General features: G+C 45.5%; 9 protein-coding genes, 1 long non-coding RNA gene and 2 pseudogenes across 20 annotated transcripts; 3 read left to right on the forward strand and 9 right to left on the reverse strand.

Moving 5' to 3' along the window:
- Nucleotides 1–813: 813 nt before the first annotated feature.
- On the reverse strand, nucleotides 814–5265 carry LOC120666685 (diacylglycerol kinase 2-like). 2 transcript variants are annotated; one of them, XM_039946591.1, is made up of 9 exons: nucleotides 5106–5265; nucleotides 3455–4589; nucleotides 2659–3034; nucleotides 2466–2542; nucleotides 2142–2261; nucleotides 1897–2061; nucleotides 1656–1793; nucleotides 1222–1383; nucleotides 814–1182 (listed from the first exon to the last, which is right to left on the reverse strand). In XM_039946591.1, the coding sequence occupies exons 2-8, from the start codon at nucleotides 4550–4552 to the stop codon at nucleotides 1231–1233; spliced, it is 2127 nt and encodes a 708-aa protein (XP_039802525.1). In that variant the 5' UTR covers nucleotides 4553–4589; nucleotides 5106–5265; the 3' UTR covers nucleotides 814–1182; nucleotides 1222–1230. The 2 variants fall into 2 exon arrangements, with proteins under 2 accessions (XP_039802525.1, XP_039802524.1); XM_039946590.1 differs by having other exon boundaries at nucleotides 814–1383.
- A 16227-nt stretch (nucleotides 5266–21492) lies between these two features.
- On the reverse strand, nucleotides 21493–23204 carry LOC120666686 (xyloglucan galactosyltransferase KATAMARI1 homolog). The gene is made up of 2 exons (XM_039946592.1): nucleotides 22720–23204; nucleotides 21493–22603 (listed from the first exon to the last, which is right to left on the reverse strand). Exons 1-2 carry the CDS (start codon nucleotides 23184–23186, stop codon nucleotides 21514–21516), a joined length of 1557 nt encoding a protein of 518 aa, XP_039802526.1. The 5' UTR covers nucleotides 23187–23204; the 3' UTR covers nucleotides 21493–21513.
- Nucleotides 23205–26834: 3630 nt separating this feature from the next.
- On the reverse strand, nucleotides 26835–31479 carry LOC120666687 (protein ENHANCED DOWNY MILDEW 2-like). Of its 3 annotated transcripts, none has more exons than XM_039946595.1 (9): nucleotides 31347–31479; nucleotides 30888–31121; nucleotides 30712–30811; nucleotides 28958–29004; nucleotides 28465–28561; nucleotides 28255–28362; nucleotides 27737–27984; nucleotides 27524–27619; nucleotides 26835–27450 (listed from the first exon to the last, which is right to left on the reverse strand). In XM_039946595.1, exons 3-9 carry the CDS (start codon nucleotides 30715–30717, stop codon nucleotides 27162–27164), a joined length of 891 nt encoding a protein of 296 aa, XP_039802529.1. In that variant the 5' UTR covers nucleotides 30718–30811; nucleotides 30888–31121; nucleotides 31347–31479; the 3' UTR covers nucleotides 26835–27161. The 3 variants fall into 3 exon arrangements, with proteins under 3 accessions (XP_039802529.1, XP_039802528.1, XP_039802527.1); XM_039946594.1 differs by having other exon boundaries at nucleotides 30712–30814; XM_039946593.1 differs by lacking the exon at nucleotides 30712–30811.
- A 1186-nt stretch (nucleotides 31480–32665) lies between these two features.
- On the reverse strand, nucleotides 32666–41184 carry LOC120666689 (protein ENHANCED DOWNY MILDEW 2-like). The gene is made up of 7 exons (XM_039946596.1): nucleotides 40963–41184; nucleotides 40644–40690; nucleotides 34285–34384; nucleotides 34088–34201; nucleotides 33575–33822; nucleotides 33368–33484; nucleotides 32666–33279 (listed from the first exon to the last, which is right to left on the reverse strand). The coding sequence occupies exons 1-7, from the start codon at nucleotides 41116–41118 to the stop codon at nucleotides 32991–32993; spliced, it is 1071 nt and encodes a 356-aa protein (XP_039802530.1). The 5' UTR covers nucleotides 41119–41184; the 3' UTR covers nucleotides 32666–32990.
- A 4401-nt stretch (nucleotides 41185–45585) lies between these two features.
- On the reverse strand, nucleotides 45586–48998 carry LOC120666691 (protein ENHANCED DOWNY MILDEW 2-like). 5 transcript variants are annotated; one of them, XM_039946603.1, is made up of 8 exons: nucleotides 48942–48998; nucleotides 47864–48063; nucleotides 47377–47423; nucleotides 47134–47236; nucleotides 46922–47035; nucleotides 46495–46742; nucleotides 46297–46389; nucleotides 45586–46185 (listed from the first exon to the last, which is right to left on the reverse strand). In XM_039946603.1, exons 2-8 carry the CDS (start codon nucleotides 47954–47956, stop codon nucleotides 45897–45899), a joined length of 987 nt encoding a protein of 328 aa, XP_039802537.1. In that variant the 5' UTR covers nucleotides 47957–48063; nucleotides 48942–48998; the 3' UTR covers nucleotides 45586–45896. The 5 variants fall into 5 exon arrangements, with proteins under 5 accessions (XP_039802537.1, XP_039802533.1, XP_039802535.1 ...); XM_039946599.1 differs by lacking the exon at nucleotides 48942–48998 and adding an exon at nucleotides 48223–48802 and having other exon boundaries at nucleotides 47846–48063; XM_039946601.1 differs by lacking the exon at nucleotides 48942–48998 and adding an exon at nucleotides 48262–48799 and having other exon boundaries at nucleotides 47846–48063.
- Nucleotides 48999–49612: 614 nt separating this feature from the next.
- On the reverse strand, nucleotides 49613–54618 carry LOC120666690 (la-related protein 6B-like). Its single transcript, XM_039946597.1, has 10 exons — nucleotides 54038–54618; nucleotides 53418–53499; nucleotides 52770–52864; nucleotides 52560–52631; nucleotides 52398–52477; nucleotides 52221–52317; nucleotides 51361–51408; nucleotides 51205–51273; nucleotides 50789–50929; nucleotides 49613–50301 (listed from the first exon to the last, which is right to left on the reverse strand). Exons 1-10 carry the CDS (start codon nucleotides 54446–54448, stop codon nucleotides 49927–49929), a joined length of 1470 nt encoding a protein of 489 aa, XP_039802531.1. The 5' UTR covers nucleotides 54449–54618; the 3' UTR covers nucleotides 49613–49926.
- Nucleotides 54619–57587: 2969 nt separating this feature from the next.
- Nucleotides 57588–68148, forward strand: LOC120666694 (annotated as a pseudogene).
- On the reverse strand, nucleotides 68080–73284 carry LOC120666692 (protein FAR1-RELATED SEQUENCE 5-like). 4 transcript variants are annotated; one of them, XM_039946606.1, is made up of 5 exons: nucleotides 73132–73284; nucleotides 70832–72992; nucleotides 70310–70505; nucleotides 70081–70196; nucleotides 68080–68611 (listed from the first exon to the last, which is right to left on the reverse strand). In XM_039946606.1, exons 2-3 carry the CDS (start codon nucleotides 72917–72919, stop codon nucleotides 70455–70457), a joined length of 2139 nt encoding a protein of 712 aa, XP_039802540.1. In that variant the 5' UTR covers nucleotides 72920–72992; nucleotides 73132–73284; the 3' UTR covers nucleotides 68080–68611; nucleotides 70081–70196; nucleotides 70310–70454. The 4 variants fall into 4 exon arrangements, with proteins under 4 accessions (XP_039802540.1, XP_039802539.1, XP_039802541.1 ...); XM_039946605.1 differs by having other exon boundaries at nucleotides 70081–70222; XM_039946607.1 differs by having other exon boundaries at nucleotides 68160–68611; nucleotides 70081–70215.
- A 9821-nt stretch (nucleotides 73285–83105) lies between these two features.
- LOC120663777 (NADPH-dependent oxidoreductase 2-alkenal reductase-like) lies at nucleotides 83106–85160 on the forward strand. The gene is made up of 4 exons (XM_039942682.1): nucleotides 83106–83641; nucleotides 83906–84083; nucleotides 84225–84474; nucleotides 84583–85160. The coding sequence occupies exons 1-4, from the start codon at nucleotides 83375–83377 to the stop codon at nucleotides 84956–84958; spliced, it is 1071 nt and encodes a 356-aa protein (XP_039798616.1). The 5' UTR covers nucleotides 83106–83374; the 3' UTR covers nucleotides 84959–85160.
- On the reverse strand, nucleotides 84983–86143 carry LOC120663780. Its single transcript, XR_005670620.1, has 2 exons — nucleotides 85885–86143; nucleotides 84983–85748 (listed from the first exon to the last, which is right to left on the reverse strand). It is a non-coding gene; the product is annotated as an uncharacterized LOC120663780 (long non-coding RNA).
- Nucleotides 86144–88304: 2161 nt separating this feature from the next.
- LOC120663779 lies at nucleotides 88305–90265 on the forward strand. The gene is made up of 3 exons (XM_039942684.1): nucleotides 88305–88695; nucleotides 88880–88962; nucleotides 89939–90265. Exons 1-3 carry the CDS (start codon nucleotides 88522–88524, stop codon nucleotides 90096–90098), a joined length of 417 nt encoding a protein of 138 aa, XP_039798618.1. The 5' UTR covers nucleotides 88305–88521; the 3' UTR covers nucleotides 90099–90265.
- Nucleotides 89806–91872, reverse strand: LOC120663778 (annotated as a pseudogene).
- Nucleotides 91873–105873: the final 14001 nt, after the last annotated feature.

A 105873-nucleotide genomic window follows, 5' to 3' on the forward strand; every position in this document is an offset into this window, starting at 1 on the left:
GCACGCGGCGGCTGCCCATCATGGAGCCTCCGCCGCTCACCGCCGGCCATGAGCGGGGGCTCAGGTACGGTGGGAGCTGCTATGGCGGTAAGTGATCACGAGTGTGGGCTTGTTCATGGAGATGGTTGTACGGTTTGGATGGCAATCCAATAGACAAGAAACGAAGCAAAGCAATCTTTTATTCTTTTTTGACACTATAGTCACTGATCCCTCTCTTGAGCTCCTTTTTCCTCCGGTGTGGTCACAAATTACGTTGTGAATAGACAAGAAACGAAGCAAAGTGCGCTGTTTTGTTGCACTAATTGTTGATCATTTGCGTGTCGCTAGTTTCTGGCCTTGTCTTTAACCAATGGCCGCTGGGTTAGAGGAAGGAGGCCTTTTCCACATCACCTGGACTAACGTTCATCTGGTGGTATCTTGAATAAGCATCCTTGAAGCTTAATTCGAAAATATCATTTCTCATGCTTTTTTTTTGTTTGCTATCATTTTTCCTTAACCAGCATGATAAAGCTAGAATGGGAAAACAGAGCTACGGATATAGCAGGAAACACATGTTTAGAAGAGATCAGGGTAGTTATATGTATATCACTACTAACTATGGCAGGAAAACAAACATTGATGGATACAATTACTGGCAGTTTATATTATGAGCTGACAGTAATAATTAGAAAAAACATGTTTACTTTCTGTTTAAAAACATTGGAGTGGTGCCAGTTATAAACAGAGACGCAGAGTGCTGTAGTAGTGATGCAGGAGGAAAACATCTAGCAAGATTATTGTAACTATGAATTTCTCCACGACAGCACAGCAAAATATCACCTATCAAAGATAGCTAAATTAAAGGTCTTCTCGGAGAAGTCTGGTTACACTTCGTATCCATATCTTTGGAGCAAAAAAACCACAAGACACACTCTAGATACACTGCTCATTGAGCCCTATTTGTAGTTACAAGTGTTCTATGCACTACAAAACTCTTTGTGTGGACTGGCACTCTCAACTTGACAGCCACTTTTAAGCTGCTCAGATGAGCCAAGCCACAAAGAAGCAGAACTATCTTTTAGGTATAGTCAAATGAGAACGTGGGAAATCTTCTATTTCCTCTTTGTATTGTATACATCAACTCCACCATTTGTGCTCTGTGTCTGTGCAACGGAGGGGATTCATCATGCTTGGTATCAGTCAATACAACATGGCGTTAGCTTTTGTCAGACGAGAGGAGCGGACAGTGTGTCAGGAGGATAAACGGAGTGCTATCTCATGGAGGAGCAATCTCTTCTGAGCTGCGTCAATCACACCATTGCACTCAGCATTGACGAGGACCTCACTCATGATTGCTGCGGCATGCCCAGTGGGCTCTTCAGATGTCCTTCTCAACATAAACATCTGCACAACATTAAGACAGTCCATTAAGCTGTTCTATTTTACTTTGATTAACCAACTAATGATTGAAGAAAAGTTAATGATTTAAGTTCCCACAGTTCGAATTGATGTTTGGAAATACTAACAGAAATCACAACTTCAAGAGATCCGTTGAATAAGCTCACACTAAATCACAAACAGTTATTTCTTCATATAGGAAAGCATCCTCACATGCAAAATGAAAACAAATGCAAACTCTACCGTGCAGATCCATAGTTACTACAGAGGCAAATTACCTGTCCACGATGAGAAATCTCAAGGCAGCCAGGTGGCTGGATCCATGGTTCACCATCAACCTGAACAGGGAATGAACTGTGGAGGTGCAATCTTATAACCTTTCCTTGGGCCAACCGGTGTGCCCTTGAAAGTCCGACCTATCAACCACAGAAGAAAGTTATTGTGTAATGCTACTTAAGGAGCAGCAGCAGATCTGGAAAATGGAACAATTGAAACATTTTAGAGGATCAGTATCAGTACCTGCAGTTTGCCTAGATGCCATGTCCCCGATATACAGACCACCTCAAGCATTTTGTCATGGATTGATTGCAAACTGAAATCGTCATCATGGTCATTGTCGTTTTGCCAAAGATCAACACCCCCCATGTAGCTAGGGATATTCATTACAATCACACCTTCTGCATCCTGATGAGATACCACATAAGAAAGTTCCTCCAAATCTAAATAACAAAGCTGTGACAGATGAAAGATATAAAGTAGGTTACCTCCGGAATTTCAATGTTCTTTCCATCAACTTCAAGGCTAACATGCCATGGCAAATCAGAACATGATCTGTCCATCATATCCTTAGCACCTTCTCTAGCATATATCAGCTTGTTGACAAACTGCATGGAGAAAATTAAAACATTTATGTTTTCAACCAAAATATATGGTAAGCATAGAAGATAATATATGAACACAACTGTTAAGAATGCACAGATTTCTCTGCAGTTTTCCAGGAATTCAAGAAATAGTTCATTTCCTACAGAAATATTCAAACATGATCATATCCTAAGAGTAAACTGTAAAAAAAAATTGTATTCCCCTACCTGGCTGCAAAATTGATCTGGTTTTTCCTCCCTAGTGGTGTGAAAGTCATAAGCAACCTTTGCATCACATCCGATACCTTCAGGACAAAACAAATAAATAATATTTTTTTGCATCTTCTGACTGACGTAATACATTTAAGATTTAATACTAGAAACTGTTGAGTAAGATGGTGGAGTTGAAGGAATAACTTACCTAAATAATTAGTCATAAATTTTACTTGCTTAGTGCATTGACCTTCCGTTCCATTCTTCTCTTTGATGGCCACATTCCAGCGATCAAGCACTGTAACTGCTGCATGGTCAACATCATTTAAAAGTGCACAGACTCCTCCTTGTCGTTCAACAGAAGATAAACCCCCACCCCAGCACATAACCCGCGATAGGTCATTTCCTGTTCCCAAAGGAAGGATGGCAACAGGGGGAGGAGATTCATAATTCTGCTTTTCAACAGCATCAAGAACCCAAGCTACAGTTCCATCCCCGCCACAAACAAGGACTCTGAAGTGTTTAACATTGTGGAACAGTTGCAATCCAACTTCAGGACCCTGAGAAGCGCTTAGCTCAAATATCTGAAACAAAGATTAGAATAATTAAGCAAAGCTAATAGTATTAATTCTGATACAATCAACAGAGCCTGTGAAGAAATTAATGAGCTGACTATGTTTCAATTAAAATACAAACATATAGATTTTTATAACCAAATTAAAATACAAGCCACCCCCCCCCCCCCCCCCCCACAAAAACAAAATCATGAGCCAGATACAAATAGAGAAGCACTAAATATCAACAGAGTTATCCGGTATTTGTATTAAGCAGGACAATTGCAACATGCATCCAGAACTGCTGAACAACCTAAGTAAATATGGTTACATCATTTCTGATGATCTATTCATAAAAAGCTAGAACTTGTGAAAGAGTTTATTTGACTCATCAGCTGACAGAATTAATTTTCTACCTTCTTCTAGCCAGATAATAGAAAGATAGATTACCTGTACAGGATTCAACAGCATGTTCAGTCTTCTTCTAAGAGAAGGTCCATTTCGGCCTCCACTCTTGGCATTGATGAAAACCAGCAGTGGCCTTGAATCTTGTGGTAAATCAACAAGTTCATACTTCCTTTTCGCTTCATTAGTAATACCAGATCCATATGTTTGGTTGACAGAATTTTGAGATAATTTAGGATTTGCCAGTGCATACTTTCCATCCAGGCCCTGCAATCTAGCAAATCCTTCAAGCACTGAATCAAGGATTGAGCTGTTTGTGGGAGTCGGATCTGTCTTGCCACAGGAATGGTTGTTCATGCGCTTCTTGCTGCGTGGCCTCCTATCCCGACTCCTACGGGATGAATTGACAAGCCCCTCCTTGATCGAGTTCAACATTCCACTGATTGCTGGACCTTCACTAATTTCTTTCACCGACTGGGGAGGAACAATAAGCCTCCTGACAAGGCCAAGATCACAAGTGTTCCCAGTCTCCTTCAACAGCTTTGCATGGCAATCAACATGGATCTGCCGCTGGCACCACAGGCAGCGCCATACAGGAGAGACTCCGAGGAACGGCACACCGCACGGCTCGTCGCAGTAGAAGCAGAAGGAGGATATCTCCGGGTTGTCGTCCAGCTCGACCCACCTCTCCGACCAGTGGTGCAGCAAGGGCGACGCACCAGCCTGCGCGACGCACTTGCAGTCCTTCTCGGCGCCCCTGGAGCAGTAGGAGTGCGCCGCCACCCCGCAAACAGAGCAGCGGTGGACCACGTCGGCCTCGGCAGCCCTGGAGCCCGCCACACCCTGCGCGGAGCCGAGGGACGACAGGCACACGCAGCACGTCGACGGCTGCCCGCCACGGAAGTAGTCCTCGGTCCACGTGTGGCTGGAGCTGGGGCACCGCAGGGTCTTCCAGGCGGCGCGCTTCTCCCTGGCGGCCGCCTTGGTCCAGTAGAGCGAGGCCGCGCGCTGCAGCCGGAGGAGCGCGTAGATGAGCGCGGCGAGGCCGAAGGAGCCCGCGGTGATGAGCCAGCCGAAGAACGGGAGGCCTGGGGCGTCAAGTAAGCCAGCCATGGCCACCAGCAACGGTCCCACCAGGTCCATGGCAGGTCGCCAGGCTTCCTACGCTCAAGAGCAGAACCTGCAGCAGCAATTGAAGGAGCAAGGTTAATCCGTGAGTCGTATCGCGAGAACCTCGCATCGCTGGCATACAAAACTTGCGTGCTGATGTACCCTACGCAACAACGCACTGGCCGATTTCCCTTGATTGATCTGGTGATGCGGAAAGGAAAGGCATGTTTGAACGGGAAGCGATCCCCTCCGGTTCGGCAAGCGAAATCGCATTCCGCCCCACGGATCACGCCTGGAAACAGGAGCAAAATCCAGCCCCCGCCGGCGAATCCCTGGATCCGCAAATCAATCCCCCTCCGATGAGCCATCGGAGGAATTCAAGCACCCGGATGGACAAGGAAAAACAAAACAAATCGAACCGGATCCTAACAAAAAGGCGGCCCACGAAACAGCGCGGCGGCGGGGCTGGATCCGCGGCCGCGTGATCCACGCCGGGACCCCGCATTCCCCGCCCGGCGCCGCCGCCGCCCGAGGATTCATTCCAATCCAACCCCCGCAGATTTGGAGGGACATCGCGAGCGCTCACCTCTGGGGCTCTGCGGTCGGGTGGGGGCGAGCAAACAAACCCTTGCTCCGCTTCGCTTGGCTTCGCCTTGGCTCAGCTCGCGCTGCCGTGTGGCTTGGTTCGGCGCTGCGGAGGAGAGGAGAGGGGAGAACGGGGGAGGAGAATTCGAAGGTCCCGTCGGCGCCGTGGCGTGCGTTTAAAAAGGAGATCGGGGGGTTCGGGGGTTCAAAGCGCGAGCGCGTCCACGGCACTGACAGGGATGGCTCCTGGGTGTCCTGAGGAACCGGAGCTCCACGCTTTACGTCACTCGCAAACATTTTTTATTTTTATTTACGTTTAGCTGTAAAATTGAACAGCTAACGATATTCCCTCCATTTCGTTTAAAATCAAACTTAACTAACTTTAACTAAATCTATAAAAATATAGCAATAACTATACTATTCAACATATGCGCCTTCAACGCATACTCCATGGTAGATTCAATGAAACAAATTTGGTATTGTAATATTATTATTTCTTTTCTATAAATTTGATCAAAAGTTTGTCAAGTTTAACTTAGGACAAACCTAATATTATAAATAAAAATAGAGGGAGTATTTTTTTCTCTTTTTTAGAAAGTGATGAGTTGTTTCCGGTGAAACTTTTCGAAAGCGCTGTAGCAAATTCTTGCCGCATTAAACACAAATGACTCATTTTTACGGGCACACAGATATAAATATACTAGAATTATAAACTAATTTTTTTTATTTTTTACTGTGTACAGTGAACCAATGAAATCATATTTTCGATGAATCAAGTGCTGAGCATACCATGCCGACCGGAGCTTTTGAAATTCAAAATGAACTTTTGAAATTCTAAATATGAACGCCAGGCTACCTAGTACTTTTTGCTGTGTAGAGGAGTCGATCCACGCATGACCTTTTTTTTTGAATTAAATCCACGCATGACCTGGTCCTTGTTGAGTTTTTCCATGCCGGCTGGCGGGCGTCCAGACTCTACAGAATCCAGCAGAGTCTCCGCCGTCGGGCAGCCAGCCAGCCACCTGCTGCGACCGCTACTCAAACGGGTTCTGTTTCTTGTGTGCCGCATTGCACGTCTTCTCTCTCTATGCTACGTCTTTTTTTTTAGCCTTGTCCGATGCTGATGATGGTGACTTGTCAATTACAGTGACTAGTAGCTGAATTAGTTGGGAGCTAGAGGTAGCATGTTGCGGTTTAGGCGCGTTCAATTCGCATCGTTAGCGTGGCCGTTTCGATGCTATATGCAAGTCATTCCAACATTTTAAAGAGTCAAAATATTTCAAATTTGACTAAATTTATTCAATAAAATACTAATATTTATAGTACCAAATAAGTATAGTTTGATTATTTATTAGACATACTTTCATAGTCTATTTGGTGTTATAAATCTTTGTAATATTTTTTATAATTTTGATCAAATATAAAATTAGTTTGACTCTCAAAAAAATTGGAATAACTTACAGTTCAAAATGGAAAAGATGTGCGTGCTGCGACATGGGTTGCCATCTTCATCATTGTTGTGTTACGCTGTAATTAGTACTATGAGGTAGCTGCGGCTGTCCTGGTTAGCGGTTGCGTGGTCGATGTGATCAAGGCAGTGATGTCCGAGGGTTGCGGACTTGTGGCAGAATTAACTTAAAGAGTTCTCTATCAAGCAATTTTATCACCATATATAAGTGTAATCTCCATCGATCAAATGGACCGACAAAAAAACACAAACATGCATGCCGCTAATCCACTCTCAGCTTTCTCTTTGTTTTCCGGAGGGAAAACCTACTAGATCTAGAAGAAAAAAAGAAAAGAAAAGAAAAGACACTATACATACATCTATGTATATTACAGAAAAATTTGAAGCGGACGTGCATCATGCGTGGAATGGAATTGATCAAGAGTGCTTCTGGGGAAAAAACACTGTACATGTGCATAATTTCGGAATTAATCAGAGCCGCCGAACCAAGCGCAAATGACCCTTTATTTACCAATCATAAAAAAAATTCTTTTTCTCAATACATCATGGGGAACTCATGACCACAATATTCCCAATTCCCAGCAGGCAGATCTAGCGCGTGAAGAAAGCGAACGTTTTTGCGGTGGGAAGCGTATACGGCGCGGTGCATTCTTAACCCCTAAGACTTTGGAGTCTCGCTCGATTCCTTCTCCCAACCTGCGGCTCAAGTAACCAGAGTCCCCACCACTCAAGCCAGAAGGTTAACATCGATCACGCAGAGAAATTAATTAAACGTACTCTCCCTCTTATCAATCTCTCTCCTTTTGCACCAGCACCGCCTTTATGATGACTATAATATCCTCACTTTTCGAGTTACTACAAAAGTTGGCTTATTGATTATTATTGGAAAAAATGAGAGAGAGAGAGAGAGAGATAGAGAGAGAGAGAGAGAGAACAATGATGAAGTGGGGAAAATAAGGGCACAGGAGAGAGCATCTTGATGAATAAATATCGTATGAATATATATAAAATATCCACAAGTCGTCGTTGCTAGCACCTGCACCTGCGATCGTAAGGTCCAAGGGCGAAGGTGTGTTGTATACATGGATGCACATGCACCCATAAGCAAATGGAAAATAAGTAGGAATTTGGATCAGTTTTCAACCATATATGAAACCTCCATGTGACCATGTTCTAAGTTTATGCACCTACAAAAGCAAATGCACTCCCCACTAACTTTTTCTAGCTTCCCCACCGGTAAGGTGCACTTCTTGTATCAATCATATTGTACCCACACCGTACATAAGGCGTGTCTCTTAGTATATCCTTATTTCTTGGCAAAACTCTTGAAAGCTGAATAACGTGATGAAAATTGGTGTTACTAGCGATGACCTTGCCTGATTAGTTTGCGATAAATAATCACTCCGTTGAGGATCATTCTCCAATGCAACGAGTATTTATGTTAAGTGAAATGGGTGTTCTTACTTCTACTTTACAGTGCAATTGAGATATGCCCTTATTTCTTAATTTTGTGATTTTGTTCTTGCTATCCAGCGTGATTTTGGCTCTATTTGACTGTTGACCAAGGGCTACTAGTGTATATCCATACGAAACAAATGGAGTTGGCGTGCGCGCGCGCGCGCGGAGAAAGCAAAACGGCTGGAGAGACAACAAGAGAGCTTAGCTAATTCTGCAGGTTGCGTCACTCCACGGCGAACCATATGAGATTATTATATATATGATTGAACTGCTTAAGCTTAACCTTCAAGATTCAGTTACCAATGGAAACATCATCAACACGTAATAAGCAGCTCTTGCAGCAACTTATTGAATATAGTTGTACGCCTGAAATGTTTTCCTGTACTGAGTGATTTATACTATATGAGAAGAGCAACATGTAAAACGACGGCTACTCAGCAACTAATAACCATGACTGGATTGATGCATATGATGGTTCGTCGCGGACGTTTCATCACCTCGGAAGAGATCAAAAATTCAAAACGAGACCTGCCCGTGCCCGGCCTGTCACGCAGCATCACTCATGCATCAGGAACGCCGGCGGTCTCCGTCGACGGAGTCCAACTGTGCGCGTGCTGACGTGTCACGCTCCCGGCCCAACTGCCACCCAACTGTCCGTGGGCCCAGCTGCATGTGCGAGATATTTCCGCTTTCCGGGCGTCTTGTGTCTAAGGATGGATCTAGACATCCGAATTCTTAGAACAAATTTGATATTTTAAAATAGATATGTTTAAAATTTTATACTAATTTTTTTATATTATCAAGCATATTATTACACATAATAATAAAATTTTGTATAGATTTTTTTATGTATTATTTGCTCCCTACAATTAAAAAGGTGAAAAAAGATTCGAATCCGTATCCGATCCGTATTCGAATTTTTATATATATTATTTGAGAATATATATGATAAATTTGAGGTTTAGTTTTTATGAATTTTTACAAGATCAATGTTAAATACAAAGCTATGAATTTACATAATAAATTTTATATCTTATTTGTCCATAATCGAAGAGCAGCTGATCGATGAGGGAACGAACAACGTCATTCCAGGGAACCAATAAGGTCAGTCTCAGTGGGAGTTTCACAGTCACAGTTATCTAAACTGGGAACTAGGTAACTGTGCCAGATGAGTTTCATGGTGATGAAACTCTTCTCACATCCCATGGAACTACATCATTCTCTCTCCTTGCCATGTCAACAAAAGTGATGATATTTAATGCCATGAAACTCTTCATGAAACCCCATTGAGACTGGCCTAAATCCAGTCTTAGTCCACGGTTCCATGGCACAATTAACTAGATTATGAACCAGATAACTGTATCAGATATGTTTGTGATAAAATTCTCATCACATTCCATGAAACTTCATTCTTCTCTCTTCTTGTCATACCAGCAAAAGTGATCATATTTAATACCATGAAACTTCCATCTAGACCGAGTTCAAAGTGTTGTACACGGTGGCAGACTGACAGGATAGAAGAATCATCAACGAACTTTCCTAAATCTAGTAGTAGTACTATATATCCTGAGACATGCATGGGCGCCATGTGGCGGGCGGCCATCCGCGTACGGGTCCCCTCCCTCCTCCCATGTGGCGGCATCGTGGGACGGAGCGGATCGGAGCAGGCCGTGTGCCATACCATCGGGGGCGACGACGATGACGGTGCGGGCGTTGACCTGATGAGCTCCATGGAGTACGGCAGCGTGCATGAACGTGCTCGATCGTAATGATCCATGGGATGGGAGTACGTAGTATTCCATACTATTTATATTAAATAGTATATATACTTGATGGGTAGTCTTTATATATATCCTGGATGCATGTGTGTAGAGACCTGCGCGTACATTACGTCCGCACGCAGCACCATTGGCGAAATGCCGCGAATGCATGCATCGGGCAGGCGCGCGCATGCGCCGTTGCGCGTTCGATATAGCTAGCCCCGCCCCAAATTGCAAATTCAAAAATCTCGAGTCACTATTCGCGACACTATTCAAATTCAGCAATTACTATTTAAATTCGTGGCACTATTCAAAATATCAGGTACTATTCAAATTCAGAATATGAATAGCGCTCGAGCACTTCAACTGAGTGGCTCAGGCACCCAATTTCACTTACTATTCGGTGCACTATGCAGAGCACTTCTTGCGATTATGCAAATTATGTGGCACTTGATTACGATGAGTGGTTGCAGTATGGGTGTGCGATGCTATTCAACGATAGCGACCTTCGTGGATGGTGGATGAGTGCGTGATTCTTATGCGGGTGATTAGCAGAGTAAAATTTCAAGGCTATTGAGGCAGCAGCTATTGGGTGATAGCGACGTATGCGGATAGTGCGTGATTAGTGATTGCAGAGTATGGGTAATGCGTGATTCTCAGGATCTTGGCAGGTTGGCGAAACCAAAATTTCAGCCGGTGGAGTGTCTTATGCTTGTGTAAGTCCTACTCGGTACTCACCGCATGCATCGCTAGCTTGCTTCAGAACCAGGCCTACCCCGGTCTTCTCCCGAACTAACCCCGGCCACGCGTACACAAGACTCAGGCTCTACCGTCTCCCCAGGCAGTTCCACCCGAAGGGAACACTTCTCTGCGGACACAGGCTCTCTCAGACGCCTCTCCATGGGCTAAACGAGAGCAACTCAACGCAGAGGTTTCTCCTCTAGGGTCCCTAGCGTAAAGACATCACCCCGTGTGCACGAGCTCAAAGGAAAGCATGGAAATTCTCAAGAAAGCTTAATCCATTTCTACAGAGTAAACTTACATATGGCTTTCCCTTTCGGGAAACCCCAAGCACTTACACAACCTTGGATTACCTTACAGGCGAAGGGCGATTACAGCTTCTCCCTTATTTCTATATTACAATGGGAGTGAGATGGCTACTAATTAGGTGGAGTGATGGTGGATGCGCTCTGAGTATTAGGCTCGGTGTCTTCTCTCCTCTTCTCTGTCCGGCGATGAATGCGTGCGTCTGGCTTCTCCTTTTATAGACGGGAGGAGCCTTCAGGCTTAAGGAAGCGCTGGACACCCGGCGTCTTCAATTATCCTTCTTTACTGTTGCCTGGACAGCTGGACGATAACGCTGCCTTCAATAATTGTACTGGCTACAGTAGAACTAGGTTCCTCCCGTCTATAAAAGGAGAAGCCAGACGCACGCATTCATCGCCGGACAGAGAAGAGGAGAGAAGACACCGAGCCTAATACTCAGAGCGCATCCACCGCCACTCCACCTAATTAGTAGCCATCTCACTCCCATTGTAATATAGAAATAAGGGAGCTGCTATAGCCGCCCTTCGCCTGTAAGGTAATCCACGGTTGTGTAAGTGCTTGGGGTTTCCCGAAAGGGAAAGCCGTATGTAAGTTTGCTCTGTGGAAATGGATTAAGCTTTCCTGTGAATTTCACTGCTTTCCTTTGAGCTCGTGCACACGGGGTGATGTCTTTACGCTAGGGACCCTAGAGGAGAAACCTCTGCGTTGAGTTGCTCTCGTTTAGCCCATGGATAGGTGTCTGAGAGAGCCTGTGTCCGCAGAGAAGTGTTCCCTTCGGGTGGAACTGCCTGGGGAGACGGTAGAGCCTGAGTCTTGTGTACGCGTGGCCGGGGTTAGTTCGGGAGAAGACCGGGTAGGCCTGGTTCTGAAGCAAGCTAGCGATGCATGCGGTGAGTACCGAGTAGGATTTACACAAGCATAAGACACTCCACCGGCTGAAATTTTGGTTTCGCCAACCTGCCAAGATCCTGAGAATCACGCATTACCCATACTCTGCAATCACTAATCATGCACTATCCGCATACGTCGCTATCACCCAATAGCTGCTGCCTCAATAGCCTTGAAATTTTACTCTGCTAATCACCCGCATAAGAATCACGCACTCATCCACCATCCACGAAGGTCGCTATCGTTGAATAGCATCGCACACCCATACTGCAACCACTCATCGTAATCAAGTGCCACATAATTTGCATAATCGCAAGAAGTGCTCTGCATAGTGCACCGAATAGTAAGTGAAATTGGGTGCCTGAGCCACTCAGTTGAAGTGCTCGTGCGCTATTCATATTCCGAATTTGAATAGTGCCTGATATTTTGAATAGTGCCACGAATTTGAATAGTAACTGCTGAATTTGAATAGTGTCGTGAATAGTAACTCGAGTTTTTGAATTTGCAATTTGAATTTTCGAATTTTTTCCGCTTGTTCCCGGCGTCCCTCTCGATTACTGGTATTTGCAATTTGAATTCTCGAAATTTTTCCGCTTGTTCCCGGCGTTTCTCCCGAATATGTGTATATATATATATATAATACTATAGCTAGCTGGCCTTGTTCGTTTCCAGCAGTCCGATGCATGCATGTGGCGCCAACGTGGGAGGCAGGCAGGCGATCGATCAAGGACGACGTCGGATCTGAGATATGGACGATCATGATCATGCGTATATATGTGTGTCATGGAGTATGAACCACGTACGTACGTGCGTGATGTGGTGCCAATTATGATTGAGCCGTTATGTACTCCAACCAGCGTGTCGCAGTCCACCGGCCATAATACGTGCAAGTATCATAGTTGGCTGTAAGCCGGCTAAATGATGAGGTGGAGGAGAGAAGAGTGAAGAGAGGAGAAGTGGGCTGTAAACTTACAATTGGCTTGGGCACAAGAATCAAGAAAATCTGTAATCGAGACAAGTGGGCCATGCATTAATTGTGAAGAGGTAATTATTATACAAGTGGACTAAAAGAAGGCTGCAAGGATCCTTGCAGCGAGTTTGTTGGCTGTATTGTTAGCCTTGCTCTAAATGTGATAGCACCATCGTACCGTTGATTCCTCCAAGTGGCGGGCTGTACGTACAGCCTGCTCTGCTCGCTGGGGATCCCTCCGATCCATTTGGTGAATGAGCATGAGCTCTGCAGATTCGTCGTGTCGTGGCGGTGGATTATATTCTCTGAGCGAGCTCTGGATCCAGTGGATCGGAGATGGAGCTTGCAGGGTTGCATTGCATCCATCGAATTGTTAGCTAGCTGCAGCATAACAATCTTTCCAGGAAGAAGCGAACGGACGGCCCGGATTCGCTCCATCTCATTAGCTAGTTAATCGGATATACTTATCTGATTGACGTACGTACTACCAACCTCCAACCATGTTCCGAAATGACGTGTTGCGGGGATGCGTGCTCTCCGGTGCCGACTGGGCGGCCTCAACTCCCATCATGTGGCGGCACCGTGCCGTGGGAGCCACGCGGCGCTGTCCAGAGGATCATGCTTTGTTGACTGTGGGAGCGTTTGACTTTCATCACCGCAGACCAGTCAACGGCGCAGCAGACGAGACCCCCCCCCCAATCCCCATGGCCGTGCATGGAGCAGTGGTGGGCTCTGGCACGCATACACGGCACGGGCCACCTATCGCGTGCGTGCTTCCTCCTACGTATCTAGGCGCTGTTTATCCCACCCCATAAACTCTGTAAACAAAAAAACATCACATCGAATATTTCGACACATGCATGGAGTATTAAATGAAGTCTATTTACAAAACTTTTTGCATAGATGGGCTGTAAATTGCGAGATGAATCTAATGAGCCTACTTAATCCATGATTTGCAACAGTAATGCTACAGTAACCATTCGCTAATTATTGATTAATCATGAATTAATTAGCATCATTAGATTCGTCTCGCGATTTACAACCCATCTGTGCAAAAAATTTTATAAATAGACTTCATTTAATACTTCAAATTAGTAAGATTCCAATAAAAAATTTTTGTGCAGGAACTAAATAGGGCCCTAGCACAATATCTGACTCCAAATCAGCTGACAAGACCAAGTTATCGGCCGGGTACAGGAATTAAGGTATTGTTTTGGTTACTTGAGGTTTATAATAAGCTCTGATCATATCAAATGTTTTGATGTCAATTAGAAAAAATAAACATAAACTAATTATAAAACTAAATACATAAGCCTAGAGCTCATTCGTCTGGATGAATCTATTAAGTCTAATTAATTTATGATTAGCATATATTTACTATAATATCACATGGGCTAATCATAGACTAATTAGGTTTAACTAGTTCATCAACCCGTGCTCCTGTACGGGCTAATTAGATTTAATAGCAGAATGAGGTTCATAATTATAATTATCTATCTCACGCTTTTTTCATCTATTAAATATTTTAACACATACTGTAAAATATATATTTATTAATATCTAGTTAGAAAAGATTTTACTTTGCATCACACCTCTATATATATACTCGATATATATTTAGTTGAACTATTTGTTTGTGATTTGGAATTTCTTTCTCTTCCATCATACATCATACATGAATATTTCGTGACATATATCGTGGGTAGTATTTTTATATAAACAATAATATAAATAATATATTATGAATGGTTAAAATATTATTTTTATTCTTGATATCGTAGTCAATACAATTTGAAGATTGTAGTGCATACTGTGACTGAAATCTGCTAATTTGAAATGCCTACTGTGAATCAAATCTGCTAAATTCAAATGCCTATGATTATAAGGAGGAATCTTTTCTTGTATCAGGTACCAAGAAATTGGAGTATATGTGCGTGTGGGAGGCCCTTCTTTTGGAATTCAATCATGCAGATATCTATATTGAAAATCACATTTGTTAGTTGACATATAAATAAACAATTAGTAACATGTTGGAATGACATTGGAACATTACTTGCATTACTTTTCAAAAAAAGAACATTACTTGCATCGATTTCCCCACGGTGCAGTCTAGTTTTTTGGTGTTTCGTCAATTGCTTCAGGTTGTCTTGAAACATGGTACCATTGATGTCATGAATGGCTGGTGATTGTTTTTTTTTTTGCATCCCCTTCAACAACGGTGTTGCACATAAATGACACAAATAGGTCTGGGTTTCCAACCAAATGACATGCCATCATTGCATCTTGGAATTTTTGCCCTCTGTAAATCGTGGGTCCTTGAAAAGAAGTTGGTAATATTATTTTGTTTCCAACCTAGTTAGTTATTGTGTCGCTCTTTTCTCCAGAATGTCCTTTGTTCTAGTTTCCCCTAGATGTGTTAATAAATGGAAGAAGGTTAGGTATCTGAAGTATTTAGGGTGCATAGTGAAACAAAAAGATATTTAAAAAGATCTTATATGCATATCTGAATTATGAAAAAGGTCACATCCCCTGAAGTAATCATTTAAGGATTTACTCAAACGAATGACGTATGTTGAGCCCCTGAAAAGGATCAGATTCTTATATATGTTGATCGGCTCCTAGGATCTCTATGCATGCATGTTGCGTATATAATAAAGTAATCTCCAATTTGTTTTTCCTAAAATTAATCCATGTGTTGTTTAGCTTAGTGCATATAGATTAGGGGAGGCAATTAGGAGATTACCTGGTTGATCTCTGCAACATGATTGTAGATTTGAAGGTTGCTGCGATGAAGATGGTGATGACGTCTTGGTAGTTGCTAGGGAGGATTGTTTGTCGATGTGTCGTCGGATGGATCGCATACTGACTGAAACTAATGTCTAGAATCTCCGGATGGTGGTTCGATGGTTTGTACCGATCCGAAACAAATCTAAAATTGCAAGCTATATTGGTTGACACTAAACTAACAAACTAATTTCAGAAATTCTTGGTTCGATTTTGATTCAACATGATTACCTGCGACGGACGGCAGCGTATGTTCCTGCCGGAGGAGTCGATGCACGGCCAGCGTATCTTCTTGTCGGAGGAGTTGATGAATGTCCAGTGTATCTTTCTGCCGGCGGATGGCTAGTGTGTGCTTGTCGTGAATACTTGATACCTAACTCTCCTTTTATGTTGGTTAGTTAGATTGACTACCGAGCTTTGGAGATAGAGATTATTTGTGATTTAAATAAAGATGAGATCTAAAAAAAAAATCATTTGATACAATGCGTCTGTTAATCTCGGTGCCTGCTTCTGTTACGATGTGATGGACCCCTTCCAACGTCTAGATCGTTCCGTTCCGTTCCGTTCCGCATTGGATTCTTGCAGCAGCGGGGCAGAGAAAAACAATGGAGCCACCGCTCTACCTGTACTCCATCGCATAGGATCCGTTCCATGCATGCCCAGGATCCGTTCCGTGCATGCCCACGTTTTGACCCGTGCCGTTGCGAGGATCCGTTGCGTCCGTATCTGAAGAGAACAGCAGAGGCTATTTTGATTACATTATATTGATTGATGGCATGTTTTTCTTTTTTTAGAGAATTTTTTTGATTTCTCTCAATTTCTAGGGTGTCCACCTATGACTCTATGTGGCTTCACGTGGAGGCTCTTTTGATTTCTCTTATTTTCTAAAGTGTCCACCTAGGATCTTATGTGGCTTCATGTGGAGGTTTCAAAAGGAGCCTCCAATTAGTAATACTAAGAAAGATTCATCCCATGAATTAGTAGGGGTTATAGAATTTGTTTTGTCATTAGTCTGTATTTAATACTTCTAATTAGCATTCAAATATCTGATGTGACGGGGCGTATAATAAACCCAAGGGAGACCAAACCTGGCCTAGGAATGAAGCAGTCTGGCTGGCTTATGTCACCAACGCTGAAAGCTCTTGAATGTCTCCATGCCCACCCACACTATGGTCGTCTCTCCATCTTTCTAGAACCTCTCTCAAATTCTTCTACCCGCCAAAATAAAGTGAAGAGAAAAATGTATGCTTTGATTATATTTGGATGCTCATCAAATCAACAACCTTCACTTGTTCATTCTTTTTTCAGTGTCAACTTCACGTGCTGCATGTATGCTTTTCTCTTTTGAGGTAATATATGGTGACACCCCTGCTTGACACTCTTCACTTGCAAACTATTTTTTTGCTACGGTCTGAGACGACCAAAGCGAAGAGGTTTCCTATAGGCGGCGAATTTCAAAATGAAACCAACTGCTCAAATAAGAGCCGAGCCGAGATGATACGATGAATTTTAATAGTGCACTCATGATTTGGAACAAGTAACATTGCAGTAGTCGTCAGACTTGGACAGCAGAGAATCTCCTGCAAGCGCAAACTTTCTTCAGCAAATTCAGAGAGCAGGTGGCCCAACAAGAGTACCAGACAAAGGAAGGAACAGCCCATGGTTTTTGGCAGACACAAGAGACCAATGTTCAGGAATCAGGAATGCAAACAAACAGCTCATCACTGTAACATTTTTTTTAAGACAGAAAGAAGTATGAAAGATGCAGAAGCCCTTGTCATTTCTTCAGAGTCAAGACTGAGATGACCATTTTTAGCTGCTTTTCTTGAATTGCCTTGTAAAATATTAGACATTTCTCTAGGACATTTGGACCGACTTTCACTCCATGGAAGTGCACAAATCTTGAGAACAAGAAAACAATCAAACATCGACATTTTCACAGTGAGGAAGAGAAGACATTCTTCTGTACTTCTTCAGCTGTAACGGTTTTGCAATAATTCCAACAACTTTCAGTAAGCAGTTTCAGTTCAGATTGTAGAGTGTTCAGTGCCTGCTTCTTCCTGCAATTCCAGCCTGCACAGTGACTGTAGAGTGTTCAGGTTCAGGCTTCATCCTTCAGCTAGAAAGACAAGGCGCTCCTGTAGAAGTGAAATCTGACGGCGGTGCTGTTGCAAATGCAACTTGCAGGCTTGTAGCGGGGCTATACATAGCTAGAGACTAGTGAAAGCTGCTGACGCCCGCGACGCTGCTGAGGAAGTATAGGGAGATGGAGGTGTGACACGCCGGTGTGTGTGGCGGCACTCCGGGTAACACGCCGCCGCGCGCTGCATGGAGGTGGAGGGGAGGTGGGGCTTTCGCTTTCCCCTGACGCCGGAGCAACTTTGGGGTGGCAACTAGGGCGGTGACGGTAAGTGGTCACGGCGGCCTCGGACGCCGCGGAATCCATGGCACAGGACAAGGTGATGCGCATCGGATCAACGTGTAGACCTTGCGCGCAGGTTGCGTCGGCTCCTGACGGGTGTCGCAGACGGCCGATGCCGTCTCCTTCCCCCGCGGCTGTCGAAGGAAGCAGCACTGCCGGCGTCCTCGAGCAGCGCCGTCGCCGCCGAGCTCCGCCATCGGGCTGCTGGTATCGGAGACGAGCTCTTAGCGTGCAATGGCGCCGTCCGCGCCATCGATGAGCCACCGTTCGTGACACCATGGACGAGGCCTACCTACGTGCCCGGAGCCGTGGAGCATGCCAGGCCGCGGTGAGGCGGACGGCTGACGATGGCGCACAGAGAACCCTTTCCTGCTACGGTTGAAGGGACGAACAAGTCACCATGAAGATGGGCTGGAGCTCCAAACGGAGCACCTCGCCCACACGCGCCGTGCTTGCGCAATCCACCGCGCCACCAGGCCCCCGAGAACGAGGACGACCAAGTCAGGCTCCGACTTTGCAAAATCCTAGCCGCACATATCCGATGGAACGGTCTCCAAGCACCCAAGGGGTGGACGGTAAATGAAATACCGTCCACCCCCCGACCTCGGTTCATGCCTCGGCTCGCCAGAGCGCCGCCGCGTTCCCACCGCAAACTTGCTCCCGGAGGCTGACGTCCATGGCAAACCCGGTTGCATTGGCCACCGGTGTGGTTAGAGGCGCGAGCACTGGCCTCCAACACGGGAGAGGGGCGACTATCCTGTAGGATGCTGCCTCGCCATCGTCGCCGACGCCGTCCTGTACTGATGCGTTCGTGCACAACGCCGATGCCGATGAGCTGAGGCACGGTGTTTTGCTCCGGTCGCTAGAGCTCGATAGTCCCGACCGGGTGTCTAATTCGGCGCTGTTCGCTCTCGATTGAGTCGGGATCAGAGAAGACGGCAATGGCGTCATCAGCGGAAGCATGCCTTTTGGGGGGAAATTGGCTGCGATTGAAAATTCAGCGCCATATTAGCTGCAATCCTGACCCTGACTGACCTCTGCAGTTATTTCAGAGTTGAGATCAGAGAGCACTAGTTGACAAGCCTTGCATGATGCAGAGCAATCCGAACATTACTCATTCTGAAACGATTGAAGCCTGTCCGGACTCCGGAATCGATTTGCAAAACTACTTGAAGCTGTGCTGTCGCTCACCACTGGGCATGCTTCAGCTTGAGGAGGGCGTTCCTGGTCCAGGCATGGCCTCTTGGTGTCGAGGATGACCTTGGAAACCAGGCGAGCTCGCTATTTATGGCGGCATCGGATGCCGCGGCATCCACGGCGCAGGGGCGCAAGGCAGAGGATCATCATGCAGGTGAGTAGGTGCTTGAGTGTTGCGTCGGCTATCGTCGGCGTTGACCCGGCCGAGTGTCTGTCGAAGGACGCGGCGGCGGGACTGCCGGCGTCCTCGAGCAGCGTGGCCGCCGTCGAGCTCTGCCGCTCGCCATCGTGGCGCGATGCGTCCAACCTCCGGCTCCCGAGGCCGGAAACGAAAGTCAGACCGTGACCTTCTCGAATCCAGGCCGCACGTGTTGGATCGAACGGCCTACAGAACCCAAGGGGTGGACGGTAAATGAAATACCGTCCACCCCCGACCCCAGATGGCCGCCCACGAGCGCTGCCTCAGCTTCGTGCCTCCTCCCGCGCTCGCCGCCGCCGCGTTCCCGCCGCTACCCGCCTCTGTATCCTTGCTCCCGGCAGCCGGCATCCATGGCGCTGCGCCATCCGAGGCAACGTGGACCGATTCGTGCAGTTGGTGCAGCGACTGCGAGAGGCGAGGACGAAGGCATGGCGCCCATGTCAGTGCCGAAGCTTAAGCTCTAGACCAGACCTCCGCACGCACGCATGCTGTTCCGGCGGCTCGAGCTCTGCTTGCTGCGGCTCACTATTCCTCTGACGTGCCACAATTGGTTGCAACTGAAAATTCAGTCCACTGATGGCGCAGGCGGCTGCGGACTGCGAGGGGCGAGCAAGGCATGACGCCCATGTTCTTGTGCCGCAACCCCAGATCCCGACCTCGTTTCGTGCCTGGGCTCGCCAGAGCGCCGCCGCGTTCCCACCGCATACCTCCGACGTCCATGGCGGACCCGGTTGCTTCGGCCACCGGATTAGTTAGAGGCGCAGGCAGTGACCTCGCCGACGCCGTCCTGTGCCACGCGTTCGTGCACAACGCCGACCCCGTAGGCCGTCGCTATGGTGCCGTTGCCGATGAGATGACGCACGGCGTTTTTTTACTGGCCGCTAGAGCTTGGGGGACCCGGCCGAGCGTCTGATTCGGCGCTGCTCACTCTCGATTGAGTCGAGATCAGAGACGCCAGACCACCGCCGTTGCCGTTGCCCCCGGCCTCTGCCCCGGCCGGAATCTTGAGGCCCTATCCCTCCAAGCATGGAGCACCCCGTTCCAGAGCGCAACAGGGACGCCAACCCACGCCGATGAAGCTCTCCCGAGCGCGAAGCACCCCCAAGCAACGTCGCCGACGTTGAAGCCCTGGAGCCCGTTCTGAATAGCGCGCTCTTGCACCAGGCAGAGGCAGAACCCCTCGGGGTCTATGGCGGCCCCGGACGCCGCGGCATGCCGGCATCCACGACACAGTTGATGATGACGATTGAGCAGAGGACGATGGACGATGCCCCGCCCCGGCGTCTGCCCAAGGACGCAGCGCCAGCACTGGCGGCGTCCTGGAGCAGCGTGGCCGCTGTCGAGCTCCGCCGCTCGCCATCCTGGCGCCATGCGCCCGACCAGAGATCGCATACGACCAAGTCAGACCGCGACTTCGCCAAATCTGGATCGCACATATCTCATCGGACGGTTTCCGTGGCCCAAAGGGGTGGACGGTAAATGAAATACCGTCCACCCCCGATCCCGGATGGCCGTCCACGCGCCGCCTCAGCTTCGTGCCTGCCTCCACTCGCCTCGCCGCCGCCGCCGCGTTCGTGCTAACGGTGTAGATAGAGCGCTTCGTGCTCTTATTGAAGGGACGGCGGCGCGTCACCGTGGAGATGGACTGGAGCGCCAGAGCGCCGCCGCGTTCCAGCCACGAGCCCACGACCCGCCTCCGCTTCCTCTGCAATCCGTCGCTAGACTCCTGCGTGCCCGGCGCCCCGCTCCAGAGCGCAACGGAGACGCCAGCGCCATGGAGCAGAGCAGCCCCGGGCGGTGGATGCCGGCGAGACCGGGGCTGAGCGCGCCGTAGAGCAAGCCGGGGACGGTGGTGGGTCTGTCTGACCGCACCGTAGAGAGAACCCGTCCTTGAACCAGCGTGGCGTGGCGAGGTGGCGGTGATGTGACCAGCAATGGTTTTGCCGGGGATCAATGGTGGGATAGGAGACCCGGGGTGCTTCGCACATTGTGTGCCGGACGGCCACATTGACACACTGACAAGAAGATACAGAGAACAAGAAGGAAGAAGGACAGCTTATATGTATGGGCTGCCGGATCGTCGATTGAAGGTAAAAGGGTACCTTACCATCGCCTTCTTATCAAACTGCAACTATACGATTAACTAGCATACGATTAACTAGCATAATGCACATAACGCATCACAAGAACACACACACAACAAGTTTGAGCAAATGTCATGAATCATTGGCACCCATAGCCTCATCACTGTCGTCGCCCTTCAGTGTCACATCCTCCCCGTTCTTGATCCTCCTCATCCTGTCCATCACCCCGTCCATGGTGATGTCGAACGCGTCCCTCATCTCCCCCTCGAACCTCACCCTCGGGTCCCTGTACAGGAACCTAGGCATCATCTTGATCAGCTCCTCCCTCATGGCGGCCACCTCCTCGTCGGTGTACCTGCTCAGCTCCTCCTCGATGTCCACCCTCCCTTCCAGCACGTCGTCGGAGTTGAGCAGCACGTAGTACCTGCCCGGCGGCCCCGGCTCGTGCCACCGGTACTGCGCCGCGAGGGTGGAGGCCCGGTGGAAGAAGACGGGGATGCACCCGGCCATGACGCTGTCGATGGACGAGCGCCGCATGAACGAGTCCCCGCGCGGCTGCAGGCAGAAGCGCGCCGAGGTGAAGAGGGAGACGAGCTTCGCCGGCGTCCGGCAGGTGATGCTGCCCTCCAGGCCGTGGCTGCAGTCCACCAGCCCGCAGCGCGCCGCCGCCTCGCACACGTCGAAGACGCGGTCGCGGATGGCCAACTGCCCCTTGCGGCGCCGCGCGCCGGCGAACGCGAAGAGGAACGGCCGCGGCGCCGCCCGCGCGCGCGCCTGCCACGCGGCCACCTCGCCGGCCGACGACGGGTGGAAGTAGCTCGGGTACGGCACGGCGATGTCGCGCGGCGCCCAGATGTTGGACTCGTAGGTGAGCACCGTCATGTTCCCGGTCTCCGGCTGGCCCAGGAAGTTGTTGCCGCACCCGTCGTCTCCCCCGCCGGGCTCGCGCCGGAACATCCACGTCGTCTTGGCGGCCACCATGAAGTGGTCGCGCCCGCCGAGCGCCGCCCACGTCGGCTGCGACGACAGCCACCGCAGGAACGCCTCCGACGGGCCGTCGCGCGCCGTCGTGTTGAACCCGCACAGGTGCTGGTGCAGCTCCAGCGCCGGGTAGTAGGGCACGTACACCGCCGTCGCCGCCGCCGGGTCGTCGGTGAGGCACTCGTACCGCCGCATCCACTGGTGGAAGATCACCTCCAGCGCGTACTGGTCCGTGCTGTACCTGCAACACACACATTTAAATTTGTATTTGTGCACACATCATCGTGTCATCACAACCATCACCGACGACAATGTGCATCAGCACAACGTGCGTGCGTGCTTGAAGAAGCTTATTACCATCCTGTGCTGGGGATGATACCGGTGTCACCGTCGCTGCCGTTGCCGGCGGCGGGGACAACCTTGGGACCGAGCCCGGCATTGACGGTGATCGCGCACCAGCTCCACATGTCGTCGAACAACGGCGAGCCGGCAACGCAGTCCCTGAGCATGTCGAACCGCGACGGCAAGTCGAGCATGTACACGTACCGCCCCTCGCACGACAGCGGCGGCGGCGGCGATGACGGCGAAGGCGACGCCGCCACCGACGACGCCGACCACAGCTTGTCGTCAGCCTCGACGGCCGGGGCGGGGAAGAAGCTAGCGTCCAGCGCGGCGGGGAGCACGACCAGCGCGGCGCGGCGGGGGGCGGCAATGGATGAGGAGAGGGAGAGGTGCAAGTACTGGAGGTGGAGGAGGCAGGAGATGAGCCACGAGCCGGCGATGAGGAGGCAGTAGAGGAGGTACTTGGGGTAGTGAGCTTCCATGGCTGGAAGATGGATGCCTCCGTCCCCAGCTAGCCCTGGGGTTTAGTAGGGGGACTAATGGAGGATTAATGTTTGAGCTAAGATTTTGCACAGAGAGCCCCTACTGTGTGCTAGGGCTTTGTGTGATGATCCAATCTTTTTTTTTACCTTTGACCATGGACGTAATAAGCCGGCCATTAAGATTCGTAGCTACAATTAGCAGTGATGCATGAGCAAGATCTTCGGGCAATGCACCTAACAATAACTATATGTTTTTTTGTATTTCTTATTAAGTGGAGTGGTACGGCATGGCACTTAGGATCCAAGTCTGACCTTGACACCTTGTCCCTCTATTGGTCTCATTGGTGTGGTGCCTCCTGTGTTTTTGCAGTTTAATTGGGTTGCCATGCGTTGTTTATATATGGTAGGTCGATTGTTATATGCTGTGTGTGATCTATGCAGGGTTCACGATTTCGTTTTTACTGTTCCGAATTTCGTTTTTTGACCAAAGTTTGACTTTCATATTTTTGAATTTGAAACCGAAATCACCCATTTTCCAGACCGAAATTCGCTTCCCGGTGAGTAGCGAAAACGGGAAAAAGTACCGAAATTTCGGTCTTTCCGACCGAAACGGTGAACCTTGGATCTATGACCACTCGTGTGGAGCATGTTGACATCATGCATGGCACTTGTGGACTGGCTAGCTAAGATTACATAAGCTGCTAGTATACTACTTGATGCTGTCAGTATCAATTGGTGATGCATGCTGAAAACGGTACTTGATATGTAGTGTTGATTTTACTTTACATTTGTAAATGGTCACTTCATTACTAGCTCAGCTTTTGTCGAATTGGAATGTTGAAATAACATTTTTGATTTCTTGAAAAAAAATATTGTTGCTCATTACTTGTGGTATTCGAAGCACTACGTTTGTGATTGAGCGTACCTCTGTTTCATTCCCCCTATTAAAATAGTTTGAAAGTAAACGTGAATATGTACAGATGGCCGTAATACAGCAATGTAAACATGAGCTGACGAAAGCGATTGGGTGCTCTAGAGTCTAGACTAAGAGGGGGAGGGGGTGAATTAGGCACTCTTAAAACCTTAACCTATGGCTCTAACTAGTTTGCACAAAACTTAAACTAAATCAAACTATCTAGATGTACAACTATGGTTCACCTTAGTGTGAAACCTTCATCCCAAAATAGTTTTGCAACCTATAGCCAATCCTAGTAAGATACTATACTAAGAAAGTAAAGGCACGCAAGTTGCAATATAAAATACGGAAGTTTAAGAAGAGGGATGAGAGGAAGCGAACTCTCGACACGAGGATTTATCCCGTGGTTCGGATTGCCACAAAGGCGCCTCTACGTCCACGTTGTTGAAGCACTCACGAAGAGTATCGCTTCCCGGCATTCAAGTCTCTTCCGTGAACACAATCACGGTCACCTTGATCCCGATCTTCACTAAGAGAAATTGCCCACGAATGAGGGGTCTCCGTCCCCCGCACAATGTCGTCGACGCCGCTCCACACCAAGCCGGAGGGTCGTAGACTTGCCGGTGAGCCACCAAAGCTCCAAGGAAGCCGACGCACCGGGATACACTTTTGGTTCACTCTAGAACCAGCCACAAGGATCTAAACCTTGCTTGTACACTCACTCAAGAGCTAATCTAGCACTAACACTCACAAAGCTTGTGCTAAGGACTAAGGATTTGATCTTTATGCTATTGGATGGCTTGGAGGTGTTCTTGGATGTGTATGAGATGTCTTGGAACTCCAGCAAACTTCAAATGGCCGGAGGAGCTCATATATATAGGCCTCCAAGTCGAACTAGCCGTTTGTAGCCGTTAACAGCTTTTCTGCGTGGGCATCGGAACTTTCGGTGCTTCTGCATCGGTTTTTCCGGTCACTCACAAGCTGAAACTAGCCGTTGGCTTCTCTGACGCTTCTGCAGCTGAGTTGGCACCCATCGGTTGAACCGATGCTATGGTGTCGGTTCAACCGGTGACTCTTGATCATCTTGTAGCCGTTGCCCTTGCTGACGTCATTGTTCTGACGCCTTGCTTCGACGCACCACCAGTTCAACCGGTGCTGAAGACTTCGCTCCTGCTCGCTTGACATCGTCTCTGGAACATGGTACGTTGAATGCACCGATGCCTATCTTGAAGCCGTCGGTTCAACCGGTGCTTCACTTCTTTCTTCACTTGATCTCCAGAGGTGCTCAGTACTGCACCAATGCTAGGGCGTCGGATCTTTCGACAACCATCGGATACACCGATGCTATGGGCATCGGTTCTTCCGGTGCTACTGATTTCAGTAGAACTCGTCCAATTCAGCGTTTCTTTGAGTTCTTTCTTCGTGTTTTACTTTGTATGGCCTTTTTACTTCATCCCTGAAATTTAGAAATGTTCACTTAACAAAACCATTAGTCTCATTTATTGCGTTGTCATACGATCATCAAAATCACTCGAAATAGCATAAATGGTGTCATGTTCGTTACAGCTGAATATCTAGATGATTTCTCATTCTTGTATGTAAAATATATACAAATGATGACTTAAGAAAAAGAATTTGATGAGTAGTTCGTGTGATCTTCTCAATACTACACAGTATCTTTAAAACAAATAAAAAAGGAAAAAAAGAACTACTCAATTAGTACGGAGTATGGTTTAATATCATGCCACTAAGATCTTCTTGGAACTGTGAATATATAAGATCGGGCGACTAAACTGTTTTTTTTTTGGCGGATATCTAGTGTGAACTGTTCCCTTCAGCGTATCTTTGCTTGGAACAGTGTGCCTGCTGTCTCCGTCAGATGCACTCCGTCCGCTTGGTGCAGAAAAACCCAGACGCGTCGCCGGATCCAAAAACCAAGCTGTGGGCTTCTCCCAGAAGCCACAGTTAATAGTGCTCTGGCTTGCGCTGCTACAGCTCTTGATCAGAAGGCTCTCAGTTAATTGACTTGAGTTGTCAATCTGATTTGCTCATTGGGATTCTCAGTAATCTTCCAGAGGATCAGTGTCAAGATTCCAGGGGCTAATTTTTTTAGAGTCCCTGTCCCAGTGGCTATTAATATGGAGATTATAAAAGTGCTTTGAAGTTGATTGAATATTTGGGGGCAGATTCGACGCTCTCACAAGTCCAAGACAGTGCCTTGGGGTTTGCTGATCCTCTCGTTTTCATAGCTGGGGCCGGCCTGGGTGCCACACTGCCACGTGCAGAGCACAAGAAGTGTGTATAAGAGTTGCATGGATCCTTATAAGTTATCAGCGTTTATGTTTTTTTTCTCCTTGTTGGGTCAAGTAATTGCATGAAAAACAAAGGAGTGATTTGTGCCCTACTTGCAAATTCACATCCCCTGTGGATGACAAAGTGGGCCCAGTGAGTCAGTGCCCTGGGAATATACACTGCAGACTATCAAGAGGGTCTATCAACAGTGTGCTGCTCACCAGGCATACTCTGTGACACAGCAGGATCTTACATGGAAACGCTCCACCAGGCAACGAGTAAACTCTAGGTACTAGTTCTTGAAATGTTCATTACATCAGTATGCTGCATTTCAAAGCAGCCAAATGGTGGAAATTTTTATAGTAAGGTGCCAAGCTCTCCTCATGGAAGTCAAAGCTTTAACACTTATTTGGACTCGCCCTGTGTCAGAGCCATTTGCCTGGAGCATCTGAAGTTCGGGGATCGATGACAATTTCTAAAGGGTAATACAGTTATAGGGCACCATTTTTCCATACATCCCAAGGGAAAAAAAACATATCATAACTCAGTAATAACTCTCCATATACTAGCAGTTTTCCAATTCATGGTTAATCTGCATCTAATAAGACTAGGTAAATCCAAGTCATCGCTTGGACTCGGATAGGCTATCAGCTTTCTATAAGTTGGCTTTTCTGATATCTAACAAACCCAAACTCCCAATGTCTTTGCATATTGCAAAGGATCTGCCACTGTTGGTGTTATCTACAAGAGGCGGATGGGATGGATGGTCAGTCATCGAGCCAACCGCATGAGCCTGGGTATGGATCAATATACAAGGAACTTGGCGCAAATGAGTCCATAGGATTGGAGCGGAAGCACTGATTCTGGACGGTTGCAGGTGGCGGCGGAGTCTCAGATGGTTCAGATGTTGGATGGCCAAGTAGCTCTTGTTCGACCAATATATCTTGTTCCTTCGGTGTACTTTCTGGATCTTTGGGTGCAAAAAGTTTTTTGGCCTCAGGAAAGATGATAAGTTTCCTCCTGGGAATCCCTATTTCTTTTATGATCTCATGCTTCCTGCAAAGGATCCAATATAATCAAGTCACTCGTGTGCAGCAGATAGCTGACAAAGGTGAGAGAACCAACATACATGCAGTATATCAGAATTTGATCACGAAGAATGCCATCCCACGCCCTTTGAAAAATGTAGCCATTGGGGCCTTCCTTTGCTGCAAAGGGGATATCACTGGGAAAACAAGGACAAACAAGGAAAAAAATACCAGTTTAATCAATCGTATTAACAAGAAGGGAACAGGGCAGAGGATTACAGAGGCCTCTTCAATTATCCAGTATAAGAGAAAACCTGGGCAAACACTTCCGGTGATATGTTGTTGGGCAGAGCCTGCATACTGCAAACTGCATATCCTTATCATCCTTATTCTCGTCTCCATGACACGCACTACATTTATGCACATGACACAGGAATTTCAGTCCAGCAGCAACATGCTGTTCGAAAAGGGAGGCCCGGACTTTGCTATCAGGGTGTTGCAGTTCGGAAATACACTTAGGATGGTAAAAATGCCCACATGCATAGTCCTTACATTTGAATACCTGAGAAGAAATGCAGAAGTTAAAAATGAATTACATCTGTTCAGATGAGAACGTACAGAATAAAATTTGTCAAACATTTGGATTATATGCCCGTGGAAAAGGGAATCTTGTTATACTTGTTCAGATGAGAACGTACAGAAGAAATTGAGCTGTCCTTTTTTACACAGTGTTTCAGACTTTCAGGTATACCTTGTGTTATTTATTCATCTTTTCCAGAAAATACAAATTCAAAAGCCAGTTAACATAATCAAACATAGATGGTAAGCCTACCTCAGCTCTTGATGATAAGTCTGAAGACCCCAATAATCCACAAGCAGAACACTGATGTTGCTTATACTTACAGTTCTTGCATATAAAGGCTTTCTTACCAATTATCATCTGAGTTATCAATGAAAAGAATGAAGCACTTTGCAGTTTGCACATAGAAAAGCAAGCACGAATTTAAAGAGTCAGCAACTCAATTAAGAATTTAAGAGGTACCTTTGCTTGTTCACTAGTAAGCCCAAGGGACGGACACTTGGAACCCTCACCATGTCCTTCAGTTAGGTGGAAAGACCTCAGACATCCACCATCACAGCTGAAATAAAACTAAGGAAAGAAGTGATAAGCATTGAAATAAGATTTAAGACAAAACATTGCTGCAGAAATCTCTTTATCTTAGTAAAAGTACGACTGAAGGAATATTTTTATAAGCATGTAACACATCAAAAGTGCATGACTTCACAAACAATTTAATGCATCATTTGTGGCACAATCCAAAATGAGATTTTATAAATTATCATTTATGTCTATCTGTAACCACTGAATGGAAAATTGGACAGGACAGCTGGGAGGATGTGGCAAACTCATGTTTTAGTGTTTGAACTCAGCATTAATATAGATACAAGATATGGTTTGTTCTTGGAAACAATGATTAGCCTCATATAAAGGAGAGGAAGCCAAACCACTGAAACTTTAGTACCAGAATACCTACCAAGTTACAAATCCACCATCGTCGCAAATTGCACAGACATCATCTCCCTGCAAAAAGAGCATATTAATCTTAATGTTGTGAAATTGGAAGAATTACACCAGTAAAAAATGAACACAGAAAAAAAAAGTTACTATTTAGAGAAGACGATAAATCTCAAAAAAAAATTGAAAAAAATATATGATAATCTTTGTGTGCAACGGAATGGATTTTAATCCAAAACAATGCTTTGGGTGAACACTCTGCACCAGGTTTAGCGTCATGCAGTGTTACCTAAACACCCATATCTTTTTTTTTTTTGGCCAACTCAGACACCTCGCTCTTGTGTCAGATTCATTGTAGGAGAATAGAGATGCGTAATTGATGGATTGTATTAGCCCGAGCCTTGGGGCTGAATATATAGGGGTACATGACTTGGAGGGCAAGAAGCCTCTCCTACAGATCTGGTAGGATACGGATACAATCCTAATTTACCTAATATAGAGATATCCCTAATATACTCTAACATTCATAATCCAAAACAATGCTTTGGGTGAACACTCTGCACCATGTTTAGCGTCATGCAGTGTTACCTGAACACCCATATCTTTTTTTTTGCCAACTCAGACACCTCGCTCTTGTGTCAGATTCATAGCGGTATCCGGTATGTATTTGGCATGCCCACAAAAAACTTGCTGAGTTGGATACCCCCATCCGAACTCAAGCATCCGTGTCCATGTAACACCAGCGCCATGTGCCTCTCCTGACAGCTCAGACTCATGAAAATTATGAGATGGCAACCAGTGTTGGCTAGGTAGGGCAACAACTCGAAGAACAGAATTTGGGAGTTTGGGCAGTGCGTGACCACATACGGCCCCTTCATTTACACCTTTGTCTGGGATGACACCTTGTTTAGTTCAATCAAGCACGTCAAAATTATGCCCCATGCATGCCGTGCTGGACAATGCTGGCTGCAATCTTAGTGCTCTTGAATGGTTTTTGGATGTGCACCAAACAAAAATCTTAGTAATAGGAGCAGTGGTTCAAAGAGAAATTTAGTTTAAAAGTGGTATTATGTGCAGGTTTGCCACATAAACCCTGTGCAGACTGCAATCCACTTAAAAAAATATTTTTAAAACATCATTCAAGATTTTTTTTTATCATTATGGGGTAGTGGAAACTGAGTAGTCTTATAAAAAGAAGCATTCACAGCCAGTAAATTCAGGTCTTTAGTATCTATACGATTATCTTTACCAAACAGATCAGACATGGCAGTAAAAACACTATTTTATTTAGCAACTATTCTGGAGACGTTCAAGTCAACTTAGAACAAGGCGAAAAGCTCATTGTGTCCATAGAGGTAGGGACCACAAACCACATAATGAACCACCCCCAGAAAACATAATAACCAAACTTGTGAGGACATTAGCTTAGCTTTTCCAATTTGTAGCATCTTGCAGATATTTACCAAACAGTAAGGGAATGTGGAGCCACAAGCCCACAACAGGTACTCCCTAGTTTTGTATGGGGCGGGGGGGGGGGGGATGAAATCAGAAACTAAACATGCAGAACCACGACTGTGCTTTATGTTAATCATTGCATAGTGGTAAACATTTTTTTTCTTTCCTAATCTATTATGGCTATTAAGAACTCCTCTGTTTTAGATGTTACACCTAAGCAACAAAAAGAGAGATAAGAGATAAGTTTGCCACACAACATAGTATTCTGTCCAAGTGACATGACGAATTTAAGGAGAATCCATTCTCCAGATTGATTACCTGCATTTTGCTAATACCCAGCTGAGCAAGCAAAACTACAAACTACCTAATCAATGCAGCACCATGCTTCAGTTCAATTAAAGTGAACCGGAACCTTTCGCTGCTACATAACCGATTTTCCCAATTAATAATAAACACAAGAAACAAAAAAAAAACAAGGTTGTGAGCTCATTTACATCTTGAGGTTCTGCCTTGCGCTTGTTCTTGCTCTTCCGCTTGATGTCACGAGCTTTTCTTGGTGTCCGGGGCACATGGCCTGAGTTCTCTACTCCATCCATGGTCTGCTTCCCCTCACAATTCATTTATCAGGCAGGCAGGTTTGCTGCCAAGAACAAGAACCCGTTCCCAGTAAGAGCTACTGATGGACCAATCAGAACCCCAGGTTGTTTCCCCTCTATCTTCGAAGTACCCTGCTCAAAGACAATAAATTTCTGCTCAGCGAATAAGAATCACCAGAGCCAACCACCGCTGGCCGCACTGCCTTTGCGCTGCGTGGGGGAAACAAAGATGCACCCGCACATGGATCCTCAAAATCTACGGCATCAGTTGGGATCGATCGGCGGCAGCGGACCTAACTCCTGATCGAATCGAACCCCAACCATGGTGAAGAATTACGGCACCAAGAGACGGCTTACCTCAGCATTCCGGATGCATCTCCGTCCGGACGGTGCATCCGGCTCCGGCTGGAGAGAGAGAGAGAGAGAGAGAGAGAGAGAGCTGAGCTGGGCACTAGTGCGTGAAAGTGAAACGCTGCCTGTATGAATGCAGTACTACAGCTGTTCTGGAAGGAGGATTTTATTGCCAGTTTGGGAAATGGAAACGGGGCGTAGGTTTGGAATCCTTTCACCATTTTCAAAAACTAGGTAAATCTATTTTACTAGATCTTGTTTAGATCAAAGACTTTACATTTCACAATTTTACATTTCAAATGGCTATAAACTTTACATCTAATGTTTGGACACATGTAAACATTTGCTAATGGATTAATTAGTCTGAATAAATTCATCTCGCAGTTTACAGGCGGAATCTGTAATTTGTTTTGTTATTAGTCTACGTTTAATACTTTAAATGTGTGTCCGTATACTTCAAAAACTTTGCACCCCTGTAACCAAATCTTTACATCCAAAACTTTACAAATGCCTGTTTAGTTCCAAAATTCCAAAAGTCGTCCAATTTCAAAAAAAATTTGGAATTTTGGGTGCATCTAAACAAGGGAGATAAATTTAGATCTCGTTTGATTTTTTTAAGTATCTATCACGTCGAATGTTTGGATGTCAACTTAATATAAAAATAATTGCATCAGTTGCAATTAGAGCTCTAGATGAATCTATTAAATATAATTAATGCACAATTAACAGACGATTACTGTAGCAATTAGTGGTTAAATTATGTACTAATTAGACTTAATAGATTTGTCTCATGATTAAGTCGTGACTTAGAAAATTATATTTGTATGTAATGCTCCTAATTGGTGTTTAAACATACATGTGATGGGATATATGACTTAAATTGAAAAACAAACAAACCTGGCCTTAGATTAGGGGTGGAAAATCCTTCATCCAACAATTTCTCATTCTGGCTTGCCTCGCTATCCCACTCGGCATCACTCCCCTCCACTTGCATCCCTCAAATTGAACCTAGATGATGCACTGATGCTCGTGTTTTCCTCGTTCTATCGTGTTCAACAAGTTTCCATGTCTATCGTGTTCAACGAGTTTCCATGCTCGTTCATGGCACCGCCGCCATGCTACCGCTTGTCGTGGGCTACACGCGTGTGACCCTGTGTTACCTCTTCATTTAGCTAGGATTTTTACCAAATTTCTTGGTGATGCTTCTATAATTGGGTCTAAAGTTGAGTTAAAAATCGAGAAATTTTGAAGGCTAAGACTCCCTTTTCGGAACCCAAAGACATCCTTACAAGCGGAAAATATATTCATCCAACACGCCTCCAAAGAAAGTGCATCACTCTAGTTCGTTGAGAACGTATCCTGTTCGTTACATCAGGCAGGGGACACCGGGTTACTCATCACTGTTGAAAACCAAAGACGAACACTTTTCCCGTAGTTTTTCATCCATCGCAACTGCAAGTTTGCAACACGATTCCTTCAAGGCACCTCCTGTTTTGCAACCAATGAAGGAAAAAACAATCCATCGATACACGCCTCCTGACCATCAGCATCAGGAACGTGTGGAAGCTACTCATTTACATGCACTTTGCAAAGATCGTATTACTGTTGGGTTATTAACAAGGGAGGGTGAATGGTGCCTGATGCTGATGGTCAGTCACCAAGACAACCACAAGTTCCTGGATGTGGATGCGTAAACATGGATCCTGGTGCAAACGAGTTGATCGGACTGGAACAGGAGCACTGGTTCTGATTGCTTGCAACTGGCGGAGGAGATTGAGGTGGTTCAGGTGAGGTGTTGTCGTGCAGCTCCGCTTCCTCGGGTATATCTTCCTCATTGGGTGGTTCTACCAGCATTTTGGGTACACGTTGTTTTTTGGCATCCGGAAAGACAATGTGATTCCTCTTGGGAGTTCCTAACTTTTTTAGAATCTCATGCTTCCTGCAAAAGATTTTAACAAATGCGATAAATCTGGAGTGGTAACTGAGGACAGCAGCCAACCAGGAGCAAGGTGCGCGAATTAACACACGTGCAGTAGATCAAAATTCGATCACGAGGAATGACACGTCCATCTGGTGCTTCCAACTCATCCCACGCCATTTGCATGTAGCCATTGCGACCTTCTTTTGTTTTAAAGGGGATGTTACTGCCAAAATTGTATAAATTATCAGGTAAACAAAATCATGTTTTCACCAATAGAACATTACAAGAAAGGGACAGGGGTACGGAGGAAAACCTTGGCAAACACCCCCGGTGGTATGTAGTTGGGCAGCGTCTGCATACTGCCCATTGCATGTTCCTATCATTCTTGTTCCCTTCTCCCTTGCACACAATACATTCATGAATGGGGCAAGTGAAATTTTGTCTGGCTGCAATTTTGTCCCCCAAAAGTGAGGCATCGAGTTTGCTATCCGGGTAGAGCAGTGTAGCAACACACTTTGGGTGGTAAAAGCGCCCACAATCATCAGCCTCACATTGGAACACCTGTCGAGTCAAGCAGAAACACAAAGAATTCAATATATTCAAAAAGAACAAGCAGACACGCAGGTAGCAGAATTTCTTGCATTTTAAGCATCTGTCCATTCTGGTGCATCCTGGGATACCTGTGCATTCTTTTCCTATACCAAAGAAAAGGTTCCTTTCTTTCTTTTTTTATCCAATCTCTTAGTAATACTTTTGCCATTTCATCAAATCTTTCAAAATAAATTAATTTCAAACTCTTGAGGAAATAGGATTCTGCCATGCCTACCTCAGCTTCAGATGACAAGTCAGAAGATCCCAGCTTTCCACAAGCAAAACATTGATGTTGCTTATACTTGCAGTTCTTGCATATAAAAACTTTATCATCAGCAGCAAGAATCATCTGAATTATCAATGGAAAACATGTCGATTTTAGACAAACAAAAGCAAATGCAAACTTAAAGAAATAGGCAACTAGATAGATACTTCTGCCTGTTCTTTGGTTAACCCAAGGATTAATCTGCATCTAGATCCTTCACTGTTTTCATCAGTTAGGTGGAAAGACCTCCCGCACCCACCATCACAGCTACAAAATATCAAGGTAAAAAGAAACACTCATATGAAACATTGGACAAGGATTTAACCCTTGTATTCCTCCAGAAATTCTATAATTGATCTTAGCAAATATGAGAAATTTTGTAACATCAGTGCAGTTGTTAGTTGGTAATGTTTAGAAGTTTATGTCACATTCTATAATCTGGACACTACAAACTCTTTATTGTGCATTGTTCAGGTGTAATAAGGATTTACATGAAACCGGACAGCTGGTGGAAATGCAGTGATGTGTCATGCTGTAGGGTTTTATCTCTAGCCTAACCAAACTTGCTTGGGATTAAAAGGTTTGCAAGGAAAAAAAGAAAACTGTAATGCTGATTCAGCATTATTTGAACACGGTAGAATATAGAAAAAAGTATATGATTTGCTCTCAGAAATAAATTGTTCACCCAACTACATGGATCACATTGCAGACATGTAAGTGTGAATCAGTAGATTTAGATTGTGCCTGAAAAAATGTCCTGAATGCAATGCTAGCCCAAAAATGATAAATAAATTTCTTGTTTGATGCTCACCCTCTTTCTTTGAGTCAAACTCATTTTAAAGTAGGTTTTGTGATACAAAAACGAAAACAGTACTCATATTTTAAAATTCTTTTCTACTGTCATGATTTTGTTATGAAGAGTGTACCACAACAGAAACTAGTGGTTCAAGTTTAGTTTTTGAAGACTACTCGGAGTGAAAATGCACCTTATATCTTGAAACAGTGAGAGTATTCAATAAAAGAAAGTGCATAATAGATTTGGTCAAATTTTCAAATTGTGGACTATCCTTAGCGAAACATAGCATGTGTTTGGATTGGAGACGGGTTGAGTCCAACCCAGATTTTAGGGTTGGGTTGAACCCAGTTAGTGTTTGGTTGGAGGGTTGGGTTGAACCTGTTGGAGTATATTGAGCCCTGTGTATAGAGGCCCATCTAGAGACCCATGTATAGGTATTATATATACCCACCCTTCTAGGATTGGATGAATACAAGCATTATTCTCTCCTACATGGTATCTAGCCATCTCTTCCCTCTCCCTCCCTCCCTCTAGCGGCCGCCGCCGGGCCCAACCGCCGCCGGCGCCATGGCCGGCCGGCCGCCTGCGCCCCCTCCACTCTCCTCCTTCCCTCTCTCCCCTCTCCTCTGCTACCGGCCGCCGATCTCCTCTACTCTGGGCGCGAGGCCCGCAGCGCCCTGGTCACCTGCCGCTGCTTGGCCTGCGGCGCCCTGGCTTCCCGCCACGGCCCTCGCCGTCGTCGAGACCCTCCCCAACCCACTCCTCCTGCCGCCGGCCTTGGAGACGCCGGATCCGCCTGCCCTGGGCACGAATCCGGGTGCGGGCCTGGCAGCCGCCGCCGCCGCCGATCCCGCTGCCCAGGGCACCGATTCGATTGCCCTGGGTGCCCTAGGTGCCAAGGGTGCGGCCACGGGAGGTCCTGCTGCCACCGCCGCCACCCGGGGCGTGAATCCGATGCCCCAGGATGACGCCGCCGCCGCCCTTGCCGCAGCCCTCGGCGCGGATCCGGGCGCGGGCCTGGCTGGCGCCACCGCCGCCGCCGATTCCGCCGCCCGGGTGTCCCTGGCCGCCGCCGCCACCGCCGCAGCCCCGGCCGCTGCCGCCCCTGACGGTGCCGGGACTGGCGCCGCCCCTGCTGCTGCCGCTGCAGCCCCTACTGCCGTCGGCGCCAGGGCCCTTCCTGTGGGCGCGTGGGACTCCGGCGCAGGCACACCTCCCCTGTTCCAGGCAGCCGCCCAGGCGCCTCCTCCACTCCAGGGCGCGGGCCGCGCCGCCGAAGCTGCTGCCTCCCTCGCCGCCGTGCACGCCGTGCGGGCTCAGGCCGTCGCGCCCGCAGACCTAGCCGCCGCCGCCGCCTTTGTGGCCGCCGTCGCGCCCGCCGCGCAGGCCGCCGCCTCCCTCGCCGCCGCGCACGCCGTCGCGCCCGCCACGCACGCCGTCGCGCCCGCCACGCACGCCGTGGCGCCCAGGGACCCCGCGCGGACCGCTGCCTCTCTCGCCGATGCGCAGGCTGTCGCGCCCGCCGCGCACGCCGGGCCGGTCCAGGCCGTCGCGGGCCCTCGTCCTCGGCCCCAGCCGGCGGCCATGCTCGCCGCTGCTGCTCCCCTGTTCGCGCCATTCTGGACACCGCCCGCTCCACCCAGCCAGCAGCCGACCTGGCCTGGGAGGTGGGACCAGGCCGCACTGGCGCAGTCCTTCAGCGCCATGGGGCGGACGCCGCCGGTCTGCACCGAGTGGATCGCCGACTCGAGTGCCTCCTTCCACACCACCCCACATGCCGGTATCCTCTCTTCTGTCCGACCCCCACACCCCTCTTGTCCTTCTTCCATCATGGTTGGTGACGGGTCTTGCCTTCCTGTCACCGCCGTGGGTTCTGCTCCTGGCTCTTTTCGTCTTCCCAATGTCCTTGTTGCTCCTCAGATGGTTCATAACATTCTCTTCATTCGTCAGTTTACAGCTGACAATTCTTGTTCCATCGAGTTTGATTCTTCTGGCCTCACTGTAAAGGATTCGGCCTCCCGGCGTCCGCTACTCCGGTGTGACAGCACGGGGCCCTTTACACCCTTCGCCTTCCTTCTTCCGCTGCACCACTCTCGTTTTCTTTTTCACCCTGACCGTCTTGGTCTGCCGCTTTTGCCACGACGCCGTCTTCCACCACCTGGCACCGCCGTCTTGGTCACCCTGGCCGCGACGTTCTGGCTCAGCTCAGTCGTAGTACTGATGTTCCTGGTACTAGGGCTCCTGCTGAGCCCCTCTGTCATGCGTGCCAGCTCGGTCGTCATGCTCGGCTCCCTTTTTCCTCTTCTTCGCATGCAACGCATGCATTTGACCTTGTTCACTGTGACCTGTGGACCTCTCCTGTACTTAGCCTTTCTAGTTATAAGTACTATCTGGTGGTGGTCGACGACTTCTCGCACTACTCTTGGACGTTTCCTTTGCGCGTCAAGTCTGAGACTTTCCCCACCCTCCTCCACTTCTTTGTCTGGGTGTCCACTCAGTTCGGCCTCACCGTTAAGGCCGTCCTGTGTGACAACGGGCGGGAGTTTGACAACTCCACCTCCCGTTCCTTCTTCCTGTCTCGGGGTGTTCAGCTGCGTATGTCTTGTCTGTATACCTCTCCTCAGAACGGCAAGGCTGAGCGGATGATTCGCACGATGAACGGCGTCGTGCGCACCCTTCTGATCCAGGCTTCTCTGCCCCCGCGCTTCTGGGCTTAGAGCCTCCACACCGCCACCTACCTGCTCAACCGCCTTCCATCCACTGCTTCTCCTGCTCCCACTCCACACCACGCTCTCTTCGGTACCCCTCCTCGCTACGACCACCTTCGGATCTTCGGGTGTGCGTGTTACCCTAACACCTCCGCCACCGCTTCTCACAAGCTGGCGCCCCGCTCGACTCGTTGTGTGTTCCTCAGGTACTCCCCTGACCACAAGGGGTACCGATGCTTTGACCTCACCTCTCGCCGCGTTCTGATCTCCCGACACGTCGTCTTTGACGAGTCGGATTTCCCCTACTCTACCTCCACTACACCTTCTCCTGACCCCGAGCTGGAGTCTCTGTTTCCGACTGACCCGGTGGTTCAGACACCGTTATATGTCTGTCCTTTTCCTGCAAGTTTTCCCGGCACGCCGGCACCGTTTCCGGTGATCCCTGCTGCACCGAGCGCGGCCCCGGTGCCCGCGGTCGCACCACGCGCGGTCCCCAGACACCGCAGCGGTACGCTGAGCCGGTGCAGGTGTACCGGCGTCGTTCGGCGCCGACACTGGCGCCGCCTCCTGCTCCGAAGGCTCCTGCGACGCCGACGCCGGAGCCGTCGCCGCCGCCGCCTCCTCCGGCTCCCTCTCGAGCCGAGCCGGAGGTATACCACCCGCCAGTCATCCATCGGGATTCTCGGCATATCCATCCCATGGTGACTCGGCGTATGGCGTCTCAGGCCGCGACTCTCCCAGCCACCGAGGGAGAGCCGCGGGTCTCTCCGGTACCCTCCTCTGTCCACGACGCCTTGGCGGATCCTCACTGGCGTCGCGCGATGGAAGAGGAGTACGCGGCAATTCTTGCCAACCAGACGTGGGACCTCGTGCCGCGTCCGTCTGGTTGCAATGTGGTGACTGGCAAGTGGATTTGGACGCATAAGCGTCGGGCTGATGGCACACTGGAGCGCTACAAGGCTCGCTGGGTTCTCCGGGGGTTCACTCAGCGGCCTGGTGTGGACTATGATGAGACCTTCAGCCCAGTTGTGAAGCCCGCTACGGTGCGCACGGTCCTCTCGTTTGCGCTCTCGCGCTCTTGTCCTGTGCACCAACTGGACGTGAAGAATGCGTTTCTTCACGGCACTCTGTCAGAGACTGTCTACTGCTCTCAGGCAGCGGGATTTGTGGATTCGAGTCGTCCGGATATGGTCTGCCGGCTCAACAAGTCTCTCTATGTACTGAAGCAGGCTCCTCGGGCTTGGTACTCTCGGTTCGCCACGTTCTTGCTGACATTGGGGTTCACCGAGGCCAAGTCTGACACGTCTCTCTTCGTCTACCGCCGTGGGGATGAGACTTCCTATCTGCTGCTCTACGTTGATGACATTGTGCTCACAGCCTCTAGTCAGCGGTTGCTTCAGAGTGTCATCTCCTCTCTACAGCAGGAGTTTGCTATGAAGGATCTCGGTCAGCTCCACCACTTCTTGGGCGTCACTGTTGAGCCTCGCCCGTCTGGTCTTCTCCTGCACCAGCGGCAGTATGCACTCAATATCCTAGAGCGGGCTGGGATGACTGATTGCAAGCCCTGCTCCACCCTGTCGACACTCAGGCGAAGCTGTCCGCTGATCTGGGTGATCCGGTGGCTGATCCTACTGCCTATCGGAGTCTGACTGGTGCTTTGCAGTACCTCACCTTCACCAGGCCGGACCTCACCTACACTGTCCAGCAGGTCTGTCTCCATATGCATGATTCCCGGGAGTCACACCTTACTGCGCTGAAGCGTCTCCTCCGCTACGTCCGTGGCACTGTGGACCTCGGCCTGGTGCTTCACCGCTCGTCCTCTGCTGAGCTGGTGGTCTACACCGACGCTGATTGGGCTGGCTGCCCGGACACTCGTCGCACCACTTCCGGCTACGCCGTCTTCCTGGGCGGCAACCTAGTCTCCTGGTCGTCCAACCGGCAGCTGGTTGTCTCCCGCTCCAGTGACGAGGCGGAGTACTGGGCTGTCGCTAACGGCGTAGCGGAGGCGTCCTGGCTACGACAGCTCTTGGCAGAGCTCCACAGCCTGCTTGCCAAGAGCACGCTCGTCTACTGCGACAACATCAGCGTCGTGTATCTCTCCACCAACCCCGTCCAGCATCAGCGGACGAAGCACGTGGAGATCGACCTACACTTCGTGCGCGACAGAGTCGCAATCAGCGATGTTCGGGTACTCCATGTCCCGACTACCTCCCAGTTTGCTGACATCTTCACCAAGGGGCTGGCCTCCTCAACCTTCTCGGAGTTTCGATCCAGCCTCAACGTAGCCGGTGGCTAGTTGTGGCGGCGGGGGGTATTTGCCCTTTGTACTCTATTTGTACTCTCTTCTTGTCCAGTCTTGAACACCGCTGCGTCGGTAGTTCAGACTGCGGGGATTGTTAGTTTTCTTGTTGTCCAGTTTTGAACACCGCTGCACCGGTAGTTCAGACTGCGGGGGGGGGGGGGGGGGGGGGGGGGGGTGTTGGAGTATATTGAGTCATTGTGTATAGAGGCTCATCTAGAGGCCCATGTATAGGTATTATATATACCCACCCTTCTAGGGTTGGAGGAATACAAGCATTATTCTCTCCTACAGGACCCAGTTTTTTGTTTGGTTAGAGGGATTTGTAGAGATGGAATGGATGTACATTTAACTCTGTTATCAACAGTAAAATATGGACCCCACGTGTCATCCTCTATTGTTTTTTCTTTTTTTCCTCTGCACCTTATCTTCTTCCTCCAGCTCGCCGCCGCCGCTCCACGAGCTCCACGAGAGGGGCCACCGCCGCCGCGGGCTCCCGGCTCTGCCTCCGCCCCGCCCCTTCTTCTTCCCCACGCGCCGCCTCCGGCCGGATCTCGTGGAACTTCCCACGCGCGGGATGGCGCGGATCTCGCGCTCGCCTCCGCGCCACGCCGGCCGGCCGGCCGCCACTCGCGCTGTCGCCCCGGCGACATGCCCATGTTGCTCAGCCGCCCCCACGCCACCCCCACACGCGCATAAAGGAGACAAGCAATATAAACCTACCAAGTTACATTACCACCATTGTCACATATCGCACAAAGATTATCTCCCTGCACAAAGAACAGATTCTCCTTAACTATGTTAAACTGAACAAGCTACACCAGAAGAAAATGTACATATAAAATGGTTAACTAATTCTTTTTCTTAAGCCATCTAATATGGCAATTAGAAATCATGCACGATGAACTATTCTGCAACACGTAAAGACTCTCATGTAATGTAAGGCCACAGCTGAAGCTGCTATTTTTGGCATACGTCAACGTGAACGAGCAAACTGACAAAGTAATAAATAATTAACTAGGCAAAGTGCTCGCTCGCTTACATCAAGTCGCGGCTTGGGCTTGCTGCTCTCTTGGTCGGTGCCACCACCTCTCCCCGGCCTCCTAAGGTCGCTCCGCGAGCTACCTACTGGAGTCATGGTCTCCTTTCCCCCACGAGAATCAGGCGGGCAGGCTGCTTGCGCGCAGATCCCTTCCATGAAGCAGGGGCGGACTTGGTGTGTTTGGCAGGTTGGAGTTGGAGTGGTGTGAGAGAAAAATACTATTATCTGTTTGGTGATGGGAGGTTAGTGCTGGAGCGATGTAAGAGAGAAATACTGTAGGATTGGAGCCTGGTGCACCAGGCGAACACGGTGCATGCGCAAGTGGCATGGATGCTCGATTTCGCACAGCAGGAAGGGAAGGGAATGCGCGGGCGTACCTACTCGCCGCCGGGGAAGCTCCCGACGAAGAAGTGGCCAAGGGCGGCGCCGCTCGCCCTGTAGTCGCCGCTATCGAGAGAGACTTCGAGAGATAGAGAGGCAGTTGCCGCTATCGAACAGGCCCACGGCCCAACGCGCCTTCTGCTCCTGCGGGCCGTGGGCGCAGCCAAAGCAGGAGAAGAAGGCCCAGTTTCCCTAAAAAAAAAGGAGAAGAAGGCTCAGTTTGGCCCAACGCGCGAGAAAAAGAATGGGTGGATAACTATGGCCAAATATATGAAATTTAATCTATTTCTAAAACAGATAAGTTTTCCACCTCCAATTTTGATTTAGTCTGTCTTGCATTATTAATAGATGATCTTAATTTATCATGTCTGTGAGTCCGACTAGATTTTTGTTAATTGAAATCTTAATTGAAACGCGGACAAATCAACCGGAATCATAATCGTAACTAGAGAAATCAGTTGAAATCATAATCGGATCCCGAATAATCAATACCCCACGTGATCACAATACGGTCTATACATGAAGTGAACAAACATAAAGTTAATGATATTATATAAATCTATTATACTATTCGTAGCAACACAAAGATACTATGCTATGCTAGTTAATCTTTAACTATTTATAAAAAAACGGACGGTAGAAACGGTACATTGACTTTTCCTCCGTCCAAACTCACACGTGAAACACCGACCGGCGGGTCCGGGGACCCACGCGTTCTCTCCGTGATGGAAAGCCACCCGCCGCGGGTGGATAAAGGAGAGGCGCAAATTCCGTGGCCGCCACGGTCAGAGCGGAGGCGCCCGCGCCGCCAACGGGTAGGTAGGAGTGCCGTGCCGCCACCTGCCGCGGTGGAAGCAGAGGCGCCGAGTTCCGCCGCCGCCGCGCCACCGCGAGCGGGCGGGGACACCCTGCTGATGCGGGGCGGAGCTGACGCACCGAGTTCAGCGGCCACCACGGTCGTGAGCTATCAAGGGAGTTCCTGGGCAGGTGGGAGGTGGGAGGGGTGGTAGGGCGCGGTCACCGGAGCTGAGGAGGTGGACCTCGATCGGCCTTCGGCGCGGGAGAGACAGAGCTGAGTAATCGCCGTTAATTGATGCGGGCTCTAGACGTGAGCCCATCTTAATTTTTTTTATTGGATTATATTAACTCCCAACGTGACAAATTCTTTCCATGTTGCTTCCTTATTACTCAAGGTTCCTTTTGAAATTTTCATAGTCATAAATCTTCAGCCAATGATTCATGCAAGTATTTTGATTAATGAGATAACATATAACTACAACTGAACGTGGACAAAGTACATGCATTTTTTTTCTTTTATTTTGTTCCCGCATTAGCATACAGAAAATACTATTAGTTAAAAATATCTATATGTATCTATATTTTCTAATAAAGCATGTAAAGTTTTTTTTTCTAACTTTTTTGGTTTGGTCCACCTTGTGCCATTGATAGGTGGGTCTTAATCCATCCGTATGCAAGCCAGATCAGCCCTCCGTCTATGACTCAATTACGTACATCACTACAAATTAATGTGCGGATAACTATACATATATAATATTAATATTGGCTTGGTCTATAGCAACGCTCGGCATATTGCCTAGTATCTACAAGCAAAGGTGGGTGAGTGAAAACCAGGAAGAATTTATTTAGTTTCAAATTGTGTACTTGTGTGTTGGGGGTAGGGGGCACACAAGTTAACAAAATGGACTTTTCCGGAATGAAAATGTTTGAACAACACCACAATCCCACACAAATCTTATTCCACACCATAGGTGACAAAAAGAAAAGGCACTCTGAATACGCAAAAGCACTCACAAACACTGACCACATGCTGATGATGCATGTTCAAAGTCCAATTTTCACCCTCGAACTATCGCAAAAGTCTGATTTTCAACCTTCAACTACGAAATCGGACAACATAGGTCATCCAACTATCAAAACCGGGCAAATTTGGCCCTTGGGTGGTTTTGAAGGTTGTTTTGCATTTTCTAAAAAATAAATAAATCTAATTAGATTTAGAAAATCAAAACTAATTCACTTTAAATCATAAAAATATGAAACTAGTACCAAAATTTTTCTAAAAATGTAACCTATCTATTATTGCTCCATTTGAATTTTAGTTATTAAAAATAATAGGCATAACTGCAAGTAGCCAAATATTATGAATATAAATAAAATTAGATCTGAATAGCTTGGTTTGTAATTTATCAATTTGTTGGAGGAAAAAAGAAATCCATTTTACTACCTCACCAATCCACTTTGTCCGTTTTACTCCCCTAACAAAATTTAGGATAATTTACTTTCTCAAACTATTTCGATTGGCCTGATCGACACATTTGTCTTTTTTCCTCCATGTACAAGTTCTTGTACTCAAGCAGCTTGCTTACTGTTGATTAATTACAAACCAAGCTGGAACGCATTATCTAAGAAATACGATGGGTAGCATCCAACTTTATCTGTAAGAGATCATGAGACTATTGACGTCCTATCGTGGTGAAATGTGATATGATTCATGTTAAATGAGAAAAGATGATTCTTGAGTAGTAGTCATGACAGTTTTCCTGATCATTAAAGGAATTCAGCCGACCTAAGTATCATATCTTCAACATTTAAAGAAAGAATTTGCCTTGGTTATTCTGAGGGCAAAAGTCAGATACAAATCTGTTATGTCATCATGGCTAGAAGCCTTGTGAAATCCTTTTCATTTTTTTTGTTTCTTAATTGTACTGAACTTCCCTTGTTGTTGTTTTTTAATATAACATAATCAGCAGGGGACTATCCCTACTGTTTCATAAAAAAAAAATTCCTGCAGTTGGTTTGGAATGTATGCATATGCAGATCTTACATGTGGTACTAGTAGCACTACTACGGTTTGATGAGCAAGGGGATAAAGAAACACTATTGTTGTACAGATATCGAGTACGATGATGGTTTGATCGGTCGTCTGTGTTGTTGATTTCTTCAATGAATAGGCATGTCAAAAATGTAGCGTGGCTTAACGAACAGTCCCAAGCTAGCTACCCCAGAGCATGTGCCGACCTAGCTAGGCAGATCACGTTCTGCACTATACAGCTCGTTTGGCTATGACGACACCATGATAAAAAGTTAAAACCGCTACTATTCCAACAAGTGGTCGTGTATTAGGATTGACAGTTATTAGTGTGTTTAGTTTCTATCCAAAACTTTTTGTAGGGTTGTGTGTCATTAGAGCCGAGGTCGGGAACATTTCAAAGCGATGTATCACCTAGATGTATCAAACTTGAAATTAATAAAGTTTCTCTTTTCCAAAAAAAATGTGATTAGCACCAGCAGACTGGAAAGTTTATATGAGCTGCTGATCCAGGAGAGCTAGAGTGAGAAGCATGTGTTGGCTTTTGCATCAGGCATGTAGGAAAAAATGTAACTAGAATTGCTGTAAACTGTAAAGTTCTTGAGTACGCCAAATTAGTACTAGTATCTTCTATCTTATTCATTTACTGTCGATTCTTTTGAATCGTTGATATAATGATGCTTTTTCCGAAAAAAAAATCTAACTAATGGTGCTATTTCGTTCTGCCCACCAGCACAAAGGAAAGTGGCACCGTCGAGTCCATCTCCAGATTGATCTGTCTCAGCAGTGATGCTTTTTTAGTTTCCTGTTAGTTGGCTTGTACTATGCATGGCCAAACAGTTAGCGCGGCAACGAGACATGGTAACAATGAAAGGACGTTGGTGCTACAGTGACATAACTTATCGAGGAGTGAGTAAACACTATTGCTACACTAATTGTTTGAGTCTGGTCAATCGAAGAATTATTGTCTGGAAACAGATCTTGTCGTTCCGCTCTATTGCACCTGTTTCTCCATTCAATTATGATGTGCCTTAGTACTCGCAGAACTTCAACATATTTCAGATTGTTTTAATGCATTTTATTTTGAGATTGTTTTAATGCATTGTTATATTTCAAGGTTTGAGCCAGTATTGTTACCTGTCTCGGTTCAGGGCAAGAACTTTTTCCAAAACATCATCATCTGGACCTCACAAAATTAGCCAAACATAAATAAATCTAGAGCCGAAGGCCACCCTCTGCCTCCTGCGATCACTAGAAATAACATGGATCATTTGACACTCAAGGTGAGACATTAACCAAACGACTGAATATATAAAAGACAGCCTGCACAGCAGATGACAGTAGAACCTCTACCGACAGAGCATAACGACAGAGCAAGATGGACGTCTCAGATTGCTGACAGTAGAACATCTAACTTTGGTGACAAAGAACCTTAACTTATTAGCCATTGATTTCAGAGAGAGCAAGAGACGGGAATGAAATAGGAGATAATGGTACATGCTATGTTGCACTGGACTTGAACTGCCTCCCTGCAAACCACCGGTTATGTGCAGCATGCTACAAAATGAAACCAAATGATTCCAATGACGACAAAAGAGTTCAGGTTTGGTCGTATCTAACCAACACAAACTGTCGATCTACATGCATTTTGCAGAGGACGACCTGTAAACTTCTGGTTTCTGTCGTCTACTGTCGACAAGATACAGAGAGGTTGTATGGAGTATGATCAGTCATCGAGCCAACCGCAAGAGCCTGGATATGGTTGCGTGAATGAGGAGCTTGGAGCGAATGAGAGGGGACTGGAACAGTAGCACTGGTTCTGGTCACTTGTAGCCGATGAAGGCGCCTTAGTTTGCTCGGAAGAGGGCTGATGGTCGTGCACCTCGATTTCCTCAGGCACATCTTGTTCCACGGGTGCACCTTCAGGTGTGTTCGGCATGTGGAGTTCATTGGCTTCAGGAAAGATGATATGGTTCCTCTCGGGTGTTCGGAGTTTCCTTACCAGCTTATGCTTCCTGCAAAAGATATTTTGGTGAATTCAGTTATCTATTCGGGAAAATAGGGATAACAGGCAAAGACAGGGCTGAGCATAAATATGAGTAACAAATGTAAGAGAATTAACATACATGCAGAATATTAAAATTCGGTCAGGAAGAATGTCGTCCCACGCCCTTTGCAGCGAACCATTGGGACCTTTCCTTGATTTGAAAATGATATCACTGCAAAAACAGCAAGAACAAAATCTCAGGAAAAAAGGTCCAATTTTCAGGTAGAACATGAAGGAACAGAGTATAGGGACGTGTCTATTATCGAGGAAAACAAACCTTGGCAAGCACTTCCGGTGATATACAGTTGGGCAGCGTCTGCAGACTGCAAACTGCATGCTCCTATCATTCTTATTCTCTACACCCTTACACTCGATACATTCATGCACAGGACAAGTGAATTTCTCTCTAGCAGCAGCAACTTCAACCTCAAAAAGTGTGGCCTCTTCGCTATTTGGGTATAGCAGTTGAGCAATACATTTAGGGTGGTAAAAGTGTGCACAATCGTCATGCGAACATTGGAATACCTGACAGGCAATGCAGTAAATTAGCAAAAAAATAAGATCTAAGAAAGGGATTTTTTTTCCCTTCTCTTTCATCTCTACGGAAGTAAATCAAGTTTAAAGGTTTGAACAAAACATGATCAAACTCATATGAACACTGATTTGAAATAGAATGATCAACCTTATACATTGTGCTCTCTTACCTCAGGTTGTGATGACGTGTCATCAGAAGATCCCAACAATCCACAAGCGAAACACTGATGTTGCTTGTACTGGCAGTTCTTGCATATAAAACCTTCCTCCATGTCGATAATCATCTGAATTATCAATGAGAAACATGAAGCGCTATGTTGATTGTAGACACATACAAAGTAATAGTGAGCTTAAAGAACCTGACAACTCCAACAGGAGATACCTTTGCCTGTTCTAAAGTTAGCCCAAGTTTTTCTCTGCAATCTGCATGTTCCTCCTCATCACCGTCATCTAGGTGGAAAGACCTTCCACAACCACCATCGCAGCTAAAATTTGTAAAGAGAAAACATATTAGTATTAAGCATGGAACTATGTTTCATTCACACATTGCTGCATAATATACCTTTTTTATCCTAGTAAAGGAGAGGAAGGCGGATCAGTGAAACTTTATAATGAATACACTCACCAAGTTACAGAACCACCATCATCACAAATCGCACAAACATCATATTCCTACAAGAAGAGCACATTGATTTTAATTAACTTTTTCAAACTGGATAACCTCACAGAGCAGAAAATGGACATAAGAACTGTATTAAAGAAGAAAATATAAAAAGAAAACCTGATAACCAATTTAAAAGGCACATAGTCCAGGGCTCTAGGCGTGCTTTAACATGTGTAGTCAGTAAACTGACTAAGTTTTACTCGAGATTAAAAAGAAGAATTGAGTAAATCGTACTCCAAAACTCCTCTTTGGGCCACCTCTAAATCAAAAATTGGGTGCAATGCAAGTGTTTAGGAACAAAGAGGTGATACAAAGAGGATTTTATCCGCAGGTTTGGATAGAAATCCTGGTGCATATATATAGCACAACACATATACACAATTAAGAATTTGTTAAGACTTAAAACACTGACAATCTTGAGGTCCATTACCTCGATTGGGGCACTGACCTGTTCTGCCTTAAGGCTGTTTTTCCTTTGCTTGATTTCACGAGTCTTCTTGATCCTCTGGGCCTCCTCTGTAGTCACCTTTTTCCGGGCCATGGTCTCCTCCAAGAATGGAGCACTCGGGGTCTGGTTGCCAAGAACAGAACCTCCAATTTCCTGGTTGGAACTTTGCAGATGCTCTGCCCTAGCTTGATCGGGATTCCCTGCATAAAGGCAAGAATGTTCAGCTGTTGATCAGTTCGAGCGGGGGCACACGTCACCGAAATCAATGGCGACGGGCCGCATCAACAACAGAGACAAAGAAAGGCTAATCGAGCCGGGATAGGAGGGCGGATCGACAGGTTTGAGAAAGAATACACTACTGCGAATAATCAGAAAGGGAATCCGCCATCCATCCATACCGGCGACTAATCAAATCCAGGTAGGCCCGATCAGGACGCCGATTTGGACAGCGGCGGCGGCGGCGATGACGGAAATCCAAGGGGCAAGGGGTGCGGTTTGGAGGACGTCGTGGACGGAGGCGGCGCGACCGTATATACGAAGCGTCTCAACAGGACGAGGCGGCGGCGGGTATGGTGCCGAAACGGACACAGCATAAAGATCCACCGCATAAAGGAGATCAACGGCCTCAATTCGGTCTATCACGGCCCGCGACGGCCCAAACGCGCCGCTATCTTCCTCGCGTCATCGCCTCCGGCAGCTCCGCCATGGATAGGGTTAAAGAGTTCAGGGTTGCCGGGGGCGGTTGCTCACCACCGGCCATAGAGAGAGGGCCGGCAGCGGGATGCCAACTCTAGGGGGGATGCGCAGTGGCGGAAGATGGCGGTTGGGCCAGCGCTAGGGTGGGAGAGTCAACGACGATAACGGCGGTGGACGGAGACGACGGCGGCAGGAGGGTGACCACCACGGGCGGACTAAAGTCCCGCCGGAGCTCCTCGCCGGCCGCAAATCTCAAACTTAAAAGAAATCTTGCGATGTTTAAAATTTTTAAGATTTCCTTAGTACAAAAATAGTACGGAGAAAGGCTTTGCTTTGGAAAGAAATCTAGGGAAACAAAAGTTTCTCGAAACTATTTTCTAACCTTCTCTCTATGCCTCTTCAAAAATCCCTGAGCATAACCCATTGTACTGCCAATGCCCCAGCAGGCCAGCACAACATATCCAAAGGACCTTATCGGTTCATATCTTTAGACTGTTTGATTCTATAAATCAGCTTACTAAAATTCAATGACTTATAAGTTTGGTCTGTTTGGTTGCATATAAGTTATATGCTCTGTTCCGGATACCTCCCTCCAGCCTCATTCACCTGCCTCTTCTCTCTCTCCACCGTCGGAGCGGCCGAGGGGCTCCAGCCTCCGCCTCCTCACCGCAACGCTACACCGGCGGGCGGCGTCTAGATTCATGCCCTCCCTCCCTCCCTCCCAAACCATTCTCTCTATCTCTTTCCACATCGTGTCGCCCCCACACCGCCTCCTAGGCGCCGGCGAGCCGCACCGTCCCCACGCCTATGCCTCCTTCGACACTTCGAGCTCGCGCGACGCATGGCAACCAAATCTGAGGCGAGGAGCGGTGGCGGATCCAAGACCGCCCGACAGCCGAATCTAGGCGAGGAGCGGTGGTGACGGCAAGATCGGGAGGGGGCGTGAGGGCGCGTGCTGCCGATAGGATTGGGTGTGGGTCCCACATGAAAAAAGTGTGGGTCCCACGTGAGGGGGAGGTGCCTTATAAATTTTAAGCAGGATGTACCAACTAATGCTTATAAGTCCCATGACTTTATTAATGTTGTTTGACAAAATAAATCACTTTTTTCACTTATGAGCAGATGACTTATTTGGAACCAACGCACTCCACCCCAAGACAGAAAAAAAAAATAGAGACAACTACAGAGGTAGAATCTTGTCTGGACGAACAAAACACCGACTCACCGTACATGCTTACATAAAAAAGGCCATCCAAACACTACGCACGCATCCAACTGGAAACAAGTCTTTTGACACAGAAATCCACCCGCCATAAGGTATACAAACAAGAGCAGCAATAATCAATGCCACTCGCTCACCACCAATATTAAGGCTCGCCAACAGCACACAGACCTGGCAGCACAGCTTGTGGCTTCCCTCTGCCCATGGTGAAACCCCGTGTACCATCAGGCATGCGGGGGCCCGGAGGAAGCTTGCTGGCCCCGATCAGCAGCTGCTGGTGCTGCTCGGGCTTGTTTATCAGGTTGTGCGGCGGAGTTCCAACCGGGTGGGCACCACCACGGTTGCCGCCGTGGTTGTTGCTGCTGTGGTGATTGTAGTGCGGCTGGTGGTTCTGGTAGTGCTGGTTGTTGTACTGGTGATGATTGTTGTACTGGTGGTTGCCACGCCCACGCCCCCTGCCACCTCGACCGCGTCCTCTGCCACGTTTTGGAACTTCCTTCTCATTGAAGGTCTCGTCAAACTGTACATTCAAAATGTCAGGTGAAGTTATCTCTTGGATTGTAAGGATAATGCATAAGCATACATGAATTGAGTGGATCACAGAGACAGTGACCACTAAAATTGCACAATATGCTATCAAGCACAATTTTTTACAAAAAAAAAACTACCATTGCTACATCCAAGGTTTGAGACAGGCAAGTGGAATCTAATCCACCGAACAGTTTGATCCAAAAAGAAAACCCAAGGGGAAAATCACAAGCAGCAAAGATTACTTAAATTCAGCATAGGTTGCTCATAACTGTATATATATTGTCAGTAACTAAAGCTAAATAGAATCTTCAGACATACAAAACAAGAACAGAAATCATACTTCATATCCTTCTTTGCATCTACAGGACAAAAGTGCTACGCTGTATTCAGTACATAAATAAGTTTGGGCTAAGTTCCTTTTTGCTCGAATACTCAAGAGCAGAAAAAAAGAGAATTTCATAACAATAGGCTCTTACCAAGTGCTCTGGCAACACATCTAACAGTTGAGAGGATTCTTCAGACTGTTGCTCATTTGATTGGTTCGAAATGGAGACATCTTCCTCACCATTTCCATTAGATTCATGTGCTTCCTTTTTGCCTTTGCCTGTCCCCTTTGCCTAAATCCAAGAAAGTCGCGTAGATTAAGTGTACAAGAAGTGGAACAGAAATTTCAAACTTCTCGATATCTGAACAGCAATCTAGGATGCAGTTATGGATTTCATCAAGGCTACAAAATGATAACAGGTTATAAATGGCAAGAAAGGTCCCAATGAACCAGACAGGAAAGCAGATCAATCAAGACTAATAGTCACTGTTTTAAAACGTAAGATGCACCAAATGAGAAATGCAAGGAGCACAATTATCAAAAGAAACTGCTTAAGTAAATGGTTACCGAGCAAGTATTCAGCAAGCGGACTCTAAGTCCATTTCTCCAGTTTTCCTCATCACTAAGTGCCACAATCTGCATGAAACCAACCAAATGTTAGAACTAGGTGTGCACTGCAAAGGTACTGCTTGCAAGCAATCTACATCATGTACTGATACATACTGCCTTCTCAGCATCCTCAGGTGTCTCATACTCCACGAAAGCATGCAGCTGTTTTCAAGGGAAAGTTCATTAGTAAACAACGAATAAGAGCTAATGCAAATGAACATGCATGCAACAGAACTATTCTAAAAAACATGAGTGCAATCACAGAGCTAAAAGAGATAATTTGCCCCCCCCCCCCTCTCCCTCCCTCCCAATGGCAGGTTTTTCTGAGTAACTCATCTGAACTAGAACACTAAACTCTTCATGTCAAATTGAAACTTCTCAAGTCCATGTGATGTCTTTACGAGTTACAAACACACGGAAGCCTAAAACTTTCAGTTGTAAGTATCAATATTAATTTGTAGTAGAGTCATAAATGCACTGAAGAAAGAAAAACTCATGTAGAACAGTGGGAGCGACTAGCATAGGACCTGGGAGGAAACAAAAAGTACAAAAGGGGGGATTGTGTCAAGTAGATGACAGTGTAGGTGGGGATTGGATAATAAGTTCATATTTGTAGTCAATGCTAAAAATATTTCCTTCAATAAAAATAGTAATAGAAGTTCCATTTGAGAAGAGATTATGATCTTAATCTGTCAAACAAGATGATTTGTTTGGCTCATAATAATGTTAGCCATCATTAGCCAACCCAACAAGAGAAAAATATTTCTTGCAGTTTCCAAATTTAATTTTGAAAGATTCATAATATAAATATATTTGGAATTATAAGATAATGCTTATACAGTATGCTTTGCATGTTGTTTTGCACAGCTGCTGGACACTAGCAATAAGACAGTCAAGGAAGGTTTTCCCCATATTTAAGATAAGTAGATAACTAGTATACACATATATTACTAAAGCAGTGAAAGTGCAGTTACCTTGTTACTAAAAAGCATATCTAGCTTGGCAGATCTATTAGTTGCAGGACCAGAGCCATTTGGAGCCTGAGGATAGCAAGTGCGAATTGAAATCACACTGGAACATGACAAAACTATTAGTTTTACAATGATTCTGGGAAGGCAAGAGAAGGTGCTGACATGGTGCAATGACCATACCTGCCAACAGCTGAAAATAACTTCTTAAGATTCTGGTAGGAAGGATCACCAGGAAGATTTTCTGCAACAACAATTCGGGACTACAGGAGAAGAAACCAATGAATCAATTCCAATCTCAAATTTATAAAATAAAATATACAGTGCAGAGAAATCCATTAATACCTTGAGCTCCAGCAAATCAGATTCAGTAAATGGTTCTTGACGTTTGACCCTTTTTCCATCATCACTTACAACCTGCATCATGAAGTACGTAAGAATATATATGTGGGATTTGCTACAAAATCAGTAGGTATTAAGTGCCTAGTTGAAAACTTGAAATCAAAAGATCAAGAACGATGGCTTCACAGGACAGTTAGGCATGGAGAAACTTACAAGTTTTGATGAGGCTCGGAGAGCTGCAGCAAGCATGGAGTTATTACGCACAGAAACTTTTACTTTCTTGAAGCCAGCAATAACTGATATTGGCACTGCAATTTACAATGATTTTTTTTAAGGAACAATTTACAAGAAAATTTGTAATGGAAAACATAGCATACAATTTCTCTGCCTGACTGCTAGAAATAAGATTCCTACGCACCAAACACGCAGAGGCCAAGGGGGCAAAACCTCATCCTTAATAACCAGTATGTAAGAGATCATTGATATTGTCAAGATCACAAAAATACCACACACGATTTTTTCCCTTTTGTATCTTGGGAAATAATAGAAGCTATAGAAAAAGTATCAAACTTAAATGGAACATAAGTCTACGTAGCCATACAGTGATAAACTGATAATCAAGCAAGATATGGTAAGCTAGAGATGAAATGCCCAACACAAGCTGCCAACAAAAAGGGTAAATTTATAAAAAGAATATGGGAATGCGTTAATTAAGGTAATTTACCAAAAAAGTGTTTACCCCATTTTTTTTAAAAAAAGTGTAAACTAATGGCACAAACACCAATAAGAACGTGTAGATTCCACCATCCGAATATGAAGTTTACTTTTAAAATCTAGCTAAAATACATATGTCAAACTCACCATATCCCTCAGGATCTTTGCTGATGAATCTCATCAAATGTTCTGTGGTAGCCAGGTTTATATCACTAAAATAGTACTCCACCTACAAAATTGCAATACAGAAATTGCACCTGGAGTAAATAAAACATACGAGTAAACGCAAACAGAAAAGAAGGAAAATGTTTCCGAAAATAAGTGAAGAGCAATATCATTGCTCCATGTCCTGAACTTGATCCTCTTTAGCAATACAAATAATTTTACAATCTAGTTGATATGTCTGAGGAAAAACACTGATACAGTTATAATCCAAATAAATCACTTGCAGGCAAGAATAACATGAATTTCAGAATGCTCAGTACCAAAATGCACGATCTCAGATTCTCACATAACTTGGGCAAATGGCAAGTACCAAAATACACATAACTTGACCAAATACATCTACAAAATTTCTAGCTTGGTCAAATTAGCATAAAGCCGTATTGCTGATCCTAAACAGGGAGCCATACTAGAACTTGACTAAGTCTTGACCTAAAGACGAATTTGGTCAACATAATGCCAGACTATGTTGTTAAATCTACGAAACATCTCCTAGTAATATTTGCGTCTGATCTGAACATATCAACCGGGAAAACAAAACCCACCTGCTTGGTGATCTTGTGCACCACCTCATCCTGGAGCCCGTCCACCACCGGCTCCGCCTGCGCCGCGGGCGGGATCAGCTCCACATCCGGCTCTGGCTTGGGCACCTGCTGCTCCTTGGTGGTAAATCCGGCGCGTCCCCCCACCGGCGCGAAGTACTCGAACGGCCGGGGCGGGGGCGCCGCGAAGAAGGCGGCGCGCGGCGGCGGAGGCGGCGCGGCGAACACTCGGATCACCTGCGGCGGTGGCGGTGGCACGACGACCGCGGGCGCCGGCGACGGCGGGCCCCGTGGCACGAACTCCGGCGCCTGCGCGTTGAGGCGGCTGGACGAGCCGCTCCTCGGCAGGCCCGCCGGCCGCTCGGCCGCCGAGCCGGCGGCGATCTGGTCGGCGGCCCCCACCATATACGGCATCGGGGGTTAGGGTTCGCGAGCACACTGGCACGGCCGGAGCGGCACCCGATAGCGACCGCTTGCTGCTGCTAGCTCTTGTTGTAGGCGCGCGGGTGGAAGCTCCCTAGCAGCAGCGGCGGCGGGTGGGGGTACAGGGGCGAGGCTTGGGTAGCGGCGGAGAAGGGAGTTCTCAAAGGGTGGGGTTCCGGCGAGGTCGGATTTTTATAGCGCTGACCCTCGCGGGCTTCTCCCGGCGGAGACGCGGCGGCGACTCGGGTGGCGGCGCCGGGTGCGCCCGGTGTACCGTGAGGAGGGCCACGCACCGTCCGATACACCTCGAGATGTGTGATGCTGGTGTTTGGGCGTGGTCCACCGAAGCGATCGTGCGATGAAAAGGAAGGAGTGGTTTGCCGGCTGTGCCACTGGAGCGTGGGGCCAGGACGGTGTCCCAGTTTGGGTTTCTCTTTGGAAATTGGCCCCGGATCGTAAGCTGCCACTATTGCTCGATTGTTCTTGGGAAATGTCCGTGTAATTGCCACCAAATCTATCCACAACAATGACCAATATCCACCATCAACAACTCAAGATGATAAAAAAAATTCTTCAAGTTCGCATGACACTCTCGATACATGACAAGAGTCCTAACACTGGTGCGAATTTAGAATCTTAACCAACCTTCTTAGGAATCGCATATAACAAAAACGAGTGCCAAGGCGCGCGTAATTTATTTACTTATTTCCGTTGGGCCATATAAATTTATATAGAGATTTGTAGTAAATGTATAGACAAATGGATATATATAGATAGAAATAAGATATTTATTTTTAAAGTAAAGAAGGCAAAAAAAATAGTAGTTGAAATCCGACGTCTCAATCTCGCCGTCGAAGATGGCCGAGAGCGGTCCTCGGGCATCTCCTCACCATGCAATGCGCAGCTATCACGCCCGACCTGCGGTACCGTAGCGTACCGGAGCGAGGCCGGGTCGCCCGCCGGTGACGGCATGAACTCGCCGCACCCGTCGAGGGCGTGCCCGGCGGCCCGCCCAAACTCGCTGCGTGGCTCTCCGGCCTAGCTTCACTACCGTCGTTGCAGTAGAGCACATACTCATTCGGAGGCCACCAAAATTACCGGTCGAGAGTTCTAGATTCAGATATTTTGCAGTGACCGAATGGAGAGCTGATGCGTGGACCATTCGTGTCTCAAGGCCTAAAGATAACAATGGCACGGCCAATCACATGCACTGTCAATTTAGGATCGAATGGTGGGAATCTTTTTTACTGACGTCGCTGGTCTGCCCTTGCGTCGACCTTCGGGGCATTCACATATAGAAATTAGAGTCGTGATTAAATTCAAAAATTTTATCCCAAAAATATCACTTCGAATATTTGAGCACATGCATGGAATACTAAATAAAATCTATTTACAAAACTTTTTACACTGATAGATTGTAAATCGCGAGACGAATCTAATGAGCCTACTTAATTTATGTTTTGCAACATTGATACTACAGTAACCGTTCACTAATTATGAGTTAATCATAAATTAAGTGTGCTCATTAGATTCGTCTCGTGATTTACAACCCATCCGTGCAAAAGGTTTTGTAAATATATTTTATTTAGTACTCCGAAATAGCAAGATTCTCTTTCATCCGTAGCCATACAGTGATACTACATTAACCGTTTACTAATTATGAGTTAATCATGAATTAAATATACTCATTAGATTCGTCTCGTGTTTTACAACCCATCCGTGTAAAAGGTTTTATAAATAGATTTTATTTGGTACTCCGAAATAGCAAGATTATCTTTCATCAGTAGCCATACAGTGATACTATAGTAACCGTTTTCTAATTATGAGTTAATCATGAATTAAGTCTGCTTATTAGATTCGGCTCATAATTTACAACCCATCTGTGTAAAAGGTTTTGTAAATAGTTTTTATTTAGTACTCTGAAATAACAAAATTCTCTTTTATCCGTAGCCATCGGATCGCGATCGGACGGCCGAATTTTTTTCGCCGACGTGGATGCCTTCCCTGGGCGCCGAGCCTCGGGGCATGAACATATAGAAAAAATATCTTATTCAACCATCCATAACTGAAGTGAGCTCTCATTTTCTGTTGTCAAAAGCAGCATTAATTAATCTTATTAGGCAAGCTTATTTTAATGCTCTCATCCAAGTGCCGAAGATGCCATCCTTTCCATACATACATTCCTCCTGTACCAATGCTTTCATTCCATCCCGCATACCGCAACACCAAAAGTTGGATCTGACACTACCTTTCGCATTTCATTTGGAAGGGATTTGTATCAAATCACTATCGTTGTGCACGTACAACCATAGTCTCCTATGAAGCCCAAAAGGACTTCAAATTGTAATTTATAATTTGAATACCGGTAGAGAGATTATAGCTAGGTGTCTAGAAGTCTCAAATATTTGGTTCGAACTAGGCCAAGAGACTATGTTGCACGACAGCACGAGTAACATATTAACTTATTAGCGAACATATCTGATGCAAATCATAATTTTGTGAAAACCCGTGCAAACTACGGCAAAAAAATCGTCTAAATTCATCAAAAAAATCACATATATAGAAGATATGATGATATATAATTTTGTAAAATATTTTGTCCAAACTCGACTTCGTTTGTGAGATATAAAAACAAAGTCGAATTTGGATAAGATATTTTATAAGGTTATGTATCATCATATCATCTACATATGTGATTTTTTTGGTGAATTTAGACGATTTTTTTGTTATATTTTGCACGGATTTTCATGAAGGCTGTGGTTTGCACTAGATGCGATCCCAACTTATTAAGCTTGCGCATGTTAGAATAAATCTACGTGATTTGGTTGTGGGATCTATATTCAACATGCAAAATGAGCACAATTTAGTTATAAGGCTTTGATTTGTTTAAGAAAAGAATTTTTTTGGAATATAGTTCTCTCATGTTCTAGCGAGCAACAAGACAAAGTTGAGAGTCGTTATCTTGTAAGATAAGGTGAAAATTGCGTGACAATTCACATCCGCTCTAGACAATTTATTGAAGAATCGCACTTTTTTAAAGAGGAAAAAAAGAGATCCACAAAATTCTATCGCATCCTTCGTCGTTTAGCTCATGCAACGGACACCACGTGTCCTCTTCACTTCCCTTCCTCCTCTCGCCTCGTCAGTCGCCACCCCACCTTACCCACCTCACCGCATCGCATGGCGGCGCCCTCACTCCTCCCTCCCCCTGCCATGGACGAAAGCAGCGCCGCGCCGCCCGCGCCCGCGCCCGCGACCCTGGACCTGGCACCGCCCCCACAGGAGCCGGAGCCCCAACTCATCCGCCGGCGTCCGCCCATCCGGGTGACCTCGGAGTTCGACAGCGAGCGGCGGCTCTTCTCCCACCGCCTCTCCTGCCGCGTCCTCGACGGTCTCGCTAAGCTCCGCCTCCGCCTCAGCCACGCCGCCGGGGAAGGAGGGATCGCCTGGGGCCCGCCTGATGTCGCGCTCCTGGCGCGGAACTTCTCCGTCGTCGTCGACCCCGCGTCACGCGGCGCCGTGCTGCGGGGCTCCGCCGACCTCGCCGGCTCGCTGCGCCTGCGCGCTTCGCACAACACCAAGGTGCGGCATCCGATTGATTGCGCGCTTTTTCCACCGCGAATTTTGCTGCTGCCTCTGGTAGTATTTGTGTCGGGACTCGGGATTAGTAATTGGGAATATGGTCTGAAACGTGATAAAATTAATGTGACTAGTTGCTTTACAGCATTTGGGAGCGAAAGGGAACCGATAGGATTTTGTAGTTCTGAAATGTGAAAACGAAATACAAAAGTTTCTGGAAATGAAATGAGACGAATTTGTCCAGAGTTCACTTTGAATGAAACGTGATACTACATAGTAGAGTTAGGTGCTAGTACGACTTGTGTTTGTACAAATGTGCACTTTAAAGTGTCAGGGAATTAATCTAGGAATACCAGAAAGCACTAAGACTAGACATTCTTGCTTTGTTTGGGGAGCAAGAACAAAAGGGCATCCAGGTCTGCTTTGTGACATGAGACAGCATGTCTTCCTCTAGAAGTATGTTTCTATGAGGCTGGGTTCAGTTCTAGTGCATAAAGGTTGGACTTTTTGCTTCTGTGGTGTGTCACTCAGGGTTCTCTTAACTTGTGGTATGGCTGCATAAAATTGTATGTTGAGAACTGTTTTCTTGATGAGCCCACATCATGTAGGATAGGGCAGCGTCAACAAAGTTTCTGTTGGATCATACGTTCAGTTGAGAGTATCAGTATATATCGTTGAAATTATACTAGCTTTTGTTGAAATAGTTAAGCTTGTATATATCAATGAGGAGGTCCTACTCAAACTAGGTTAAATGGATTGGAGAGCTCCTACTCTAATTTTAAGAAATGTAGTGGAAATAGTTCATGTAAGCTTCAATATAATGATCTAAGAATTGTGTTTTTCAAATATTCATGTGATGCTAAAGAAGTCGAGATACTCATTAAAGAACTTGAAAGACAATGGATTGGGAATAATTGTAATTAGATTGATGGGAGCAAAGGCTCGAGTACATATAGGCAGAGATGTTCACGGGAATAGGAAACAACCCTATCACGGAAGATCTTGCCTATTATAACCAACTAACCAAAACAGGGGAGGCGCACAAGGCAACATGCCTGTGCAGCCGTACCACCCTAAACCCAAGGATCACACCTAATATAGCTCACGCTAACAGAACTGAATATGATTAATGTGAATAATGTAATTGTGTTAGTCTTTTTCTTATTGTCCAAATAACTGTGAATATGATGCAAAACCACTACAAATTATTGTGTCATCACTCCCCTAACAAATATGAATACAAGTTCATTAGGGCATAGTGCAGCTTAGCACTACGAAATGCCTGTTGTCTATTCTAAGTGCACACAGCCTATTTTCTTATATTTGTGGTGGGAGAAGTTTATTTTGATGCATTATGCCTATTTTCTGCTCAAAATTGTTCTTTTCATGATTGGAACTCTGAGGTTGGAAGTGATTTCAGTTGTTCATATTTGGTTCTACAGCAGTACCGTGTGACTTTCTGAATCTGGCTTGTGTTTCAGAATTGCCAGAGTGGAGAACAATCATATATTCATGTCAGCTGTTCAGCACACTGTTTATCTGTGTCTTGCAACTATGAATATGACAAATCTATTGTGTCTTGCATTCACTTGGATAGGTGCTGTCAATTCAAGTACGAAAGTAGAAAGGTGTGCCCTGTTCAATTGAAATGTTTTGATAACTACGTCATGTTCATGTGGTGAATCTTCAAGGAGTATTCTCTTTGAGTTTGTCCATGTATTGTTTTGAGAATTTTGCCTTCACCTGGATTCCATGTGCTTTTCTTCCTCATATATCTTTTATCAAAACTAAAATTGAACCATGGCATAAAGAAAATGTGTAATGAAAGCAGGCTTTTCATCTGTACTAAGCATAGATTAATATCTATCAGACTTGCTCTGTGGAGTTAACTTCGATCAAGTGATACTTCATACCACCTATTTATGAGTTGTGAAGAGATGTCATTTTGGTTGTTACTGAGCAATGAATTATAAATGAAGCTCATGTTATAATTGCTAAATCTTTAAAATATTCAGTTGAAAGATTTTTTAACTGAGGTTGACGGAAAAGCACCTCATTCTTTTTGAAAGGACTACCACATGCATTCGAATGATTCTATGCCAAAACATGTTTTTCTCCTTTTCTATTTGGATGTCTCTTTTTGATGTGCTCTGAAATGCAGAATGACTTGACAGTTTGTGTAATTTAAAGAGTTCCATTCAACTTCTTCGATGAATATATTGTTCATTTGTCTTGATATACAATAGGTTTATGTTCAGATGGCAACTTGCAAAGCTATTCTTTTTTGTTCTCCTATTATGCTGAAGAATAATTGCTAATAATCAGTATATCTACAAATAATTTGTTCAAAGTTCCTGGGACATTTTAGTAATAGGCTAATAGTACATCAGGCAGTGGAGCCTCATGGTCTGTAGCACTGGAACTTTTTTGTCTTTCTTATCGAGTCAGTTGCTTTAAAGGAAAGTGGAATTGGTTTCCAGGTTTTTTTTAATAAACCTCAGAAGTGTTGTGTATGCAGTTTAGACGAGCCCAGTCAACTACTACTCTTTTGCTGACCTTTTTTTAAAAAAAATTCTCTCTCCTTTCCCTTGAATCTCTTATCTTCATGTTGTCACCATCAGAGCCCCCCCCCCCCCCACACACACACACACACACCGAAATGGTTAAGTATTCGCGATTGAGGGACTCGTCGCTTAATGGTTATTAATATCATTATTAACGAGAGGAGCATGCATTAATGCTTGATTTGATCTTCTTTGATAAACCATCAGCTTATGAAGTTTAATGGATGATAAAGATCCTTTTGAATCTGCCAGCAAAACTTTTGTGTGTTTTCTCCACTTTTCTTAGATGCTTCTCATTCAAGGTTGGACAAATACTAGTGAATACCATCATGCAAGTGTTACAAAATGCATTCTATACTTTGTTTGGTTTTCTGTTTCGTTCTGCCAATAAAAAAAACTGCCAGCTAAATGCTATAAGACTACATCTTTACCACTAAAAATGGTAAATATGCTGCTGAACCTTACATTTTATTCATTGTGTTCTCTTGGAAAATGAGATTTAACATCTTGGTAAGCATGTCACAACTCACAAAGTATTTTAATTGTTGTATCTTTTTTTTTTGTCTAAAGGTATTAGAAACAGTACTACATTTACACTACTGCATAATTTAGGTTACCACTTTTTTCTCTCAATTCTCAGGAGCAACAAGGAGAAGTGTCAGTTACTGCAAATTTGGGAGATTCACCATGCAAGATTGAATTGTCATCTCTGGTTCCTCCTAGTGGACCGGTCAGTGTTTCACAAATTGGAGAAATAAAAGAGATCTATACAAATGTTAATCCTGAAGTTTGCCTATAGTTGAAGCCATTATTCTTCGAAAATTATGCAAACTGTAGGAAAGTAGGATTGGTGTATAATGTGGTCGATATATTGCTTGAGCCCCTTGGGCGGTATATATAGGAGTACATGGCTTGGAGGGCAAGTAGCCTCTCCTAGAGATAAGGAAGGTTATCCTGTGATTACAATCAATCCTAAACTAACCATATCCGGAGTGCCTGCTTGACGAAGACTGGCGGCGAGTGGCGCCACCGCCTGAAAAGGCGACGACACCGGTAGGGTGGCTTGATCACGAACGTCTTTGCTGCAGTCTGGAGGGTGCAGCAACAACCTCGTCCTTCGGGAGTGTCGACGATAAACGGAGACGAACGGCAGGGCGACGCAAGCCGATCTTAGATCGAAAAAAATAGAAGTAGCATCAAGACGAACCTGCGGGTACAATCTCGGGTGTACCAAGTGATGCCCTCCCAAACCTTATCCTCATCCGCCTGTTGGCCAGAGGGCAAAGGAAGGAAGGGGCAGGAGCAGCCCGAGCGGCTCCTCTGCTCCGGCCACGCAGCAGCCCGACGACCCCCAAAAGCCGCCCCCGCAGCCGCGACCTTGCGGACGGCAGCGTGGCGTTGAGGGAGGAGGGGAAGTAGGCTCGCGGCGGCGCATTGGAGAAGACCGGTGGTGGAGGGCGGCGGCAGCACTGCGGCCCGGCGTGGACGTCAATTGGCGGTGCGGCGGCCCGCCGGCCCCGATGGTGCATGTCACAGAACAGTCCAAATAACACCAATCAAGTGCAATAATTGACACTTAACATCAAACCAGAATTACTGCACTCAACCAGTACACTCAGACCGCCTGCTGTAACCAGGACCGATTACACAGAAACTCTCGCCAAAAGACGAGCACAGATGATTATCGGCAATAAAAGCGTTCAAAGCCATTTACAACCCGAGTTTATAACAGAAGCACCAACTTAATCTACAGTAAGTGTTTACAAGCTAGTTTTACAATTCAAACCTCAGAGTTCAAACGCGGCGGAAGGTAATTTAGAGTTTAAAACAAGCTTCAAAACACAATACGATAGATAACGTCGACGACAGAAGACGAGCTTCACATCTTGCCCACTGATGTGAGGCTCACCTGCCCGAGCTTTACGGAGAAGACGGGACCCACTCGACTGACCAACCCGGAGGAAATGGTTGACCGATCCACGAGGCGCAGATCTCCTCGAAGTCCTCCGGAACGCATCCTGCTAAAAATATATTACAACAAGACTGAGTATTCTAATACTCAGCAAGGCTTACCCGACTATTGGTATATACTTAGCCGACTCCTAATCATGCAAGCTTTTTGGCTCTGGAGTTGTTTTGCTGAAAAGCTACTATTAGTGAATCCTTACTTCCAGTATTTTAGCTCAGGTTTATTATACCAGTACCAACTAGATTTGCCTAAACATCTAGAGCACGCATGGTTGCTCACATTATCTTTCTAGAATACCACAGCCAAACATTCTCAGTTCAATCTCATTCCACTTCTTTACTATGATGTGACGAAGTGACCAAGGTTCTCTTAACCGAGAGAGACGGCGAATCGATCCGATTTAACCTTGCAAGGTGGACCTAACACACACGTCACATATAGGCCCCATCGGACCATACGTGGGAACCCTTCACATATGCACACCGAATAGCCGAACTGCCCTGCGACCCGAGACTGCTAGCCCCACCGATACCAACGAAGGGTCAGCTATGAGTTTGTATACTAGCTCCACTGGTGAAGACAGTATCAAGTCTGCCTACCAGTGCACATATGGTACTGAGCTTACCGGTTTCGACTACCTCCTACTCCCGGCATGCGGTTAGTACTGTTCAAACTCGGTCAGCACGGCCAACAACGGTACGGTCCTCAATCGACATAGGCGGAGGCTTACTTTCCATCCAATCCATATCCATAACCAAATCCATCTCCGCTCGGTCTCCATTTTTCCTTTCTTTTTCTTCCAGATTCAATCTCCAGTAACTTCAAAAGTAACAAGACCTATCTCTCGCGAGTGACAGGAATCACTCGGCTTCTACCGTGTTCCTAATTAGCAAAGCAGTTCTAACGGTGCCTGTATACTAGTAGAGACCCATAGGTACCTAGGGAGAAACATGTATACTAGGGTTTCATTCAACTCCTAGAAAACTTAATGCGCAATATTTAAATAATAACATTGAATACTGAAAATAGAGGTTATGTTCCGGGGCTTGGCTTGCTAGTCAGCGGGGTTAGCGACTTCTGGATCTGGCTCGACGGCTGCTTCGGCTTGCGGTTCCCCTGCTTGCGGCTCCTGGATCGGCTCAGCGACCAACTCGTAGACGGCTTTGCTCGCGGTGTCTACACGTATGAAAGGATGCCATGCCAGAGTCAGAACCACAGCAGTGCATGGATGCTCATGATGCGACGCATTTTGATCCAAAGCAATTAAAAGAACCGACAGAGCTGACATGCATCGACTGAGTAGCCACCACAAAGAAAGTAACAACTGAACGATTTGAGTGCTTAGGTGCGGTTCCGAAGTTCAACTCGTTTTAGCCTGAAGTGTTTCTTTCAAAACAACAGCTACTAAACTACTTAGGACAACTAATCGCACATCTAGAGCACAAGGAAAACATAAAACTACGGACTTAGAACTAACTAACCACAAGCATCAGGGATAAAAACCAAAACTAGGAACTAATTAAAGATCAAAACTTAACACGCCATAAGGATCTAGTAGCACAACTTTTCTATCATGAAAAACTACTGATAAGGAATGCATAAATAAATTACCAACATTTATTGATATAGAAAAGTATTTCTTTTAGCCCTAGAAAGGAAATCAAGCAATATTAGATCCACAAACATACACATAGGCTATGCACCTGAAAATTTTTCAGTGGACTACACATACAAAGAGTAATCTACTGAATAAATTTCATAATTTTTAGAGCAATAGAACAACCGGTATTAATTAAACTAGCTTAAACACAACCCGAATTTTTAGCAGGGGAAAAAGTGACATTTCCCAAGCACAAGTATTTTTCTTCCGAAGATCTCGATTTTAGAAACCTAACAAAATTTATTTTGCATTTTTCTCATTTTTCTATATTTTTCTACACATTTTCAAAGTTTTCAACCGAAATAAATAAATGAAATTAGAAAACAAAAGCTAAAAAGGAGGGCCTGACGACTGGGCCCCACCCGTCAGTGGGAGGGAGCCCAGCCCAGCTCCCCTGCTCGTGGTGCGCGGCCATGGCCGGCGCGGCCAGGCAGGCACACGGCCAGGGCAGCCCGGGGGGCCGGCGCACACGGCGGCGCGGCAGGGCCCGCGCTCAGCGCGTCTCGCGGCGGGGCAGGGCAGGGTAGCGGCGGCGCGCGGCCGTTCCGGCCGGCGCGGCGCATGGCAGCGGAGGGGCGGGGCGCGCCCGTGACCAGGGGGCCCAGGCGGCCCTGGGGCGCGCGGTGAAGCTCCGCGAGCTCGCGCAGGGGTGGTCCGCGGCGGCACAGGCGGCGGCGCAAGGCGGCCACGGCGGTGCACCGGCTCCGGCGGCCGCGGAATCCGAGGGGGAAAGGTCAGGGAGGAGGAGGTCGCGAGGAATCTCACCGTGCGCTCGAATCAAGCTAAGGAGGGCCGGGAGAGGAAGCTCGACGAGAGGGGGCGGAGTTCCGGCAGCCAACAATGGCGGCCGGCCGGCGCAGGGCCGATTCGGCCAGGGAAACGGCACGAACAGGCTCAGAGAGGGGCGGTGGAGGTGGAGGGCGAGGTTATTCGGCTTGGGGCGCGAGGAATCGAAGGGGAGCAGCGAGGGGTGGCCGGAATCGGCGCCGGCGACGAGCTCCGCTCGGGCTCGGCTCGCCTTGTGTGCTCTGCGCGGCCGAGGGACGGGAAAGGGGAAGCAAAAACGAAATTGACCAGTGCACGGTAGTGGAGAGCTTAAGCAGCGTTGGTTCTCGCCGGCACGGCGACGCGTGGCGTCGCCGGCTCTGCACGCCGCCGCTCAATCAACGGCAGTGGAGCACAGTGACCCCGATCAAGGGTTTTGAGCCGATTTTGACCGTCTAAAATTCAAATTTTCATAATGGCACTCGAATTTCGGCCAAAATAGAAGTTGTAGAGGACAAGATGATTGACAACTTTGTTTTTAGGCACAACTTGATATGAAGCTCGGATCATGGAGAAAAACGCGCTCGAACTCGGCTGAAACAATGTTTACCACGCGAACTCGATTAATGCTAACGATGAGCGTAAGTCCATAATTAGCAGGTTAAGCACATGATTAGCATCACGATTAACACTGGGGTGTTACAGTGCAGTGGCCTGGCGTCCCCGCGGTGGTCCTCCGCAGCCACGCACTCGTGCTCATGGCAGCGGTGCGGCGGCGCTGGTAGGAGTCGGGGCGCCTGGCCTGATGCGCGGGAGGGGCGGGCGGATCCGGATGCGGAGCCGAGGGGGATGACGACGCGGAGGCGTGCAAGCCCAGTGGCGCCCCCATGGCGATGTGGTACCCGACGGGGACGTCGAGCGGCGCCGCCATGGGGCGGCCAGGGAAGAGGTAGGTCCTTCTGCTGCTGGTTGACGACGGCGGCGGCGCGGATCAGAGGGATCCGCGGCGCATCCTACGAGGGCGCTGCCCCCGGCGGAGATTGATCTCCCCGGGGGCGGCGCGGGTTGCAGCGGAAGTGGCGGTGGCTAGGTCAAGATCTAAAACCTAGGCGTCTGATGCCATGTAGGAAAGTAGGATTGGTGTATAATGTGGTCGATATATTGTTTGAGTCCCTTGGGCGGTATATATAGGAGTACATGGCTTGGAGGGCAAGTAGCCTCTCCTAGAGATGAGGAAGATTATCCCGGGATTACAATCAATCCTAAACTAACCATATCCGGAGTTGCCTAATATACTCTAACACAAACAGCTATGAAAATTTTCCCATTAATGACTCTATCAACACAAATATAAAAAGCTATACAGTTGTGCAATCCTGAAGATGGCCTACGAATGGTGAAATTATGCTTTCGGAATTATTTGGACAACTATGAATTTTCTCAAATAATGATCATGCAAACGCCATAACCTTCGCTAAGCATAAGTTCATTGGTAACATGCATGAGTTGATCACACTAAAGAAAATAAATTATACATATATTTCCTGTAGCCAAGAGCAACATTCTTCATTCCAAAGGGTGAAGTTTCAATAAAAGAGAAGATATTGGATGAGGGTGACAGAATTTTGTCAGTAAATGGCCTAGTGAAGTCACATGTTTTGAATGGAGTTTGCACAGCTGTGTACAGTGATAATGCAATGAACATTAAATACCGCTACAAGGTAAGGCTTATCTCTGCTTGTTTTGTTTCACTTATATTTACTACTTGCAACTCAATGGTTCATTGATCATATTTTGTAGGATGATGAGATATCATTTATCCCCAGCATCTCTTTACCATCCAATTCCCTATCATTCGCATTCAAGCGCCAACTAACGCCATCAGACAAGTTGAGGTAACTACAATGACATAATTTTTTCGACGCATAATATCTTGAAATTCAAACATTTATGTGGTTGCATAAACATCTGTAAAAGTGGCTGAGAGATTGAGAAATGATAGAAGCACCATATAATTATGTCTCAGATGCATGAGACTGTCGCACAGTATTTGGACCTGGGGCATTAGAATGCATCTAAAGGCTTGAGGATGCTGTTTATAGGTGATCCCGTTGAACTTATGAAACTTCTTGTTGTTTCCAGCTATAGGTACAATTTCGACACAAACTACTGGGGTGCCATCTACAAGCACAAGGAAAATAAGCATCTCAAATGGAAAGCTGGTTACGAGTCAGACAACAGGCTTGGATATGCATCGCTTTGGGTAAGGAGGCACACATGAATGAGTGGATACCTTTTCTGTTTCTGTTTTCAAGGTGTGAACGCCTTTTGTCCCTTTTCTAGCATTTTTTGGCTAAGAGAATTTCTGATAAGGCCAGGGAATGAACCTTTATTAGATGGGAAACGGTCGAAGTACATAGGGCAGCTTGAGCTTGATCCCCTCCACTGAGGAGATCTGTGCTCAATTCTTGCCCTATCCTTCTACACGAGCTGGCTTATATGATGCCAAGCCCAACTACCAAATCTAGAGACCCTAACAACTACAAACAGAATATCCCTTGGCCAACTAACTGAACTCCTTGCTGCCTGCGCCTGCTGCTCTGCCGATGAAGTAGAGGCTTCGGTCTCTTTCTTCTTGCGACGCTGCCGGGCATACATCTAGCCAACATATGCGTCCATAACAATTTCTCAATTATGAATCAAATGATTTTTTTTTGCATTTCTACTGAACCGTGACCTCTGTGTCTTTTGGGTTTCATCTCTAGCCTACCCCAACTCGCTTGGGACAAAAGACTATATTATTGTTGTTGTTGTTGTTGCAGCACTTCTACTGAAACATTGGAATCAACTGATATAAAATATGGCATGTAGGTTGGAGATGCTGGCGGCAGTACAAAGGAGGTGCCTTTGAAGGCCAAAGTTCATTTCACACTTAAGGTTCCTCAGGACAACGTACAGAATTCTGTTGTAAGAAAAGATGGGATTTTTAGGTTCTACCCATGTAAGCATGTGCTCACAGATAAAAGAGAGAACCAACAGGGAACTGGAATGCATGTAAATTTGTTCTGTCCAGCTAATTTGTTACATGCTGATGCCATGAATAAATTATGTGATGTTTTTCCAGTCGCATTCGCATTGGTGGCCAACAGGAATATTTTCATAAGCTATTCACAGAAGAGAAGCATAATGCCTTGAAGATGAATTTTGATGGTTTATCAGGGTTCTACTGATACATTGCCTATAACCGCACTAGATTTCCTTTGGAGTTATCAAGACCGAACAAGAAATCTCCAAATAAGATAACAGCGATATATTTTGCACTGCTATACTTCGTTGCAGATGCTGCTTCTACATTTATCATCATAGGTCCTTGCCTCCACCAGAACTCAGTTTCCATTGGCATCTAAGGCTAGGCTGGTGTCCATTGAAGTTGGACAGGGTGGCTTGATCCCACCCAGCACATCTCTGTTGAGTGTTGGGGTCAAGTAGCATTCCCGCTTGGCTTTCTGGGCAGTCCTGGAGCTAACAATATGTCGACCCTGAGTGAGAAAGTTAAGACTCTTCAGAGGCTTTTCTGCTATCGAATTCATCAGATCCTGGTTACCTGCAGCTCCGACCTAAGCAAAAAACGGTTTGGCAACATGATTAGAGTAGACTAAAGATATTAAAAGTTATCAACAAGAGCAGTGCCACTTTTTTCTCTTAATGCCACTTTGACAAAATGAGTAGCATACAAAGCAGGAACTTCCCTGCCTCTAAGATGTGCCTATGAAGACTATCTTTCGTAAACACTGAATTAATGAAAAAAATAGCATCTTTTTGAGAAATATCCTGCCCCTTTTCCCAAAGAAAATATATTAGTCTTTTATTTCATCTTTGCAAAAAAAATTTCTCGAACGCGCAGGAGAACTGCACATCATTATACAACAACAACAACAACATAGCCTTAACTGCGCATCATTATATTAAGAAGAAAAGTGATGGGGCTGTAGCCCCTGGTGTTACAGATATAAAGGGGCTGTAACCCCCCTAGGTACATCTTTGCAATTTTTGACCAAAGATTAGTCAAATTATGTGTGTTTCTTGTACAAAGATCAGAAAAGGTTCTCATTTCAGGGACTTCTAAGATGATGTTAATTCTGTAGCAATTGACAATTAATTGCAAGAGAAATTAAATGTCAAAAATCTACTTTTGAAGACTTCTCTACAAAAAATACACCCTACATTAATGGAAAGAGATGGTAATAGGATAAGTGGGTCATTTTGCATTTATCAAAGGAAAAAAAATCTATCCAAGGTCTCTCATTTTCTCTAGCAGCTGCTGGAAAACCAGATAGATACAACTGTCAAATTACGCAAACCATGCCCTAAGGTCACTATAGATAAAATGCATGCTTAGATTGCTGCTTTGCCTGAAGCCCACCCTCCTTGAAGGGTGAGCAACTGTGCTAGGTGTTTCAGTCCTAAATGGACTACTTAGCACTTGTGCCACCACATATATGCTGCTTGAATGCTCGTTTTTTTTCTCCATGTGGGCCATGTGGCATTCATGTTGCCCGCATAAGCTAGCAGCTGTTGCTGGTACTACTTGATACTCAGTACATAAACGTAAATGAAGTTTTCACGTGTCGAAGATATATTAGCGAGTCACATTGTACTAAACAATCTAGGGCATTATTTTACTTTTATATCTTTGTGCAAATAGACAGTTTGATTAGCATTATTAACTGTTTTTTCTGTGCTTATTAATTTTTTGCATGTGTATTTTGAATATACCATTCACGTGTTGCTCTGGTCTGTTGGGGTAGGGGAGGAATAAAGTGTTACTGGAATGTGGGTGCCAGTTGATGGTAGGGTTATTAACATGGCTGAAAGATCACTAAAAAACGCCAATAATACCGGCCTTGTTATGTAATTCTACACTGGTTTCGATGTTTTGGGGATATGTGGGGAATAGGGTTGCACATGAGTGACTGCCAGAAGAAAACTAAACCATAGGACGAGTTTGAGGGACCAAAACAGATGCACTTTTATGAAAATAAATCTAAAACCTGAGTAGCAAATAATTTGATGTTCACACACTCACCTTCAGCAGCTTCAGACATACAGCAGCACCATACAGCCTATTAAGTATTGTCGCAGCAAAGACTTCATTACATTCAGAAATGATCTGACATCTTCAAACAAAATTGTCCTTGTTTCCTACAGTCAGGTGGACATCCTGAAAACTGGGGCATTATCATTGCTCAGAGGAAACTTATCATGGTAAAGTAATGTTGCACAGTGCTAACACCCTAATAATTAATTCTATTTACCTATGTCATCAAAATCCATTTCATGTTGGACAGTCCAATGCTGTTTTCCTCTAGCCAATTCAAAATAGAAATTACATGCCAATCATGACAGATGATAATGCTGGTAAATTGCATTTTCATCTCCAAAGATATGGTAAGAAAAATATCAGACTGGAGACCAAGAGGAAACAAGAAACTGGCCTAGTAGATTAGTCACCTGAAAAGCAAACATAAATGTATCATTCTTTGTGTAGATTTTGATGAAGAAAATTGATATATGTATATCAGAAAGGTCTATCATTCAGTTAGCCCTTGGACTAAAAAAGTAGGAGAAATATATAGTAAGTTTCAGTGGGACGTTCTTCTCATCTGAGCAGGTTCAAAACACAATGCAACTTCTATTTACATACTTTTCAACCAGTAAAAGATATCATTTTCAGCAATTAAGGAAAATCAGTACCATCTACTGAACTTGCACCAATAGCACAGAATAATATTGAGAAGAATTCTCCTGATGAATTTATAGTATAGTATTAAGTGTACCTTTGGTCCAGAATCTGGCATAGATTGATCATTCATTGCATCATCTATTGTGACATCCTCATTGATGTTAATGGCATCCCTTTGGGAACCCCGACCAGGATTTCTTTCATAAGCAATAATCTCTTGATATGCCTTCTGTAAGATATCTTTTGCTGCTTTGTAGACTGCCTCGGATCCAGATCCTTTCTCAGCACATCTGATGGCATCAACACATAGGACATTGTAACGGCTAGTAATGGACTGCGAAGGATCCTCATCATCATAATTATTGTTTTCTTCTAACAAAGCATCATCATCTCTGGCTTTCCTTGTCCATCTTCTCAAAAAGTAATCAGGAGGAAGTGTACGCGGATCAACTATTATGTATACTCCAAGAATATGACGGCACAAAATACCTGAGAATTCAAAATATTTGCAACTACATTTTGCCATCTTATTTGAAGCATTATAAGTCACATAGAATGTTTCAGTTGGATCTTCATCTTTCCTGATGCTGTATTTGCTTATACAACCATCACTAGTTTTCTGAATAATAAAACCCAGAGACTCTGTGAACTCCTCCTGAAATTTACTGAAGATTGCTTTGGTATAGGTGCTTGCTGCCTGTTTTTCTATTAAGGATGCAGTTTTTGTAGTTGCCTTGTTTAAGTAGGTGTCCATATCAGCTTTTGCTTCATCCTCGTATTGGCTTGCCATGCTCAAATTGAACTGATTAAGAAAAACTTCCAGTGTTGTTTTTGTATTAAAATATTTCTTATAGAAATCATTCATGGTTTCCAATTTCCATGTGGGTGCAATTTCTGCAAAGAATGTATCCATCAAGTACAAAGGAATCCACTTTTGGCGGATGCTGTATATTGCTTGAAGCCATGAATTCTTTCTCAAGTCATATTTATCAATGATTGACGTCCATTTTGTTTCAAATGTGGGAATAGTTTCAGACTCAAGAACACAGCTTTCAAGCTCATCTCTTAGGGTTGGATGCTCTGTGTATGCATGGGTCAGCTTTTGTTTGGTCCTACTCAAAATATTCCACTTACAGAAACGGTGACAGGAATTCGGAAAAACCTTCACAATTGCAGCCTTCATGGCCCTGTTTTGGTCAGTGACTAGTGAGCATGGCGCCTTCCCTCCCATTGCTGATAGCCATGTTTCAAATAGCCAAACAAACGAGAACTCAGTCTCTTCCATAAGAAATGCACATCCAAAAATAACAGGCTGCAGATGATGGTTGACTCCTGAGAAAGTAACAAAGGGCATCATGTACTTGTTCTTTTTGTACGACGTGTCGAATGTAACAGCATCACCAAAATGCCGATAAGCTGCTTTGGCCCTAGCATCAGCCCAGAAAACATTCACCACACAGCCATTCTTGTCAACCTGTATGGCATGGGAGAAAGCAGGGTCATTGGCTTGTGCCTTCTTGAGATAATCAATAAGGCCTTGAGCATCTCCTCCTTCCCCAAGAACATTCTGCCTAAGAAATGCCATCTCATCAGGTCCCAACATGGTGACCTTATCAGATCCACCTAGCAAACCTCTAGCACGAAGATACCCAACCTTGGTACTGCAAGTGCCCAGGTCATGATTGTGTGCCTTCTCAAGCTTGGAGACAACCCAATGGTCTGACTCCCTGACCACCTCCATCATAGCATTGCAACCTTCCCGCATTGACATCCTCTCACGCTTCCTTGTAGCCTCATCTGGTGAGGTCTGTTTCTTCTTGTACACCCCTTCCCTGGAGCAAACAAACCTCTTCATGACGACTACCTCCTCTGTGCCCTTGGAGCGCCGAGACCTGCCAACACGGAAGGGGAAACCAAGCCGCCTGGCATACTCATTGTAGAACGCCTTTGCTGCCTCGTCAGACTCGAATGTCATACCGAGCACAGGCTCCTTGGGGTCCTCAGCAGAAGCAAAATCTCTCATGGCATCCGGCTCCGTTCCGCCTCCAACCGCCCCTTCCACAACAGGAGCACCGAGAATGAGAGCATCGCTCGGGCCAGCCCGAGCGTTGGTGTCCAGAGACATGAGGCAATCGACATAGTCGTCAATCAGCTCATCGCCTTCGGCCCTTTCTCCCTCCATCCTATCAAGAACTCACCATCCAGCACAAGCATCCATCGCCAAAGTACACTACTGCTGTGACCAGGGGCGGACCCTGTGCAGGAAATGGATGATTTTTGCACAAACTCGAAATTAGATATACTGTAATTGGGTCAGATCCGGATAGAAATTGCTTCCATTATGGTCTGGAGTGCTTCACAAATTAGGGAGGGAAGTGAAAGGGGCGGGCGTACCTGGTGGCCTGGTGGGTGTTCTTCGCCTCCGACGAAGACCTGGGAACGCCGCCACCGCTCGCCCAGTCGTCACAACCCAAGAGAGAGAGAGGGCGGGAGAGGGTGAAAGGGGAGAAAGAAGCAGGAGGGTCCTCATTTTGCATCGGGTATATCTAGCCTACCTTCCAACTCCTCGTCCCGTCCCAAATCTACTATAGTAATAATGACAATAATTACTATAATAATAATTTTACTAGCATAATGACTATGCGTTGCGATAGGTAATATGGTAGATTTACATAATATCATCAATTTTATTTCGTTCACTTCATGCACACATCGTGCCGTGGTTACGCTAGACACCGAGACATTGATCGTCTGTTTTCCGTGTAGACTTCCGATTGACTGTTCGCGTAGCCCGTGTATACGCTATAAAGTGGCTTACTGTATCCGCCAAATCAGGTGTTTATCATGTTTAATCACCGTTTACTCTGTTTAAATAGCCGTGTAACCCGAATAAATAGCTAAATGGTATATGTTTGTTTAGTCCTTTTAAACATTTAAGGTAACACAACCAATTGATTTGTTCAGATTCCAATTAGAATAGAATTCTTATTGATGAACCAAGAAAACATTACTTGATTTGTCCGAATAAATAATATGATATTTGATTTGGTAAAGGTGACATGGAGATCGAGATTTAAATCGTGGTCGGTCCATCCCGCACTATAGCGGAGACATGATCCGCAGGACGCGAACTCTGGTTACCAACCTCGCACCCACGGGACTGACTAACCGAGCCGAGCCCAGCTCCCTAATTTGGTACGAGTGAAATCAGCTAATAAGGATTTAAAAAATCCCGTTACTACCTTAAGTGTGACCAAAAGTTTGAATAACTCTCTAAACTATTTTTGATCAATTTACTTTTCACAACTATATCACTTGTCCAATTTACCGGTAATAAGATTTGTTTTTTCTCTATGTACATGTGAAGCTTCCGGTAAAAATTTTACCAGATGGTGTTGGATATGTTAAAAGATACATTATAATGTTATTATTTCATCATTATTTTCACCTGTCGGCCACCCTTCTTTTTAATATAGCAGGCAATTATCTCATCCTTATTTCAAACAATTATTTTAATGATTAATTTGTCAATATATGTCATATCCTATCTGCATTATTAGATGTCTTGGCCTATCAAACAATGATTGTGCCTAAGAACCTCAAATTCTCCAACACCTCAGGGCCAGGGGCGGAGCTACGTTGGTTCCAGGGGATGCTCGAGCACCAGGACCGGCTCTATAATTTCAAGGGCCCTTGGGCGAGTATAAGTAGATAAGGACCCATTGAAATAATAAGCATTATGATTACCTCAAATAAAAAAATGTAATGCTTACTATATTGCGTGCGTGTTGGGCGTCTGCCGTTCTTGCCGTTGGCGGTCAGGCTGAGTAAGGAGAAAATCACATCGGCATCAGCATCTCCTCTCCATCTAGAACCCAAACTAGTGCGAGTGCGTGAGAAGAATGCTAGGGCCGCAGGGGTGGCAGGAAACGAAAACGAAACTTTGAAACATGCCTGCGCTCCACCAATGGTTAGGTTACAAACTGGAGATTTTTCTACGGCTGTACGTCATGGTTAGAGGTGGTAAAAGACCTCAAATATTAGCTTTGATAATTTAAGAACCGGACTCGAAAAGAACAGACTCTTATCTTACTCAATTTTGAACTAAAAATATATAAAGATCAGGTTGGATTGTGAGTGCAATAGAGCCATGATCCGTAACATATGGCCACATAAACTGGTATTTGATAATTATTATACCAAATAAAAATTTCTATATACTAATTACCTAAATGATCTTGGGGCCCCTAGCACCATGGGCCCCCCGCGGTCGCACCTACTGTCCCTCTCCTAGAGCCGGCCCTGTCAGGCACCCACACTGAAATAAAAACTCAATGCTAATTATCAAATTTCCACCTTATAAATTAGAGAGCTAGTAGGATAACCATGGACAGAGCACTCCCTCGATTCAGTTCTAGCTTCGCCCGTGCTTAGGGCACGTATCAAACAGCAAAAAGAAAGGGAATCTATCGACCCATTTCACTAATCAATTACCGTAGTCTTTTACTTGCCTTTCTTACCTTCAATGTTAAAAACCGTGCTTCTTAAGACTTAACCGGCCTTGAAAATGATTCCGACTCTTAACTTGTACCAGCAAATACATAGTGTAGCTTTGGCATGCAAAATGGATCAAAGTGAGGATTAGAAAGAGGGCTAGCCTAGCATGGTGGAAGAGAATCACTCGCTTAGCCAAGAATGACCGCCATAATCCACATTTCATCCATCATGAGGACTCCCTGATGAACAAAATAGTAGAGATAGGCAAGCCATTCTTGGCTAAGAGAGATAGGCTCTACATCGCCATGTAAGGCATCCCTCCTTATCATCACTAGCTTACCCTGCTGCACCTAGCTTGCTTGTTTAGTTTGACATTCAGACAAGCCAGCACCAAGTATTTATAATGTGGGCAGGAGGAGGGATCCGACCAGGTAGCGTGCTGGGCTGCCCCTGTTGCAATTTGCATGGTATAGCACTGACCTTTCCCTCTGTATGGAGTATATTCTATGTCAAGCAGTCTTTTCAACAAAATCCTAGCTTAGCCAAACCAGTTCTGAATGGATAAGTACGCATGTAGGGGGTTTGCAATATGTCAATTACACTAGCCACATGATTACAAAATGTTTTCACCAATATTTTATCAAAAATGCTTGGACTTTTAGATGGTCTTTCGAGAATGGTAGATATATTACATATTTTTGTCTGACCATTCCCCAGCCTTATTCACCAGATCACTTACAAAGCCAGTTCTCTGAACTCCACTCTTAGAGGCTAATGACAAAAAGTTCTTCCCATCGAAATGAAAATTGGGCATCATCGCCAGGACTGAGACTGACTCATTTAATTGTTAGGTTTATATTCTCTAGTTGTTGATGTTGTCTTAGAATGCTATTCATTCCTTAATTTCTAAAGCTAGAAGTTGCGGCTTTATTTCCAGATAAAGGAAGGCAAACATGAGATGGTACTGCACTATTACTTATTTGACAATGTTTTACATGCGATCATTTTTTTGAACAAAATTCAACCTCGTATTTTTGTGTAATTCTCAATGCAAGGGTAGTATAGGAACCTAAAAGCGTTGAATTTGAGATAAAATTCAGAGGAAATGTCCAAAAAGTGTTAATTATTAGGAAATTTCATGGGAAGACCAGGAGGTTCTATGCACAAACAATTTCTGAAATGAATGTTTGCCACATCGTTCCAGCTTGATAGAAACTCACAGACCTAATTTCCCTTTTGAAAATAAAATTGCCCCCCTATAAGATTTGCACATAAGCCCAATTTCCCTTTTTATTTGTTCTTTCAGAGGACTTCATTTTCAACTGAGGCAAATGCTACAAATAACTATGGAATTGCCAAAGGAAGGAGCTATAAACTCGAGTTAGATATGTTTGACAGTAAGATCCCTGCCTAGGCTTGGTGGCCTCCTGCAACTGGTTGATGTGAACTTTGAGATGCCAGAATGAAAAGAGTCAAAGTATCAAAGATTTTATTCTGGCAAAATGTCAATAATATATCCGCAACAAACTTTTCAAAGCAAGGATCCAATTTGCTTCCAAGTGCCAACTGTCCAAGTTTCTTCTAGTGGAAGAATAATTCCATTAAAAGGACCTGTAAATAACCTTCCCAGCTTCCACCGGCAGCATCTTGATTCGGAACATTGTACTGATATAGTCAACAGACCTGCATGTCAAACTATGATGCATATGGTTCACTGCAACACATCTTTTTCTAGAGTTATCTATATCTTTAGGATCAACTTGACCTTTCGACATTCATTGTTTATTCTCCTTTTATTTTGTAGTTCCTGAAGCAAAATGATTTATGTTTTTCACGAGTTGAGGAGCTTTCAGTATGAATTTCAAGCTGAACAAAAGTCATCATGGATTATCAGGTGTAGGTGCACCACAAGGTTGAAAATGGAAACACAAGCTTTACCATAAACATGGAAAAAGGGTAACTTAAATGAACCCTAATAATGTAAAAAGTAAGCTTAATTATGATGGAGCAAAAGTTCAGGACTGATTGAAAGATATTCTGTTAGCCTCTCGAGAGAACTGAAGAGCTACTGCCTTTAGCCCTTTATAATGTGCTCTTCAGAAAAAAAAATATTGATGCATGGAGAATACGTTGCTTTTATTACAATGGAATATTTTTTCTTAAAGTACCTCGTGTATGGTAAATACTAACCTTCTTTACAACTCCAGTGCTGGCATAAACAAAGCTTAAATTAACTCCACCAGTATGTTTTTCATCAACCACAATCTTTGGTCCACTAGCAGTTGCCCTTCGACGTTACACAAGGACAAATTATGCCACCCAGATAGAAATTCCCATATATTTGAATTTTCTTTCCAATCTTCACTCTCAAAGGTTACTCATGGTGGTTAAAACTTTAACAATGAAAAAAATCTACTATGGATATATCAAGCCGCACGCAGAACAACAAAACGTCAAGACTCCGATTGTTAGAACCAAAGAGAACAATACAATACATTTAGAATGATAACAAAATTTATTGTCTGATTTGTGACCAAGCTTGCTGTCATGTTCTCCATGGACAACATTTTGTGACATATCCAGTGCTAAATCTTGAATTATGATTGGATGAAAGGACATAATGCCATTCTCTGAAATGTAAAACCCCTTGGAATTTAAATGAAAGGACATAATGCCATTCTCTGGTCCCAGTAATGAAAGCATAATGCATCACGCGTCATAAAAGAATGGTACAGTTTTTGCCAAGAAAATACAGACACCTGAATATGGAGGCAAACATGAATAGAGAAAACAGATACGGAGAACAGTCAAATATACATCTCAGAACATGAAACCTACTCAAAATACTCGAATCACAAGAACTGAAACAACAAACTCATTTTTTTTTAATAAAATAGTTTTATAAATGATTGACCATATGTACCAGCACATTATTCTAGTTAGTCTTGCAACGAGGTATATAGTACCAGGCTGAAATTAATGAAATACTTTGGTCCCAGCAAATCATCAAGGATGCCGCGTTTTTTTATTTTTATATTTTTCAAAATCATTTTTTACAGAAATATATTTTTGGTTTCATAATTTACAGATTTATACCCCTACCGCCCGGCTGCGGGGCGGCCGACCCCCTGCCGCCCTCCTGTCGGGCGGTAGGGACCTTAATGTAAATAAAATTTATTTTTAATCGCATTTTGGCCCCTCCTGCAGTGCGGCAGTGCGGCATTAGATGTGGTTTTAAATATTTTGGATAGAAATAAAAACCGTTAGTAAAGTAGATGAATATGAAAAGTATAACTTAGCAATTCATACACATACACAACTGAGAACGAAATATGTGATGCATGAGAACGAAATAAGTATAACATGATGACATGTCCATAACAAAAATGCAGAAACAACTAGAAGCACCTTCTAACTACTCCGGCCATGTCGACCTCTTTTACGCTAGGCGTGGACGTGGTCTGTAGGGTAGGTATGTCGGTCAGGAGACCCTACATCTCTACCTGGACGTCCGGTGGCCACATGTGTCTGGAAGGTAGGCTCGGCCTGCTGGTTAGGTGTAGAAAATAACCGACTCCAGTCTTCGAAGCTCGCCTCAAAGGTATCATGTGTTGCCCCTATGCAGTAGCAATTAAGATATCTTAATCATCGTCTCATAAGTCATATATTTGGGTACATATTCATCATACGTACCTGTTGGTGGTGGATACGAAGAAGGACTCATATCAGGAAGCTGGTGGTGCGATCCTGTAAACCGCCCCCTGCTGGGCGGCTGCCTGGCCTACCACCCCGCCACCGGGCGGGCGGGTACCTGCCGCCCGGCTGCCGGGCGGCAGCCTCCCCCCAGAGGCCAAAATACGATTAAAAATAAATTTTATTTATATTAAGGTCCCTACCGCCCGGCAGGAGGGCGGCAGGGGGCCGGCCGCCCCGCAGCCGGGCGGTAGGGGTATAAATCTGTAAATTATAAAACCGAAAATATATTTCTGTAAAAAATAATTTTAAAAAATAAAAAAATAAAAAAAACGCCAATGATGCCGATATGTTAATGGCCCATTTAGCGGGGCTAAATCCTAGCCCAATCCACAAATGAAACCTAAGCCTGCTTTAATGGGCTCTTGAGGGGTCCATTCTAATTTACGGTCGCCCCTTCGATTTGATCGGTACGGTCAAATTCCGACAAGATCTGTCTTTCTCTTTTTAGCAAATGTGCGGGACCAATTGATTCTCTTTTTAGCAAATTAACAACGTGCGCTTCGAGAAATCTAGATTAGTCCTACCACCGCTTAGACCCCAGCTCCCCGCGTCCCCAGCCCAACCAGAAGAATTAATTCTCTTTTAGAAATGATAATTTTTTTTGAGGAGGTGGGAAATTGGATGTAAAATTTAGGTGGGCGTGTGAAAATAAAAGTAAATTTCAAACTTTACGTGCAAAAAATAAAACAAAAATTGAAACTAAGAACTTTTCATGAATAAAAATTTAGTAGATATTCAAAAACTTTTTAGATTCTTGATTCATTTCTAAAAAAAATTGTACATGGAGAAACTTTTTACAGTGTGAAGCCAAACAAGTTCCCAAGGTGCCTTGCAGGCTGAGCCAGAACAAGAAGTTTTACCCGTCCAAAGGAACACACGGCGCTTAGCGTCAATCAAATCAATGGGAACATATCGGGTGGAAACCACAATTTCATAAAAACCCGTGCAAACCACAGCAAAAATATTGTCTAAATTCACCAAAAAATCACACATATAGATGATATAATGATACACAACTTTATAAAATATCTTGTCCAAATTCGACTTAATTGAAATTTATTATTTTTATATCTCACAAACGAAGTCGAGTTTGGACAAGATATTTTAAAAGATTGTGTATCATCATATCGTCTACATGTGTGATTTTTTCGGTGAATTTAGACAATATTTTTACCGTGGTTTGCACAGATTTTCACGAAGTTGTGGTTTCCACCCAATATATTCTCCAAATCAATGGCCCCTTTGGGTAACAGAATAGAGCACATTGCATAAATTGAGAAGCTGAAAAAAAAAACAGAGCGTACAATAACCTCTCGCCCTCGCCCACCATGATTCAGGAGGCTACCACGCCAACCGTCGAAGTATTTTTCAAACCGGTCAAGCAACGGCTAAAGGCCACTCATCCGAACTTTTGAGGTGGAGGCCAACATAAGCCAACATAGGCCTCAAAAGCTCTCACCTCACGCTTACAGCCTGTTATCCCTTCTTGGTTCATGCAGATCAAACTGGGTTCCTCAAAGATCGTAGTATCTCGGAGAATTTTGTTTATGCTGCTGACATAATCCAATCTCGCCACAAATGAGAAGTCTCAGCAATGGTCATTAAGTGAGATTTACCACAAAGCATTTGATACGGTCAATTGGTCTTTTCTGGATGCTGTACTTGCTGCTAAGGGTTCCCCCTTCTGTAGCTGCAATGGTTCAGAAACTCGCTATTACTAGTCAGTCGGCTGTTCTGCTCAACGGTAAACCTGAGTCCTTGCCAATGTGGTCGTAGTTTACGCTTCTGCTCAACGATAAACCTGTTTCTTGGATCCAATGTGATCATAGTTTAGGCCAGGGAGATCCTCTTTCTCCTTACCTGTTTATCCTCGTGGCCGATGCTTTGCAGCAGCTTATCCTTGGGGCTCCCCGCCGCGGTGAGCTGGCGCAGCTCATTCGTCTTAAGCAGTGATAATGATGGAAAATAGTTTATGCCTAATAAAACACGAAAAATGCACAGAAGGCCACTAGCTATTTCCTGCTACTAAAAAAAAGGCTATTGATATTGCTTACTACTTGCAGTACTGTGTGCTCGATCGCTGTGCTCGTACAGCCACGAGAGGTATTGCTCACCTGTCACGGATTCACAGTACACGGCTGCCTCAAGTTAGAGGACAGCATACCTGCAACCCACCGCTCCTGTTTGTACTGTGATCTGCCAACTCATCCTTATTTCACACCAGGCTATTTATTCAAAATAAAAAACAACCGAGAGACACGGAAGTCGACCAGCCCAGCGACCAGCACGTAGGTAAGACTTTATGATGTTTTGGTTGGTAGCGACTGAATGCCACGGCCAGAGTATTTTCGTCGCGCTACAGTATTTTGTGGGCGGTGAAAAGCCCTAAATCTATTCATCACGCGCGCGATATTTGCGTGGCGCGTCGCAGAAGCCCCTCACCTGTTCATCTTCTTTCTATAGACATAGGAAAGGGGGGTGGGGTGCGGGAATGGGTGGATGGTGGGCGGAGCGGCTGCCGGCGAGGTCGCCGGCGGCCGGGATGTTGGAGGGCGGCGGCGGCCTTATGATCTGGGTTGCTGGGGTTGGGGTGGCTCCATGGTCGCCGGCCATAGAGGAGAGAGTCGGGGGCGGCGGCCGGGCGGTGGCGACAGTTTGTCTGGTGGAGGGCACGGTGGCGCGGGAGCGCCGGCGGCCTGGCGGAGCTGGATGGCCGGTGGGCGGTGCCGGCGGCGGGAGCGAGGAGAAGACGGCGGCGTGCGACGTTGAGCTAGGTTAGGGAGGGTGGCGGCGGAGGTGCCGGGGGCGGCACCGGAGCCCGGGAGGCGGAGGAGGCGGGGGAACAAGATGGGACGAGCACGGCGGCGCTTTTGCGATGGGATTCCTTCCCATCGCACCTACGATGAATAGAAGCGTGTGGCTACCAACCAAACAACCATATGTTCAAAAAAACGGAATCCAAATAGGAGAGGCATTCGCATGTTTGGGTCGCGTGAAAGGGAAGGATCACGGACTTAAACAGTCGCTTCTCCAACAGCCGACGCAAACGCCGCTTGCTCCTCCCCGTGTCGCCCGAGATCCCCACACCGTGCCGCTTGCTTGTTGCTGCGGCCCGCCGCGCTAGCGGCTCCCTGATGCGGATCTGCCTCACCAGTCGCGACCCGTCCTCACTAATGATGGCGGCTCCCTAACGTGCGCGGAACCACCTCGCCGACCGCACCCCATCATAGATTCACCTCCTCACCATCGTCAACTCGTTGTCCGCAGGCCGTCATGGATCCGCCTCGCCAGCCGCGCCCCATCCCAGGACCTTGCTGTCCTAGACGCCTCACCCCGACCCCTCTATGAGCCCACCACTACGTGCGCGAGAGATTGCATCGCAGAGAAAGAGGTGATGCTTTGCATTCCACCTCATCTCGGACGCAAAATGGGTCCTCTGGTTGATTGTGTCGTCTATTAAAGCGTGTGTTTCATAGGCAAAAACACTGTGCATGATTTTTTTTGTGTTTGGATTGCCCTTTGCGTGCTCTGTTGGAGCTTAGTCTAAGCTGAAAGATTTTCTAAGGCTAGTCTCAATGGGAGTTTCATGGAGGGTTATCATCAATTTTGTTGATATGGTAAGAAGAGAGAATGGTATAGTTTCATGAGATGTGAGAAGAGTTTTATCATCATGAAATTCATCTGGCACAATTACCTAGTTTCAGTCTAGGTAACTGTGCCCATGAAACTCCCACTGAAATTGGCCTAAGGTAACAAACAAGTCCAATTCCGAACAAAATGGGGTAAAGAGGGATGATTCACTAGCTCTAATTCTAATGTACTCTTTCCATCTCAAAATAAATGTACTTTTGGAGTTCAAAAATTATCTCAAAATAAATGCATATCTATAAATGGAACAACCTAACTCTAGTTGTCCTTTCTATTATCTCTTCTTCTAAGTTGCACTGATGGTATATATGTAATTTCGCACTACAATTGATCTTCGCTTCTAAACTCTAGAGGTCCACTTATTTCATGAAGGAGAAAGTAGACATCATTTTATGGAACCCACCTATAGAAAAAAAAATGAGACTCCCGGCACCCGGATGGTTCCGGCCGGCATGGCGGCCTACCGGCTCTTTTCGTGTATCTTCCCCCTTCAACGAGGGAAGAATGGCCGACCAATTTTTTATTCCCTCGTGTCGAACGAGTTGGGAGGTCGATTTGTATCCCTGACACTGAACTTTCACACTGTGCAAAAATCGGTTTGGTGAGCTCACGGTCGATTTATCAGCACCCTGGAGCTGCCCTGTATCTACCACACATAGAGACATCGTGAAGGATCTTGAAAAAAAAAACATAGAGCAGAGGAGCGAAGAGCAGAGAGGAGTGGGAAGAGCAAGCAATGGCGGCGGCGGCAGCTTCGGTGGTAGCTGAGGCGGAGGGGGAGGAGGTGACCAACAGGCAGGTGATCCTGAAGCGCTACGTGAACGGGTGCCCCACGGTGGACGACATGGAGGTGGTCGCCGGCGCCGTGCGCCTGGCCGTGCCGCCCGGGTCGGCGGCCGTCCTGGTCAAGAACCTGTACCTCTCGTGCGACCCCTACATGCGCACCCGCATGACGAGGCACTCCGAGACCAGCAACTTCGTCCCCGACTACGTCCCTGGGAAGGTTTGTTTTGTGTTGTGTGCCAACATCACAATCCACTATTCTTCCTGTCTGCTATTTTCATAGATTGTGTAGTGTACATGCTTTGAGCATGCATGGGTATGCAGATTGTGTGTTTATGTGCTAACATGCATGCTCAATGCAACTTAGTTTTTTTTTCTGATTTTTTTTGCTTCATCAATTCCGTTGGAAGTTTTACTGTCTGAATTCTGAGGATGAAGTGTTTCTATTTCTACATGCTATGGACATGGATGGAGCTGTCAGCAGGTTCTCGACAATTGTAGCGTGTGCAAGGTGGTGCTATCCGGCCACCCGGATTTCAAGCCCGGCGATCTTCTGTGGGGTGTGACCGGGTGGGAAGAGTACAGCCTCATCCCCAATCCAGTGTTCTGCCACAGGATAAATCACCAAGAATTTCCACTCTCCTATTACACCGGCGTTCTTGGTGAGTTTCAACAAGTTGTTAGTAATAACCAATTGTACATTTCAAAGCAAGCACTGATTAATGCCCAAAATCCTAAGATTCACTGAAAAAACTTTCTCTCTTTTTTTTTTTGCAATTGTAAAACTAACCCGATGAATTCAGGTGTGCCGGGCCTCACTGCATATGCTGGACTTTTTGAAGTGGCCAAGGCCAAGAAAGGTGAGTCTGTCTTCGTCTCCGCGGCAGCAGGCGCCGTCGGTCAGATCGTTGGGCAGCTTGCTAAGCTCACAGGCTGCTACGTTGTCGGCAGCGCCGGCTCTGATCAGAAGGTCAATCTGTTGAAAACAAAGTTTGGCTTCGACGACGCTTTCAATTACAAGAAGGAGCTGGACCTCAACGCTGCCTTGAAGAGGTTGCGATCGACGAACCAACGACAAAGTTTTTGTTTTCAGTTTCTTTTGTATGCTCATGATGAAGATGAATCAATCATATATATGAAACTCCTTGGATCATCTTGAAGGTGCTTACCTCATGGCATCGACGTCTACTTCGAGAACGTGGGCGGCGCGATGCTGGACGCCGTCCTGCGCAACATGCGCCACCGCGGCCGGATCGCCGTGTGCGGGCAGGTCTCGCAGTACAACCTGGAGCGGCCGGACGGCGTCGACCTCTTCCAGCTCGTCGGCAAGCACATCCGCATGGAGGGCTTCCTGGTGTCCGAGTACGCCGGCGACTACAGCCGGTTCGAGGAGGAGATGGCGCGGTACCTCAAGGAAGGCAAGGTCGTCTGCGTGGAGGACGTCGCCGAGGGGATCGAGGCGGCGCCGGCAGCACTCGTGGGGCTCTTCGCCGGCCGCAACGTCGGCAAGCAGGTGGTCGCCGTCGCAAGGGAGTAGTTGAGATATCAGACGTGCGTTGGGTGCCGTACCATGCCATAGGCATGGACAGATGGTTTCCCATTTCACCAAACATTATTATACATTGCTCGAAGATACATTCGACACGTAATTGTTCTGGAGAAGAATTGTGCACTGTTCAGCTTCAAAGCTGTCTTCTTCCGTTCAACATTTTTTTTTACAAAATGAAACCTTAGAATAATCTTGTTGTCTCACTCGACCAAAAAAAAATCAGGTTCTAGCTGGTTATGGTGTGAGCAAGGTGGTAGCATCCGGCCGGATTTCAAGGTAGGCGATCTCGTGTGGGGAAGAACCGGATGGGAGGAACTCACTTGCATCATCACTAAACCAGAGTCTCTTTTAAAGATCAAACACTCCGAAATGCCCCTCTCTTACTATACAGGTGTTCTTGATGAGCTGATTTTCAGTTCTCACTCTTGCGCATCGCCAGCAGAATGTCATCTTTAATCATTCAGAAGCTTCTCCAATGATCCAAATAGACGCTATAATCTGTTTCCCCGGCCGGGAAGACAACGAACCTCATTCAAAATCCTCAAGTGTTACAGAATGCAAAGTTGTTTTTCCCCCTAACTGTATGCTACAACCACAACCATCATTCAGGTATGCCAGCCTTACTGCTTACGTAGGACTTTATGTTGTGGCCAAGGCTAAGAAAGGAGACTGTCTTCAATTCAGCGGCAGCAGGCGCCGTTGGTCAAATTGTTGAGCAGCTTGCTAAGCTCACTGGCTGCTATGTTGTTGGAAGTGCTGGTTCTGATGAGAAGGTCTTCTGCAGGAAAAAAAACAGCAAACAATTTACACAGATAATGTACTGTTATCTACTGCAACGTACCTAATGAATTGGGGATGGCTTTTGTCACCAATGGAAGAGCTAGAAAAGTTCCAACCAAATCACATAACCTAACTTTGATGTGCAGACGGAGGATTAGAAAGAGGGTTAGCCTAGCATGGTGGAAGAGAATCACTCGCTTAACCAGAATGCTTGCCATCATCCACCTTTCATCCATCATATGAAGGCTCCCAGATGGACCAAATAGTAGAGATAGGCAAGTCATTCTTGGCTAAGGGAGATAAGGCTCTTCATCGCCATGTAAGGCCTCCCTCCCTCATCAACACTTGTTTGCCAATGCCATAGGCTAGTAGCTTTGTTGGTTTGACATTCAGGCAAGCAAGAGCCAGGTATTTATAATGTGGGTAAGAGGAGAAATCAGGTAATGCTGGGCTGCCATGTTGTGATTTGCATCACACAGCACTGACCTTTCCCTCTGTATCGGATATATTCTTCGGCTATCAGTCTTTTCAAGAAATTCTGAATGGATAAGTACATATATAACTAGGAAGTTTGTATTATGTCAGTGCACAGTAGCTACATGATTGAAAATCGCCTGTCTTTTCTGATATTTTTCAGAAATGCTTGGGCTTTCAGATCAATGATCTTTTGAGACAAGCATACACATTACAAATTTGTATGACCGTTATCCTTATATTACATTATTACTCACAAGAGGTAGTTCTCTGGACTCTCTCTTAGAGGCTAATCACGAGAAGTTCTTCAATTGGAATGAAAATTGAGTAACATCAGCAGGAAAATCTAATCATGAACAGCCTGAACCAACTCCATACCTAAGAATGCTCATCCCTTGCTTAATTGCTCAAGTTAGAAGTTTGTAGCAAATATGAGGATACTAATTATTCAAGTCTAATTCTTTACTTTTGAACATTAAATTCTGGAATAAAATTGAAAGCGACCTAATCATGTGTATTATTCCACATTATGTAAAGATAAGCGGAGAATCAAGGTGCCTTTTGTTTGTTACTACTACTGTCTATTGCATTGTTGTGTTCTTTATATACCAGGGAACATGTAGGAACTTAAGAGCTAGCATTGGACATCAGAAAAGTTTAGAGTACTTGTGCAAAAAAGTGTTAATTATCTCTTGAAACTCCAGGGAAAGACCAGGTGGTTGTAGGCACGGGCAATCTCTCTAAAAAAATGGATATCTGCCACCTCAGAGTACGAAAATATTATATGAACTTGCAGCTTGATAGAAGTGGCAAACCTTTTTTTTTTTTTGAAAGGCGCAAACCTAATTTCTTCTTTCGATAAAATGAAATATTCTTTTTTGACAAGTGGCGCCTGCAAGATTTGCATATATACCCCGTTTTCCCTTTTATGTTCGTTCCAGAGGACGTCGCTTTCAAATGGGATAGATGCTATCCCCCACGGAATTGGCGAATTGCCAAAGCAAGGAGCCCTCATGGAACTCATGGAAGATATAGGTTTGACATTAGATACCGACGCCTAGACTTGGCATAGGTCCTCCTGCAAGTGGTTGATGTGAACTTTGACTCTTTGAGATGCCACGATGAAAAGAGTCAAAGTATCAAAGATCCTATTCTGAACGATATCGCATTAATGTATCGGCGGCAAACTTGTGAAAGCAAGAATCCAGTATGGCTGCCATGCCCCAACTGTCTCTATATGCTTCCAGGTGGCCAAGTTTCTAGTGGAAGAATTAGTTCCATGGAATGGAGCTGTAAATCACCTTCGCAGCAGCTTCCGCCCACTGCATCTTGATTACGCACATTGTAAATAATCAACAGCTAACAGGCCTGCATGTCAACCTACGCATATTGTGAACTGCTGGTATGCCATGCTAGAATATGACAGAAAAGATGAGCGCGTACATGTAGGGGTGGTGATGGACCATAGCTCTAATACTCTCTTCATAATGCAACTTAGCTCTTAATATTTTTATCTTGAAATTAAATAAAATTAGAGTCCGACCCTTAGATTATGTAAGCTAAAATTAAAGTCCTCTAGCACCCTAGGTACACGTCCGGGTTGCGCCGGCCGCCGCAGCCACCTCCCTTACCGCGAGCTCGATCGGCCGTCGTGCTTCTTTGTCTCCCTCCCGACGTCTCTAGCAGCCGTGCACAGACCGCGTTGGCGTTGGTCACGCACAATCGCCTTCCAGGAGCCGCCGTGAACAGCAGCCATCCCTGCCGACGGGCGCCGGCGCCGGAGCAGTCAGTACCTCAGAAAGGTAATGGGCTAAAAAAACTGGGCCTTCGCCAGGCTATGGTCCTCAGAAAGGTAATGGGCTCGTGAAACTGGGCCTTCCCTCAGCGCGGCCCAAACCATCGCTCCCCAGCAGCTCGCGAGGTCCGATCCAAGCCGCACATATGCGATCCTACGGCCAAGAATCACTCAAGCCCGGGCGGTAACCGGAATACCGTCCAGCCCGGACGGTGAACGAAACCCCGTCCAGTCGTCCACCCCCTAGCAGGGCCGGGCGGGCGGAGACGCCGGCGCGCGCGGCCGCCACCCCACGACGGCGGCGGCCGGCGGGCGCCAGCTTGCTTCTCCGCGCACGGCTCGCGTTCCCATTGCCGCGCACGCTTCGTCGCGGCAGGGATCGGACGAGGGTGGGTGGGTGCTGCCCGGCGCCGCTGCCGCTTGCCTTGCCACCGCGCGCTGCGTCGCCGTGGCGAGGCGAGAAGGCCGCAGGACCGCGCGTCCGCGCCGCCACCGATCGCCCATGTCCTGTTCGGACCCGCCTCGCACCCAGCCTCTGCTGAACGGCAAGTTCCATGACACGGACGCGCGCACACTCCTATACGACTGCCGGGACGTGCGGGTGCGGCGCCTCTCCGGCGAGGCAAGCGAACACGGACGAAGCAGAGGAAGTGCTGGTTTTTGGACTTCTGATGAGGTTTGTAAGGGAAGACTTTTTCTTATCAGTTCATATATATTTGGGTGAACTGGTGGGTGCATACGTCTAAATATTTCCTACCTTGTTCCCTTATCTACTACTGATTACAGGAGCAACACAGTGTATTATCTTAAACAAATTCGGTACATTATCTGAAAAAATTGCTTGCATGCTGCCTCTTCAGGTAAAACTCCTGAGAACCAAGTTAGGCTTGGATGAAGTTTTTACCTACAATGACGGGCTGGACCTCAATAAGGAATTGCAGAGGTTTGGTTTGTGATTTTAGAACCCCCCCCCCCCCTATCTCCAACCTGAAAAATATAGAATCCCGTCGGGAACTTATGGCTTGCTTGATTTTCGGTAAAATGGCTAATTTCATCCTTCAATTTTCCTCTAAGGCTCAAATTTATCCTTAAACTATCAAATGGCCCAATTTAGTTCTCAAAATTTTCATTTAGGTTCAATTTAGTCACTAGAGTGTATGTAAGGTTCTGGACATGTTACCAATTCCAACAACGGTTTCGACTCAAGTGGTATACTAACTCATAATTCACTAACATAGCTAAAATTAAGTTATTGATGATCTTGTATCTATGAATAAAAGATTTACATGTTTTGTTTATTCGAACATTCTGATTGTTTGTTGAACCATATTTTTTGCGGGACATCAAATGTGAGGAAAAATTAGAGGTAAAAAAAGAGTCTATTTATATCTATTGACTTACTTTTACATCACCCATTGTTGACTAGGTGTACCAACATGGCATGCCACACAAGATTAGGGATGATATTGAGCTTAAATAGAAAGTTTGAGGATGAAATTGTTCAATTTCATAGTTGAGGAATGAATTTTAACCTGAGGCAAAAGTTGAGAATTAAAATTGGATATTTTGCTTTGATTTTTGATAGAATATTATTTTCCAAATCCCGATTGAATTCCTCTGTTCCGAACTACAATAAAGGCTCAAAACAAACTTTCGGTATTCACGGAGCGTGATATGTGCAGTAGTTAATAGGAAAATGAGCACCGTGTGTGACCAATTAATAGTGAATTACAAACAAGATTTTGCCTAAGGAAACCGTGATTCATGCAAATGGTGAAAGACACAATTATGGATCCAAGAACACATTCTCTGATTGGGTTCTTTATTTCACAACGGATACAGAAGCACATGTGACTATTGGAAAACACAATTATGGATCCAGGAACACAATCTCTGATCGAGATCTTTACTTGACACAGGATGACACGAGCAAACACAAACACACAGGTCGGCAGGAGCAAAGATCTGCTCGGTACATACAGATGCAGGGGCACAATGCAACGAGACGTCAGGCACCACCAGATCACGAGCAGTGGTTGTTCTGCATTATATTACGAGATGTGCAAATGTTCTTGTTAAAAATAGCATTAGATTGGGAGTAGGAACTAGTAACAGTGAGAAGATGTTATGGAGAGATCTGAAAATCCTGAGCAGTGTCTTTCTACTTATTAATGAATGCCGGACAATGTTCCAGGTCTTTCAAAAAAAAAAATACTGAGCAATGTTAGTTCTTACCTGCTTTGACCCTTTGAGAACGGGACAAAATCCATGGATTGTAAGTTCCACTATGTCCCCTTCAGTCGTTTTCTTGTGAAACTTCTTGTAAATGACACCTGTTGCCCCCCACAATAGCCCATTCACCCCTGATGACATCTAATCCCATCACCTGAAAAGTGGAACCCTTGAACCTACACCAATTATTCGTACATGATAGTAAGAGAACACCAAGTAACTGGTACAAATCAAATGCGACTATGTAAGACTTCTCATGAATAATTCATACTACGAATGAAATACTCCTACCTGCCATCCTCAAAGGCCCGACAGAAGAAATTCTGCCAGATTTGGTTGACACCGGTGTTCATATGCATGCCCTGTGCGCGGGCGATGACTTTGGCGTTCGGATCAGGGCCGTCGCGTACTTCCCAGTTGTTCCCAACCAGCGAACCCAACCCGTTCTTGCTTACAAGTGACTCTTGGTTACAGTTTGGGCCGGAGGTCGTGTGGTACAGGTAGAGGCCACTGAACTTGAGCTCGTTGCGCTCCACAAGCGCAGGGGTGATTTGGAAGGTGGCCATGGCTGGATGCCTAGATGCAGTGCAGGGAGCTAGAGAGATGATCGTTGCTTAAGTGCTTATTCTGTATCTGCTCTGGTGTGAGAAATTGAAGCCAGGATACTGGTATTTATAGAGAGAGGAGTGCATGCATCACGTGGAAGTATGCTTGGAGGGACATGCTGTCTCTCGTGCAGTAGTCAAACACATCATTTAATCATCTGCTGGTACATTTAACTCCATAGTGACGGCAATGCAAGCTCGTACACAAGCACTCCAACACACGTGTGTCACGGCCATCACCTAGTAAGGTCCTCTTTAGATTAGTCCTCTCCTTTTAGTCCTTTTTTAGTCCCTAGTGAGCCAAACACAAGAACTAAAAGAGGGACTAAAACCTTTAGTCCATTAGTCCCTAAGGGATGGCTAAAATGGACTAAAAGTCCTACTTTCCACCATCTGCCCTTCCCCACCAACCCTATCCGGTCGTGAACCTCTCGTTCTCGCTCCTTCTGGTTTCCTCGCCCCCCTCCTTGCTCCTCTAGTTTCCTAGCCGCCACCCCACACGCTCCTCTGATTTCCCCGCCGTCGTCACGATGTTATCCAGCAGCCTCCTAGCCTGCCGACCAATGCCCCGGGCACGGCCGGGCCTGCTGCTGTCGGCATCGCCGCCCTCCACAGCTAGACGGGACACCCGTCGGCTCACAACCTCCTCACCACGATGCTGCGGTCATCGCTATACCGGTCTTGCACCACCCACGACGGATTGTTGGGGTCGCCGGAGCCCGGGGCGGTGCGGGCGTCTCCCTCCTCGCTGCATCTTAGGCCTCCTCACTTGACGAGGAGCGCAGTGCGATGGCTGAGCCGATGCTACATCGCCGCGGCGCACCCACGCGCCCGCCCCTGGTGACAAGTGCCGAGAGGAGGGCGGCCCACCTCCGCGGTGGCCCCACTGTGGCTTTGGGTCCATCCCTCCGCCCGCTTCTTGTCTGGCGATGTGGGGCGGGCGAGCTCACGTGTGTTGCTTGGCTGCTGGGTTGGGATGGAGGGAAGTGAAGGGGATGGCGAGAGAGGGGAAGAAGAAATGCCAAGTGGGAGGGCAGGGGTAACATAAGTAGAGCAAGATAGGAGGCAGGGGTAACATAGTCTTTGTAGATTAAAAGGATCCAAATAGGGTCTAAGATCTAGTAGCTTCTTAGAACATTGAAGTACAATGAAGAAATTTAGTAAATCATGATGGGTATATGGATATTACATGGAAAACGATTCAAATGACTTGGAAAATATGGGTACCGTACCGGATCCAAGTTTGGCAAAGGCAACAACAAGGCTTGTTCTTGAAGCAAATAAGTAAAGTGACCCATAAAAAAGATCCCCTGACAAATCAGTATGAGTGAACTGTAATGAACATGTAAGTCTAGATGATCTGTTATTGATCTATCCAATTAGTGTAAATTTGACATGGTTCTGCCAAAAATACTATGCCGGCCTAGGTTCTAAAGTATCATGCCACGCATCTAGACAAATATTGCGAAACGGAGGGAGCGACTATATAACTGTTCAGATGAAAAGGAGATGCATATATTTCTATGTTTTGGTTGCTCATCAACTATATATATGTTTTTAACACTACTAAAGTCTTACCGTTTTTGAAATTATTAAAGCTTACTTGTAATATAATTTCAGTTAAATGCATGCTACAAGTAGAGCAGTTCATGATTAAGATAAACTCTTGCTATTCATTGCCTTGTGGGCCCGGGGATATAATTACTAAAATGATATCTGCGCGTGCATAAACACACGTGAATCACGAGACTGGAACGGTGGCAGGCCCGTGCAGACATCCATGATTAACCATGCAGCTCCCCAACCACTGTAAATACCAAAGGATGTCCTTATTTGGTCCCAGAGTAACGGAACATGTCCAGTCGATTATCAAGCTCACCGTACCAACGGTTAGATAAAAGTTGAACACAAAGCGCGGAAGCAAGCAAAAAAGCAAACAACTCGAGCAAAAGATACCACAAAAGTTTCACTTGACTAAGCATGCAATTAAATAAAGATTAGCACATTTCAAAATCAAGTGGAAGCAAAGCTTAGCCAACAAGCCGATCAAAAGTCTCACAAAAAAAAATCCAAATTAATCACTATAGAAGAGACCTCTTAGTTAAATATGTAAAGACTAGTAAAAATTATCAACCACAAGAGCTAATCAACAAGAGAACATATCGGGTGGAAACCACAACCTTCGTGAAAATCCGTGCAAACTACGGCAAAAAAAGTTGTCTAAATTCACCAAAAAATCACACATGTAGATGATATGGTGATACACAACTTTGTAAAATATTTTGTCCAAACTCGACTTCGTTTGTGAGATATAAAAATAATAAATTTCTAATAAATTTTTGGTTTCCACCAGATATGTTCCCAATCAGAGAAAGCTAAAGCATGCAAAGATTGATAAAGATTAGAAATAAATCTAAAAACCTAGCTAAGCATATAATCAGGAAATAAATAACAAGGTCAAAATAAAGTGCAAACCAAGATGGCAGCAAGCAGCAAGCAGCTGCAGCCCTGCTCTATCTTGGTCCAGCTGCTGCGCCTGGCCAGCACGTGCTGGCCTGCTTACTCCTCCTGGACCACGATGGCTGGCTTGCCACCTGCCTGAGCTCGATGGCTGTCACAGCCGGCCTCTTCTGCTCTCCCGCAGAATTTTTTTTATTTTTTTTTCAATTTATCAAAAATATATATCCAAATTTTTTTTTGCAAAAATGTAACCCTGCCGCCGGTTCATTTGGCGGTAATGAGATACCGCCGGATGAACCGGCGGTAAGGGTTCTGGCCCACCGCCTGACAACATATCGCCAGTTCATCCGGCGGTAAGATGCTAGGCCAATGGGCCTTCGTGGGCCGGTAACTTACCGCCGGATGGCCCCCCTCTTAATCCCGCCCACCGCCGCCCGCCAGCCCGCTCACTCCCCGCGCCGCCGTCCGCCCGCCAAGCGCCGCTCGCTCTCGCGCGCCGCCGCCCGCTCTCGCGCGCCGCCGCCCGCCAGCCCCGCGGCCCGTCCGCTCCGCCGCCCGCGTCGCGGCTCGTGAGGGCCGGCCCCCGCGCGCCGGGGTTTGGCCGGCCGGCGCTCCCCTGGCCACGCGCTCGCCCTTTGGTTCGCGCGCCCACTAGTGTGTTAGGTATATTTTTATTTTTAGTTTTACTAATAATAATTTGTAGATTAGTATTACAAATATTAGTGATTTAGATATAGTTTTAGATGTAGAAATAGTTTTAATAAATATTAGTGATTTACGTATAATTATTTTTAATATGAAATCGTAGAACTTGAAATTGAAAATATTAGTTTACAGACGAATATAATTTCATATATAAATATTAATGAGTCCAAACAGACATATCATAAAAATATTATTAATTGATATTATATTACATAGAAAACCTATGAATATATGTCAGTAATAGTAATAGAAATTAAGATAGATGTAAATAGTAATAGAAATTGTAGAGAAACAATTAAGATAGATGTAAAAATAGCAGAATTATTTATTAGCGTTGATTAAATTCTAAGGGTAAGTAATTATTGTCGTAAATATTGGCAGACATGTCAGATGATTTATATTTTCAAGTGTTCTATGGGTCAGGAGAAGTTAGATATGGTCCTGAAGGGATAGATTTGTCAGAGTTTAGCTCGATCACAAAAAAAAGTATCCCGAGCTAGAGAGAGGACTTGAATTTCAATATCCAATTGGCTATATAAAGCTTTCAGCCTTAGTCGAGATGAACATGAGATCTCTGTCATGGCAGTGGTCAGTCGAAGGGAACCAGTATTTTGGGAGCTATTGCCGCTTGAAGGGACGCAAAACTGGAGGAACTATGTCAATATAAGTAGTAGCCGAGGCTTACCGCTTGTGTTCTTTGTTCAAGCATTCGAGAAGATTAGTTTTAGAATTGAAGCGGGCGGGGATCATGAAGGCCAGGGAGATATAGTATCGGAAGAAACTGAGACGATGCATAAATCTCATGAAGAAGGTGGTGAACTCGAGATTTTAGAAGATGATAGACATCGAAATCGTAATTGAAACTCATGAATATCTCATAAAAATATATTTTCACAAACTATTAGAGTTAAATCTAATTTGTATAAATTTTTTAAAAAATATTTCCCTAACCTCGGCTATCTCTATTATTTTCTGAAATATCTCTAAATGTAAAGAAAATAATTACAGTTCAGACAGTCTATAAAATAATTATACAATTAATTACAGCAGTGAGAGCATATAAAATAAAAAAAATTGTGGGAATACCTACCGCCGTTTCAAACGGCGGTAGGGCGCTGGCCGTCTACAGGACAGCTACAGCCGGCTATAGCCACGCTGTAGCCCGGCGGTAGCACCTACCGCCGGTTCGTTTGGCGGTAAGGAGCTACCGCCGGATGAAACGGCGGTAAGTTCCATGGGCCGTGGGCCAAGGATCTTACCGCCAGTTCATCCGGCGGTAGCTCCTTACCGCCAAACGAACCGGCGGCAGGGTGACATTTTTGCAAAAAAAATATAACGACATATATTTTTGATAAATCGAATAAAAAATAATATAAAAATAAAAAAAACTCTCTCCCGCAAAGCCATGTGGGCCGTCTGCCCGCCTGCCCACGGTTTGCTGGGCCGTGCGTGGCTGGCCTGCAGAGGCGGGCCGAGCAGTGCGCCCCGACCCATAAATTCTATTAGGGAGAGTTTTTTTTTGAGAAAAGCTATATGACGACTGGTCGCGCTACTGTGCGAGCGCGCGACCATCCAACCCAGCAGGACGTGCCCAAACCGGCCCACTACGCACACCCCCACCCCCCTCCTCATCCGGACACACCTCCCCTCCCCTCCCGCACCTTCCAAAAGTGAATCTCGGCGGTTTTCGTTTCCAAAACCTTCCACGGCAGTTCTACTCGGTGGTGGGTGGGCGCGGGCCGGCGGCGAGGTGAGGCTGCCCTGCTGGAACATCGGCGAGGCGCGGGCGGTGCGGGTGGATCCCGCACGCGGAGCAGTGGCGGAGGCGCCATGGCGGGAACATCCGCAAGCGGCGCTGGAGAGGAGCCCCCCCCCCCCCCCCGCCCCCGCCCCCGGTTGGTGCTGGCCGCGGCGGCATCGGCGGCTTGCGTCGAGGGACGAAGGCATTAGCGATGCGGGGCCCCAGGCCGACTACTTCCTCTACCTCCGCGGGTGCAGGTTCCGACGACAACGACGCCAAGGATGAAGTTGTGGGTCGCCGGCAAACGAGGGTGTCCAGCCGCGGGGGAGGCGCTGCCTCCCCTATGAGGGCAGCGTCAGCGAGTACTGCTGCTACTTCCGGCAAGGCACCACTCCCTCCCATCGGCAAATCATGGTGGCGCTCTATTCCCTTCCTCCCCCCACCCATCCTCTCTCCTTCCCCTATTTTGCGTTCTGTTAGGCAGTTTTGTGGTGCGTTTGATAGAGTGCCTCCAATTGCTAAAGCTGCATACTATTTTCCAATGCCTTGTTAGGTAGTTTTTGTGGTGCCTTGTTTATGATTTCAATATTAAGAGCAAGGATTAGTTTTGTGATTTCAATATTTTCGTCAGTGATGATTGATCAACCATTGGATTTGGGGAGAGGCAAATCGAACCGTCGCTGAATGAGGTCGCCGTGTTTCGCTGAAGTGTCGCTGAATTGATTTGTTCCATTTGAGCATTACTGAAATGAACATACAACCCCTGGTTAGAATTGCTGGTGACGTTTCCATGATGGGCTCTTTTGTAGTTTTGTGGAATTGATGTGAGAATTTGGGATTATGGGTTGATATGTTCATTTGACAACCATTTTATATTTCCTTTATCTGTTTTTTCGAGTATGAGATTATGATGGGTTTGCTATATCTTGATCATTTTGGCAGTCTTTCATTTACACTGAGTACATTTTTTGCTTGCTTGTATTAACATTTTATTCTCGTTGAAAATTAGTCCAGACTTATCAGATTTACTAATTGCCTTGTATCAGTTTACTGCACTTTTTTCTCTCGAATCAGCTTACATCCATCTAAAAATGCCAGTGTGCTACCTCTCTGAGACTTCCAGTAAATATCTGATATCTAATAATCTGAATCTCTATGTGTCCATTTAGCATGTCAGTGCACTTTGGTCATTGACACCATTTGTTTCAGCTATCTGTCGTGTTTGCATTGATACATCCATTATATAATTTTTGTAAGACCAATCTGATACATTTTCAATAGCATTCCTATTTTGTACAACCCCCCTCCCCCTCGCCTCCATGTAGCAACTTGATTTCTGTTTTTTTTTCAGCAACATATTCATCCCCTCTGTAGTAACTTATTCTGTTATCATGGGGGTTATTTTTTGTCTTACACATTTTCCTTTCGTACTTTTTTATAGCATGGCCCGGAAGCGTAAAACCGAAGCTACTAACACAGTCCCGTCTCCAAAGAGAACAACTAGGGCTACTTCTAGAGCAGACAAAGGTACTTCTAGAGGCAGTGTTGAGAATGATGAAACGACCGAAGCTGATGGAAAAAAGCACGCAGAGCAGGTATCATTGAGAGCAAAAAAACTATGCTGCATGAATCCTTTTTTATGCATAATTTGTATTATGCCACTCTAGCAGTGTTTTAGTCAGAAAAAATATATTTCAGTTGAGCATTGTTTTAGAGTCATTTTAGTTTGCTTATTGCCCTTTTTCTATATCTCAATAAAGGATAGCATGGAACTGGCTTTTTGCATGGAACCTGAACTAATATAATTCAGTTCGGATCGATATGTCATTTATGATATTTTTGATATGATAGTAGTTATTTTAGAGGCTTGTCTGTTCCATTTTCCTCCACCGATAGACAGCAATTGCATAGATGTTTTTTTATGGCATTTTTCCTTTTTTTCTAGCAACTTGATTTTCCTTTCCAGCAACTTTTTCTTTTCCTTAGTAGCAACTTATTCTGTTATCATAGGGGAACTTGATTGTCTGAATTCATAAACTGTGCGGGAACTCATTGAATGCATCTTTTTTTCTTTTAGGATATAAGGAAAAAAGGATCAGCAAAAAAACTGAGCAAGATCAATAGGGATCTCTAGGATAATCAGAAGGGGCGAATTGCAAGTGTTGGGTTTGAGGGACTCCTTGAAATCAAGTGCAACACTGTACCCGAGAAGCTGTCAACTTAGCTAGTTAACATTTTCGACATCAACACGTCCGAGTTGGTGATTTCGTACAGGGGGAGAATAAAGGTGGATGATCAAGCCGTTAAACGAGTGCTTGGGTTACCAATGGGCCCTAACCCGGTTGTTTATGAGAAGAAGAGTTATGCTGATACATTCAGCGAGTTCTACCCAGTGTTTGGCCACGATAATGATCATGAGGCACCAACATTTGTAGAAGTTGACAAATGGTTGTCTGGTGAAGGAAAGAAGTCAACAGATGACAAATGATTGAAGGTCTGGCTAATGTTCGCAATCAGCACCTTCCTGTGCCCAACATCAAGCCCTTTTATTGTGTGCGGGCTTTCCATTCTATTGCAATCACAAAAGATATCAAAGGATATAACTGGTGTAAACTTGTAGTGGACAGGCTAATCAAAGGAATTGCAAAATTTAAGGCTGGGAAGCAAAAGTTTGTGCCCGGGTGCCTCTTCTTCCTCACTGTATGGACACTAGACTTGTAGTGCCCTGTTTTTTTTCTTTTCACATTTCAGCACCTTTCTTTGTGATTAATATGCTTTTTTTGTGCTGCAGATACTGTACCTAGATTCACTTGATGTTGGTGATATTGTCAACAAATATTTGGAAATAAGAGCCGCTGCGTGGACGAGGCAGCTTGTCTCCAAAGTCTGTGCCATGGATAGGTTATCAGAGACTCAGTTCGGCAAACTGCAAGTAAGACTGATCTAGGAATTCAGCAACTTGTTAATATCTCATATTTTTCAACTTATACATGCAAAGTAGCAAGTTATACATGTGAAGTAGCAAGTTATACATGCGAAGTAGCAAGTAGCAAGTTATACAACTCTTTCTTTCACACATACGTTGCCTGTGCAAAACCAGTAACCACTTTTTTTCACTCATGCATAGTTTTCTCTTTTTTTTTGTACAGCTAAAGCCGCAACGATGATCCCACCAGAAAGGATTCATCAATTCAAACATGCCGGAATATGTCATTGTTGTATGTTTCTGCCCTCCATCCTTTTTTTCTATCATCACACATCATTTTTTCTTCCGCATCTCTCTCATATGATCCAACCATCTCATGCTTTTCTTCGCTGCCTTATGTTCCTGCAATTTTTTTTTGCAGAATCGGGAGGTTCTCAAAAGTGCACTGAGCGAGTTCAGCATGGCAATCAATCAAGCTTTTGTTAACCTAACACAAAAGTTGTGCCAGGGGGGACAACAGCCAGAAGCACATGCAGAATTAACATCAATGGACTGTCTAGGTAGAGAAGGAGGTCAAGCAGGCCCCAGTACCTCTAAAGGTACTCGGGAGGTTAGGAGTAAAAGGAAACAGGACATTCTGGAAGAATCAGAGTCCAGCAGCGATGAAGAAAGCTTTCAAGATTATGCCAACTTTGACTCTTGCGACACAGGGGGAGACGAAGATGATGAGAACAACGATGGTTTTGGAGATGATATCAATTCATCACAAATTGACACAAGAGTTACTGAGAGGGAAGGTAATGACTAGCAGCATCGCATATGCTTCTTTTAGTTTGTTTTTCTAACAGAAACATTTTTTTCTTTGATAGTGCAAAGCAAGAAGGTTAGATTTGAAGATGAGGATAACGCAAACAAGCAAGATGATGTCATAGAGGACAAGTCAATGAAAGGCAATCAAGGTAAATATGTTGACATGATATGTTGGATCAAAACTTATATGTTGGTAGCAAGATCAATGGAAATCTCAAGGGTTCTTTATTATTATTTTTCGTAGGATCTGCCTCTGGAGCCTCATGTAAAGAAGAGGCTGCTGATAAACAAAGAAAGAAAAATGACCATAATGATGGCGGTTCAAATGATGGGGCCAATGCTGATAAAAAATCAGGTACGCAACTTGTATTGAAGGCATGCAACAACTTGTATTGGTTCAGTAGCATATTCTCTTTTGGAGACAGCAGCAACTTATGTTTTATATTTTTTAAAGTATCTGCTGAACCATCAGAATACAAAGATCAGTCTGGTGATAAATCTAAAGGTGCGCCATCCAAGGATGATGATAAAGGTGCAAAGGACGATGATAAAGCAGCAAAGGATGACGACAAAGTATCAAAGGATGATGGCAGCGTCAGAGATAACACTTACAGCACATGAGGTAGGAGCGGGCATGGTTATGGGGAGATCGCTAGGCCAACGCCATGCATCTTGGGACTTACGTGCTGTCACAGGACCCTAGAAAGAAGAGGACAAAGATAATGTCCCCATGGGTGTCGGTAATATCATTTTTCCCCCTTTGGCCCCTCTGACATCTTTGTGTATCTTATCGTTTTGAAAGTATGTCCCCATATGCATATCTGAGCATTTTTTGCCATATGCTTTTTTTTGCTACAGATCCAAATGATGACAGGGCCCATGAACAGCAACATTGTCAAGAACGCTTTTGAGTTTCGCGAGTCAAACTATGAAATGGTAAAACCATATTTTTCTTTTTCTTGAAAACTTTGTGTTGTCTGTCTAGTAACCTAGTTTGCAAAGTTGTGTTGTATGATTCTAGCAAATTTTAGCCCACAGAATCCATTGGTGATTGCAATATTACTAAGGAGTAGTTTTCCAATGCCTTTGTTTTCTGATTGCAAATATTAAGAGTAATGAGTAGTTTGTGATTTGCAACATTCAGAGTTAGGTAGCTTTCTGATAGCAATATTCAAAGTTAGATATTTGTCGAGGTCACAGACTCACAGCATACTGCTTCAATTGCTGAACATTGCATATCACTTCCCATTCACAGTGCCATTTTTGTTTCCCAATATGTTTTTAACCGAATGCAGAACAGAAATTGAATTGGATTAGCATGTTTGCGCAGTTCAGTAGCATTTTTTTTTCTTTTTTTATCAGCAACTTATTCATTCCCTTAGCAGCAACTTATTTTTCTGTTATCATGTGAGTTATTCAAATGATTTTTCTATAGATACTCTTTCCCGTGCACCAAGAGAATACAGCGCAGCCGGGCGGCGATGGCCACTGGTTCGTATTTGCTGTAAATATTCAAGATAAGAAGTTTCAAATCATAGACTCTCTAAGGAACAGAGCGACAATACTGAATTGAGATGGAAAGCCAACTAGGTGAGTGCAAAAGTGATCACCCTATGGAACAAGTACACATCTAAGGTTCAGGGGTGCAAGATTCCTACCATTTACAACTTCGAGACGCAGTTCATTGAGGGGTACAAGCAATTCGAGATGTAAGCACAAGTCGTTCTTATCTTTTTATCCTAAACTGAATTTCAAACTGTAGATATTGTAACATTTTGTAAGTGCTACTTTATCTAACATTTTGTCTCTCTTTTTTTGTGCCCTCAATCTCAGTCATGACTGCGGTCTGTTCACCCTCAAGGCTATAGAGCACTGGGATGGACACAACCTCCCAAATATGATGGAGTTTGATGAAATGAAGCTGAGGAAAAGAGTTCTTCATGAGTGGCTTCATAGCCCTTCCAACAAGCTAGAGAACAAGACTGAACTATTCTCAAAGGGAAAGGGAAAGGGAAAGATGGCAAATCAGTAGGCTAGGAGCGGAGTGAGGAAGGGGAGGAGAGATGTGTGTATTTTTCACATGATGCATATACTCTGTATATAGATGCTCCCATTTTATTTTAATTGATGCTCATATATGCTCAGATATTCTGTAATATACTGGCAACTTGCGACCAGTTCAACAGACAACTTGTATGCAATTTGTGGCCAGTCCAACAGCAACTTGTGATTTTTTCATGATGCATGCACTCTGTATATAGATGTTCTTTGTGGTTTTAAACAATGCTCGGATATGCTGATCGTTTTTTTACCGCCCACTTTCCTGTGTGAGAAGCAACTTATGTAATATATGGAGATATCCTTTGTGATCAGCAACTTATGTAGTATATGGAGGTATTTACATTGGCAACTTGTGACTAGCCCAACATGCAACCTGTCTGAAGTCAAAACAGCAAATTATGCACAGATCTTTTTTTTTGAAATGTCAACTTCTGTACATCAGATCTGCACTTTGTCTTTCTGTTAACTTAATTCAACATGCAAGTTATAATTTTCCAATCTTTTTTTCATAAGCCAACATACACAAAGCTTTATTAAAAGTATATTTATCCATATATATAGCAAGTTTGAAGTGTACAAAAGCATCAACTATTCATTATTACATCACCACACACCATGCTTTAATAAAAATCAATTCACTAATTGCAGTTTCATAAATCACTAATTGTAGTTTAATAAATTACAAGGAAGTGGAAAAAATGTTAGATGCATCCCCCTGCAACACATCTTGTTTTTTCATGCAGCAGCAACCTCATTTAGTGATTTATCCGAGAGTTCTTTTGTTTGCTTTCTTGCCAGCTTGGCGGGGCAAGTTGATGTGGTATGTTCTGTTGAACTACAATAGCCACATGGTGGTTTTTTTGGGGGAAGCAACCCCAATCCTGTCTTGTATCTCTTTGACCTTGGACGCCCTTGCTTCTTTGTTATTGGTGGGTCCCCAATCTCAGCACCAGCAACATACGAGCCTGAAAAGTCAAAACAATTTCAAGTTACTAGGAGTAATACACACAAGTTGCCAGAACAAGGAGTACACGTTGCTAGGCTGAATGAGTAGAAGTTGCTAGGGGCAAGGAAGTACGAGTTGCTACATTCAGTTAAGACAATACGCACCATTAGGCTGTTGTGACAGATTTGGATCCCCACCCCCTCCGGTTGATGAGCTTGTTTTTTTGTACGATTTGTTCTGCGGCCTTGGCGCAGCGGGTTGTTCAATATCAACTTGTTCACACTCCACCCCCGGAAGAACACTTGACGCTCTCCTTTTCCTCAAAGCAACAAGCTTAGATTGTAGGGCACTCACTTGTTTTGAGACTATGCCATACCCCTCATCATCAGCCATAAAAGGTCTCACAATCTTATTAAAGTTTGTGCACATCCTGCTGTAACGTATAACATGCTTCCCGTGGTCTGTAATCTGAGCTTCTTGAAGAGGCTCATTAGTGGCAACTTCCACCCTACTATCAACCACTGGCTCAACTGACCATCGAGGGAGAATGTACCGATCAGGCACCTCGCGGACTGCAAGGGCGTCAAAAACCTTCAATATATGGCAGCAAAGCACTCCATCTCTCTCAAACTTGCAACAAGTGCAGCTATACAAGCCCTCTACCCTGGATGATGTGACCCTAAATGTCCGTGTCCCATACAACAGATCGGGGCAACGCCTGTACGGAATAACATCTATCAAGTCATCCCCTTCAATACGAACAACATAGTAGCTCGAACTTAGCTACAGCTCGAGTTGAAACACATTGAACAACCTCCTTGTATATGCTTTCTTCATCTGATGCTCCATAGGGTGCCCTGTCAAGTAGTGTGGGACCTTCGTGGCTGTGGCCGCCTCTTGCAAATCTTGCTTGCTGAAAATCCTTTGTTGTATCTTCTTATATTGTTGCACAAAGTTGAGTATCGAGTTCTTTGGGTTGACATAGCGCTTCAGGACAGCATTGAAGCCTTCACTCCGTGCTGTTGTTTGGAGGAAGGGGAAGAAACAATGCATGAAATACGCAGGGATCCAACAATGTCTCATGTCATACAAATGTTGGAACCTCTCATCATTGTTGAGCTCATATTTATCTAGAAATTGTAGCGAAAATAGCCTCTCATGCCATATTTCAATATAATATTTTGGCGATTGATGACACACACAACACTTGAACTAATATATGTGTTAAGATGATCATTATCAGGTTTATAGGTCCAAGGGATGAAAAGATCAAAGACCCTGAAGAAACCAAGTCGAAAAGATCAGAACAGAGACAATTTACTATCACCGGTTAAACCGACGATAGGCAAATTGTACTCACCGGTGCAATGGACTCAGAAAAGGCCAAATCAGGAGAGTACACTGGATGAACCGACGAGGAGTAGAGCGAAGGCGTCGGTGCAATAAACCCAGAAGCTGAGGCTAGGGTTATGCGTCGGATGAACCTACGATGCCTGAAGACAACGCGTCGGTGCAATGACTTGAAGTAAAGACAGACCCAGAGGCACCGGTTGAACCGACGATGAAGAAAAAGTGAGCGTCGGTGCAGTTGTCCAGAGACTCCATTTTTCGGGGGGTTTCTGAACTTGCACTCACCGGTTAAACCGATGAAGAATTCAAGAGCGTCGGTACAATTGATCAAGTAGCCGTTGGAGCAGGAACGGCTAGTTGCTGGGAAATAGCATTCACCGGTTGAACCGGTGTTGACAAACCTGGAGCGTCGGTTGAACCGGCGTTATGGAATTTTGTCAGCCTTTCCCAACGGCTAGTTTTAGTGGTGTGGGTTATATATACCCCCAAGGCCGGGTCATTTGAGGTTGCTGGAGTTGCTGAAAGCTTACTACACTTGAGGAACACCTCCAACCACCATAGAGCTTCATTGTACATCATATAGGCTTAAGCACACTTGTGAGAGTGCTTAGTGCTTGATTAGGCTTAGTTCTTGAGATAACTAGCTTGAGTGAAAGTCTTACTGCGGCAAGCATCTTGTGTATTCGTCGTGTGACCCTCCAACTTGGTGTGGAGCGGCAACGACACTTTGTGCGGGGAAGGAGACCCCTCTTGGTGAGAAGCTCCGATAGTGAAGATGATGCCGTTGGTGACGCTTCGAGAGAGACGGTGGCGGTGGCCTTGTCTTGGTGACTTGGGGTCACTTAGTCTTTGCTTGCCGGGAGCCTTGGTGGCGAACGCAAGATGGTGATCAAGCGAAGAGACTTGGCATCACACTTGTTCGTGTTGGACAAGTGGCCGTGGACGTAGGGAGGGACTTAGTGTCCTAACCGAACCACGTTAAATCGTGTGTCTTGGTGTCTTCACGGGAGTTTGCATATTATCTCCCTTACCTCTTTACTTACCATATTACGTTTCCGCATTTACTCTATCTTGCGTACCTTTACTTTCCTAGTTAGTTTGATTAGGTTTGGGTATAGGTTGCAAGTATTTTAGGGGTAAGTAGAGAGTAGCATAGATAAACCTTAGTCATAACTAGCATGTGTAGGACGTGTTAGGTTTATCTCATGCAAATAGATTGAGCCCTAGGATAGAAAGCGATTAGCGACCCTATTCACCCCCTCCCCCTCTAGGGTCGGACACCCCGGTGATCCTTACAATTGGTATCAGAGCTTGGTCTCACACTTCTTACGAGGATTAGCCAATTTTATTGGTAAATTTGTGAGAAAGCTCGTAGGAGACCCGTCGACTTCACCGTCGAGTGAGTATTATGTCCGGGGAAGGGATGAGTACCGATAGGGCTCCGTTTTTCGATGGCACGGGTTTTCCACGATGGAAAGTGCTTATGCAAGCACATCTCCAAGCCCGTGGGCATGATGTTTGGCGTGTTACCGAATTAGGCATGAAAAATGAGAATAAGTCCGAGAGACAATATGATGCAATTACTAAATCAATTCTATTGTCCTCGTTATGTGATTGTGTGTTTAATCGTGTTTTTACTAATGAAAATGCTCATAAGCTATGGAAGCAAATTGTCGAGAATCATGACGGCACAAAGGATGTTGCCAATCAAAAATATCATATTCTCGGCGAGGAGCTTAGTAGCTTTAAGCAACTTCCAAATGAAAATGCTCATGACATGTACTCACGATTAAACACTCTTATCAATGAAATTAATGCCTTAGGTCTCAATCAAGTTAAAGATGAGGAAATTAACCGCAAGATTCTCCGAAGTCTTCGCAAGCCCTACTACGACACCATCAATACACTCTTGCAAAAGGAAGACTTGGTCAAGCTTACACCCAACCAAGTCATCAATCAAATTATTGCCCATGAATATAGTATGGGAATGACAAAGAAGAAAGAGCAAGAGTCCACCT

Source organism: Panicum virgatum, chromosome 3N (genome assembly GCF_016808335.1).
Source record: "Panicum virgatum strain AP13 chromosome 3N, P.virgatum_v5, whole genome shotgun sequence".
NCBI classification, from domain to species: domain Eukaryota; kingdom Viridiplantae; phylum Streptophyta; class Magnoliopsida; order Poales; family Poaceae; genus Panicum; species Panicum virgatum.

Bases quoted from the DNA above. Each gene is read 5' to 3' on its own strand.
- LOC120666686 (XM_039946592.1), bottom strand. From the start codon at position 23,186: ATGGAAGCTCACTACCCCAAGTACCTCCTCTACTGCCTCCTCATCGCC. The intron at 22,604-22,719 runs GTAATAAGCTTC...TGTGTGTTGCAG, and splicing joins ATCATCCCCAGCACAGGATG to GTACAGCACGGACCAGTACG.
- LOC120666690 (XM_039946597.1), bottom strand. From the start codon at position 54,448: ATGCCGTATATGGTGGGGGCCGCCGACCAGATCGCCGCCGGCTCGGCG. The intron at 53,500-54,037 runs GTGGGTTTTGTT...GCAATTTTGTAG, and splicing joins TGCACAAGATCACCAAGCAG to GTGGAGTACTATTTTAGTGA. The intron at 52,865-53,417 runs GTGAGTTTGACA...TGTAAATTGCAG, and splicing joins CAAAGATCCTGAGGGATATG to TGCCAATATCAGTTATTGCT.
- LOC120666687 (XM_039946593.1), bottom strand. From the start codon at position 31,013: ATGAATTGTGAGGGGAAGCAGACCATGGATGGAGTAGAGAACTCAGGC. The intron at 29,005-30,887 runs GTAAATGAGCTC...CTCTTTTTGCAG, and splicing joins GCAAGGCAGAACCTCAAGAT to GGAGATGATGTCTGTGCAAT. The intron at 27,620-27,736 runs GTTTTCTCTTAT...TTGTTTTCCCAG, and splicing joins CACCGGAAGTGTTTGCCCAG to TGATATCCCCTTTGCAGCAA.
- LOC120666692 (XM_039946604.1), bottom strand. From the start codon at position 72,919: ATGGAGGGAGAAAGGGCCGAAGGCGATGAGCTGATTGACGACTATGTC. The intron at 70,223-70,831 runs GTACACTTAATA...ATAATGCCCCAG, and splicing joins TGCCAGATTCTGGACCAAAG to TTTTCAGGATGTCCACCTGA.
- LOC120663777 (XM_039942682.1), top strand. From the start codon at position 83,375: ATGGCGGCGGCGGCAGCTTCGGTGGTAGCTGAGGCGGAGGGGGAGGAG. The intron at 83,642-83,905 runs GTTTGTTTTGTG...AGCTGTCAGCAG, and splicing joins CCGACTACGTCCCTGGGAAG to GTTCTCGACAATTGTAGCGT. The intron at 84,084-84,224 runs GTGAGTTTCAAC...CGATGAATTCAG, and splicing joins CTATTACACCGGCGTTCTTG to GTGTGCCGGGCCTCACTGCA.
- LOC120666689 (XM_039946596.1), bottom strand. From the start codon at position 41,118: ATGGAAGGGATCTGCGCGCAAGCAGCCTGCCCGCCTGATTCTCGTGGG. The intron at 34,202-34,284 runs GTATCTATCTAG...TTGATAATTCAG, and splicing joins TAACCAAAGAACAGGCAGAA to ATGATTCTTGCTGCTGATGA. The intron at 33,823-34,087 runs GTAGGCATGGCA...TTGACTCGACAG, and splicing joins ACTTGTCATCTGAAGCTGAG to GTGTTCCAATGTGAGGCTGA.
- LOC120663779 (XM_039942684.1), top strand. From the start codon at position 88,522: ATGTCCTGTTCGGACCCGCCTCGCACCCAGCCTCTGCTGAACGGCAAG. The intron at 88,696-88,879 runs GTTTGTAAGGGA...CTGCCTCTTCAG, and splicing joins GTTTTTGGACTTCTGATGAG to GTAAAACTCCTGAGAACCAA. The intron at 88,963-89,938 runs GTTTGGTTTGTG...TACTTGACACAG, and splicing joins CTCAATAAGGAATTGCAGAG to GATGACACGAGCAAACACAA.
- LOC120666685 (XM_039946591.1), bottom strand. From the start codon at position 4,552: ATGGACCTGGTGGGACCGTTGCTGGTGGCCATGGCTGGCTTACTTGAC. The intron at 3,035-3,454 runs GTAATCTATCTT...TCTTTGTTTCAG, and splicing joins TGCTGTTGAATCCTGTACAG to ATATTTGAGCTAAGCGCTTC. The intron at 1,384-1,655 runs GTAATTTGCCTC...AATGTTGTGCAG, and splicing joins AGATTTCTCATCGTGGACAG to ATGTTTATGTTGAGAAGGAC.
- LOC120666691 (XM_039946599.1), bottom strand. From the start codon at position 48,259: ATGGATGGATGGCGGATTCCCTTTCTGATTATTCGCA. The intron at 47,036-47,133 runs GTATCTCCTGTT...TTGATAATTCAG, and splicing joins TAACTTTAGAACAGGCAAAG to ATGATTATCGACATGGAGGA. The intron at 46,390-46,494 runs GTTTGTTTTCCT...CTGTTTTTGCAG, and splicing joins CACCGGAAGTGCTTGCCAAG to TGATATCATTTTCAAATCAA.